Here is a 142,216-nt window from a genome sequence, read left to right as displayed (position 1 = left end):
TACCCCAGCTTATCCTGTTGGATGTGTTTCGACAACACACTGGTTCATTCCCCAGATGACCATGACATCCAGAGCCAGACCAGCCTGAAACCTACTGTCTGGAGCTTTTCTGAGTCACCCATATGCTTTCCCAGTTCATTAGCAGGGAGATGGCTCTTAGGTGGAACAGCTCCTGGTACTCATATGGGATGCCAGTGTTACAGGTGGAGAATTACCCAGAGTGCTGATCCCCAGTCCTTTCCATTTCAATTCTTTATAAGAAAATTAAATACAGATGGGATTTGTGACAAAATTAAGAGAAGCCCAAGGGCATACTGACAGGTAAGACAATCTTCCCTGCCCTAGCTGATAAGCCTCCCTAAACCATTCCACCCCTTCCATTATGCCTTTTTAGTCTCCTGTGCAAAAGTTTCTGCGTGGTAGTGACAGTTTCTTTTTCTAAGACTTATTTATTTTTATTGGAAAGGAAGATATACAGAGAGAAGAAGAGACAAAAGAAAGATCTTCTGCACGCTGGTTCACTCCCCAAGTGGCCGCAAAGGCTGGAGCTGATCCTATCTGTAACTGGGAGCCAGGAGCTTCTTCTGGGTCTCCCATATGGGTGCAGGATCCCAAGATTTTGGGTCATCCTCGACTGCTTTCCCAGGCCACAAGCAGACAGCTGCATGGCAAGTGGAGCAGCTGGGACATGAGCTGGTGCCCATATGGGATCCCAGCATATGCAAAGCAAAGACTTTAGCCACTAGGCTACCGTGCTGGGCCTGGGAGTGACAGTTTTAATGTCCTTAATTAAAACCAGATATAAGGTCTTGTGTTCAGAGATCCTATCCAAAGCACACAGGTACAGAATTTGTCCTTCCTGAGGTAGTTCATGAGGAATAGCTCCATCCTCTCCTAGTCAATATCAATATCTTTTCTCCAAATGCTAGAGAAATTAAAAAATCCTATGTAAGAATGTTAGCTTTAATAAAACATTTCAAACTTTTAACATCATTTTCACTTTTATTTGCTATAAACAATACTTTGATGGGCTGACATGGAGCTCATCAGCTGATTCCACACCCTTGCCTGGAAGTTATATGTATAAGGCAGGGGAGGTTTGACTTTTTTTTTTTTAAACTTAAAGACAATTGTTTATTCCTCAAATTTTTTTAAAGATTTTTTTTTTTTTTGAAAAGGCAGATGTACAGAGAGGAGGAGAGACAGAGAGGAAGATCTTTCGTCCGATGAATCACTCCCCAAGTGAGCGTAACGGCTGGAGCTGAGCCAATCCGAAGCCAGGAGCCAGGAGCTCTTCTGGGTCTCCCACGTGGATACAGGGTCCCAAGGCTTTGGGCCATCCTCAACTGTTTTCCCAGGCAACAAGCAGGGAGCAGGATGGGAAGAGGGGCCACTGGGATTAGAACCGGCGCCCATATGAGATCCCGGACTTTAAGCACTAAGCTATTGCACTGGACCCCTCAAATGGTTTCAATGGCCAGAGGTGAGATGATATGAACCCGGGAGTCTTAAGGTTCTTTCTGGTCTCCCACACATGAACAAGGTTCCCAGGCCTAGCACCTAGGACTATCCTCTGCTGCTCTCCAGACCTTAGGCAGAGAGCTGGATCAGAAGTGGAGCAACTGGGACACAAACTGGCATCCATATGGAACCAGTGTTTGCAGGTTGGCTATTAATTTGCTGTGCCAGTCCAGAGGTATGGCATTCAATTCATGACTCTAAGCTAGCTACTCGCTCCTCATAGATCTCCAATCCTTATTCTTGAGGGTTACTACAGTATGTAGATTAAGTTAATCTTATGTAACTACTTCCTACTAATAAAGGTCATAGGTCTTGCATGTACTTGGTTTGAAAACCTATATCTAGGACTCGGCAGCGTGGCCTAGCAGCTAAAGTCCTCGCCTTGAACACGCCGGGATCCCATATGGGTGCTGGTTCTAATCCCGGCAGCTCCACTTCCCATCCAGCTCCCTGCTTGTGGCCTGGGAAAGCAGTCAAGGACGGCCCAAAGCTTTGGGACCCTGCACCCACGGGGGAGACCTGGAGGAAGTTCCTGGTCCCTGGCTTCAGATCGGCACAGCACCGGCCGTTGTGGTCACTTGGGGAGTGAATCATTAGATGGAAGATCTTCCTCTCTTTCTCTCCTCCTCTCTGTATATCTGACTTTGCGAAAATAAAATAAAATATTTTTTTAAAGAAGAAACCCTGTATCTAAGATAACGGTGCTTTTCATGAGCTGCAGATATCCTAGCCAGTGCCAAAGGCTATGACCCCTGCTGTGTTATCGTCTCTCTGAGAAGTCGGTGGTCTCCTTTTTGAAGTGACATCTGAGGCTTCCCAGGAACAGGGTGACTTGTGTTCATTGCACATTGGCATGATCCTCTCCCCTGCACAGGAGTCATTACAGGAGGCCACTCACTGTACACGGTGTCCGCCAAGGCCAAGACCACGCTCCTGGTCTCTGCTCCCTGAGACTGAAAAGCCTGTCCCATCTGAGACCAACTGGATGGAATGCGTGCGCTTCTTTACAACACCAAAGGCTATTAATGGGCCATCTCCCCATTCCTCCTGCATGTGGCCGCATCCAAATCTCAGATTGGAACCATATAATATATGACTTTAACTATGCACAACTTCTCAATATCTTTTTCATATTAAACTTTTAAATGCTATTTTAATATTTATTACAAAGGTGAGGGGATTGCAGACCCATGTGGTCCTCCAATCAAAATGGAGAGAGTTGATGAGGGGGAAGGTAGGTGAGACAAATGTTTCAACTTCCCGATACTGCAACTGTGGAGGTTGGCCGGGAGGGGGCAGTCTCACCTACCTTGTTATTTTTTTTTTATTGGAAAGGCGGGTATACAGAGAGGAGAGACAGAAAGGAAGATCTTCCGTCCAATGATTCACTCCCCAAGTGAGCGCAACAGTCAGTGCTGCGCCCATCCCAATCCAGGAGCCAGGAGCCTCTTCCAGGTCTCCCACGCAGGTGCAGGATCCCAAAGCTTTGGGCGGTCCTCAACTGCCTTTCCGGGCCACAGGCAGGGAGCTGGAAGGGAAGCGGGGGCTGCCGGGATAGAACCGGCGCCCATATGGGATCCCAGGTGTGCAAGGTGAGGACCTTAACCACTTGCGCCACCGCGCCGGGCCCTCCCTCTATAAACATTTCAACTTTGGTATTTCAAATTGAGTGTGGTTCAAAAGGTAGTATTCTCATATCTTTGAGGTTTCTTCTTAGGTAAAATTAAAATAGGGAGGATGGAGTGATTTGGACTGTGGGGACGCAGATAACCCAGGCTAGGAAATTTGAGACAAAAATGATGGAGGGAGACGTAAGAATGAAGACATGGGGAACACAGAGCACTTCTCAAAGAAGGGAGGAGTGTCTTGATGCTGAACAGTAAAAGGAAGGTCATATTTTAAATTACAGTGAAAGAGCACAGGGTGAGATTACCCAGTGAAAATCGTTGAATCAGTGCACAAGGAAACACTAAGGTTAGCATAGGGTGTCACTGGGGAAAGTAGCATCTCAGAAAAGTCACATTCAGTAATATTTTTATCATTGCCTCGCTGAACAAGGATGAAACTTAGCAGTTTTGAAAACTAGCACTAGAAATGGGTATTAGAGGGGCTGGCATTTTAATACAGAGGGTTAAGGCTCTGTGGCAATGCAGGCATCACATATGGGTACCCAAGTCTGAGCTTCCTGCTAATGTACCAGAGAAAGCAATGGAAGATGCTCTAAGCCCTTCTGTCCCTGGTCCCATGTGGGAGACCTGGATGAAGCTCCCGGCTCTTGGCATTTACTCATCTCCGGCCATGGCGGCCATGGTAGCCATCGGGGAGTGACACACTAGAAGGAAGAGGATGGCTTGATGGCCTATCAGGGTAGCCTCCAGCCCTGTGTCAGTGTGCCCCCAGCATCCCGCTGCCTCCTGGCAGCAGCCAGGGGTGTGTGTTCCTCAGCTGGTGGAAGCTCCAGTGGCTGACCTCACTCTCGCCCCTGCACCTCTCAGTGCATTTCTTGTCAACTGGGGCTTTCAGAACTGATGTCCATCATAAGCCTTTCTTTCTTTTTTTTAAGATTTTTTTTTTTTATTGGAAAGTCAGATTTACAGAGAGAAGAGACAGATCTTCTGTTCACTGGGTCACTCCCCAAGTGGCTGCAACTATATATATATAAAACTCATTGATGTGTAAGGTAAAAGACATAAAGTCAGGAATGACAAACTTTCTTCGAAAAGCTTGTGTCAACAAAACAATGTTGCTTTGAACACATTTTTTAAAAAGATCTTTGTCTACACGACACCATCTGATGTTGTTTGACGAGTTAATCTTAACATATCCATACGCTCTTTCAACCTGGGATCAGACTTCGCAATCCTGTAGATGTGAGTGCTGTAATGAATTTATGAACAGGCATTTTCTCTTGTCCTTCTGCAACTGTATAGAACAGCAAATCTTCCAAACTAGGTAGCAGGCCCTGTTTTACTTTAAGTTTTGATAAAAATCGAGGAGCAAATGTGGTGATGGGCCATCTTGTGGGCAGCAGCAGCAACGCAGGCCTTTTTTTTTTTTACAGGTTCAGCTGGTTTTATTAGATCCAAATACAGCTGTGGGCAGGTCACATGGCACAGGTCTGCCAGAGCGAGCCGGCCTTGCCTAGTACCTGACTGCTTGGAGGATTTCCAGGGCCAGGGAAGGAACTGCACTGTGGGCAGACAGCAGGTGTTATGTACTGGCGCAGCCAGGCCCAACCTCAGACCTGAGCCACACGTATGCCTGCAGGTACTGTAACCTGGTCTGGTCTGGACTGTTCCTTACCTTGGTTCTTGTGCTTACCTGCAGGTACCGCACCCTGACGAAGTTCCCCAAGTTCCTTATTTAGATCTCACGCACAATGCTGGGTCATTGGCCCAGGCTGACTTAATCCACCTCCTGTCCTGGCCTTGCCCAACTGGCCCATACCCAATCCAGGTCTTACTGTTGGGTGCTACAGCCCAGCCACACCTAGTCCATTGCTATGACACAGCTCTCACATGGCCCGTAGGAGCTGAAACCTCGCCCAGTCCATTCTACACCTACGCTGGCTTCATGAGCATCACTGGGTACTGGAATCCAGCCCAATCTGCTGCACTCCAGATCCTGTCCACACCCACGCGGAGGGACACTGCTGCCATGTCCAGCACAGACCACCACTCCCATTCTGGTTCTTGTGTTCAGCTGTGGCAATTCCAACCCAGCCGGGGCATCCCCTTAGCTCCTCAACAAAGCGCATTCCCAGTCCCAGATTTTGTGCATGCCAGTGGCTGCTCTGACACAGTTTGACATAGTGAGACAAAGGCATCTTAACAGGCTAAAGAAGAGAGTATTCCTAAATAAAAGAATTATTAGGGAACAAATTACATAACTCAGAGAAAACTAACAAGTTAAAAAGAAAATATGTCTAAAGCAAAGTTTATTTCTCACGTTATACATTAAGCATTATTTTTAACAACATACAAAATTAAAGATCTTTTCAGGCAACAAAGTGCCAGTCTTCAAATGAACTGCAGGTGGCGCCCTAGACCACAGATTCATCTCAAAGTTGCGGCCAGTTTTTTATGTCTGGTAACTCCAGCTGAAAATGAACATTATTTGCCTGCATTTATAGTGTACAAATTTATTTTCTTAAAGATTTATTTTATTTTTATTAGAAAGGTAGATATACAAAGAGGAAGATTTTCTATCCGTTGATTCACTCCCCAAGGAGCTGTAACAGCCCGACCTGTGCTGATCTAAAACCAGGAACCTGGAATTTCTTCCGGATCCCACGTGGGTGCAGGGTCCCAAGGCTTTGAGCAGTCCTCGACTGTTTTCCCAGGCCACAAGCAGGAAGCGGGATGGGAAGTAGGGCCGCCAAGATTAGAACTGACGCCCGTATGGGATCCTGGGTGCTCCCAGCGTGTGCAAGATGAGGACTTTAGCTGCTAGGCTACGGCGCTGGGCCCTATGATGCACAAATTTAAAAGACATCAATGCATTTGCCACATCCTTTTCTTTACCCATGCTGCCTTTTCAAATTGTATTTTCTATTTCATAATCTCAACAAGTTCACTGCAAAAATTTTTCACTATGTGAACAATGTCTTTAGTACTCGCTCCATTTTTACTTTTAGAATATGTCCATTCCCTAGCAATGTTCGACACAGCCTGCTTTATTCTCTACAGATGGGGCCTCACCTGGCATCGCTTTCAAAACCTTCCTCGTCTTTTATTTAAAGAGGTTCCTCTTTTTAACCCTTGTCCTTGAAAGTCGTAAAACAACAGAAGCTGCATTTTTCTTATTCCTGTATGCCCGTTGCCTAACACATCCCTGAGAGTGTGAGATGCCAAACAAATAAAGGCTCCTAGGCTCGAGCTTTCTGCTGTTAGCTCTGCCCTGTGAGATCTGTCCCCAGGAGCACGGTGCTCACCACTCTGGCTCATCTCTGCTATTATCGTAACGGGCTAGCCCATCCCTGCACGTCAGGCAAGTCAAAGTTCCTGTGTTCCAGAAATTGGATCCTAGTGGGGGCACAAAAGACAATACATGACCTCAAGCCCATTGCTCAGTGGCTTTACAGAGAATTAAAACCAGATAAGGGCCTGGAACAGTAGCCTAGTAGCTGAAGTACTTGCCTTGTAGGTGCCAGGATCCCATACTGGTGCTGGTTCGTGTCCCAGCTGCTGCATTTCCATCTAGCTGCCTGCTTGTGGCCTGGGAAAGCAGCAGAGGCCCCGAAGCCCTGAGACCCTGCAGCCACATGGGAGATCCAGATGGGTTCAGCTCTGGCCATTGTGGCCATCTGTGGAGTGAGCCAGTGGATGGAAGATCTATTCTGCCTCTCCTCTCTATAAATCTGACTTTTCAGTTAAAAACAAAAAATCAGATGGCAGGATAGGGGGCAACGGGGTGGCCACTCAGAATGGGTGATCAGGGAAGTTCCGCTTGAGGAGGTGACATGTACACTGAGATGCGAGCTTCAGGATGGAGCCAGCCGAGCAGAGACCAGGATAACAGCAGCCCCCCGGAAGAGGAAACAGCTGTGATCCGAGAGCGAGGCTGGGCAGCAGCAAGCAAGGCGGGGAGTGGGAGGCGGCAGGGCTGCAGCAGTCCGCATGTCAGGGTGAAGAATTTTGACCCGCATTCTAACTGCCACGGGAAGTCACTGGAGGGTTTGGGTTTTTAAAATGATTTTTTAAAGTTTATTTATTTGAAAGGCAGAGCAACAGAAAGAGAGAGGGGAAATACGTCCCATATGTTGGTGCAGTTCCCGAATGCCCACAAAAGCTGGGGCTGGGCCACGCTGAAACTAGAAGTCAAGAACTCCATCTGGGTCTCCCACACAGCTGGCTGAGCCCCAAGTTCTTTTTTTTTTTCATATTTATTTTGATTGGAAAGTCAGATATACAGAGAAGAGGAGAGACAGAGAGGAAGATCTGTCTGCTGATTCACTCCCCAAGTGGTCGCAATGGCCAGAGCTGAACAAATCCAAAGCTAGGAGCCCAGAGCCTCTTCCGGGTCTCCCACCCGGGCACAGGGTCATAAGGCTTTGGGCTGTCCTCGACTGCTTTCCCAGACCACAGGCAGGGAGCTGGATGGGAAGCAGGGTCACGTGGAAGCAGGGTCCATAAGGGATTCTGGGCATGTGCAAGGCTTTAGCCGCTAGGCTACTGCACTGGGCCCCGAGCCCCAAATTCTTAGTTACCTTTGCTGTCTCTAGGGATTCACATTGGCAGGAAGCTGGATCAGACATGGAGGCAGGACTTGAACCTTGGATCTCCAACATGGGATGTGGACAACCAAGAAGTGTCTCAACTAAGACTACAATACCAGCCCCTGGGGAGGGTTTTTGGTCCAGGAATCACAGCAACTGACTTTCGCTTTTACTTTTTTTTTTTTTCCAAGTCACAATTATGCCTTTACTTCGAGTGAAACAAACTTGAAAGTTCTTTCCAGTTTTAACATTTGCCTACGTTGTGATCATGGGCTTCTCCTGGGCTTTAGTTTTCTCCAACATGAACACAATTTAACAAGAGTGAACACCAAATATAGCTTTTGAGAGGTTTGAATAACACTACATGCATAGCATCAAAAACACACTAACTTGTACTTTACCTTGAATGTGGTCGTCTTTATGCAATTCTAACCAATAACTTGTTTTTTTTTGTGTGTGTGTGTGTGTTTTTTGTTTTTTTTTTTTAATTTTTATAAAATTTTATTTTGACATTCTTTACATAGTTAATTAGGGTAAGAAGGTTCAAGGGCTACATGAAAGTGGATAATACTAGTATGCTTTCCATATTGTTACCTTCAAGTTTAAAGGGGGTTATTTAAGGGAGAAGGCCCACCCATTTTCCCACCCTCCCCAGATCCCGGATGTAGGGCATGCGCTGAGGTTCTTGCTCAAGTGGTTTTGATATTGCAACAGTTATGAATCGTTGTCAATCTTGCCACTCCAAGCACTATGAGGGCTTTGAAAAATCCACTGATTGACATAGTCCATCATAGCGGAGATGGTTGGTTGACCCGTTCTGTCTTCTCTCTTTTCTTCGTTAGGGTTTTGAGTCCAGCATTTAGATTAGGAAGATCTCCAAAGAAACTTCTTGTATGTGCTAACAAGTACAGGGCCCGGCACCGTCCATCGCTCCAATCAGCTGGTGGTTGCAGTTGCTGGGTTGGTTCTGTTTTCACTCCCGACTTCCACTGGAACCAATGGGTGTTGCAGTCCAGCCTAGTTCTGCCCAGCACATACTTGGCCCTCACATAAACCAGCGGGAGCTGCAGCCTAGGTTGGAGCGACCCACAATAACCCCCACCAGGCCCACCCCCTACCCTGGTTTGCCAGTAAGTGTAGCAGTAATCCAGTCTGTCCCACACCCCATTCCACCCCAGCCGCTATCTTAGTTATCTTAGTTTTATGTCCTGTGGAAGTGGTAACCCAAGAGGGATGAGCCCACTATTTCCCTCCCAGGCCTCTCCCACTCCCAGATTCCAGTTGATGCTGCGTCTAAGCCCAAACAACCCTCGCCCACTTTAATTTTGTTTGCACCAGTAGGAATAATCCACCCAGCCCGGCTTTTCCCTGATCTGGTCCGCACGAAGCCCACAGGTGTGGTAGCTCTGCCTAGTCTGGTCTGCCCCCATCCCAGCCCATGCTCTCCTGCGGAAGTAGCTGTCCTGCAAAGGAACCCTCCCTTATTCCCCTGCCGGCTCTGCCCACTTCCTTTCTTGTTCTCAGGCTGGTAGGGCGCTGCGGTCCCTTCCGGTACAGGCCACCTCACCTCGGCATTCCATAATGTGCACTAGTCTTTGTTGCGACCAACCCTAGGTCGACCCACACTGGTGCCTGGATTTGCCAGTGGATGATGTGGACAGATTCAGCCTGGTCTTGCCCCCACGTCAGCCAATTGTTTGCCAGTGGGTAGCTTTCCATGGCCTTTTCTGGGCTGTTTCCTATCATGTTTCTTGCGTTTACCTGCCGGGTCTGTGTCCTGCCAGAGGAGTTGCCCAGGCTCCTCCATCAGAACCTCTCCCAATGCCAGGTTTCACGCTTACCAGTGGGTCCATGAGCCAACCTTACTCAGTCCACCTCCTGTAATAACAGGAACTGTGGCTTTTCCTGACTGGCCTTCCACCCAATCTGGTTCTTGCTGTTGGATGTTCCAGCCCAGCCATGGTTTGTCTATACCCACATATATTTTTATTGGAAAGTCAGATAAACAGAGAAGGAGAGACAAAAAGAGAGATCTGTCTGCTAGTTCACTCCTCAAGTGGCTATAGTGGCCAGACCTGAGCTGATCTGAAGCCAGGAGCCAGGAGCTTCTTTCAGGTCTCTCACACAGGTGCATGGTTCCAAGGCTTTGGGCATTAGTCAACTGCTTTCCCAGATCACAAGCAGGGTGCTGGATGGGAAGTGGAACCACTGGGACACAAACTGGTGCCCACATAGGATCCTAGCACATGGTGAATCAGTTCACGGCATTCACTGGCAAATTTAACCACCAGAACAGTGTGGGTCGAGCTGGGTTCGGTCGCGACAAAAGCCAGTGCACAATAAGGAAGGCCAAGGTGCGGGTGCCTGTACCAGATGTGACCGCAGCACCCAACCAGCATGTGTGAGAACCAGGAAGGGCGGGGGCAGAGCTGGCATGGGGAATAAGGGGGAGGGGGAACCCTTGCTGGACAGCTACTCCCACTGGAGAGCCTGAGCTGGGATTGGGGCAGACCAGACTAGGCAGGGCTATAGCTCCTGTGAGCCTCATGTGGACTAGATCAGGGAAAAGCCAGGCCAGGCTGATTATTCCTACTGGTGCAAACAAAATTAGAGTGGGTAAGGATTATTTGGGTTTAGCCACAGCATCAGCTGGCAGAAGCTGGCATTGGGGGCTAGTTCTGTCAAGTCAAACCACAGAACCACCTGGAGAGTGCATAATCCGGGAGTGGGAGAGGTCTAAAAGGGAAATAGTGGGCTCCTCCCTCTTGGGTTACCACTCTCAGTAGAGGGTGTGAAAACCAGGACAGGGCAGGGGTGCCTAGACAGAGAGGCACCCTACAACATCCGTGAGGGTTGGATTGTTGAGCTGGGTAGATAGAACTAAGTGTGTTGACATGTACGAGAGCTGAAGCAGATGTGGGACAGATTGGACTAGTCTGCTGCACATTCTGGCAAGCTCGGGAACCAGGGTAGGGGCGGGCCTGGTGGGGGTTATTGTGGGTTGCTCTGACTGGGCTGCAGCTCCCACTGGTTTATGTGAGGGCCAAGTATGTGCTGGGCAGAACCAGGCTGGACTGCAACACCCATTGGTTCACATGGAAGACAGCACTGGAAACAGAACCAACCCAGCAATTGCAACCACCAGCTGATTAGGGTGATGGACTGTGTATGTACTTGCAAGTACATACAAGAATCTGGTCTGGGTTCACCTCAGACAAAGTCTCTTTAGGGATTCCCCCCAATTGAACTGCCAGACTCAGAACCCTAACCGTGAAAAAACAGAAGACAGAACAAGTCAATCAACTACCCCAGCCACATGTTGGCAGTGAAATACTGGGCAAATGGAGACTCTATGATGGACTATGTCAATCAGAGGATTCTTCAGCGACTTCATCGTGCTTGGAGTGGTGAGATTGGCAGCAATTCATAACTGTTGAACTATCAAAACCACTTGAGCAAGACCCTCAGAGCATACCCCACATCTGGGACCTGGGGTGGGTGGGAGACTGGGTGGGGCTTTTCCCTTTACCTCCCCCTTTATCCCAGATATAGGGAAAAAAAACTATGTGGAAATAATAGTCTTACCCACTTTCCTGTAGCCCTTGAACCTTCTTATCCTAATTAACTATGTAAAGATTGTCAAAAATATAATAAAAAATGAAAAAAATATTTTCAGAAAGTAGAAAAAAAAAGGTTCCTAGCACATGGAAGGCAAGGACTTTAACCACTAGGCTATTGTGTTGGGCCCTGACTTTTTTTTTTTTTAAATCAGCTACTTTCAAAAGAATGTACTGCAGGAGGTAAAAATATACTAATGAAATTGTCCCTCTTGATTTTTTTCCCCGAAAGGAAGATCTTCCGTCCGTTGACCCACTCCCCAAGCTGCCGCAATAGCAAGAGCCGTGCTGATCCAAAGCCAGGACACCCCTCTTGGTATGGCACTTACCACAGCAGCAACATTAAACAAGTGACATCTGCCTGGAGTCTTCCTTATTTCCCCCAGAAATCTCCAGTGGTCCTTATTTTTCTATACCCCATTTCTCCAACTCAACAATTTTTTCCTAGTAGCTTCTTGCTGCTGCCGATCAAGGAACAGGTCAGGATACCCAGGCAGGAGTGCAGGCTATGGCACTGGAGTATGCCAGAGGTCAGCTGGAAGCTGCCATATTCTGGAAATTTGTCTATGACCTGAAGTGCACACCAGGAGGCAAGGGAATGCCAGCCTCCAATTTGCCTGGTCTACCAGGTGAGCTACTATACCCAGTCTGCTGACAGAACACTTTTGATACTTAACCTCCAACTTTTAGGGCAGTGAATGGCAAAGGGGTACTCTTCTGAATTATGCCAAGAACGTAGCAGGCATTGTGTTACCTTAATTTCTTCACTACATGTACCCTAATGTCCAGTTTTCAGCTTTTCTAAATAAGCAGGGAATGTGGAATGCAAATTTTCACTTTGGTCAAAGTTTTCTTGCTTAGCGTTTCTGGTCCCTAGTAAGCCAAGAGTGCTAACCTTTTGCCCTAAATGTCAACATGTACAAACTTTCTCCTTAAAAGTACTAATTGCTAGGGTCTGGTGCTGTGACATAGCCAGCTAAACTTCCGCCTGTTGTGCCAACATTCCATATGGGTACCAGTTCAAGTCCTGGTGGCTCCACTTCTAATCCAGCTCCCTGTTGACTGCCTGGGAAGGCAATGGAGGATGACCCAATTGCCAGGGCTGCTGCAGCCACTGGGCTCCAGCTCCAGCCATTGCGGCCCTTTAGGGTGTGAAGCAGTGGGTGAAAGATCTTACTCTGTGTCTCTCCTCTCTCTAGGACTCTGCCTTTCAAATTTTAAAAAATCTGGTTTTCTTTACAAAATTTCCTGTTTCCTATATGAATCATCATCTTAACAATTTCTAGCAACTAGAAATATTGGTGTTCTCTTGAAAAGTTTTATATACATACATATATATACACATATATGTATATATATACATGTATGAAATATAGAGCAACATAAAGAGAGAAAGTATCCATCCACAGATTCACTATTCAAATGCCTGCAGCAGGTGAGGCAGGGCCAGGCTCTCCCATGTGGCTGGCCATTGCTTACTGCCTCCTAGGGTGTACCTCCACAGGAAGCTGGATCATGAGCAGAATGGGAACTTGAACCCAGGCACTCCACTGGAGGCTGTGGGCACCCCATGCTCCGCCTCAGCTCCTGTGCCCCCACAGCTGTCCCAGGAGATTGACTTTCTAACATCAGGAATAGCTGGGGCAGTGGAGTGGTGACTGCTGCCTTCGTGCTTAGGCACACTCCTCTTCCACGTGCAGCTCAGTCTGTTGAAGTCTTATCATCATTTTAATGTCTAGGATATATGCAATTCTCTTAATTTGCTGAATTAGGCATTGCCAAAAATAACTCCTTATGAGACTGCTCAGGACTGTCACCTCCAATGAATGACCTTCTTTAGGTCCAGCGCTGTAAGAACTAAGAGCACTTTTTGCAGGACCCACAGCAGTGAGCGACTCCTGTGGGATTGTCTTCCAAGATTCACCTGCCGTGGATCCTAGCACAAGAGCGCTTGCAGTGGGTACACGGGAAACAGACTGAATATTTCAGCCGTAAGTCTGAAAAGCCAACGAGCACACGGAGATATCTCAGGGCACTCTGACAGAAACCCACACAGCAGCCAACGGGAGCAGTCAGAAACCTGGAGGCTGGCTAGGGGAAAAAGGCACGAGAGGTGCGATTGAAGCTGGACTGGATCATATCATTACGTTAAGACACGAACAGGGAGACGCCCAAATCAATTTGAGAAAAGACTTCTCAGAGAATTAAACTCAAAGGAAAAAGTCTCACAGTGGAACGGAACGAGATGACTGGCAGGCTTGCAGGACCTGTTTGAAAAGAGGGTGTGGCATGTACGCACACATCCGCACGCAGGTGCATTTGGGGTATTTAACTCGCTGTCCTGTTCCCAATACTGTCCACAGAAAGCCTGAGAAATGAAACACTGCTTGTCCTTTTCTAAGCAATAAAAGCTCTTGCCTTTTATCTCCGTCTGACAATTTTTGGTTGCAAGTTGAAAGGAACACATACAGGCTGAAAGTTCGCAATCTTTCTGCCTCCTGATTGGTAAGACCTGGTTCCTTCAGCTGTGTCTGCCACTGACTTGGACCAGCACTCTATCCTAATGTGAGATTTACCTAAGTGTAAAGGGGGTGATCGGAAGGAAATGATTAACACAAATTCAAAGACGAAGAAAAAGTTAGCTTGGGTCCTTTATCTTTGGTTCCGCTTTCTTTCCTGCCCTTTCCCTTTACCAAGATGGCAGCGTAGCTCTCGCCTCATTGGTCGGATTCTTCGCACGCGCGACTCTAGTCCCACCCACCAGTTTCCTACGCTGGCGTCCTAAAAAGCTGGGCAGTGAATAGATTGATGGGCGGGCGTGGGCGGGGCGCCGGATGTGACGTTCCCGGAAGCTTCGAGTATTACCCGCGAGTAAAGGTGGGGAAGGGTCCCGGGACTGGTAGGGCCGGGTGTGTAAGCGCAGCTGGAGCGCTGAGGGAGCGGCAGCCCGAGAGTCGGCCTTGCAGCCCTCTCATCCCCCGCGACAACTGCCGCGCAGTGCCCGACCCGCCAGGGCGCCCCCGCCTGCCGCCCCCCAACACCTTGGGTGTCTTTGCCCCCGAGGATGGCGACGTGGGCTCGGGTGTCTGGAGCCCTAGTCGGCCGCTTGCCCACTGCCGTGCACGCCTGCTCCCCTCAGTCCTTGGGGCGGCTTGCTGGCCTGGGCGGGGGCTGCTGGCGCCTCTGCTGCAGTGGAGCTTCCCAACCAGGCGGCCTGGGAAGGTTTTGGGTTTGCAGGAGGCTCTCTGGGCGGTGGAGTCCCTCTCCAGCCCCTGGCTGTCCCCACAGCGTGTGTGTTGTGAGGGCGATTCGGAGGGGAAGTGTGACCTGACTGGAGGCGAGCTAAAGATACCTATCTTTGAGTCAGGGTTGGAGTAAGAAGCAGACGTTGGCAAGACAAATGAAACAGAACTGCGAGGCTTCCCCTGGGAGGCTGGACTCCGGGAGGAAACCAAAGCGTCTGTTGTGGGGGATGGGAGGAAACTGAAGGAAGAGACATCCTGGGGCTGTTAGATTCTGCAATGAAATCATCCACGGCGTGTGTGTGACAGAGCATGAAGGTTAGGGAGGATGCTGAAGTGTAGCATACGGCATTTTGGAAACGCTGGAGCGATGATATCTGATTGGAATTTTAAATCTCCAACCACAATATTGAGAAAGATTGTGGAGTTACAGTTTGGTACCCAGGGAAGGAAAACTGACAGGACAAATTGCTTTGTTGTGTGCTGTTTTGTTATTCAAAATGTATTCACCTCTGGAAGGTGATTAATTGTCCTAGATGGACCTAAATTCCTCGCTGTGATAGTGATGAGTTGTTTGTAGACTAATTAGTGGTTTAATGGCGATGTAAGCTGCCACTCCCCAGACCATATTTGCTCACCTATGAAAAGTCCACCACAGAAAATGTCAGTTACTCTTTGGTTAAATTAAAATGATGAAACTTGAAGTCAGTTAATGAGCATGTTTAAAGTTCACTAAATGTACCTGGACATCACTGGGACAGATTGTGGTGGGAAGCCAGAAAGAGACCTAACCAAAGGCATGTGCTGTCATTCCTGCTCCTAACACTGCTATAGGTAGGGCCGCTAGTGACGGTAATTGAGGGTGGAACTAAACCCCTCAGGATCCACTACCATCACACTCCTGGTACTTTGTAATTACGGCACAGGGCTTATGAAGTCTGGTGTCTGTAAATTCTTGTTATCATTTGAGAGTCTCAGCCTTTTTGTAGGAAAGACCTTACTTGTCAGGTGCCGCAGCAGATTTTTCTTCTTTTTTGTGAGACCAGACTGCCGGGATCGTGGGGACTGTGGTGTTGATGCCATCTGTTTTGTTGCTTTTCCGTCTTAGATCGTGGTGGTCCCGATGCCTGACCATGGCGATGTGAGCCTCCCGCCCGAGGAGCGGGTGAGGGCTCTCTCCCAGCGTGGCAGTGCCGTCGTGGTGAATGAAGACTTCCCGCCCCGGCGCTACTTCCGCTCTGGAGTTGAGATGATCCGAATGGCATCCGTATACTCTAAGGAAGGCAACATTGAGGAAGCCTTTATCCTGTACAACAAATACATCACGTAAGACACCTGTGGTTTCCTTTTCTGATGCGTGCTGCCGCTTGTCCTGCCCTGCTCTTGTGCTCACTCTGCTCGTAGTTGCTAAACTAGAGATCTTCCCAACATTGTCGGTATTAATAATTTTGGCTGGCAGTTGCTACAGCTTGGCTGTCCTTGCCATTCAGTGACATGCATACTGAGGGTGTTGTTTTCATGATTCAGTAACTTGGTGAGGAAGAAACTGGGTTTTTTGGCCTGTGTCCACGAGGCTCAAGTGTTAGATGAGCTGCTGTTTCAACCGGACATGCTGTATACTGATGAATGTGTGTGTTGTCCTCCCTCTAGTAAAATAGCCAATCGTAGAATGATTGCTGCAGTCTAGCTTAGCCAAAGTTTCTTGCTTCTATTTTATAGCAAGTGGAATGATACAGGAAAGAGCTTTTCTTCTTAATCTTTGTCATAATCATGCACATCTTCAGATAATTATTGAGCACCCAATTTGTGTGGCTCATCAGAGTAAGACCTTTCTTTGAAGTTGCTGAATCATCTAAGGGTCAGCAGCATACATGGAAGACTACAGTACTGAAACAGGAATCGAAGTCCCAGTAACAATGAAATGATGCGTAAGGTAACAAGTGAATTATGTTAAAGGTCTTAGCTATCATTTCTAGTGTTGTTTCTTGTTAATCAGGAGTCATTTGTGTGGTTCTTACACTTGATAGGCTATTTCATCAGCACAGTTTCATTTGTTCTTAACAGCTTTGGAAGCATTGAGTAAGACTCTGTTCTCCACAGGTTTTGTGACTCCTAATTCAGGACTCATGCTACAACATAAGCTAATTCTGTTTTCCACTTAGTAATGTTCTTTGAATGGCATTTTGAGCTCATAGTTATGAGCCACAGTGACTAGTTTTTGATTGTTTTAAATTGCTTGATTAGCTAACATACATGTGGTACAGAAATTGGAAGGCACAAAAAGTGTAAAGTCACACACCACATGTTGGCATTTTGGTCAAAAACAGACTATATAAACAATGTTGGTCCTATAACCTTTTATTTTATTTTTATCGCAAAGTTAAATATAAAGAGAGGAGGAGAGACAGAGAGGAAGATCTTTCGTCTGATGATTCACTCCTCAAGTGACCACAACGACCATTGCTGTGCCAATCCTGAACCAGGAGCCAGGAACTTCCTCCAGGTCTCTTACGTGGGTACAAGGTCCCAAGACCTTGGGCCATCCTTGACTGCTTTCCCAGGCCACAAACAGGGAGCTGGATGGGAAGTGGAGCTGCTGGGATTAGAACCAGCACCCATATGGGATCCTGGTGCTTTCAAGGCGAGGACTTTAGCTTCTAGGCCTCGGCACTGGGCCCAATTTGTTTATTTTTATTGGAAAGGCAGATATATATAGAAAAGGACAGAAGAGGAAGATCTTCTGTCCAATGATTTACTTCCCAGATGGCCACAATGGCTGGAACTGCACTGAATCTGAAGCTAGGAGCCAGGAGCCAGGAGCCAATTCCAGGTCTCGCAACTGTTAGATGAGCTACTGCTTCAACCAAACATGTTGTATGCTGATGAATGTGTTTGCTGTCCTTCCTCTAGCAAGATAGCCAAACATAGAATGATTGCTGCAGTCTAGCTTAGCCAAAGTTCCTTGCCTCTACTTACTTTATAGCAAGTGGAATGGTACTTTATAGCAAGTGGAATGGTACAGGGTCCCAAGGCTTTGGGCTGTTGTTTACTGCTTTCCCAGGCCACAGGCAGGGAGTTGGATGGGAAGTGGGGTGCTGGGATTAGAAGCAGTGCCCATATGGGATCCTGGCATTTTCAAGGCAAGGACTTTAGCCACTAGGCCACCATGCTGGACCCATTTCATAAGATTCTAATAGGGCTGAAAAATTCCTATTGCTCAGTGACATCATTCCTGTCATTGACTCCTAGCACAATGCATTACTCAGATGTTTGTGGTGATGCTAATATAAATAAGCCTAGATTGCCAGTGTATGAAGGTATAGTACAAACAATTATGTTACATTTCATGTTTGTTTTTTATTATAATAAACGTTATCCTTTTATACTTACTGTACTTTATTAACCTTTGGTTTTATTTTTTTATATGAGAGGCTAAAAGAAACAGATTGCCAGAGGGAGCTCCCATTCACTGATTCATTCCCAGGATGTTTCTGACTGAAGCTGGGAGCCAGAAAACTCAGTCCACATCTCCCATAAGGGAAGCAGGAAGCCAGTCCCTGCATCTGTGACTGCTGGTTTCCAGAGTCTACACTCACAGGAAGCTGAAGTCAGGAACCAGAGGCAGGGATCAAATCCAGGTACTCTGATGTGAGATGTGTCCGGGTGAATCACTAGATTAGCCATCCTTACTGTTGAGAGCAGCCTGTCTTCACTTCAGCATGGTTGATGTTTTGCTCTGAGTGAGTCTTTGTGGTAGAGACTGTCCTGTGCAATACAAGATGTTGACAGCATCACTTGACTGCCACTAGCAGCTTCCTCCCTGAGCTTTGATGACTGAAAAATCTCCAGAAGTTACCTGGTGTTCTCTGAGGGGCAAAATTATTTCTGGTTGCGAACCAGGGCTCTAAAGAAAGACACATGGAAGAGTGGACTGCTTAGATCCACACTGTGATTTTAGAATGTGGAAAAGACTATTTTGATTTTTATTAAATTGTGATGATGCCAAAGTTGGCTTCAGTCGGTTTGCATGCTGTGTTCTGGTGGTAATTTTTTTTTAAAGCTTTATTTATTTTTATTGGAAAGTCAGATATACTGAGAGCAGGACAGAGAGAAAGATCTTCCATCCAATGATTCACTCCCCAAGTGGCCGCAATAATCTGAGCTGAGCTGATCCAAAGGTAGGAGCCAGGAGTTTCTTCCAGATCTCCCGCGTGAGTGCAGGGTCCCATGGCTTTGGATCTCCTTGACTGCTTTCCTAGGCTACAAGTAAGGAGGTGGATGGGAAATGGGGTCACTGGGATACAAAGAGGTGCCTATATGGGATTCCAAGCATGCAAGACAAGGACTTAAGCTGCTAGACTACTGTGCCAGGCCCAAAAGATTTATTTATTTAAAAGGCATAGTAAAAGAGAGGGACAGCTGAAGAGGGAGAGAAAGAGAGATTGATTTTTCATCCATTGGTTCACTACTCAAGTACAACAGCCTGTAACAGCTAGGGCTGGATAAAGGTCAAAGCCAGGAGCCAGAAATTCCTTCCTGGTTTAACACGTGAGTGGCAAGGGTCTGAGCACTTGGGTCATTTTCTTCGGCCTTTTATGCACATCAGCCAAAAGTTGAAGCAGAAGCAGAGAAGCTAGAACATGAACCAGCACTCCAACATAGGATGCCAGTATTGCAAGCTGTGGCTTATCTTCTGTGTCATTATGCTAGCCCCTTCTTTTTTTATTTCTATTTTTTAGAAGAATTTTTTTTTTTATTGCAAATATAGAATTACATAGAGAAGGAATGACAGAGAGATCTTGCATCTGCTGGTTCATTCCCCAAGTGACTGCAACAGCTGGAGCTGAACTGAGCAGAAGCTGGGAGCGAAGAGCTGCCTCCCAGTCTCCCAAGCTGGTACAGGATCCCAAGGCTTTGAGGTTCCTCTACTGTTTTCCCAGGCCACAAGCATGGAATTGAATGGGAAGTGGAGCAGTCAGGAAGTAAGTTGGTGCTTTAAGATGAAGGATTAACAAATTGATCCATCTCACCAGCCCCTATTTTTTGTTTTTAAGTTTAAAAGTAGGGGCCCGGCAGCGTGGCCTAGCGGCTAAAGTCCTTGCCTTAAATGCACCGGGATCCCATATGGGTGCCGGTTCTAATCCTGGCAGCTCCACTTCCCGTCCAGCTCCCTGCTTGTGGCCTGGGAAAGCAGTCGAGGATGGCCCAAAGCTTTGGGACCCTGCACCTGTGTGGGAGACCCGGAAGAAGTTCCTGGATCCTGGCTTCGGATCAGCATAGCATCGGCCGTTGCACTCACTTGGGGAGTGAATCATCAGACGGAAGATCTTCCTCTCTGTCTCTCCTCCTCTCTGTATATCTGACTTTCCAATAAATAAATAAATCTTTAAAAAAAAAAGTTTATAAGTATTGCTGACTTTTCAAAGATTCTGTAGTTCTGGGCCTGGCACGATGGTGTAGTGGTTAAGGTCCTCGCCTTGCACACACCAGGATCCCATATGGCTGCCAGTTCTAATCCGGCAGCTCCACTTTCCATCCAGCTCCCTGCTTGTGGCACTGCAGGCAGAGGATTAGTCTGTTGAACCTTCTCAGGTGCCAATCTCTCTGTTGTTTTCTTTGCATTGTCTTTGTTGGTAGAAGTAGTATTCTTATGGCTGGTGCTTTGTTGTAGTAGGTTAAGGTTCCACTTGTGCCATCTTCCTATGTGCTGATTCAAGTCCCAGATGCTGTACTTCCAGTCCAGCTCCCTGCTTATGGCCTGGGATAGCAACAGAGATTGGGAAGCTCATGGCTCCTGAGATTGTACCTCCTAGGCTCTGCGCATTGCAACCATTTGGGAAGTGAACCAGCAAAGGAAAGATCTCTTTTTCTCTCTGTCTCTGTAAATAAAAAATTTTAAAATAGTATTCTTGTATATTTCTAGTTATCTTATAAACCGTTTTCTCAAAATGAAATCCAGTGGTACAGCTCCTTTGGAGAATTATCTATTGAGAAAGTTTCATAGAATAACAGAATCACCTTGCCAGGTATTTTCTGAAGGGCTTTCTAGGTCCTTGTTTTTTCATATAGAAAGAGTTTCCAGGCCTGGTGGGTGGCCTAATGGCTAAAGTCCTCACCTTGCATGTGCTAGGATATGATATGGGTGCTAATTCATGTCCCAGCTATTTCATTTCCCATCCACCTCCCTGCTTGTGGCCTGGGAAAGCAGTCAAAACCGTCCAAAACCTTGGGACCCTGCACCCACATGGGAGACTGAAAGAGGCTCCTGGCTCCTGGTTTTGGTTCAGCTCATCTCTGGCCATTGCAGCCACTTGAGGATTGAACCAGTGGATGGAAGATCTTTTTCTCTGTCTCTCCTCTCTGTAAATATGCCTTTCCAATAAAAATTTAAAAAGATAGGAGGGCCCGGCGGCATGGCCTAGCAGCTAAAGTCCTCACCTTGAATACGCCAGGATCCCATATGGGCGCCGGTTCTGATCCCAGCAGCTCTGCTTCCCATTTGGCTTCCTGCTTGTGGCCTGGGAAAGCAGTCGAGGACGATCCAAAGCTTTGGGTCCCTGCACCTGCGTGGGAGACCTGGAAGAAGTTCCTGGATCCTGGCTTTGGATCGGCACAGTATCGGCCGTTGCACTCACTTGGGGAATGAATCATCGGATAGAAGATCTTCCTCTCTGTTTCTTCTCCTCTCTGTATATCTGACTTTCCAATAAATAAATAAATCTTTAAAAAAAAATAAAAAAAGATAAGTGTTGAGTTTCTTTCAGGTCTCCTGTGCAGGTGTAGTGTCTGTATAGGTTTCTCACATGGGTGGCAGGTATCCGTTACTTGGGCCATCGTTTGCTACCTCACAGGTGCTTTAGCAGAAAGCTGGATCAGAATTACAGGTTAGCCAGGACTCTTTTTTGTTTGTTTGTTTAAAGATTTATTTTTATTGTAAAGATGGATATACAGAAAGGAGTAGAGACAGAGAGGAAGATATTCCATTCGATGATTCACTCCTCAATCAACTGCAATGGCTGGAGCTGAGCAAATCTGAAGCCAGGAGCCAGGAACTTCTTCCGGGTCTCCCACGCAGGTGCAGGGTCCCAAGGCTATGGGCCGTCCTTGACTGCTTTCCCAGGCCACAAGCAGGGAACAGATGGAAAGTATGACCGCTGGGATCAGAACCAGTACCCATATGGGATCCCGAGTGTGCAAGGTGAGGACCTTAGCCACTACACTATTGTGCCGGGCCCTAGCCAGGACTCTTTTTTTTTTTTTTTAAAGATTTATTTTTATTATTTTTTTATTGGAAAGGCGGATATACAGAGAGGAGAGACAGAGAGGAAGATCTTCCGTCTGATGATTCACTCCCCAAGTGAGCACAATGGGCCGATACTATGCCGATCCGAAGCCAGGAGCCTCTTCCGGGTCTCCCACGCAGGTGCAGGTTCCCAAAGCTTTGGGCCGTCCTCGACTGCTTTCCCAGGCCACAGGCAGGGAGCTTAGCCAGGACTCTTAACTAGGCACCCCGATATGCGGTGTGGGCATCCCAAGCCTAGCTTAACTTACTACACCACAATGCCTATCCTTTCCATGAACTTTTTGATGTCCACTCATATTAGTAAAATTGGACTGTTTTGTATTCCTTTGTGCTTTGTATTATACTTGAAAACATCTGAGAAAGGGTCTCTAGGCCTCACTAGAGGCCTCAGGGGTCTGTGCCGTGTAACGGATCAAGAGTCCTTGAAAAGGAGGCTCCCGCGTGAGAAGAGAGCCTCAGGCTGACTGGGGCTACATTTGGTTGGTGGAGGGAGAGCCAGCAGGGGAGACTTTGCAGGAAGGCTAGAAAGGCAGGAGGAAACCTAGGGAAGAGTGGAGGGAGGCATGCCGAAGAGGGCAGTGTTTGGAGGAGAGCTCCCGATAGGTGAGGGTAGCGGAGTGGCCTGTGGCTTTGGTAACTTGATGATGGCCCTGGTGATCTTGTAACCTGATTCACCAGAAGGATAAAGAGGCACTAGAATGGCGGGAGGGAGTAGGAAGGTGATGGACAATAAGATTAAGGGCAGTCAGTATAGGTTATGAGTTAGCCAACTTTGCCATAAGTGATCAGAGAGTAAAAACAGTTTTAACTTAACAGGCTACCTTGTCTTTACAGCCTCTTCTCTGTAGTTTGAGAGCAACCAGACAGTCCATCAGTGAACAAGTGTGACTGGGCCTAGGGAAATTGGCTTTACCTAAGCAGATGGCTGATGGATTTTGCACACCAGCTATCGTGAATGTATGAGACTTGTGCGTGTGTTTACTTTCAGATGAGATGTCCTTGGGGCGATACTAGTCCCAGTATCCCTGGGGTACTGGTTCACATGCTGGTTGCTCCACTTCCCATCTAGCTCCCTGCTGTTATGCCTAGGAACACAGTGAAAGATGGCCCAAGTGCTCGGTCCCCTGCAGCAATGTGTATACCCAGAAGCTCCTGGCTTTGGCCTGGCCCAGACGTGGGTGTTGCAGTCATTTATAGAATGAAATAGTGTGGAAGGTCTGTCTCTACATCTCTTCCCATCTTTCTGTAACTCTGCATTCTAAATAAATAAAATAGAGGTAAACACAGTAGCATAATGGGTTACGTCAGCATCGCATATGGGTCCCAGTTCATGTCTAGGCTGTTCCATCTCTGATGGCGCTCTCTGCTTATGTCAGCAGAAGATGACTCAAATCCTTGGGACCCTGTACCCATGAAGAAGATCCATAAAGAAGTTCCAGGCTCCTGGCTTTGATTTTTTTGGTTTTGTTCATTTGTTTTTAAGATTTACTTATTTTTATTGGAAAGGCAGATATATAGAGAAGAGGAGAGGCAGAAAGGAAGGTCTTCGTCCGATGGTTCACTCCCCAAGCGGCCGCAACAGCTGGAGCTGAGCCAATCTGAAGCCAGGAGTCAGGAGCGTCCTGTGGGTCTCCTGCACGGGTGGAGGGTCCCAAAGATTTGGACCATCCTCCTGAACTGCTTTCCCAGGCCACAAATAGGGAGCTGGATGGGAAGTGGTGCTGCTGGGGTTAGACCCAGTGCCCTTATGGGATCCTGGTGCATTCAAGGTGAGGACTTTAATCACTAGGCCACCGCACCTTGCACCACACCTTTTTATTTATTTATTTTTTTTAAATTAATGTTCATGGGCCCGGCGGCGTGGCCTAGCGGCTAAAGTCCTTGCCTTGAATGCACTGGGATCCCATATGGGCGCCGGTTCTAATCCCGGCAGCCCCGCTTCCCTTCCAGCTCCCTGCCTGTGGCCCGGGAAAGCAGTCGAGGACGGCCCAAAGCTTTGGGACCCTGCACCCGTGTGGGAGACCCAGAAGAGGTTCCTGGATTCTGGCTTCGGATCGGCATAGCATCGGCCGTTGCGCTTACTTGGGGAATGAATCATCGGACAGAAGATCTTCCTCTCTGTCTCTCCTCCTCTCTGTATATCTGACTTTCCAATAAATAAATAAATCTTTAAAAAAATTAATGTTCAAAACCACGGGAAATTATAGAGCATCTTTGCTAAAGGAAGGCAGTCTGCAGAGGAGGTGCTGATGGTTCAGAGAAAGACAGTGGGTTTAACTGTACTGATAAATTCTGAAGAAGGCAGGAGGGGAGAGCATTAACAAAATACTGTGAAATTGATTTTTATTGTGATTTGGTTTTACTTGGAGTGGCATGAATATCATTGTTAATTGCAAGACTGGTCTGGGTGGATCTGCCCCTGAACAAGCTGTTCCACTTATGGGCCCATTTCAGCTGATGGCCTAGACCTGGAGTGAAGTGGGGACAGATGAGCAGCAGCTCACTTACTTGATTTGTTGAATTTGGAGTTCAATTTGGGACTTCATTGGGTTGATTTAACCTAAAACAAGAAACATAGGGACCTCCATATTTCTTGTAACTGCCTTTAAAACCCTGATTCTGATTTGTCAAACAAGTGCTGGAGTTGCAAAGAATTTCTGGTTCAGTGATTCTTAGCTTGTTTTCTCATATTTTACTTGGTAAATTTCTAGCAGTAGCAGTGGCTTGGTTTGCCGGTTACTGCAAGTGCAGCGCAAGCGGGCTGGGGTGGAGGAGAGGCTGCAGCCTCACTCCTCTGCCTCCCCTACTATTGAGTCAATGTTTGAGACCTTTTGTGGATACTTTAATTCAGGATTGTAAAGGGCATGTTTGTTCTATTTCCTGGAGCAGTTCTGGCATCTTAATGACCTCAGGCCTGTCTCCCCCTCGCTGGTCTCTTTGCCATCTGAATGCTTTGCCTTTTGCAGACCCCAGTATAGGAGAAAGCTTCAGCATATTAAATCAGTACATATTTTCATGATGAGCACAGACAATAAACCAGGCCGTGGATTCTTTCACAGCTTTTTATGGTCATCAACTAGGCTACGCAGATGGGAGTTGCAGAATATTCAGGAAACGCCTTCTGCTCTGTATGCCTCCTGTTAACACAGGCGTTCCTGCAAATAACTGTCACCTGTATTGAAAATGTCCCCTGGGAGTTCATAAACCGAGCAAGGGTTCATCTTTTTTCATGCTATGATGGTTGGAAGAAATGAGATGAGGGCCCTTAATAAATCATATTATATAATTGTGCTGGACTTAAATTTTTTTTTTTCATATGAGAACCCTTGTTCATGATAAACATTTAAAAGAAGAAAACATTATGTGGGAGCCACTAAGGTTTGAAAAGGCCAATGCACAGTCAGTGAGCATTGTGCTTCTTACAGGTAAAAGATAGTGTTTTCTCACGTGTGTGTCCTTTTCCTTGAAGCCTGAATGGGTTTACATGCTGTTGCTTTCTTCTTGGTGGTCTCCATAGTGGGGCACACTGAGTATTTCATTCTTTCTCGGGGTTGTTCTTCTGCCTGAAATAGTTTTATCGCGGATCTTTCCATGGTTCACTCTGCTAGTTTGTACTCAAGTACTCTCTTCTCAGTGATGCCTCCCTTAGCTCTTCATCTAAAATTTCAGCCCTTCTCCTGTTGCTTTCCATCCCCCTTCCTGTTAATGGCTGTTTATTGTCTGTTCCCCCTCCTGGAATGGGAATAATTTTTTGACTGCATTTTTCACTGCCTGACCCCATTGCAGATAATCGACGAATATTTGTTGAATGAATGAGCAAATAGTTACATGCTTTCACATTGAAGTACACAAAAATTTACTTAATGGTCTCCTATTAATGGATACTTAGTAGTGTTTTTTCTTTAAGTTTTCCCTGTTTTGGGGAACAATGTTCTGTTGAATTGTTTTACATATGTGCCTTTGTACTGTTGGATGATCTCCAAGATAAATTCCCAGAAGTAAACTTGTAAATTTAAAGGTCAAATACGAGGTATTTTCAAAATGTTCGTGGAAAATGCATATCATCAAAAACGATGTGGATTTTGCATTTTTTCAAAGGTTTGTTTATTTTTATTGGCAAGGCAGATATACAGAGAGAAGGAGAGACAGAGAGGAAAATGTAATTCACTCCCCAAGTGTCTGCCATGGCTGGAGCAAAGACGATCCAAAGCCAGGAGCCGGGAGCTTCCTGTGGGTCTCCATGTGGGAGCAGGGTCCTAAGGCATTGGGCCTTCTTTGACTGATTTCCCAGGCCACAAGCAGGGAGCTGGATGGGAAGCAGGGCTGCCGGGGACATGAACTGGTACCCATATAGGATCCTAGTGTGTGCAAGGCAAGGACTTCAGCTGCTAGGCCTCCACAGTGGGCCTGGATTTCATATTTTTTACACTAAAATAAACTGCTTTTAACTCCATTGTCCATGGACTGTTTGAAGACCTTGTCATATATTTTAAATTTTGAATAACTGTTTTCCATCTTTACCCTAAGCTAAGAAAAGACAGTATGTCCATTTATGATTCTGCTGTTTGAGGACACCCATTTCCTAACACTCTTGCTTAAACTGAGTTTAATCAATCTCCAAACCTTTGCTAATCTGAACAAAGAAATTACCTCCTATCTTAAAGTGAATTTGTTTCAACATGAGTGAAACTATACCATTTTGTATATTTATTCTCCTTTAGTGTTCACTTTCCTACTTGTTTCTCTGTTGTTCTGTTGGTTATTATGCTTGGGTTTGTCTTTGTTTGCTTTGGCACATTTACTTTCTTGGCGGCAACCAGATCTGACTCCAGAGAACAGTAGACATCTGGGCCACTGCTACTCTATGCTTAGAAATGTCCTTGTCCTGGTGTTAGTATCTTCATCTCATCCGTGCTCACATGTTTTGTTGGTTGGTAAAAATAGTTCTGAAAACACAGAAGAGAGGTTGGGTATAGATGAGGCACCCTCTCAGCACTTTATCTGTTTCAGTGTCAACAACCCTAGCAGGGAGTACTAGTATGTCTGTATATCATTTATTTACATGAAGAAACTGAGGGGTAGTGGAAGCAAATGGTTTACCCATAGTCTTGTAGTTAGGAAATGGTCAAGCCAGACCTTGAACCCGAGCAGGTGGCACCAGAGTCTGACTTCCTAACCTCTGTACTGTATTATTCCCGGCATGAGTAACGGGTTCTGTTGCCCCTTATCTCTTTTTGAGAGATCTTCCTCCCCATATATTCTCATTGAGAAAATTGACTGAAATTGGCTAAAACAAAGCAAAGGAATTCCTGTGTAAGTCTGGGAATTATCTCTTCACTTACAAACTGGATTTCATTAGTTGGTTCAAAGTCAAAGTAGTATAAAAAGATATATGGTGAAATGATTGACACATACATACTCTTGGCTCATTCACTCTGTTTCACTGCCTTCTGTTAGTTTCGGTGTGTACTTCCTTATTTTTTTAATGTTCTCCTACATGACATAAATATATATAAACATACTTTGAGAAGTTCATGGAAAATTGAAATTAAAGATCAATTTTAGGGCAGATGTTATGCCTACTCGTTAAGACACCAGTCAGAACACCAAAATCTGAGTTTGAAACCAGCATCCTTCCTGACTTCGTCTCTTGGTGATAAGGATCCTGGGAGGCAGCAGCAATGGCTCAAGTGGTTGGGTTCCCGCTACCTGTGTGGGAGACCTGGAAGATTCTGGCCTAGACTGGCAGGCCATCATTACTGGCATTTGGGGATAGAACCAGTAGATGGAGCTCTCTGTCTGTTTCTGACTTCCAGGTAAACAATAATACATGTTTATTTTGATGCAAAAAAATTTCTTTGAAATTCATGCATAGTTTTCTCATTATACTTGTTTTCTTTTTAATATCTTCAAGGAACTAAAGGAGCTTGGTACGGTAGCTCAGTGGCTGGATCCTTGCCTTGCACGCAATGAGATACCTTATGAGCACTGGTTCATGTCCCAGTTGTTTTACTTCCCGCTTGTGGCCAAGGAAACCAGTCGAAGATGGCTTGGTACCCTGCACCTAACTGTGAAAAAGCTCTCGGCTCGTGGCTTTGGGGAGGATTGGCTCCAGGTGTTGTGGTCACTTGGGGAGTGAACCAGCAGATGGAAGATCTTTCTCTGTATCTCCTTCTCTCTGTTTATCTCCTTTTTCAAAAAATAAATAAATAAATCTTTTAAAAATTGGAATAGGGCCTGGTGCCCTGGTGCAGTGGTTAAGGTCCTCGCCTTGTACGCCCAGGATCCCATATGGGCGCCGGTTCTAATCCCTGCAGCCCCACTTCCCTTCCAGCTCCATGCCTGTGGCCCGGGAAGGCAGTCAAGGATGGCTCAAAGCTTTGGGACCCTGCACCCGTGTGGGAGACCCGGAAGAGGCTCCTGGCTTCGGATCGGCATAGTATCGGCCGTTGTGCTCACTTGGGGAGTGAATCATCGGACGGAAGATCTTCCTCTCTCTCCTCTCTGTACATCCGCCTTTCCAATAAAAAATAATAAAAATAAATCTTTAAAAATTAGAATATACTACATAAGTATGGATTTTAATTTTGTTCACATCACCTTATAATTCCATTTCCCATGAACTTTTTTTTTTAAAGATTTATTTATTTATTGGAAAGTCAGATATACAGAGAGGAGGAGAGACAGAGAGGAAGATATTCCGTCCAATGATTCACAATCCTAGTGGCTGCAATGGCCGATGCTATGCCGATCCGAAGCCAGGATCCAGGAACTTCTTGCCGGGTCTCCCACACAGGTGCAGGGTCCCAAGGCGTTGGTCTGTCCTCGACTGCTTTCTCAGGTCACAAGCAAGGAGCTGGATGGGAAGTGGAGCTGCCGGGATTTGAACCAGCGCCCACATGGGATCCTGGGTGCTTTCAAGGCGAGGACTTTAGCCACTAGGCCGCGCCGCCGGGCCCTCCCATGAGCTTTTTAAATACTCTGTATATACATAAGCATATATAATCCTCCTTTTTTTAAAAAGATTTATTTTGTTTATTTTTTTTTATTGGAAAGACAGATATACAGAGAGGAGAGACAGAAAGGAATATCTTCCGTCCAATGATTCACTTCCCAGGTGACCGCAACAGCTGGAGCTGAGCCAATCCGAAGCCAGGAGCCTCTTCCAGGTCTCCCACGCGGGTGCAGGGTCCCAAGGCCTTGCGCTGTCCTTGACTGCTTTCCCGGGCCACGGGCAGGGAGATGGAAGGGAAGCAGGGCCGCCGGGATTAGAACTGGTGCCCCTATGGGATCCTGGGCGTACAAGGCGAGGACCTTAACCACTGTGCCATCGCGCCGGGCCCTATAACCCTCCTTTAAAAAAAATATTGTTTCCGTTGGAAAGGCAGTTGTACATAGAGGAGAGACAGAGACAAAAATCCTTCATCTGCTGGTTCACTCTAAAAGTGGCTGTGATGGCCAGGGCTAAGCTGATCCAAAGCCAGGAGCCTCTTCCAAGGTTCCCACATGGGTGCAGGGTCCTAAGGTGTTGGGCCATCCTCTGCTGCTTTCCCAAGCCCCAAGCAGAGAGTTGAATGGGAAGTGGAGCAGCCAGGACACAAATTGACACCCATATGGGATTCCGGCACTTGCAAGGGGATAATTAGCCATTGGGGCCATTGCACCAAGCTCATCCACTCTTTCTTACACGTAAAATAGCATGTGGTATACACTTTACACATTCTTTTTTCATTCAGCTCATGGAAAGGTTGTCAGTACATTTAATCCATCCAATGTTTATTGAATGCCTCTTTCAAGGCACTGTGCTGGCTTTAGAGGTATATAGAAAGCAGTATGAATTAGAAATCTTCAGCTGCGGGAAGCTTACAGTCTGGTTCTGTAATGAAAACATAAATTAAAGTGTGAGGTTTGTACAATGCACTGCTTTGCTGGCTGACTCAAGCGCCAGAACAACACACATTCTGCCTGGCAGAGTTGGTGAAAACACACCTTGGTCTATGGACACACAGTGGGAGATTTGCTGGGTGCTGAAGTCTTCAGTCTCCAGAATACAAGAACTAGGTCTTATTTAATCCTTGTGTCTTCTTCCAGATCTTGTGGTTTGAATAAATGAATCTGTACTTGTTTTAAGTATAGACTTCAAGGGAAAAATTTTAATCTCTTTTTCATGAACCTAAAGGAAAGCTTTTTAGAACCATTTTGATTTTGGAATTCATCTGTGCCTGAGGAGTCTGGTCAGGTTGGATTGAAATGAGCATTTCATGTGCTTTAATATAGAACTGACAGAGGAGGGCTTATCTCTGGAGGGTTTGCTTTGACTGGGTTAAGCAGGAGAGGGTCTTCCTCTTTCTCCCTTAGTGAGGTTTCCTGTTCCATTCCCACCCCACACGCAGAAGGTCAGAAAGAGTCTAATACAACTGTACTCTAGCCATGGACACTTGGCCCTCAATTGATTGGTCTCAAGTTTCTGTTTCCGTGTATTACAACTTATTTCTGTTAAAAGACATCGTTGATTCAGAGCCGCTCCAGCAGGTGCAGTTGCTCCAGGAGTAGTGAAGGCAGTGGTGGTGGGATGATTCAAAGAGTTGTCCTGCTGATGTTGAAAGCCAAGTTGGCCTGGCCTGGCCTGGTAACCTAGTGGCTAATCCTTGCCTTGGAACCTCCAGGATCCCGTATGGTAGCTGGTTTGTGTCTCAGCTATTCCATTACCCTTCTAGCTCCCTGCTTGTGAATTTGGAAAGCAGTTGAGCACTGCCCAAAGCCTTGGGACCCTGTACCTATGTGGGAGACCTGGAAGAAGCTCCTGGTTCCTGGCTCTGGATCAGCTCATCTCTTGTCATTGTGGCCACTTGAGGAGTGAACCAGTGGATGGAAGATTTTTGTTTCTGTCTCCCCTCTATAAATCTGCCTTTCCAATAAAAAAAAAAAAAATCTTTAAAAAAAAGGACCAGTCTGCCGCTTTGTTGCTATAACAAGTTACTGGACTTTTATTTGTTTCTACTCTTCTTAATATCATAAATTTAAGAGATTTGTGAATTGTTTAACCTTATTTTTCCCAAAAAAGGAATTAAAGAGAAAATTTAGTGGTTTTTGTTGTTGGTGGTGGTTTTATTTTTTGTTGAATTTTTATTCTGATTTTTTGAATTTTATGGTACAATTTCGTAAAGACTGAGATTCAGTATGGAAACCAGTATGGAACAGGTTATTGAAGTTACAGAAAATATATTTATGTTTATACCTAAGCATTTTCCATCAGATCATGAAGCATGTTGCACATGTGTGGTAAAATTATTATATGCATATAACACATGCACTGTTGGCATTTTTTAAATATTTACTTATTTGTTTATTTGAAAGAGTTACAGAGAGAGTTGGTGAGAGATCAGTCTTGCATTTACCAGCTTAGTCTTTAGCCATACTGGCCAGGGCTGGTCCAGGTTGAAACAGGAGCCTGGAACTCTACTGGAGCTCCCACGTACATGCAGGGGTCCAAGGCCTTGGACCATCTTCTGCTATTTTTTTTAGCTGCATTAGCAGGGAACTACATCAGAAGTGGAGCAGCTAGGGCATGAACTGGTAGTTACATGAGATGTCAGCATGGCAAGGGACTACTTAACTGCCATACCACATTGCTGATCCCAGGATTTGTGCCTTTCAGCGCTTGGCATGATTAAAGGGAATATTCTTCTTTGGAGGACCGTTAGTACTAAAGAATAAAAGCCAGAATTAAAGCTCAGTTTAGGGATAGGAATAATGATGATTTCTTCATGGACTACTGTACATGGCTGCCAAATTGCTCTCTGAAAAATATTTTGTGATTTAGGCCCTCTCCTTGAAAACCATTATTTCACAAGAAAATTAGCTCTTTGAAAATAACTTTTTTTTTTTTTTTTTGGCACAGAATAGCGTTTTGGGGGAGTTTTGGCCATCCTTTTTGTTACATGAACCTGGTGCTTGCTGCCACATACCTAGTTTAAGAAGCAATGGAGGGGAGGGGGCAATCCCAGTCCCTATAAAACTGTGTCACATAATGCAATGTAATCAATAAAAAAAACCAAAAAAACAAAACAAAAAAAACAAACAAGCAATGGCTTAGGGAATGTGGCCAAGAAACATGGCCTGCCTGGATGTGCCTCTGTCTCTCCTGCTCTTCTGGAAACCCTAATCCAGTGGCTGCAGCATCAGAGGATCGCGTGACTTCAGGGGCTTGTGGGCATTTGAACATTTTCTTTGCAACATAATCAATTTGTTCTATTCCCTTAGACTCTTTATTGAGAAGTTACCAAAGCATCGAGATTACAAATCGGCAGTCATTCCTGAAAAGAAAGACACAATAAAGGTGGGTGTTCATTTTCGATGTTGCCTGTCTAAAAGCATCAGAAGAGCATAGGCTAACTTCAAAACTAAAGTACAAAGGGTTCTCAAAAAGTTCGTAAATGCTATTATGAAAAAGCTGCATGGATTGTAAAAACTTTTCACATGAAGATAAACTTAGTTCCATGTTCCACGAACTTTTTCCAAGAAATCTTGTTGTAGTCTCTGCTTGCAAATCAAATCCTGTGATAGGAGATAAGACCATTTCAGCAGAATGGTGATGAAGCAAACGAATGTGGAACAGTAAGGAGAGTTATGTTTCAAACCATTTTCAGAAATATTATTGCCATTGCCAACTTGACTGAAGTCTCCTTTATACTGTCCTGCTAACTTAGCCCATATTTTCTTAACTCTGTTTTTCTGTTTTATATCTCAGAAATTAAAGGAGGTTGCATTTCCCAAAGCAGAAGAACTGAAGGCTGAGCTATTAAAACGATACACCAAAGAATATACAGAATATAATGAGAAAAAGGTCAGTATATAGCATCAAAGAAAAAATTATTTCATTTGTTTTTGTAATCTATGCTTTGAGTTTGTAATATCTTTTTTTCTAAGATTTTTTTTTCACTCCCAAAATGGCCTCAATGGCTAGAGCTAAACCAATTCAAAGCCAAGAGTCAGGAGCCTCTTCCAGTCTCTCATGCGGGTGCAGGGTCCCAAGACTTTGGGCTGTCCTTGACTACTTTCCTGGGCCACAAGCAGGGAGCTGAATGGGAAGTAGAGCATTCAGGACATGAACCAGCCCCCATACGGGATGCCAACATTTGCTGGTGAGGATTAGTTGAACCGTCGCACCAACCCCGTAATAACTTTTAACAGAGGCTGTGATAGTCTGATGTATTGGGACAAAAGCCAGTCACCTTAATAAGCAGAAGACCAATGGTTAGGCTGAGAATTGCAACACAGATGTAGCTCACTTGGCCAGAGAAGGTGACAGAAAACCTATTGCCTTTCTGCTGCACTTAGAGTGAGAACTTCAACACTGAAAATTCTCGTGAAAGCACAGGTTTTTAAATCAGATTGGGGGATTTGACTCACGATTGAGTACACCAAGAAGTGTTTATCATCATTGTGTCTTAAAGCCATTCCAGTTGCTTCTTGTCAGGCAGTGTCTTAAAGCATGTGGAAAAGCTCACAGAGCCCTGCAAATAGCCCTGAGTCAGCCATGGATGCAGACTACGCCTCTCCATCACCCGTGTAGCTGTCTGCTGGGCATCGTTTTCAATTCTGATAAGGAAAATAAACAGAGGCGTGATGAGATATATGCTTTTTGATTGTTTTGTCTAAAGTATTTATTTATTTGAAATGGAGTGACTAAGGGATTTTTCAACCACTGATTCACTCCCCAAATGCCTGAGACAGCCATAGACAGGCCAGGCAAAGCCAGGAGCCAGATCTCCCATGTGGATGGCAAGAACTGAAACATCACCAAAGATGTCATACTGCAAATGGCTAGTCCAGAAAAAGCTCAAAACTCAAAGTGTGTTTTCTCCTGAATGTGTATCACTTTTCCATTGTAAAGTTACAAAATTATAAGACCAACTATTATTAAGTCAGTGATCATCTCTACCTGATATTTCTTATTAATTTCAAATGTCATTCTGTTGGATTGATCACTAGAAAAACTTCATTTGGGGTTAAAATTCAGTAGAAGCTCCCAAGACAGCAGATGTAAATTTGGATTTGATTTGATATCCTTTTTGGGATGCAGAATACATACTTGGCAATGTAAGAGAATAAAACAGTATGTGATAGAGGCTAAGGGCTATGGAAAATAAGTTGTATTGAGATTTCAGTAAAGAAAAAATTATATTAGGTAGAGTCATTGTGGTAAGACATTGAAAGAATTGAGGCTTTAACTTTCCTAAAGATACCTGCACAGCAGCTGGATCGAAAGGGGTGGTGACTGGATCTGATGGGTGTAGAGGTCCTGGAGGAGCATGGCTGCCAGGTTGGGAAATCCTGCTGGAAAAGTATGTCTCAGGAGGCCCTGAGGTGGAAAGTGTTAGCCAAAGTTTTTTTGTTTTTGTTTGTTTTAATTGTAGAAGAAGGAAGCAGAGGAATTTGCCCGAAATATGGCCATCCAGCAAGAATTGGAAAAGGAGAAACAGAGGGTAGCACAACAGAAGCAGCAGCAGCTGGAACAAGAGCAGTTCCACGCCTTTGAGGAGATGATCCGGAACCAAGAGCTGGAAAAAGAGCGACTGAAAATTGTACAAGAGTTTGGGAAGGTGGACCCTGGCCTGGGTGGTCTTCTGGTGCCTGACTTGGAAGGTCCTTCTTTAGATGTGTTCCCTGCCTCACCTGTCTCATCCACACAGCCTGCAGACTGTAACACAGTTATAAGACCAGCTAAGCCACCCGTGGTGGACAGGTCCTTGAAACCTGGAGCGCTGAGCAACTCAGAAAATAGTAAGTTGTTCATTTTTTGATTTTCTCTTCCATCTGTGTTGCAGCCAAAGAGTTATCATTTGGGAGATTCAGGCTGAGAGTATGTCTGTGATTTTTTAAGCTTAGGTTAGAGAGACCTACTAAATAAATATTGTTGTATTGTGTTCTGTCATTCTGCCTGTTTATAAAAAGGGGTATTTTCTTATACGATATAATTTGCCTGGGAACAGACCGATTTTTAAAGAGCTTATACAGTCCTTAAAGTTCAGATCCTCCGCTTTGGAGGATTTTACAGAGATTTGAAATGTCCAGGGAGTAAGAGACCAGTGTTGTTGTGTTTTGTTTTGTTTACTTTTTCCATTTTTAAAATTATATTTTCACAATCTTTACACAGTTAATTAGGATAAGAAGGCTCAAGGGCTACAGGAAAATTGATAAGACTATTATTTCCACATAGTTTTTTTTTCCTATATCTGGGGTAAAAGGAGAGGTAAAGGGAAAAGCCCCACCCAGTCTCCCACCCATCCCAGGTCCCAGATGTGGGGTATGCTCTGAGGGTCTTGCTCAAGTGGTTTTGATAGTTCAACAGCTATGAATTGCTGCCAGTCTCACCACTCCAAGCACGATGAAGTCGCTGAAGAATCCTCTGATTGACATAGTCCATCATAGAGTCACCATTTGCCCAGTATTTCACTGCCAACATGTGGCTGGGGTAGTTGATTGACTTGTTCTGTCCTCTGTTTTTTCACGGTTAGGGTTCTGAGTCTGGCAGTTCAATTGGGGGGAATCCCTAAAGAGACTTTGTCTGAGGTGAACCCAGACCAGATTCTTGTATGTACTTGCAAGTACATACACAGTCCATCACCCTAATCAGCTGGTGGTTGCAATTGCTGGGTTGGTTCTGTTTCCAGTGCTGTCTTCCATGTGAACCAATGGGTGTTGCAGTCCAGCCTGGTTCTGCCCAGCACATACTTGGCCCTCACATAAACCAGTGGGAGCTGCAGCCCAGTCAGAGCAACCCACAATAACCCCCACCAGGCCCGCCCCTACCCTGGTTCCCGAGCTTGCCAGAATGTGCAGCAGACTAGTTCAATCTGTCCCACATCTGCGTCAGCTCTTGTACATGTCAATGGGCATTGAAGCCTAGTTCAACCCAATGAGCCCAAATATCCAGCCCACACACATACTGTTGTCATTTTAAAAATCTACTTTTGAAATGTATAGAATTATTATATAATTCAAAAACTGACTAGAAATAAAAAAAGGCTACTGCACTATGCACTGAAAGCTTTCCTAATTTTTAAGGCTAATTGCAATGAACAGGTAAATATTTGTGTCTGCATATAGTTAGTGATAAATTAGTCTAGCCGTAAAAACCATCTAGTCTTTTTATATGAGAAAATAATAATAGAGTCGCAATGATGATGATGCCTGATCAATAAATTAAATCTAGGTGGGGCTTTCAAGTAGTCATTTTCAGAAGTCAGCTCTGCAGGCCATTCATGTATACAAGTACACAAGAGAATGTGGACTGGAGGGCTGTGCTTCACTATTGGGACCCCTCTAGTTTATTCAGCAGGCTTAACTCCCACTGTGTCCCTTCCCCCGTAGTCTGTGCTGTGAGGAACTGGAACTATCAGGCATCCAGAACATTCCCTGGACTATCTTATCCAAAGAGATTGATGAACATTTTTCATTTACCTAGAATTTTCTTACTGTGTGTCTGCCTTCCCTGCTTTCCATGAATTCTACACTCTCATTCCTTCAATCAGATTAACTCCATTCTCCTTAAAACTCCCAGAGCTCTTTTCATCACGAATGCAATTTAGATCGCTCACCTGATAGTGTCATCATTTGTCAAGAACTTGGTTTTAACTTTTTGCAGTGTAGGCCTTGAGTCTCATTCACACATGTGTTCCCTGTGGGCTAAGCAGGGTTTCTTTGATATGTACTTGATAATGGTTGTGGAACTGAAGGGAAAGCACTCTACCAAACTTTATTTATTTATTTATTTTTAAAGATTTATTTATTTTTATTACAGAGTCAGATATACAGAGAGGAGGAGAGACAGAGAGAAATATCTTCCGTGCAGTGATTCACTCCCCAAGTGGCCACAGTGGCCGGTGCTGCACCGATCCAAAGCCAGGAGCCCAGATAATCCTCTTCCAGGTCTCCCATGTGAGTGCAGGGTCCCAAGGCTTTGGGCCGTCCTCGACTGCTTTCCCAGGCCACAAGCAGGGAGCAGATGGGAAGTGGAGCTGCCGGGATTAGAACCGGACCCCATATGGGATCCTGGTGCTTTCAAGGCGAGGACTTTAGCTTCTAGGCCATGGTGCCAGGCCAAAACTTTAGTTTATAGTCCTTAGACACTCATCAGAGTTCTGTGTGCCTGTATCTCCTGGTTCAACATTGCTACCTCTCTAGCAATTCAACTCTAACTGTTGAATGTAAGAAGTAGAATGTCTTTTTTTTTTTTTTTTACATTTTAAAATGTGAAATATGATACCAAAAAATGTTTCTTGATTGCCATTTCTCCCACAAGTGTCTGCTTGGTGTTCAAGAGCTGAGTTCTTTCTTGACATCGTTACACAGGAGTTATAAACTGCTTTCTTCATGTATTTTGTGGGGCTTTGTTGTTGTTCTTATTCTGTTTTGGCTTTCTTTTAAAGGATAAAGTTCAGAAGTGAGTAACTACTCAAATTATTTTCTGTTTTCAAGACTATATCCTGGTATGGTTCTTTGAAAGTTACTCTGATATTCTTAGCCGAGATGAAAGAAAGACATAAAGTAAAAAGAAAAGTACAGTTGAATGGGGAGGTTATTTTTCCAGCCTTTGTGTTAGATCTGACAGCAAATTCCCAGTTATATCAAGATCATTTTTTTAAATACAAATCTTTATTTATTTTTTTTTATTTTTGCCAATCTTTACATAGTTAATTAGGGTAAAAGGTTCAAGGGCTACAGGAAAGTAGGTAAAACTATTATTTCCACATAGTTTTTTTTTCCTATATCTGGGGTAAAGGGAGAGGTAAAGGGAAAAGCCCCACCCAGTCTCCCACCCACCCCAGGTCCCAGATGTGGGGTATGCTCCGAGGGTCTTGCTCAAGTGGTTTTGATAATTCAACAGTTATGAATTGCTGCCAATCTCACCACTCCAAGCACGATGAAGTCGCTGAAGAATCCTCTGATTGACATAGTCCATCATAGAGTCACCATTTGCCCAGTATTTCACTGCCAACATGTGGCTGGGGTAGTTGATTGACTTGTTCTGTCCTCTGTTTTTTCACGGTTAGGGTTCTGAGTCTGGCAGTTCAATTGGGGGGAATCCCTAAAGAGACTTTGAGGTGAACCCAGACCAGATTCTTGTATGTACTTGCAAGTACATACACAGTCCATCACCCTAATCAGCTGGTGGTTGCAATTGCTGGGTTGGTTTTGTTTCCAGCCCCGACTTCCCCTGGAACCTTGTGGGTGTTGCAGTCCAGCCTGGTTCTGCCTAGCACATACTCGGCCCTCACATAAACCAGTGTGAGCTGCAGCCTAGTCATAGCGACCCACAATAACCCCCACCAGGCCCGCCCCTACCCTGGTTCCCGAGCTTGCCAGAATGTGCAGCAGACTAGTTCAATCTGTCCCACATCTGCGTCAGCTCTTGTACATGTCAATGGGTATTGAAGCCTAGTTCAACCTAACCAGCTCCACCATCCAGCCAGCCCACACACATACTGTTGGGTGCCTTTCTGTCTAGGCACCCCTGCCCCTGTCCTGGTTTTCATGCCCTCCCGTGGGAGTGGCAACCCAAGAGGGAGGAGCCCACTATTTCCCTTTTAGGCCACTCCCTCTCCTGCATCATGCACTCTCCAGGTGGTTCTGCAGTTTAACTTGACAGTATTAGCTTCCAGTGCCAGCTTCTGCCAGCGGATGCTGCGGCTAAGCCCAGCCAACTGTACCCACTCTAATTTATGCTTCCACCAGTAGAAACAATGAGCCCAACCTGGCTTTTCCCTGATCTAGTCCACATGAGGACAACAGGTATTACAGCCCTGCCTGGTCTGGTCTGCCCCCATCCTAGCTCACACTCTCCAGTGGGAGTAGCTGTCCAGGAGGGGAATCCCCTCCTTCCCTCTACTGGCTTCGTCCCCTCCCTCCCTGGTTCTCACGTGTGCTGGTTGGGCACTGGGCCACATCTGGTACAGCTCACCTCACCTTGGCATTCCATAATGTGCACTGGTTTTTGTTGTGACCGAACCTGGCTCAGTCAACACTCTGTTCTGGTGCTCGGATTTGCCAGTTGGTGATATCAACTGGTCTGCCCCGACCCATGCCAAATGTATGCCAGTAGGAAACTTTCCATGGCCTCTTCTGGGCTGTTTCCTATCATGCTTCTTGCCGGGTCTGTGTCCTGCCAGAGGAGTTGACCAGGCTCCTCTATCAAAACCTCTCCTAATGCCAGATTTTGCACATACCAGAGGGTCTATGAGTCAGCCCTACTCAGTTCAGCTCAATCAGGAACATTTTTCAAGGAAGTATTTTACCTTTGTCTTAGCTTCAATAATTAAAGTTATTCTTGGAGCAGCAATTCTAAAATACTAAGTTTCATCTAAGCAGATACAAGCAAGGCCCTAGCACAATTTATCCTAAGGTCAATTCCTTGTCTGCTGATCACTAGGAAAATGGAATGGGAGACTTCTCACTTGATAAATGGAATCTGTAAAAATTAACAAGTCTGTTGCAAGTTTTGGTCTGTTTTGCCATCAATCACTCAGTTGGCAGCTGGAATTTCAGAGGCCAGAGTGAAATAATCCCCAAAACAAGCTGACCTCTCATTTAGGATCTGGTTAATGCATGTTAAACCCTTCACATTAAAAAGATCCTACTGAGGAAAAACAATACAGTCAACATAGTGCAGCACTTAAATTGCAGCTTGGGAAGATGACAGCCCATACTGTAGTCCTATTCTGAGTCCGGGTCCTCTGCTTCTAGTCCATCTTCCTATTAATGTGGCTGGGTAGGCCGTGGAAGGTGGCCTAAGGCCTTAGCTTCCCATAATCTATTGGACACTCCCAGGGAGGTGGGGCCCTGGCTTTGGCCTGGCATATTAATAGCAGTTGCACACGTTTTGGAAGTGATCCAGCAAGTGAAAGATCTCTGTCACTCTGGCTTTCAAGTAAACAATCTTTTTTAAAAAATTTATTTGTTTTTATTGGAAAGTCAGATATACAGAGAGGAGGAGAGACAGAGAGAAAGATCTTCTGTTCGATGATTCACTCCCCAAGTGGCCACAATGGCTGGAGCAAAGCCAATCTGAAGCCAGGAGCCAGGAATCTTTCTGGGTCTCCCACATGGGTGCAGGGTCCCAAGGCTTTGGGCCGTCCTCCACTGCCTTTGCAGGCCACAAGCAGGGAGCTGGATGAGAAGCAGGGCTGCCAGGATTAGAACAGGTGTCTATATGGGTTCCCGATGCGGTCAAGGTGTGGACTTTAGTTGCTGGGCTACCACACCGAGCCCCAATGTGACAAATTAATATGTGTATGCAATTTAGCTAGCATATCTATCACCTTAGACATTTATCATTTCTTTGTTTTGAGAACATTAGAAATCTTCTCTACAGGGCAAGATGTTCTTTGATGTTGTTTGGGAAGCCTATATCCCATTTCAAAATGCCTGAGTTTGATTCCTGGCATCACTTCTGATTCCAGTTGACTGCTGATGCACACACTGGGAAGCAATAAGTAATTGCCCAAGTACTTGAGTCCCTGCAACATATGGGAAACTTGGTTTGACTCAGCCCCCATTTTTTAAGGCATTTGGGGAAATAAACCAGTAAATGAAAGTTTTGCCTATCACTGTGCCTTTCAAGTAAATTTAAAAAATTTTAAGATTTACTTACTTGAGGGCCCACTGCGGTAGCCTAACAGCGGAAGTCCTCACCTTACACACGCCAGGGTCCCATGTGGGCACCGGTTTGTATCTCAGCTGCTCCACTTCCTTTCCAGCTCTCTGCTTGTGCCTGGGAAAGCAGTCAAGGATGGCCCAATGCCTTGAGACTCAGCATCTGCATGGGAGACCTGAAAGTGGCTCCTGGCTTTGGAACAGTTCATCTCTGGATGTTGTGGCTGCTTGGGTTGTAAATCAGCAGCAGGAAGATCTTCCTCTCTGTCTCTCCTCTCTGTATATCTACCTTTCCAATATAAATAAATATTTTCGAAAAAACGTTTTACTTACTTAAAAGGCAGAATTACAGGGAGAGCGAGGTTTTCCATTTGCAAGTTCAGTACCTAAATGGCTATAATGACCAGGACTGGGCCAGGCCAAAGCTAGAAGCCCAGAAAATCTTTGGGGTCTCCCACATGATTGGTAGTGGCTCATGTAATCTCTCCTTCCTCTGCTGCTTTCTCAGATGCATTATAGGTACCAGAGTCAGAAACAAAATTCAGGGACTTAAAATGGTACTCATATGGGATACAGACATCACAAGCAGTGGCTTAATCCACCATACCGCAGCAACAGCCCCAAGAAATCATTTTCTAAAAATCCTCTCTACTAGCTAAATGTTAACTATAGTTGTCCTAACTGTGCAACATTTTCCCTATCTAAATGTACCCCTGTATCCATAAATCATCCTCTCTCCTGTCCCCACTCCCCAGCCCCACTCCACACACCCTTCACAGGCCCTGCTAATCATTCTCTATTCTCTACTTTTATGAAATCAACTTTTTACATTCCACAGGTGGGAACAGGTGATGTTTTGTTGCTGTTCCTGACATTTCACTTAACCTAATATCCTCTAGTTCTATTCATGATGCTGCAAATGGCAGGATTTCATCCTTTTTAGGCCTAAGTGACCTTCTCTTGTGTGTCTAGATGCCCTTTTTTCATTATCTGTTCATCTGTTGGTAGACTCCTAGATTGATTTCAAATCTTGGCTATTGCAAATAGTGCTGCAGTAAACATGGGAGTATGTACTGACATATTGAATTTACTTCCTTTGGATGTACACCCAACAGGGATTGTGGGATCACATGGCAGTTTTGTTCAGTTTTTTTAAGAGCTCCATATTGTTTTCCATATTGGCTGTACTAAGTTATATTCTCACCAGCGGAGTCACCCTTCCCCTGTGTCTTTGACAGCATTCATTGTCTTTGATATTAGCAATTCTGATAATAATGAGATGATATTTGTTATGGTTTTGATATTTATTTCCCTAATGATGGAGGATATTAGCATTTGTCTCACATGTTTTTGGCCATATGTGTATTTTCTTTTGAGAAATGCTTATTCAGATAATTTTCCCATTTTTAAAGTCATATTATTTGGTCTTGAGTTGCTGGGTTTTTTATTTCCTTCTGTATTCTAGTTATTAATCCCTTGTCATATGAATAATGTTCAAATAATATCTCCTGTTGCCCAAGTTATGTCTTTGCTCTATCGATTGATTCCTTTACTGTGGAGAAAATTTCTGGTTTTGGATAATCCCTTTCACGTATTTTTACTTAAAAATTTTTGTTAGACAAAGAATACTCCCATCTACTGGATTCACATTCTTTAATGGCCACATGTGGACCCGGCCAAAGCTGGGAGCCAGTAATTCAATTGAGGTTTCCTGTGTGGGCAGCAGGAACTCAGTTACTTCAGCCACACTGCTTTTGACAGAACGCTAAATTCAGCAGCTGTCGCTTGGTATTGAACCAAGGCACTGTGATACTGAGTGCAAGCATCTTCTCCGGCATCTTAATCACTAAGTTAAATACCTGCCCCACTTTGTGCTTTTTTTTTTTAATTTATTTGTTTTTATTGGAAGGACAGCTTTATAGAAAGGAGGAGAGACAGAGAAGATCTTGTGTCTGTTGATTCACTCCCCAAGCAGCCACAACAGCACCAATCTGAAGCCAGGAGCCCAGAGCCTCCTCCGGGTCTCCCATGCGGGTGCAGCCACAGTGTTAGTTCCTTATTTTCACTTTTGTTTACTGTGATTTAAAAAAATTTTTTTTAAAGATTTTTCTTTTTAATTGGAAAGTCAGTATCACACAGAGGAAGGTCTTCTACCCGTTGGTTCACTCTCCCAAGTAGCTGCAAGGACCAGAGCTGAGCCAATTTGCAGTCAGGAGCCAGGAGCTGCTTCTGGATCTCCCACATGGGAGCAGGGTCCCAAAGCTTTGGGCTGTCCTTGATTGCTTTCCCAGGCCACAAGCAGGGAGCTGGATGGGAAGTGGAGCTGCCGGGATTAGAACTGGCACCCTTGTGGGATCTTGGTGCATGCAAGGAGAGGACTTAAGCTGCTAGGCTACCACTCTAGGCCCAAAAGTCAGTGATTTTTTTTATGTTGTTTTTTGTTTCCTGCATTTTTATCAAATAATTAATCAATTCAAATAGTGGATTTTTATTTTTACATCTATTAGTTTTCTGTATTTAAAATTTTGTCATTTGTAGTTAGGAAATTCTGACCTCCTTCTGTCCCATTTACGTGCCTCTACTTCTTTCCCATGCCTTATTGCTCTGAATTCCAATACTGTATTAAATTAAAGTGGTAAGACATTTTTATCTTGTTTTTGATCTCAAAAAAAATGAAATTAGGTGTTCCCTATTCAGTATGATGTTGGTTATGCATTTGTCAAGTAATCTTTTTGTTATAGGTGTACACTCCTTCTATATCTCATTTTTGAAAGGTTTTTTTGTTTGTTTATTATCATGGATGGATGTTTGCTTTGACTGAATCTTTTTCTGTATCTAATGAGATAATCATGTTTTTTCCCCTGCATTCTGTAATGTGTTATGCTTATTGATTTGAGTGTGTGATTGTATGCCTGTATCCCCGGGATAAATCCTCCTTTAACGTGTTGGATAGTCTTTTCTCTGTGTTGTTTGATTCTGTTTGTTAGTATTTTGTTGAGGTTCTTCCACCTCTTTTCACTGGGGATAATGATCTAAAGTTTTCTTTTTTTGTTACTCTGACTTTTGTATCAGAGTAATGTTTGCTTCCTAGATTGAATCTTTTTTTTTTTAATGTGTTTTATTTTTTTATTAAAAAAACAGATTTAGGGCCCGGCGCGGTGGCGCAAGTGGTTAAAGGTCCTCGCCTTGCACGCCCGGGATCCCATATGGGCGCCGGTTCTAATCCCGGCAGCCCTGCTTCCCTTCCAGCTCCCTGCCTGTGGCCTGAGAAAGCAGTCGAGGACAGCCCAAAGCTTTGGGAACCTGCACCCGCATGGGAGACCCGGAAGAGGCTCCTGGCTTCGGATCGGCATAGTATCGGCCGTTGCGGCTCACTTGGGGAGTGAATCATCGGACGGAAGATCTTCCTCTCTGTCTCTCCTCTCTGTATATCCGCCTTTCCAATAAAAAAAATAATAAAAATAAATCTTTAAAAAAAAATAAAAAAGCAGATTTACAGAGAGAAGGAGAGACAGAGAGAAAGATCTCCCATCTACTGGTTCACTCCCCAAGTGGCCACAATGGCCAGAGCTGAGTTGATCCAAAGTTAGGAGCCAGGAGCTTCTTCCAGGTCTCCCACATGAGTACAGGGTCCCAAGGCATTAGACTGTGCTCAACTGCTTTCCCAGGCCACAAGCAGGGAGCTGGATGGGAAGTGGAGTAGCTGGAACATGAACTGGTGCCCATATGGGATCCTGGCACGTGCAAGGTGGGAACTTTAACCACTAGGCTATCACACCAGGCCCCCTAACTTGAATCTTGAAGTGTTCCCTCCGCCAACTTCTTTTTTAATTTTTAAACGTATGTCAGTTTGTTTGTTTTTAATTTGAAAGGCAGAGTTAAAGAGAGAGTGACACAAAGAGAGATCTTCCCTCGCTGGTTTATTCCACAGATGGCTACAAAGGCCAGAGCTGAGCCAAACTGAAGCCAGGAGCCAAGAGGTTCTTTAGGGTCTCCCATGTGGGTGCAGGGGCCCAAACACTTGTGCCGTATTCCACTGCTTTTCTAGCCCGTAAGCAGGGAGCTGGATGGGAAGTTTAGCAGGCAGGACACAAACTTTTACCCATATGGATGCCAGCACTGGAGGCTTAATCTTAGCCTTCTATGCCATTAGCACCAGCCCCTGAACAATTCTTTAGTTTGTTAAAGTGTAGCCCTTGGTCCTTCTATCTGTGTGGTTTTGCTGGGTTCAGTCTGCCCATCAGCTCTCAGGGTTTGATGTCATGCTTATAGCTTCCCCAGCTAGAGTTGCACTGGTGGCTGTATATAGTTCTAGAATCTCAATAGTTGCTCCAAACCAAATACTGCATGAGCCATTGCGCTAGGGAGAGCTCTGTTCATTGGTACCAATCCTATGTCAATTCTCTGCCTGGGTCCCCAGGCCATCCACAGCATCCTCTGAAATCTAGGTGGTAGCTGCTTTGGCCCCATATCTCTTGAGGGAATTGACACCTACAACTGCAACGGGCTGTGTGCAAGCTAAAGGCCCTGAGATGCCAATTGCATGGCTCAGTCTAAATCTTGAAAACCTCGGTTTGAGGTAAGCCAGTTGTATAATTCTCAGTCTGAGGATGAGGGTATGAGAATCTAGGGGTCCACCCGTGTAAGTCCTGGAGTCCAAAGATTTTCACAGTCCCAGTGGAAAGAGAATAAATTACATTTCCTCTGCCTTTCTGCTCTGTAAGAGTCCCCAGCTGCCTGGCTGGTGCCCTCTCACATAGAGGGTGGATCACTTACTGACTTAGACACTTGTTTTTTTCTGGAAACACCCTCTTGATACAGAAGTAATGCTGTACTGGTCCTCTAAATATTCCTTAACCTGGTCAAGATGACACCTAAAATTAACCATCACTGCTCCCAACAGCTGTGGTAAAGGCTGGAGAAGAGACTTTACAACCCTTTGTTGGTACCCTAAGGATGAGATCTTTAAATGCTGCTGGCAGTTGGAAAGAGCCCCATGAGTTAGCGTTGGCCTCCCAGGGCTGCCCACCGTGGGATCTGGCTGAGGAGGCTCAGCCCAGTGTTCTCAGATTTCTCCCTTTTCTCTATTACAGTTCCTACAGTTGATGGATTACGCCATGTGGTGGTACCAGGGAGGCTGTGTCCACAGTTTCTCCAGTTAGCCAGTGCCAACACTGCCCGGGGAGTAGAGACCTGTGGAATTCTCTGTGGAAAACTGGTAAAAAACCCAAACTCTTTCCTAAGCTGTTTGGGCTTCTGTGACTCTCAGAAGAGATCCAGGGTCAGTTACTGTTTGCGCCAGTCCCTCTGCTGATGGAACCATGGCCTGCAAAATGCATTGAATTTTGTGACCCTGCTCTGACTGATTTTCAAGTCCCTTGAACTGAACTGGTTAGTTTAGAAATGCCTTATTGTTGGTAGGAAAGTCCACTTCTTACCTGTGGAGCCTGTTTTAAGCATCCACTTCATGGTAGGACCTGTATATAAAATATATAAGGATATATCCATAAAGAAGCAACCAGTAATCTGGGAAAGATGGAAGGCATACAAGAAGTGATTAACAGTGTGCTGAATGAATGTATAATATGAGCACTAGGAACCCTGAGGAAGGAAGGTCACTAAATGGAGGCTCTTAAGGAATATATTTCTTAACTGCTGAATGAATCAGTGAGTGAAGCAGACCTTAACCTGAGCCTTAAAGGATGAGAAGGACTTGAGGAAACAGTGGTAGAGAAGCTGTTTGAGATGTGAACGGAAGAAGAGACGTGGTTCTCTGCCCAGAGCTTCTCAAGGACCTGGAATAGCCCCATTGGGCTGCAGGAGGAGATTCGCACAGGACTGGGGTGGCTCTCGTCTCTGTTGCTTTCCCCAGACTGTTTGCATGAGTAGCTCAGGTGGTGAGCTGCTGAGGTGAGGATTACGGGGAAATAAAAAGAGATTCATGATGGGAAAGTGGAGGGCCTTGTCTCATATGGATGTTGAACTCTGCGTTGTAAGACCGGAGTGGTCTGTGAAAGTTCCAGGGAATGTGACAAGTTGTTTTCTCCTTTGACAGATGAGGAATGAGTTTACCATCACCCATGTGCTCATCCCCAAGCAAAGTGCTGGGTCTGATTATTGCAACACAGAGAATGAAGAAGAGCTGTTCCTCATCCAGGATCAGCAGGGCCTCATTACACTGGGCTGGATCCACGTAAGCGAGCTGAGCACTCGGGGGCTGTCTCCTGCGCTCTCACCGCACTCATTGTGCTTATTTCCTTTGAACAAAGCAAATATAGCCAGATTATTCAATGATTTCTCCTCCTTCAGATGCGGCTTTTAACATTGTTAACTGCTTGCACTCCTATGTTGATTTCTGGCAGCTATCTGCAGCTTTTTCATTTTTAAACTTTTATTTATTTTTAAATAAAAATAGTTTCCTTCTGAGTATGAATGGTAATAGGATAGTGACCTAGAGTATGTGTGCGCATTGACTACAGGGACTGCCTACTGCATACAAATGTTCCTGAAAGGTATATAGATCAGAATGTTTTAAATGTGTCAAGGATGTTTTCATCTCATCTTTCTTAAAGCAGCATATATATAAACCAGAAGGGTCAACAACATGTAACAGATCTCTGCATATCATGCACATCTTCCAGTAGTCAGGTACAGGTGAAGTAAAATTCATGTCAGTCTTCTTTTTCTTTAATATTTGTTTATTTATTCGAAAGCTACAGAGAGAGCAGGAGAGACAGAGAGAGAGATCTGATTCATTCCCCAAATGGTCTAATCAGCTGGGACTGGCCCGGACAGAAGCTAAGAACCAGGTACTTCTTCCAGGTCTCCCATGTCACTGGCAGGGCTCCAAATATGTGAGCATCTTGCGTTGCTTTCCCAGGTCATTAGCCTGGAGCTGGATCAGAAGTGGAGCAGCCAGAACTGGAACCAGTGCTCATATGGGATGGCAGTGTCACAGGCAGCAGTTTTACTGGCTATGTCAGAACACCACTCCCTAGTGTTGACCTAATGTCAGTGGGTTTATCCCCACTCTGGTGTATGACTGAATATGTTTTACACCCATTGAGCCCATGGAGGAGATGTTGAAGGGCAACTTTGATTTAGTCCAGTTCTGGCTAATGCAGACATTTGAGGAGTGAACCAACAGTCTTTCTCTATCTATCTCTGTGTCTCTCTGCCTTTCAAAACAAATTTCTTTCTCATGAGAGATATTTCCAGGACTATGGCAGAGATGTCTGTGTGTTTGACAAACTCCTCAGAAGATTCATTTTTTTGTACTGCAGATAGGAAAATACTAGTCAATTACACTTGTTTAATTTCTGTGCTTTTCTTTCAGTGAAAATCTGTGGTGTTTTGAGTCAAAATGGGTCCTGCTTTTTTTCATTCTTTTTACTTAAGATCTTATCCTCAGGCCTGGCACAGTAGCCTAGCAGCTAAAGTCCTCACCTTGCATGCACCAAGATCCCATATGGGCGCTGGTTCTAATCCTGGCAACCCCACTTCCCATCCAGCTCCCTGCTTGTGGCCTGGGAAAGCAGTCGAGGACAGCCCAAAGCCTTGGGACCCTGCACCTGTGTGGGAGACCTGGAAGAGGCTCCTGGCTCCTGGCTTCGGATTGGCTCAGCCTCAGCCGTTGCGGCCACTCGGATTGTGAATCATTGGACGAAAGATCTTCCTCTCTGTCTCTCATGTCTGTATATCTAAAAACAAACAAAAAAAATCATACCCTCTCTAAGATGAATGACTTATATGAAAGAAAGTCTTTTATGTGTTTAAAAAAAGTGTTTAATGTAACATAAAGTACAGGCAGGATTTAGCCTAGCAGTTGAGGTACCTCTAGGGTGCGTGCATCTCCTGTCATGGTACCTGGGTCTGATGCTCAGCTCTGGCACACTCTGCTAATGTAAATCCTAGGACATAGTATCCAGATGATTGGGTTCCTGCCACGCACTGCGAGACCTGGACTGAGTTCCCAGCTTCTGGCCTTGGGTCCCAGCCAACATCCGCTTGTTAAGGACACTTGGCAGTGAACCAGCAGACATTAATTTGTCTCTCTCCCTACACCTCTAAAATAAATGAAATGTTAAAATACTTGGGGCTGGCATCATGGTATGGAAGGTAAAGCCACCATTCGCAGTGCCAACATCCTATATGGGTGCCAGTTCAAGCCCCCATTGTTGTACTTCCAGTCCAGCTTCCTGCTAATGGTCTGGGAAAGAAGCAGAGGATGGTCTAAGTCACTGCACCCATGTAGGAGACCTGGAATAAGCTTCTGACTCCTGGCTTTGGACCATGGTCTGGTACCAGCCATGGCAGCCGTTTGGAGAGTGAGCCAGCAGACAGAAGACTTCGCTTTCTCTGTCTCGCTTTCTGTTTCTATAACTCTGCCTTTCACATTAAAACATATCTTTTTAAAAAAGATTTATTCTGCTTATTTTTAAAAAAGATTTATTGATTTTTATGGGAAAGTCAGATATACAGAGCAGAGGAGAGACAGAGAGGAAGATCTTCCATCTAATGATTCACTCCCCAAGTGAGCGCAACGGCCGATGCTATGCTGATCCAAAGCCAGGATCAAGGAACTTCTTTCGGGTCTCCCACACAGGTGCAGAGTCCCAAGGTGTTGGTCTGTCCTCGACTGCTTTCTCAGGTCACAAGCAGAGAGCTGGATGGGAAGTGGAGCTGCCAGGATTAGAACCGGCGCCTGTATGGGATCCCGGGGCATTCAAGGCGAGGACTTTAGCTGCTTGGCCACACCACCAGGCCCAGATTTATTCTGTTTATTAGAAAGTCATATATACAGAGAGGAGGCGAGACAGAGAGGAAGCTCTTCCATCCAATGATTTACTCCTCAAACGGCTGCAACAGCCAGAGCTGCACTGGTCCAAAGCCAGGAGCCAGGAGCCTCCTCTGGGTCTCCCATGCAAGTGGAAGGTCCCAAGGCTTTGAGTTATCCTTGACTGCTTTCCCAGATCGTAAGCAGGGAGCTGTATGGGAAGAGGGGCTGCCGGGGTTAGACTGGTGCCCATAAGGGATCCTGATGCAAGCAAGGTAAAGATTTATCCACTAACTACCACACCTGGCCCAAAAATATGTTTTTTTCTCTTTATTTATTATTATTAAATAAAGTATCATTTGTAGGGTGGGTTTGGAAGAAGCATATTCTTTTAACTTTTCTTTACTGTGGAAGAATTGTATTTCGTTTTCAAACAAAGGGAAGCTTTGCTGGATGCATTACTCTGGGCTGACAATTTTTTGCTTTTAGAATCTGGAATATGTTGCTCCGTTCTCTTCTTGCCTGTAGAGTTTCCTGTGAGAGGTCTCCTGTGAATTTAATTGCCATTCCTCTATATGTCAGTTGATTTTTTTTCATGTGCACATTTAAGGATCATTTCCTTATGTTCAATTGAAGAGAGCTTGATGATCATATGTCGTAGTGAAGATCACTTTTGGTCAAGCCTGTTGGGAGATCTGTGCCCCTCCTGGATGGATGTTGTTTCCCAATTCTTTCTCTAGATTAGGGAAGTTTTGCTTTATTATTTCATGAAATACATTTGTAAGCCCAGCTTCTTTTTTGCACCTTCTGCAACTCCCATAACTCTTATATTTGGCCTTTTAATAGTGTTTCTTAATTCTTGAATACATTTTTTTACCTTGACCCAACTCTGCTTCCAGGTTTTTGTTTGTTTCCCCCTGGTGACAGGAAATATCTTCCAATTCTTAGATTCTTCTGCTTCATTCATTCTATTTTGGAGACTTTCCACTGTACTTTTAATTCACTCCACTGTATTCTTAATTTCTGATATATCAATTTCATTTGATTCATTTCCTGTGTGACATATTCCTTGAATTCCTGCTTTATGTGCTTCTCATTGTTGATAAGAAACTTTATAACAGGGTTTTGAACTGTGTATCCCCCATTTTCTCAATGTCTTCCTCAGTTAACTCTGAGTTTGGCAAAGGGTTTTGCTCCTTTGCAGGGGAGTCTTCAGTAATATTCATTGTGCTTCTGTCTCTTCTTTTGCTCTTGATCATTGTTAGGAGGTTCTTCTCCTTGGGGTAGGTTTCCCAGCTGTGTCACCGACAGGTCTACAGTTTGATTTTAGCTATTAGCTATGCTGTTCTCCCACCCTCAGTACCCAGGACACAGGTGTGCTTTCCTGGCTATAGCTCCCACAAGCACAGTCTCCTCACCTACACTGCCCTCATCTTTTTTCCATCCCTGGTATCTGTCTCTTGTCTCCATGCTGAGACAGAGCCCCCCCCCCCCATCTCCAGGTCAACTAAGACTCCACATCCAGGCCATGCATCTTCACTCTGCAGGCAGAATTCACCACAGTGTCCTGCCTGTATGGGACACAGGACACAGCCAGCAGTTCACATGAACTGTATTGGTGGTACTGTGCTTCTTCATACCTTGCCGGGTAAATGGTGTCCAATCCCATTCACCCACTGCCTTGCTGCTAGCCCTGGTCCTCAAAGCTCTGCAGCCTGCAGCAGCCCTCTATCTAACCAGGAATTCCAGCCCTGTTCAGCCTGCCAGGCCTCAGAACCAGTGCACAAAAGTTCCTGTTTTGAATTTTCCAGGTAGAGTTTCTCCCCTGTGTTTACTGCCTCTGTCTCCTGTGAGTGTTCAGATTGCCTGAATGCTGTTATCCTCCCGTGGTGTGAATCAACTAGTTTCATCCCTTTCTCTCCTCAGTTTCCTGTTAGGCTCAGCCCTGGGTCCCTCTAAGTGATCCCAATTGGAGACCACTATGCTCAGTGAAATAAGCCAGTCCATATATTATCTCTAATATAAGGCAACCTTCATGCAAAATATAAAACAAATAGATGTATAGATAAATTAGTATATAAACAGATTCTCATAGATGAACCATATAATGGAGACTAACATACTGACAAGCAAAGGTACATTGCAATATACATCTCTACGCCAAAATAAAGGAAGGACTCCCAGTGAAACTGTTAAAGATAACTTGATAGTTTCATACTAGGTTTTCTGTCATTGCATATACGTACAATGCCGTGATACACTTAAACAGCAGAGTTTTGGACTTATGAATGTTGCTGAAGGACTATATTATTGTAATAATATATGGGGAAATGGTGGGGAGAGATAGGAAGGGAGAGAATCCCTACACCTGTAACATTGTATCTTGGAAAATAATAATAACAAAAATGTTTTTAAAGGGAAAAAAAGATACCCATAAAAATAAAATTAAAAAAAGAAGGTGAGGAGTGATTTGGGAATGGTTGTGGGTTTTCTTGGATTCCACCTGTGAACTGTGACAGGATGCACTCACCCCAGTTGAAGATTAACTTTGCTTGATATCAACCTTTCTGCCCCTTACACTAAACTACGTGCAGAATCCTGGAATTAGGGTTCTGTGCAGTGTGTGTGAAGAAATCTCTAATAAAGCCATGCCCCCTGTCCTGAAGCAAATCTTCCCCACCCCCAGGGTGGCATCACCCCACCACTGCTCTACAAACCTTACCTGCTGAGTAACGATGTCCTTAGTTACTCTCATCCTCTTCCCCTTGCTCATATGTTCCTTACTGCAGACAGCGCTTCCAGTTGCCAAAATCTGCTTAATCTCTTTATCTCTATGTGCTCTTTTATTCATTTTATTCCTTGTTTTCTATGAATTGATAATGGGAGCATTTTTTATCTTTATTGACAAATACAATATATAGACATATGGTATATGACACATTTTCTATTTTGTTAAAATTGGCATGTAATACTTGTACTTATTTATGGGGAATGGTTTAAAATAGGTGTATGTGGTAGAGTGGCTAAATTAAGATAATTAACATATGCATTACTTCCCACACTTCTCTGCGGTGAGAATGCGTAGAAGCTCGTCTCAGTTCCAAGTATATAATACTTTGATATTAGCTACAGTCAACATATTGTTCATCTCTTGAACTTAAGAAAAAGGAAAGTGTTACTCTCTTTACATACTCCTGTTAGACTAGTTTCCAGTGCTCAGAAGGAATGTCCTTCCTGTGCCACTTATTCCCCTCGTGGTTGCTGGTGGCTTTATACTTGCGGCCTGGTCCAGCTGTGGAGATTGGCTTATCTCTGCCTTCCTCCTGAAGCAGGCTGGCTGTCCTCGCCGAGAGTCCTCTGACTTCGTTTTCTCTTCACAGACCCATCCCACCCAGACCGCCTTCCTCTCCAGTGTTGACCTGCACACGCACTGCTCCTACCAGATGATGTTGCCGGAATCCATAGCCATCGTCTGTTCCCCCAAGTTTCAGGAGTGAGTCCACAGGATACAGCCCTGGGTTCCATGGAGAAACCAGAGGAAAGGTCTCCATAAAATAGATTGTATGAGTTGGCCATTTTGAAAGGCTTCCTTTTAAGCCCCATATCCTGATAAACCTTCCGTGCTGATTTAAAATATACACAATGACTTAGTGACTTTTGCAAAAAACAGATTGGCAAGAAATTTGAAGTGTTTGACATGAAGCAATGAGAAGTGAAAGTTTTGTATTTGATGTTGGGTTAAAGAGATTCAAAATCAAACAGATTATCTCAAGTGTTACTTCTTTTTCCTTCCAAGTCTTATTATTTACTGTGAATTCTCCCAGCAAAACAATGTGGTAGAAATGATGACTCATTCTCTAACTGATTTATTCACCAGGGGAGAGACCTTTAAGCCAGTGTGCTGATTCTCTTGCAAAATGATCTTTTACGTGAGCATGTATGCCATGTATGTATGTGTGTGTATGTGTGTGTGTGCACGTGTACATGGAATTGATAGGATATTATACCTTGGCTTACTCTGAATCTGCCTGCTCTTATTTCAGAACTGGATTTTTTAAACTAACTGATCATGGGCTAGAAGAGATCTCTTCCTGTCGCCAAAAAGGATTTCACCCTCACAGCAAGGATCCACCTTTGTTCTGTGTATGTATCTATTTAGCAGAAATTGGAGCTGTGTTTCTACCAACAAGGACAGTCTGGACTGCCAAGGCTTGATATTCTCTCACTTTTTTAGAGCTCAGTCTTCTGTGTTGTCCTTCCCCATCTCCAGCACGCTGTGCGTGGAGACAGTGTGGGATCGGAGTAGCCGTGACGCTAGTGATGACTGTGTGTGTCTGCGATTGGGCCCTGCACCCCTCTGGGGTTCAGCTTTCTCAGGTGTAGAATGGAGATTATAGCTGAGAAAGTTAAATGAAAGCATGTACAGTGTGTACCTGCTGTGATAGCTGCTTGTTAAATGTCAATATTTCTCTTCATCACTGTCAGTGACTAAGCCTGTTCTTCAATAAGAGATTTGATTGCAAAAGAAGAAAGTCACTTAAAACAGGTAAATTGAGCACACTTGATTCTGGAGTTTTGTTTAGGTAAGAGGGTTGTTATGATCATCGCAGGAAGTGAGGGTTTTTTTTTCCCTCAAAAGTTGTGTTCTGTGAATAAAATGTTTAGTTGATGATAAGATCACTGTTTCAATTCAGCCATTAAATCTGACCGTGATGCTTTCCTCCGTGTTGGCCATGGAGTATGACTATTTTGGACAGGGGCGGGGCACAGTTTAAGGAAAAGTGACCAGTACAGGAAAGGAAGGAATCAGAATCTGTCACTAAAAGGAACTGGGGGTGTTTAGAAGAGATACCCCAGGAAGAGTCTGAGAATTCCAAGGGTTAGAAGAGTTGAGGGATGAAAATGGTATTGGGTGTTTTCAGCCATATATAGGGAAGCACTGTCTGACCAGTCCATTCACAGATAGATTGGTCTGCATTAAAGTGTAATAAATGTCCAGTACCAGGATGTTACACCGGAAACTGCACAATGAGAGAAAGTCTGGGACACCAGTGCTCAGGTTTTCAGTAACAAAGACCCTTTTTCAATCCTGAAGTGAGCATTCTCCTATGTGTTGGTGGGTGTGCTTTATTATCTGACCCATGTAATGATCCAAAAAGGTGCAGTGAATTCAGTGGTTTTGTGAAATAATGCATATTTTAAGAACAACCCTGTTTGCTTCCAAATTTTGGCACCAGGACCACAAAGAATGGTCCTGAAATAAACATTTCAAAGCAGAACAGAGATATAAGGGCCAACATCTATTCAATTATGTGGGGTGGGTTAGTGGAAATACTAGTTCCCAGGCCCTTTAACCATAGCTGCTACTTGAGTAGCAGTCTGGCCTTCACCCTGGGAACCACTGGCCTAGGATAAGCACTTAACACCAGGGTTTTCTCTCTTTCCCTGTTGCAGAGCTGCAGCCACGTGACTGTCGTGGACAGAGCCGTGACCATCACAGACCTTCGATGAGACACCTCTAAGAACCAGAGAGCACATCAGTGTACTGCAGCCCCCTCCTTTAAGCTTTCCAGGGAGAGAACTTTGGAAGCTTTTCTTAGAACAGAAAGTAGGGGGCATCAGCTGGGAGAGAACTGATTTTCTGTTTTTGTTTGAAAAGAATTAATTGGAGCATATTTTCTAAGCAAGTCTGAAAAAGCATGACCATACTAAAGTAATTGTAACCCAAAAATTAAGTTGGAAAACAGGTATAACGGACACCCATATACACTTTCTTCTAGATTCTCCAGCTAACATTGTTTTCCTCTCAATGATTCTTCTAATTTATCTGCCAACTTGTTCTTTACTTTAGGACTAAATCAGGGCATCTTTGCAGAGATTTGGAAGCCATTTAGGAAATGACTGGAGTTTTTCTGTGCTTTCTGGGCATGTCAATGAAGTTGCTATGTGAGGGACTGCTCCCGCTATCCATCCAGACGGGGAGACTGACAACCCCTGAAGGGTGATTGTTTTCAGGAATCGTTTATGTAACAAATGTTTCAGGATATTTTTCTTCTACAATAAAATAACATTTAACTTACGCTTATGTTCTAGAGTGATCCATCTGTATCATAGAAACAGGGTTAAATTGGAAGTTGTGGGAAAGGGGAGCAGAACATGGAGTTTGAGATGGGCTGACATCTAAGGTGAGCCCAGTTCACTCCTCATTGTTCACTGTTTTCTCTCTGCCTGTTGTGATCTTCCAGGGGTATGAAGTCGTTGCTGTTCTTTTGGTGCTCCCTCAAGTGGCTCATCCCATTCGCCTCCTCCTCGTGCCCTGCGAGCTTTTGGTGCTCCCTCAAGTGGCTCATCCCATTTGCCTCCTCCTTGTGCCCTGCGAGCTTTTGGTGCTCCCTCAAGTGGCTTATCCTATTCGCCTCCTCCTCGTACCCTGCGAGCTTTCAGCGGCAGATGATGGAGCCTTTATGTGGAGAAGCAGGTTATACTGAAAACAGATGATTACACTCCCTTACCACCCCACCCTGCTAATTCCCCTGTGTTGCTTTTTCTTTTCTGACTTAGGCAGCACGTAGGACGGTGTTTGAAGTTGCATTTGGTCCTGTATTTTTCTTTCAGTGAGCTGGTCCTAGTGTTCCAGGGTAGCACAGAAACAGTAGTGTTATTTGTTACTTCTTCTGTGAGGGCAAGAGAGTAAATCCTTTGGAGAGAGAAATTATTTCTTTTTGTAGTAGAATTTCAGCAAAGAGGGTGGAGGAAAGGGTATGTGACATCTTGAAGTTTTGCTTGATTTAAAATATTTTCTGTATTGAGTATGTCTCATCTTTATTGCTTGGGCTGATGGTTCTGTAAGCATCCACCTGAAAGAGCCAAGTCTCCCATTCTTATTTTCTTCTCTTGGGTTAATTCCCAGGATAAAGGGAAACTCCTTGGCATGGATTGAAATAGGAGGCCACGTGGGTTTGGGCTTTGGAAAGAGTTCCCAAAGGAACTGTGTGCTGTGGCCGAGAGGCAGCCTGGCTGGCCCCTCTCCCCCGCCCTCAGCAGTTCTGAAAATGCCCACTCTTGCACTTGAACCAAGAAGACTACCCTCTTCTCTCCATTCTCTGGGCCACCTCTTGGTTTAGGTCTTTCTGGCCCTTCCTGTGGACTACTGCATAAGCTTTTGCTCCCTCTCTCGGTGTTTAGTGTTTCTTCATTCCAGTCTGTCCTGTACACTGTGATCAGCAAAAGCCTCCTGCGTGATGGCCATCACATGTCTCCTCCCTTGTTCAAAGCCCTGCAGTAGCATTCCATTGCCTACGGCCTCACTTTAGCCTTTACTCAGAACTTGGCACTTAATATCCACAGAAAGTTCTTAACTGTGGCTACACATTCAAATACCTGCAACACTTTCTAAAAGATCCTGGTGCGTGCCCCACCCCACACCAATTGCATCTGAATCTCTGGACTGTGCTGCCAAACTTTATTTTTGTTTTGTCTTAACCATTAAAGCTTCTGGGCTTCTTAGTAGCAGCCAGGATTGAAAACCACATCACCAGGCATTTGTACTGAAGACTCACAAGCTCTCATCAGTCTGCACATAGAGACATTCAGCAAATGTCTCTTCAAAGTAATGGATGTATCAGACACTGCAAGTCTTGTCATCACTGACTGATTACCTAAGTGTCCTTGAGCACAAGATGTCTTAGTGACTCAGTGGGCACAGGGAATCTGCCACAGTGTAGCCACAGAGGCACTCTGGGAGTATTTCAATGTCTCTCTCCCTCCCTGTCATACTCCTGGGGAAGAGGATGAGGTGATATTGAGCCAACCCACCAGGCAAGCAGGAAGACTGGATAGGCTAGTGGGACAAAGCAGGAATAGAGCAGTAAGGAAAGGAAGAAGTAAAGGAAAGGGACTTAGAACATGAAACCTGGCGAAAGTGGGTACTCTTGATAGGGTAAGAATTTCTGGGCTGAAGAGAATGATTCCTGTGCTCCCGTACCTCACAGGTCAGGAGGTTTTCTGCTCTCCCAGATTGCACAGTGTCATATTTAGTAGTCTGGGCTGAGGCAGAAGACAGAAGTGGTGTCTTCGTGTATCTCAGTAAGTGAGCCTCCAGTACCATCAGTTGGGTGGCAGAATGGTGGTTAAGGAGCCTCTTTGATGATGGTTAGGGCAGGGTTTCCAGACAATCCATTCCACATTCTCCTGATTACAGGGGCTAGAGTGGAAGAAGAAGTTCTGGGGCCTTTATAATGCCGTTCTGAACACCAGACTCCTTACAAGGCAGCATGGGAGAAGCTGTCCCTAGTGGAGCCAACATCTTGGGGATTGTTTTTTGCTGGAGAGCCCAGGGTTTCACCTCTCCTTTGAATACCACGGGATTTAAACCCCTAAGTACCTTTCCCTTTTGAGCATGGATAACTTCTTAGGGATTTTGGCTATCTCAGTGGAAGGAGGAATGTTTCTTAGAGGGCGTAGGAGCAATGGAGACCCCTGAGAACAAAGTCTCAATGAGGTTAAGTCTGAAGAAGCCTGAGTAACCTTGGTTATTGTTCAAGTGGATTCCAAGTAGAGAAGGTGGTTCAAGAAGCAGTTATTTTTCTCCAGGAAATAGCTGAAGTCAGGCTTTGGTATTGTACTGCCCAGAGTTTTAACCCGCTGTGGTCTTGGGGCCCAGTATCTCCAGAATTGGTTATGTATGTGAGCCGGAGTGGGACAGCTGAGGTGTAGTCGTTTCCTCCTGTGAGGAGCTGTGCATGGGAGTGCTGCAAAGGTCTGTGCAGATCAGGATCACAGGAAGGTTTTCCTCTCCAGAGCCAGTGTCAGGATGGATATTTGGTATTCTGCTGGGGTTAGGCATTTGGCATTGCTGTCATGTGCACACTTGCCATACTGGAGTGCCCAGCTTTGAGTCTAGCTCTGCTCCCAGTTTCAGTTTTCTGTCGATGCATAGCCTAGAAGGTAGCAGCTGATGGCTCTACTAGTGGGGTCCCTACCATCCATATAGAAGACCCAGATGGAGTTCCAGGTAAGTCTGTTTCTAAGCTCAGCTGCTCATTTACCAAGGTTACTTAGCTTCCCGGACTTATAAAAAAATATAAAAAAAAATGTATGGATATAGGACTATACTATTGTAACAATATGGGGAAAATCAGTCTGGGGTGGATCCCAGATTTTGCAGAATTATACCATAAAATTCAAAATTAAAAATAAAATTGTAAAAATAGTATGGATCTCAAGAGTCCACCTCAAATGAGGTTAGTATGATATCTATATACAGATGATGCTTGGGAACTTGGAAAGATACTGTTAAGATTTAAAGGATTTCTTGCTGATCTCTAGAAATGTTTGGGTGGAGCGACTATTGTTTCTGTCTGCTGAGCCCCTGCCCAACATTGTTTATCACTTGTCTGTGTCTGATCTGCCTTGATGTTCTGAGCAGAAAATTGAAGCCCTTAAGAGTGACAAGGATCAGGCCCCTCATGATGGCTCAGTGACTAAAGACCTCACCTTGCAAGCACCGGGATCCCATATGGGCACTAGTTCACATACCAGTTGCTCCACTTCTCATCCAGCTCCCTGCTTGTAACCTGGGAAAGCAGTCGAGGACGACCCAAAGCCTTGGAACCCTGCACCCACATGGGAGACCCAGAAGAAGTTCCTGGCTCCTGGCTTCAGATTGGCTCAGCTCTGGCTATTACAACCACTTGAGGAGTGAGCTAGTGGATGGAGGATCTTCCTCTGTCTCTTCTTCTCTCTGAAAATCTTCCTTACCAATCAAAATAAATAAATCCTTTAAGAGGAAAGGGAAAAGTGACAAGAACCGTTCCAAACTTTTACACATTGTTGCTGAGACCCAGAGCACAGCCAGGACTCAGCAATGTGGTGCCATCTCTCTTTCCCTTTGGCTCAGCTTCACTCTATTTGAAAGGCAGAGTTACAGAGCACTCTCCAAATAGCATTAATGGCTGGGACCAGGACAGGCCTGGAAGTACATCTGGATTTCCCACCTAGGTAGCAGGGGCCCAAGCACCTAGGCCATGTCCCACAGCTTTTGTGGATACATTATCAGAGAGCTAGATTGAAAGTAGGCTTTGGAAGTAGAGCAGCCAGACTTAAACTGGCACTCACATGAGATTGGCCCTACATTCCACTGCCTAACCCATTGCACTACAGTGTCAGCCCTTCCACCTCACTTTTATTTAAGCTTCTCACTTTTGCCATTTCAATTACTTTTTTTTTTTTATGGAAAGAGGAGAAAAATAACTTTGACCCTCTTTGCTAGTCTTCACCCCTTAAGTCAGGATTTGATTTTTGGTTAATCTTGTCCTAGTGGAGGTTAGAAGTGGGACCATAAGCTTATCAGGAGTGCCCAGAATCACTCACTGAACCTGTTGGGTCCTGCTTCCAGCCCTGCACCCCTGCAGAACTCTGGGCTGTTGCATCCTGACATGGTCAGATCTGCTTCTCCTTGGGCTCAGCTTAAGTTCTGCCTTCTCTAATTCCTTCTGTCACTGACAGATTAACTCTGAGAGTTCCTTTCCTGAAATTCCAATGACATTTATGGCTGCTTTCCAACTGTTGTCTGTGTTTTGTTGTTTTTTTAGCTGTTTTTGCAGTGTTCTCTTATATGACTCATGTCTCTGAACACTCATATAAAAAAAGATCTGTTGTGGTTGGGGCCATATTTGCTTAATGCACTATGTTCACTGCCTTTCACTCCATGTAGCTTTTTCTTGTCACCGCGTCCTTGGTGTTGAATCATGTTAATGTTAGGAAGCCAGCTGGACAGGTGCTCCAATCCGTAGGAGGCATCACCCCCCACCCGGGAGAAGTCATCCCTGCTCAACTCAGCAGCGTGTGTTGGGTGTGAGTTCTTCTGGTTGCCAGGATAGATGGTTGGCTGCTTCACAGGCTCCTCTAAGGGTTAGCCAGATGAAGATGTTTCTGCAAAGCAGGCTGAAAGGGGCAGTTAGAGAGACAGGAGACCAACAGATGGGTGACACTGCCATCCTGTCGCAAAAACCAGGGAATGTCATCGGTTGCAGGAGGTCGGAAACACCAAACAGCTCAAAAGAGGTTGTCTGGGCTAAGTCCCAAGATGAGTCCATGAGACCTGGCTGTCAGCAGAGGCCTTCCCTGGCAACGCTGCCACTGTCACGTCACCCTCTTTTCTGTGTTCCTGGCACTGTTACTAGCTGAAATCATCCTGGATGTTTGTTGCTAGTGTGTATCTTCAGGATCTCCTTGGGAACAGTAACGTTGTCTTGGTCACCCTTGTATTGTCAGGCCCCAGAATAATGCCTGACAATAAGACATGGATGGATGTGCAGACATGTCCAAAGTCATTCAGCTAGTAAGTGGGGAGCAGCTTTTTTGGCAACAAGAGCCAATGTGTGTATGTTTTGAATAATAATTTTAAAGATTGTGCAATTTAAAAATTAATAAGTTAATCTTGGAAGATTACCTCTTGGGTGGTACTGTGAGAGCAGGTAAGAAAATAAAAACTGCACTTAAAGGGTCTTCAAAAAGTTTATGAAAATACAAACTACTGGAAATCTCTCCATGGATTTCAGACTTTTTGCACCAAAATAAACTGAACTTTTAAATTCGTTTTTTCCACAAGCCTTTTGACATAACCTTCATATACAGCTATTTATCTTTTAATTTGAAATGAATGATAGTGCTACATCACAAATTAAAACTTCTGGAATTTCTAAAAAAATTACAGAGAAGGAAATTGATGAAACTGTTAAGTGGCTTAACTAACAAGAAAGAATGGAAAGCATGGATTGACAGGAAGCTGTGTGTGTACTGGCTCTCACAGTCATTGCTGTGCATTGAGCTCCACGGAGACAGCGCCAGGGCAAGTGGGATCCAGATGGGTTCTGAGCAGCTCGATTCCTCACTCAGGAATAATACCTAACCATGGGCACAAATGCCAAGAAGCCAAGAGGCAAATCGTCACCCTGCACATTCTTTGTACAAGCTTGCGGGGAGGAGCACAAGAATCTCCACCCAGATGCTTCCATCCACTGCTCAGGACTGCTTAAAAAGAAGGAATGTGTCTACCTAGGAAAAAGGCAAATGATGCCCATTTCCAGGGGAGAAATGAGAACTTCCATCCCTCCTAAAGGGAGACAAAAAGAAATTCAAGGATTGCCATGCAGCAAGGAGGCCTCTTCCTTGTTCCCAAGGGTAGCCCCAACTCAGAGGAGAGCACCCAGCTTATCCATTGGCAACACTGCAGAGAGACAGGACAAGCAGCCTAATGGAAAGAGGCTGCTACAGTGCAAAGGAGCCTGCCGTGTACCACACCAAGAGCCTGATGCCAGCACCAAGGGAGTCGAAAAGCGGAAGGAACAAGGCCAAGACGATGGTGAGGAAGAGGAAGGTGATGATGTGATGAGTATGTTGGCTCTAATGAAGCTTTTTTTTTTTCTGTGTCAGAAACTATTTAACCCTGCTGTACACAACTCACTTCCTCATTCTGTCTGAAGAACTGGCTGGGGCATCTCCGGTTATAGGCATCTGGGAAGTAAACCAATAGATCAAAAATCTGTTATGTCTCTCCCTCTCCCTGTTATTCTGCCTCTCAAAGAAATAAATATTCTTCAAAAAAATTGTTTTTAAATGTAAAGTACTTGGGGCAGGTGATTGGCTCAGTTAATATGCCAATTAAGGTGTCCATCTCAATACTGAATGGGGGATTTGGATCTGATTCCTAGCTCTTGCACCTGATTTCAACTTCCTGCCAGTCAGACCTTGAGAGGCAGGGGCAGCTCAAGGAATTGGGTTTCTGCCACTCAAATGGAAGAGCTGGATTGAGTTCAGGCTCCAGGCTTTGGACAAGTCCAGTCAAATTTATGTATTAATATCAATCAATGGGACCCAGTGCAATAGCATAGTGGTTAAAGTCCTCGTCTTGAACATGCTGGGATCCCATATGGGCCCTGGTTTTAACCCCAGCAGCCCTGCTTGTGGCCTGAGAAATCAGTCGAGCACAGCCCAAAGCCTTGAAACCCTGTACCCGTGTGGGAGACCTGGAAGAGGCTCCTGGCTCCTGGGTTTGGATTGACTCAGCTCTGACCATTGCAGCCGTTTGGGGAGTGAACCATAGGACAGAAGATCTTCCTCGTGTGTCTCCTCCTCTCTGTATATCTGCCTTTCCAATAAAAATAAATAAATCTTAAAAAAAAAAAAAGCAATGGATGAGTCAGTGTTGAGAGAGAGAGGGATGAAATCTTGGGACAAAGTTAAGAAATGTGCAAAGCTCATGTAAAGAAAACTAAGATTTGTAGAAGACATGGGGACAAAATGGAAAGAGATACACTATTTTAGCTAACATTAAAAAACAAAAGAATGCTATAAAAATGTGACAGTTTTTTTTCAAATAACTTATTATAAGCATGTAAATGAAAAAACACTGTAGAGGCTGAAGGCTAGATTAAGAATTAGCAAACATGGGACTGGCACAGCAGCATAACAAGCTATGCCTCTGCCCACAATGCTAGCATCTCACTTGGGTACCGGTTCAAGTCCCAGCTTCTCCATTTCTAATCCAGCTCCTTGCTTATGGCCTGAGAAAGTAGCAGAGGATTGCTTAAGTCCTTGGGTCCTGCACCTGCATGGGAGACCCAGAGGAGGCTCCTGGCTCCTGTTTTAGACTGGCCTAGGTATAGCCATAGCAGCCATTTGAGGAGTGAACCAGCAGATAGAAGACCTCTCTCTCTGTGTCTCCCTCTTTCTGTAACTCTGCCTTTCCAATAAAAATAAGCAGAAAAAGTAAGGTAAAATTTAGTGCCTGCAGCCACATGGAAAACTTGAGGGAATCTCCTTGCTTCAGATGGGGCCAGCTCCAGCTGTTGAACTATTTGGGCAGTGAACCAACCGATGCAAGGATATTTCTCTTCTTCCTATAAATCTACCTTCCTAATAAAAACAAATATTTTTTAAAAAGTCAAAGTGAGACTGACTTGGCATAGATTTACTATAAAATTAGCAAACTTTATTGCTGAAGGAATAAAAATTAAGGTGTTTAAACTTCCTAAGAGCACAGAACTCCAAACCAAACTTCCAAGCCCACACTTTTGAATGCATTACAATATTGCCTTCCTAGCATATATGTATTCAGTAAACTATCAGAAATAAGTAAATAAAATATTAATAGTCAAAAATTAAAATTTAAAAATAAAATCATGAATAAGTCTGTTGTCTATAAGTGATGGACTTAGTGGGACTCAGTGCTCCTTTTTTCCCCCTTCCTCAGTAGTTTTTAAATCCCAAACAGACTACAGAGAACACATGGTGCATTTATAACTGGACAAAACAGACAGCACTGCCTAGCCCCGGCAGCGTGGGCGTCAAGCCAAGATTTTATTCTTGGACAGCGTCAGTGAAAGGGCCTTGGGAAATCTGGACGCCACAGAGGAGGCATGTCATATATGGAAACTTCCCATGAGGGTGACCTCACCGCTGGGACCCATTCAACATAAACCTTGCCTACAGAAGCTAGCAAAGCTCTGGGGATACAGCCTAGCCCCGGGAGCCCAGCGAGAACTGACCTACGGAGAGCGTTCTGGTTTTGCAGCTTCACAGTGCTGCATCTCCCTGTGGGTTTTGCAGATCTTTGGGATCAGTTAGAGGAAAAGATTACTTCACCTTCCTCCAATCACAAATGTCCCAGGTTATTGCTCTTCTTTTTTTTTTCTGAGCCCAAGTGAGAATGTAGGATGTTTCCTCTGCAGCATCAGTAGTGGGTTATTTATTGGAAACTAGAGAAGCGCAGACTATTCTTAGTCATTCTTGTCATTCCCTGGGATTTAACTCCCTTATCCCCAGCAGGCCACACCTCACCTTACTTTGCCTTAAAAAAAAAGGTTGATGACAGCATTTCAAAGTACAATTCCATGAAGATCAAAGGTCCACACCATCTACAACACTGTTCTCACAGCCACACAACTGTCTTTAAAACTCCTCTCATCCCGCCTAGTGTGCTGCACCTTTCCCAGGAATAAGAGTTTTGAATTGGAGCATGCTGGAATCAAGATGCAAACACCACGATTTCAGTTCCCAGCACCGGGGTTGCTCAGTAAACACAAGGCCTCTGATTTTCGCTCTAGAGATCTCAGCTGATCCAGGAGCAGACCCAAGAGTAAGACCGGAATCTTATGTCAGTTTGAATTCTTTACATTTCAGCACTGACAGAAAACTCAATTAAAACTGGGGTTCAAGCACAGCTGGGTCTAACATTTGCTGTCATCAAAATTCACTTTGTATTTAGCTCCTGGCTCCTTCATGCTTAATTCAAATTCAATTACAATTTTCCAACAGTGTAACTTATTTTAAAGATTTTTTTTAAATTATTATTATTGGAAAATCAGATATACAGAGAGGAGAGACAGATCTTCTGTCAGATGACTCACTCCCAAGCGGCCACCATGGCTGAAGCTGAGCTGATCCGAAGCCAGGAGCTTCTTCTGGGTCTCCCACGTGGGGCTTTGGGCCGTCCTCCACTGCTTTCCCAGGCCACAAGCAAGGAGCTGGATGGGAAGCAGGGCTGCTGGAATTTGAACAGGTGCCCATATGGGATGCTAGTGTGTACAAGGTGAGGACTTTAGCTGTTAGGCCACACCGCTGGGCCCCCAATAGAGTAACTTTGACAGTGTAGATTGATAACCTATCGTCTTGGTAAATCCAGATTTAAAAAGTTATTTTCTGGATCCACCCATTCCAACACAAGTCCTGGAGTTGAGTTGTTGGGTCATAACCTTGGCCAGCTACAATTCATTCCTGGAATCCATCATCATTGTAGTGGAACACTCTGGTTTGGTAGGCCAGGTTCATGTGTTTCTACCATATCTCAGATATATGCACTGAGAATGGGGAGCTTTCATTTCCAGAGAAAAATCATGGTGTCATTAGTAGTAAACAGGAAAGTAGACACTAAGCAGGCCAAGACAACAGGTGTCCACGGCAAGTGCGTAGGATCAAGAGCTAGGGCCTGTCATTATCATTACCATCACGATACGACCCAAGGTGAATACACTAAGCAGAAATGGGAAACCGTCTGCTATTGGCTTTAGGAAACAGCATCTCGCATATGGAGAGATAACCCTCTCACTCCCCAAAAATTGGGTCACACAGCTAGACCCCAGGTCTTTTACTCATTTGCATTTATTGAGCACCTACTGTGTGTTGAGTACTGTTCTGCTCCAAGTTTGCAAGGAGTAGATACTCCACTCCTTGTCTAAGGAGCAAGTAATGTAGTAAGACCAAGGGCTTATATTCTTGTAGTAGCATAAGAGCAATTCCTTCATGGCTAACGAGTGTAACCAGGATATGTGTAACTAAGTTCTGAGGGAACCCAGGTGACAGAGAAACAAATGTTTTCATTTCAGTTTGTTTATATTCCAAATTTATTCAGCAAGTACTTACAAATGCTTTCTTTTTTTAAAAAAAAATAAAATATATATATATATTTTTTTAATTTGAAAGGCAGAGTTACAGAGAAGGAGAGACAGAACGAGAGCTCTCATCCACTTGTTAATTCTCTAAATTGCTGCTGTGACCAGAACTGTGTTGATCTGGAGCCTGTACTTTCTTCCAGGTCTCCCATGTGGGTGCAGGGGACCAAAGACTTGAGTCATCCTCTGCTGCTTTTTGGGCTATAAGCAGGGAGCTGAATCAGAAATGGAAGTGCTGGGACTCTAAGTAGCATATGGTTTGGATGCTGGCACCACAGGTTGAAGCTTAGCTTACTATACCACAGCACCAGCCACTCCCATATACTCCCTAATTGCCAAGTTCTGTGAGACTTGATAGGTAGACTCTGGATGCCTTTGAAAAGAATGCAACAGTTTGGTCAGATACATAAAGTAAGCTAAAATGCAAGGGGAAAATAATGTAAAAATCAATATTACAATATAATGGATTTACTAATAAAGAAAAAAAAAAGATAAGTCACCGTTACTTACATTCCTCCTGTTGTGACGCCCCCCCCAAGATGTGTGGTGTCATAACTAATTTGTATAATGCATGCAAATTAGGTTGTATAATACATGCAAACACTAGGTAGAGAGATTTTGTTTTACAGTAAAAATAATGGTGTCTCACTGAGCGCAGCCTGTAGTACAAGTGATCGTACTGGAACTCGGGTGGGGTGGATCAGGGTAGGCAGGAGAGTCCAGCTGAGGCACTGAGTTGTCTCCGACCCTGCTCAACCTAGGTATGTGTTTTGTCATATGTGGCAGCTCATATGAGCTGCATGAGTTTTAAACAAATTCAGGTTTCTCTTCAGGAATGTTTTACTAAATATTTACTAATAGTGTGCCTGGTATTGTAATCTTTGGCAAGTGCCTGGGGTTCCAGCAGCCCTTCTTATCAGTGGCTGAGTAGGATCCAAGGCTCTCAACTTTGGACCCATTTTTGTCTTGTTGGAACATAGCCATCAAGGTGGCCTAACGCCATGTGAGGCCCCTTACCACACAGATTCCTCTTTACAAGGAAGAAGCAACTGGTAATAATATAAAAAGTTACTGTACAAGTAAATTGGGGGAATCCTATTTTAGACCATGCAGTTGTGTCCTTACTTACAACATTAGGCACAGCATGGCAGTGAACATCTACCTTGGTCATAACTTGAATGTTGGAAGTTTCTGCCTGGAGTCTTTGTGCCAATTATTTAGTAGGGTCTGTTGTATACATAGATCATTCTTTGTTCTAAGAATATCATCAGAGTTAAAAATTTCCCTTGGTATTTCTCTCTCTCTCTTTCAAGAGCAGGGGCTATGTAACCAGCTCAGCCCAAGACAGTATCTGAATTTTATTTATTTATTTTTTGCCCTTTTTTTTTTAATTTTGACAATCTTTACATCTGAATTTTATTTTAATGAGTGGAAAAGTACTTCATGTCAGAGCCTAGCATGGATCAGACCTCTGGAAAGCTACTCCCACCACGCTGATCCATGAAGCAAAACAGCAATCAGTCTGCCCTTGACCCAGATCTAAGGAAAGTCAATAGAAACTGCAAATGACTTATTATTCTTGTCACTATCAGGCAAAAGCTGTGGCTGTAGCCTGTGGTAGAAATGTCAAAAGTTCATCTCAAAAAAAAAAAAGTTGATCTCCTTAGGTCAAGTGCTGATCTGATTCATGCAATTTGCCTAATTTGTTAAGGAGCTAGTCTAAAATCTGAGTATAATGACCAGTGTATAAGTAGGCCTTTCATTTGAGTTTGTGGGGGCACAGCTTGTTCTTATTCAAGGTAAAAATAAGCTCTGCCTGGTCACAAAGAGCTAACACCATAAAAATAAAGAAGAAAAGTAGGGCCCAGTGCAATAGCCTAGCAGCTAAAGTCCTCTCTCGCGCCGGGATCCCACAAGGGTGCCAGTTCTAATTCTGGCAGCCCCATTTCCCATCCAGCTCCCTGCTGTGGCCTGGGAAAGCAGTGGAGGATGGCCCAAAGCCTTGGGATCTTATACCTGCATGGGAGACCCGTAACAGGCTTTGGACTTCAGATTGGCTCAGTTCTGGCCATGGCGTCCACTCGGGGAGTGAATCAGTGGACAGAAGATCTTTTCTGTCTCTCCTCCTCTGTGACTTTGCAGTAAAAATAAATATTTTTTAAAAGTATAAAAACCACGAATAGATTAAACTGAGGATTGGATCCCACAATTCCAGAGGTGCATTAGCAACTTAAAAGCAAAAAGTCCTCCACAGGTGCTGGATGTGGCTGAGTTTGAAATCACCTGAACAACGAAGGACCATGACTGAGTTCTAGCCAGATATTATCCTCATATTCACAGAAATTGAGGCACTTGGCCTTGCTGTGTGAGAGCCAGAGGAAGTGACCTTCCTTGGATCTATTCAGTGTTTGGCCTCACGCACAGACTCACCCGCCAAGATAATTAAAAAAAAATTGTTTCAGAGGCTGCCATTGTTGCAAAATCTACAAGCCCAATGCAGTTCTCCCCCCAGGATACAGTGGAGGGAAAGTACTCTGTTATACAAGGTATATAAAGTACGCTGTCTTACAGTGAGAGATGTCTTATAATTTTTTAAAGATTTATTTATATATTTATTTATTGGAAAATCAGAGATACAGAGAGGAGGAGAGACAGAGAGGAAGATCTTCTGTCTGATGATTCACTCCCCAAGTGAGCGCAACAGCCGGAGCTGAGCCAGTCGAAAACCAGGAGCCAGAAGCTTTTCTGGGTACAGGGTCCCAAGGCTTCGGGCTGTCCTTGACTGCTTTCCCAGGCCACAAGCAGGGAGCTGGATGGGAAGCAGGGCTGCCAAGACACAAACTTGTGCCCATATGGAATCCCGGCGCGAGCAAGACAAGGACTTTAACCACTAGGCTACCACACCAGGCCCAATGTCTTAAAATTATTAACTTTTTATGAGTTCCTGAGTAGGCTCTTACTATTACGGTTTTTTACAGTGTAAGATTTATTTATTTGTTTATTTTCATTTGAAAAGCAGGATTATAGAGAGAAGAGTCAGAGTCAGGGAGAGAGAGGAAACCTTCCATCAGCTGGTTCACTCCTCACATGTCTGCAGTGGCTGGAGCTGGGCCAATCAGGAGCCAGGAGCTTCTGAGTGGATACAGGGTCCCACGGATCTGAGCCAGGTTTCGCTGCTTTCTCAGACACATTAGCAGGGGACTGGATCAGCTTGGACTAGAACCAGTACCCATTTGGGATGCCAGCATTAGAGGCAGAGGATTAACTCACCTTACCAGGGCACCAACCCTAGTTTTTCAAAGATTCTTCACATGATCATTATATCAGTGACCCAAGAATTCTTGTTAAATCAAAGATAGGAAAAATAAGGCCCATGTGTGCAAGAATATTTTGACATGAGAAAAGATTCTAAATTATTTGCGTTATGTCATTATCTGCACACCTCCCCTTCACACTGTACAAGCAATGATTCCAACAGCTTCAGTTCCCACTGGGGCCCAAGTACAGGTTCCTTCCTGAGCCCTGCCCTGGGAAAGCTGAGTGGGTGAGGTAGGCTCTGCTGCTGGACCAGCCTGGGATAGCTTTCCCGCTGCCTCACTCACTGAGCATGTGAGTCCAATTACTTCCCCTGTCTGATCTCAAACTCTTCAATAATTTAAAAGAACAAAGGATACCAGGATGGGGTCTGGCGCAATGGCTCAGTGGCTGGTTCCTCACCTTACACTCAATAAGGTCCCATGTGGGTGCTAGTTTGTGTTGTGTCCCCGCTTCCCATCCAGCTCCCTGCTTGTGGCCTGGGAAAGCAGTAGAGAACAGCTCAAAGCCTTGGGACCCTGTCCCCACATGTGGTCAGCCAGGAAATGTCCTGGACTCCCCTGAGAGGTGGGAGGAGGGGGGCTAACAGCCTGACTCATCCAGATCCTGTGGGTCAGTTGAAGGCTTTCCAAGGAAACCACAGCCCTAATGCTAGTATGAGGGAGGGGCCTGCTTCCACTTCATTTACGCTCCTAGTCAGCAGGCTCAAACAAGTAAAGAGCTTGAGTTTTAAAAAAGAATCAGCTGGTTAAGCCGCCACCTATGACACCAGCATCCTGCACGGATACCTGTTCAAGATCCATCTGCTCTCCACTTCTGCCCCTGTTGCCAAGCCGGAGACTCTGAAGAAGATGCTCCTGGCTCCTGGCTTTATTCTGGCCCAGACCTGAGGAGCAGACCAGTAGATGGAAGATCTCTGATTCTCTGTAACTCTGCCTTTCAAGTAAATAAGTAAAAGAAGCATCTGGTCAGCCATTTCTTCCTCTCAGTACCACCCCCAGCTGCTTCGAGAGAGTCTATGAGGAAGTGGGAGAGAAGGAAGTGCCTGGGGATGTAGAAGGAGAGTATTTCCCCGGCCGGCCCAGGATCGGGACACACAGTGTAATACTAACCTGCTTCCTCTTGGCGGGTGTCATCCCTGAGGGATGGTGGGCAAAGGACTCTTCAGGCGGACCTGTACAGGGTCCCTGTGATGGACACTCTGAGATGTTATACAGGAATGTGAGGTTCTGAACAAATGGGAAAATCTATCATGTCAGATAATGTAAAAATGTAAATATATTCCCAAATAGCACATTCAATTTAGAATTTCAGCTTTTTCAAAAGACAGGGTGAAAGAACTTTATGCAATAGTTCTAAAGTTTTTCTGGAAGAATAAATGAATAACCAATAAATATTTGAGGGGCCAGCATTGTGGCAAATCTGGTTAGGCTGCCACCTGCACTGCCAGCATTCCATAAAAGTGCCAGTTCCAGGTGCTCCACTCTTCCTTCCTTCCTTCCTTCCTCCCTTCCTTCCTTCCTTCCTTCCTTCCTTTCTTTTTTTCTTTTCTTTCTTTCTTTCTTTCTTTCTTTCTTTCTTTCTTTCTTTCTTTCTTTCTTTCTTTCTCTCTTTCTTTCTCTCTTTCTTTCTTTTTTACATTTTATTGCTTGGGAACGCCAATTTCTGGAGACAAGGAGACACAGAAAAGGAAACATCTTCCAACAACTGATTCACTCCCTAGGTGGCTGCAACAGCCAGAGCTGAGCCAATCTCAATCCATCAGGCTCTTCCAGGTGTCCTGTGCATTTTGCTGTCTATATGTACCCCACAGCTTCATGTTGGAAGTCTCAAAAATTAACTATGAAATTCATTTTTTTTTCTTAGAAAAAATCATTGAGGAGCTGGCATTTTTGCCTAGAAGTTAAAACACTGGTTAAGACACCCAGGCCTTGTATAGGAACATTGGGTTTCTTTCTTTCCTAGTTCTTTATGATTTATTTTATTTATGGGAAAGGTAGAGTGAGAGATCAAGAGAGCTTCCTTCCATTGATTCGTTCCCCAGATGACTAGAACAGTTGAGGCTGGGACAGACAGAAATCAGCTGCCTGCAAATTCCTCCTCATCTCCCACGTGGGTGGTATGGTCCTCAGCACTTGAGCCCTCTTCCATTGCCTTTCTACATGCATTTCCAGGATGGGAAGTACAGCAGCCAGTACTTGGGCCCATACTCTAAGGATGCTGGCATTCCAAGGCTGAGCCTAACTCACTGGTGCCACACCGCCAAACCCAGAATACCTGGGTTTAATCCCAGGTCTGGCTCCTAACTCCAGCTTGCTATAGATGTACACCCTGGCAAATAATCCTGCCACTGATTTTGGGGACCTCCAGGCTTGACTCTACCCCAGTGGCAGTCATGTGGGCATTTGGGCCATGAATGGGATACTCTCTCTTTCTCCTCTGTTTCTGAATCTCAAATAAGTAAAACTTTAAAAGACTCATTGAATACTTGAAATATTTGTATTGGGTGTGACTTTGTGGCACACTAGCTTAAACCACTGCTTGTGACTCCCTTGTTGGAGCATGGATCCAAGTCCCAGCTCCTCCACTTCCACTCCAGCTCCCTGCTAATGCATCTCAGAAAGCAGTGAAAGATGGTCCAGCAGGCACAGTGGCTTGGTAAAGCCCCCAACTATGACACTAGTGTCATATACAGGCACTGGTTCAACACCCTGCTGCTCCACTTCTGATCTAACTCTCATCTGATGTGCCTGGGAAACCAGAAGATTGATTGGGCCTTTGCACCAGTGTGGGAGAGAGATGAAGCTCCAGGCTTCAGCCTGGTCCACCCCAACTATTGTGCTAATTCAAAGATTCTCTCTCTTTCATCCTGTCACTCTGTTTCTCTTTTTCTCTCTCCTGTGTATGTGTGTCTCCCCGCCTCTCTCTGTATATCTGTCTTTTAAATGGGAGACAAGAATGGAGTTCCTGGCTCCCGATTTGGGCCTGGCCAAGTTCCCATTGTTGAAGCTTTTGGACAGTGAACTGCTGTATGGAAGATCTCTCCCTCTGTCTGTCACTATCTTTCAAATTAAATAAAATAAATGTTTGAAGAACTGTGCTCTTCACTGTGTATATGTTATCCGTAAATTTAAAAAATAAGTGAACATTCTTCTTTGTGAAATATTATGTGAATAACTTTTTAAAAATGACATTTGGGGCCAGCATTGTGATATAACTCCCACCTGTGACATCACCATCTCATGTGAGCACCAATTTGAGTTCCATCTGCTCCTCTTCCAACCAGCTCCCCACTAAAGGCCTGGGAAGCACAGTAGAAAATGGTCCAAGTGCTTGAGCCTATGCCACCCACTGGCTTTTGCTAAATCCATACTATACTGACTGTTAGAACCATCTAGGGTATAAAACCAGCCAATATGGAACTAGGAAGGTCTTTCTCAGTGACATGCTGGGAATGTTTATAACATTTTCTGTGTACAAAAGGTTAATTAATATTTTTAATTTAATGGCTAGTGTAAATTATTTGAAAGGATTTAGCAACCAAATAAAAATGCAAAAGCAAAACTGGCAGTTCAGAAAAGAGGATCAACTTTGAAGAATTTACTTTGAAAAATGTTGCATAGGAGGTAAAGCACTACCTATGGCTCCTTATCAGTGCCAGTTCGAGTCCCAGCTGTTCCATTTCAGATCCAGCTTGCAGCTAATGGCCTGAGAAAGCAGCAAAAATGTCCCAAATCCTTGGGTTCCTACAACCATGTGGGAAACCTGGAAGAAATTCCTGGCTCCTAGATTCAGACCATCCCAGTTCCAGCAAGTGACATTTGGTAAGTGAACCAACAGAGAGAAGATTCTCTTTCTCTTTCTCCTTGTCTATTTTTTTTACTTCTTTGTTTTTTAAATTATTATTATCATTTTATGATACAGTTCCATAGGCTCTAGTATTTCTCTTCCCCACTCCCCAAGCCCCCCCTCATTGAGTTCCCCTATATAATTACTATAGTATAGTTCTTCCTACACAGTCATATGTCCATCATTACAGGCATAAACAATGGCAGAGTCCAGCATCCTACTGTCAAGATATAGTTAACTGTTTCATTGGGAGTCTATCTTTGTCTGGAAGTAGAGATGCATACTACCATTGTACCATCACATCTGGATATGATAGTCTCCATTACACAGTTACTATACATCCCCTTAAATGAAAAGCCACAATACAAAATCAACAATAGGAAGAAAAAGAGACATTTACAATGCCATGAAGTTAAATAACCTGCTATTGGATGGATATTGTTAGATTCACCGCTCGCCAAATGTTAGATTCGCCGACCACCAGGGAAAGAGTAACTCAGCCAAATATATGAAAAGAATTTAGCTGGCCTTTATTTCAGGGAACCACGGTCACGGGCTTCCCTTCCCCGTGCAGCAGAAAGACAGACGTGAAGGAGTGGGCTGCAGAGGAAGAAGAGTCCTGAAGAGATGGGGAAGGGACCCTTTTAAACTCTCCTTGACACGGAAGCCAAGACAGGGTTGCCTCAGCCCTTATTGGTGGGGAGATATGGGTCTGTGCCCCTCATTGGCGCAACAGTGGCCTCACTGCCTGTGGGGCCTGCCAGAATTCCACCATCTGCTCTGGGTTTGGTTGGAGGTAAACTCCGCCCTTCTCCGGTTACCGTGGTAGCCATCAGATATGATAGTCTCCATTACACAGTTACTGTACTGAATGACTAATGTGTCACTGAAGAAATTAAAATCAAGAAACTGCTTGAAGAAAATGATGATACTGTATGATCTATGAGTAAGTGAAAAATTTAATGAGAAACAAAGTGTTTGGAAAAGATGAAACAAAAAATATCAAAATCCATGAGATTTAGTTTCCGATCATCTTTGTTGGTGAGGTATGTCTCCTGTAGGCAACAAATAGATGGGTTTTGGTTTTTTAATCCAGTCTACTAATCTATGGCATTTGATCAATGAGTTTAAGCCATTTACAATACAAATGGGTGGTAGTTTGGTCATGTCGTTTTAGCAATGGATTGTTCATTGATTTAGTCTTCTGTTTTTATTTCACTGGGATGTTCTTTGCATTTACCTTTGGTTTTGGTGGGTGCTATTCTTCTCTGTCAAGAGAACATCTTTAAGTATCATTTGTAGGGCGGGTTTGGAAGAGGCATATTTCTTTTAACTTTTCTTTACTGTGGAAGAATTGTATTTCATTTTCAAACAAAGGGAAGCTTTGCTGGGTACTTTACTCTGGGCTGACAATTTTTTTGCTTTTAGAATCTGGAATATGTTACTCCATTCTCTTCTGGCCTGTAGAGTTTCCTGTGAGAGGTCTCCTGTGAATTTAATTGCCATTCCTCTATATGTCAGTTGATTTTTTTTTTTCATGTGCACATTTAAGGATCGTTTCCTTACGTTCGATTGAAGAGAGCTTGATGATCATATGTCGTAGTGAAGATCACTTTTGGTCAAGCCTGTTGGGAGATCTGTGCCCCTCCTGGATGGATGTTGTTTCCCAATTCTTTCTCTAGATTAGGGAAGTTTTGCTTTATTATTTCATGAAATACATTTGTAAGCCCAGCTTCTCTTTCTGCACCTTCTGCAACTTCCATACTCTCTTTTTATATTTTTTGACTCTCATAACTCTTATATTTGGCCTTTTAATAGTGTTTCTTAATTCTTGAATACATTTTTTTTAACTTGACCCAACTCTGCTTCCAGGTTTTTGTTTGTTTCCCCCTGGTGACAGGAAATATCTTCCAATTCTTAGATTCTTCTGCTTCATTCATTCTATTTTGGAGACTCTCCACTGTACTTTTAATTCACTCCTCTGTATTCTTAATTTCTGATATATCAATTTCTTTTGATTCATTTCCTGTGTGACATTCTTTAAGTTGCTTAAACTCCTGTGTCACATGCCTTTCATTGTTGATAAGAAGTTTTATGCTTTTCTGTGTCTGTCAGTCTACAGGTGCCCCTCTGTTGTCGTTCTGTCCTTTCCTATTTCCTGGAATCTGCCCTTTCTGCTTCACCCTGGCTAATGTTTCTCCATCTGTTTGAATATGTCCTTACCCTATTCTGCCTTCTTTATTCTCTGTCTTTTTTTTTTTTAAGATTATTTATTTTCATTGGAAAGGCAGATTTACAGAGAGAAGGAGAGACAGAAAGATCTTCTGTCTGCTGATTCACTCCCCAAGTGGACACAATGGCGAGAGCCAACCCTATCCTAAGCCAGGAACTTCTTTTGGGTCTCCCTCATTGGCACTGGATCCAAAGGCTTTGGGCCATCCTCTACTACTTACCCAGACTACAAGCAGGGAACTGGATGGAAAGTGAGCAGCCAAGACACAAACCAGTATCCGTATGGGAACCCAGTGCATGCATGGTGAGGATTTAGCCCTTGAGCCATCACACCAGATACTCCCTGTCTTTCAAGGAAAAAAAAAATGTATGTATTTTAAAAATTTATACAGAAGCTATGTCTAACCCAGGTCTGCATGTTATTATAGGGAATGTTCTTTTTCTAACACACTTTTTTCTGTGGCAATGACTATTGATCCCAAAGAAAAATATTCAACTAGGAGTCTCCAGTGTCTGCAATATTGGGTCCCTCTGGTATCAGTTTGGTCCCCAGCCCCTCTGCTCACATCCTGCTTTAGCTTTGGCAGGTCCTGTGGTCTCACATGTGCCTATGAGCTTCAGCTGTCTGGGCCACTGCCCAGCTTCTCGGTTAGTTGCATGCACCCAGAATCACAAGCATTCCCTTCTGCTGTCAGCTCTGTGCTAGGCACCAGTTGACTGTGCCAAGCAGCCTGTGGCTACCCACGAGCAAGGCTGTCCCCATATGAACCCAGGCTCCAGCCTTAAACAATTGGAAAGAAGCTGAGCCCACCTGTAAACGCTGACAGGAAGTGATATCCCTTCTAGATCTGGCAGAAGACTGGCATCCTGACCCGGACATGTCCTCACCCCTTCCCAGGGTGCCATACCCAGAGGGGTCTCTAGGACGCTGGTCCAGTTGCCTCACCTCATCCACAGTGCCTCTTTCCCACCAGGGCCAGTCTGAGTTTGAGGAGTCGGAGGGAATCTGGATGGGATGTCAATAGGAAATTGATCATTTTTGTCTAGGTCAGGCATGAAGTATGGAGATGGCGGGAATGTATGACTGGGAGTGACTGTGCAGAGCTGATAGCCGATATTGGCGTTCACCAGGGGTGAAGGCTTGAAATGCAACAAGAAGAGAGAGCACCATGAACACCACACCAAGGGACCACGGAAAATCCTGCAGACTTGTGAGTTTCCTTAGTACATCTCCACTCTGAGGCAGGACCCTGGATCTGTCATGGCCAGCACCAGGGGCCTGGAAGAGGGGCCACTAGCAAGGAAAACAGGACAACTGGGACTAGTGTCCTGGGCCCCTCAAGGGTCCTCCTGGGGGCAGCTCTGAGGGGGGAGGGGCAGGAGCATCTCAGTCCATACAGAGAGCTTTTCCTTTGGGCTTTTAGCTTACAATGGCTGGTACCAGACACAGCACAAGGACATCCATTTGGGGGATACTGTGTGAGTGTCCCTGGCAGACCCGGGAGGGGGCACCGGGGCCTGAGAGGGGGCGGGAGGGGCCGTGGTGTGGAGGAGGGAGGAGGCCCACTGCCATTCTTGGTATGGTTTTCTCTCCAGGAGCCCAGCTGCCTCTGGCCAGCTTATAAGGCCTGGTGTGAGTGTTGTTTATGCAAGTATAGCATAAAAGGAACAAATCCACCCGCGCTGGGGCTGCTGCTGCTGCAGGCCTTTGGCATACATTTTTCAAATGATAATTCACTTTACCCACCCCGCCTTCCCCACCCCCCAAGGCTGGTTTATTGAAAAAACCACCTTATATGGTCATATGGCTAACACCCCGTCAGCTGGCCTTTTTAGGGACTCTGTTTAAAGAAGATCCGCCTCTGGGGTTTTATATTGCTCTGGTATTTCTGCCAAAGACACAGCAGCCCTCGGCCCACTGGGAGAAGGACCTCGCGGTCACTCGGTGAGTCCCAGGACTGGCTTCTGCCGCCTCTTCCTCTCTCAGGCTGCAGGAGGCGCCTCCAGATTGGCTTGGCTTCTGTGACGCCGGCCTGGGGTCAGAAGTCCGTTGGCGCCCTCGGTGGGCAGCGGGGCCTGCGAACGAACGCACTGCTGGCCGCCAGGGAAAGGCCTGGCTGGCTGGCCAGCGGAGGGCATCCTGGGACGGGGCTAGCTTGAAACTGCTGCAATGCAATGCCTCTCTCTCGCCAAGACCTGTTCAGCCAGCCAGGGCTGCTGGACAGCGGGACGTGCTTGCTCAAGGGTTGGATGGGCTGGCAGGCTGTTTCAGGGCAGTGGCGATGCTTGGGCAGGAAGCTGATTGCTTCTCACAGAATTTCAAGCCTCGGGGCCTGGGAGATGCCTGTGTTGGGAATGGAAGAGTATTTTCTGTGTGGGCCTCTCTGCTGCTTCTGATTTGCAGGTAGCCACGGTGAGGGAAGAATCCCCAGTGGCAGAAAGTTCTATAGAGGGTCACTAGGGGCTGGGGAAAAGGGTGGAGTGAATGAGAGCAGGTGTCCTGCAGCATCAGGAGGTGGTAGGCCTGGAAGGGACTAGGGAGGGAGCCAGCTAATTCATTCCCCTCTGCTAAGGATACTGGACCTTGGGAAAGGCGCCACGGGTGGGACAGACTCACAGACTCACACTCAGATGTGAAGCCACCCACCAACACACTCCCCCCCCCACCCCCCCACCCCCACACACACAGATGTGCACAAAGAATGAAGGGGAAGATGAGAGCAAGATACCATTTTCCTGACCACCTTCCCTACAGCCCACAGGCAGGGGAGGCCGTGGAGGCAGACTGGCCCAGTTTCCTTCCCTGTAAAATGGGGGTACTTACAAGCACTGACTTCTTGACAACAGTGTGATGAGGATTTGATGAGAAAATGCAAGTAGGAGTCCCACAGCTCTACAGGGCCTGGCCCCAAGCATTCCTGCTTTAAGAGTAGCATGGAGGGTTTATTCACCCTGACAGCCCTACACCTCGCCCCAGCTTCTAGGGGAACATGACAGTCTGCCGCCTAACATGCTGCCAGGTGAGGCTGAGGCAGCTGCTCTGGGACCACACTTTGAAGAGGGAGGCGGGGAGTAACCATGTCTATTGTTGGAAAATGGGCTTGACTTTTGAGACTAAGCCTTGGACTGAAAGTGACATTCTCCTGGGAGGGAGATGGGTGGGTGCTAGCAAAGTTGCCATGACTCAGGAAAGGCTCCGTGGCAGGACTGAGGAACCAGGGCAGGTAGTCTGACACCATGGCCCTGGGGCAAGCTTTCCTTCCTTCCTCCATTGGTTCATTCCATTGCTATGCATGAACACCTTCCAGACACTGCCCGTGCGCCTTTAGGACAAGGCAGGAACTTGTCTAGTCACTGGAAGAGATGATTAAACAGATGAGCACCATGTAGCATTAAGCCCAGGAGGAGCTGTTTCCTGAGCCCAGAAGATATCAGGGAAACCTTCCTGGAGGAAGAAGTGGATCCTGATCTGAAACCGTCCTAGGCAAGAGGAAGCAGGTCTCTGAGACTCTTGAAGTGGGTCAAGTCAACTGAGTTTGGATTGCAAGGCAGGGAGCAGGGAGAGCTTAGCCCAGGGCTGGGCAGGATTACAAGGGCTTTGCACATGAAACAAAGTTCAGACTGTGGGGCGCTTTAGAAGGGTTTTCATCTCAGAAGTAACTGCAAGAGACTTGCCTTTAGGAGAGCCTGCTTGAACAGCTGAGGGGAGAGTGGACTGGTACAGGGCAAGAGGGCACTGTGGTGTGCAGGGGTCTCATGCTGGTGGCTTCGGTGGCTGTGGAATTAAAAAGGGCTCATGATTGTTTGTCTGGGAAGTGGGAGACCCAAGGTCCTGAAATGTGTGGAGAGAGGAGTGTGACCGTCAGAGGGGGGTTCCTAGTAGGGGCCAGGGCAGAGGCGTGTGTCCTGATGCTATGAATTGAGACGCCAGGAGGCACAGAGTAGACATACAGCTGGCAGCTGCCACTCTGATCTGGTGCGCCCAAGGAGAGGGTCTAGACTGGAACTGAGCTGGGGAGTGAATGAGGGGAACAGCTGCAAAGGGCCTCCCCAAAGCTTGCTTGATCTGCAACTGAGAAAGTGTATCATGACACAAAATTGTTGAAGTCAATGAGCATGCCAGGTAGTCACAAAGTGCAGGGGAAACATATACTTACCAAAATAATAATAACCAATGCATGTATTCCTATATATATATATACATATATATATGCTCCAAATTAAACTTATCTTTTAATTCCTTTTTTTCTGCACCAACTTGTGTAAGCAAAGGGCCCACAGGCCAGGTGCCATTAGCAGATGTCCAGAGATCAGAATGACTGCTCTCTGAAGTTATTTCTTATTGAGTGGGTGTGTAGGGGACTCAGTGAAGATACCCTGGAGTTAGCTAGAAGTGCTGTTAGATGTTTATACTATACAGTGTCTTTGTGAAATGATTTCTTTCTGGTAATCTATTCGTGTGTATGGGGAGACTGACAGCTGCTGACATGTCATGTGAAACCCTTACCCCAAAATACATCCCCAGCTGTTGTTTGAAATCTCATCACCCGAGGGGCTTTCCTTCTAGGTCTCTGGGGGTTGGCATGTTCAGCCTTCAGTAGGCACTGATTTGTGAAATTGGTCATCTAGCTCTCCCCGGGGTGAGAGGCTCCAGTGTGTGAGCGTCCTCTGTAGAGGGCCAGGTAGCTAACGTTTCAGGCTTTGCAAGCCTAAAGGGCCACATCACCACCATTCAGCTCTGCCACTGTGACCAATACAGCCATGAACCATACAGAAATGAGTGCCTGTGGCTGTGTTCTAATAATGCTGTATCGACACTGAAATTTGGATTCCATCTGCTTTGTGGGTCTTGAAATATTATCTTTCTTGTGCTTTTTTATCCCAATCATTTGAAAACATTAAAAAAAAAATCACTCAGCTCTCAGGCTGAGCAAAAATGGGCCTGAGTTTGCCTATTTTGATTGACTATTTGTTCAGCACTTTCATTTCCATAATTTTATTTGATTCATCATTCTGTAAAGAGAAGTATTCATTTACATGTTGTAGTGCAGTGAGCAGAGGACGGGTGGAGAGACGCATACAGACCATGGCTAGGAACAGAATGGAGGGCAGGGTGGGGAAGGAGAGGTGAGATGTCTTGGGCCAGATTTGTCCCTTAGGAGTGGCAGGAGACGACTTTATGCTTCTGTCCTCACATGGACGTGGGGGTGGCTAGGAAGATGAATGAGTGAGCAGATGATTTATACTCATTATGTCTTTGGGCTTTGGCCACCTTTGGGGGATAAAAGAAAGACCAACTGTGCTTCTAACTTGGAAAGTGCCTCAATGAAGGCCAGATGTGACACGTGCAGAAGGAGCCAGAACATTCATTCAGCTTCCAGGGTGCGCACAGTGGGGTGACCCCAGGAAACCACAGCGACTTGGGCTTCCATTCAGCTGACATGCTCAAGTTTAGCCACAAATTACCAGACTGCGGCTGAGGAAGGTTTAGGATTTCGCCTGGCAGAAGGGCTGCTGGAGTCTGCCACCAGGGTAAAAGCACAACAAGGGCCCCCCTCCACGCCCCCGCAGAGGCCTGGGAGCCCTCGCCTTGCCCTCACCATACTCCCTTCTCCTTAGCCTGGCTCTGCCTGGGAGAAAGGAGGTTGCAAACCACTGGAAGCACAGCTGGCTCACAGCGTTGACAGCTTGGAGTCCCTCTTCAGCAGTTCTTCTATGTGTGTATGACTCCAAGGGGGAGACAAACGGGATCATTGAAAAGCCAGACAGACTTGAACACAAATGGCACTTGAGGGGCCCTGGTGCAGTAGCCTAGTGGCTAAAGTCCTTGCCTTGCTTGTGCTGGGATCCCAAATAGGCACCGGTTCTAATCCCGATGGCCCCACTCCCCATCCAGCTCCCTGCTTGTGGCCTAAGAAAGCAGTCGAGGACAACCCAAAACCTTGAGACCCTGCACCCGTGTGGGAGACCCAGAAGAGACTCCTGGATCCTGGCTTTGGATTGGCTAAGCTCCAGTCATTGAGGCCACTTAGGGAATAAATCAATGGACAGAAGACCTTCTTCTCTGACTCTCCTCCTCTCTGTATATCTGATGTTCTAATAAAATAAAAATAAATTCTTAAAAAAAAAAAAAAGACAAAACACTTTTAAAAATGGAGGTATGCTGACAGACCCAGAGGCACAACTTTGCCTCTTGGCCATCTTCTGGCTTTCCAGGTGGTGTTCCCACACAGGGATGAGAAAACTCAGCCTGTATGGTTCAGATATATGGGCCAAGCCATAGGGAGACATGACTGTGGGGACACAAGAAGCTCCAGGGAAGAACGAATCATGTCTAGAACGGGGTCTTTTGCAGGGGCTACAGGGTGGAGGTGAGGGGTTCTGGGCAGGATGGGATTGTTATCCAACATTTGCTGAGCACCATATGATGTGCCAAGCACTACATTAGGTGGCAAGGCTGTGTAGGTAGTAAACCCAGACTGGTTCTGGCATGGAAGGGGGGTCAGCATTTGATAGCAAGAGAAGAACCCAGACCCTTTTCTTTTTTTGTGCCCACTGCTCTATATAGGCAGGCAAGAGTCAGAGCATCAAACAAGGAGAAGCTTTAAGACTTGTGCTGGAGTTTGGGGCAGGTCCTAGCGAGGTCAGGCCAGCCTCTCCTAGCTCTTGGAGCCTAGGAAATCTCTACAGCTAAGGTCTTTTTTTTTTTTTTTTTGAGATTTGTTTTATTTTTAATGCAAAGTCAGATATTCAGAGAGGAGGAGAGATAGAGAGGAAGATCTTCCATCCAATGATTCACTCCTCAAGTGGCTGCAGTGGCCGGTGCTGCACCGATCCGAAGCCAGGATCCAGAAACTTCTTCTGGGTCTCCCACGCGGGTGCAGGATACCAAGGTCCTGGGCTGTCCTCAACTGCTTTCCCAGGCCACAAGTAGGGAGCAGGATGGGAATCGGGGCTGTCAGGATTAGAACCGGCGCCCATATGGGATCCCACACTTTGAATGCGAGGACTTTAACCGCCAGGCCACCTCACCATCTTCCGCAGATCTTTTCATCAACCCAGCAGTGTTTCACAAGGATAAATTCTTTGAAGAGCATTGGTCAAGTCAAAAGATAGACACCCAGTTTTTGGAGGCCTTTGATCAGTGTTTTCTAATTCTCTTCAGAAAAGTGCTACAACCTGCCACTGACAAAGAGGCCCTTGGCCAAGAATGGTGGCCCCAGGAACTGGACACAGCCCTTTACCAGTTGTGAGGCCTCTTTTATTCCTCGCTATAGCACACCACTGCTAGTCGACAGGACACTGGGTCTGGCTCAGAAATGGTGAACAAGAGCTTTCCTGTTTGGGCTATTGGAACCCATAGGTGAGACTGAGAATGTATCATTTTAGAAGTGATTTAGTTTGGTTCAGCTCATTTTCTCTTCCTTTTCATATCCTCTTGGGCTCGGAGCCTTCCTTCAAGCATGCTACAGGTGTTATTCTTTTCCCCTAGCTGTGTTTTCTCTGGAAATCCAATCAGCCGCTACTTTTCACCTAGTGCACTTATAAAAAATTTTACAAGAAGGACCCAGCAGGGAGCCTTGGGGCACAGTGCTGCCTTCAGGTTGACCGTGGTCCCACAGGTAGATCAAGCACCTTTTGGTGACATGAACCAGGTACCTGTGAAATTTTCTGTGTCCTGTGGCTGCATCGACAGGACTGTCCCAGTCTATGCCCCGTGGGCTGGGTCAGTGATCGGGGCCTGGTGCCATGAGCAGCACAGGCAGAAGCAAAGCTGTATGTTCACCTTTCCCCCAGCATGTGCTCCACTTTGGACATGCCTAGTAAGGCCTTCTTCCTTAGTCTTCCTCCTCCTAGCCTCAACTTAACCCCCATGGCCTGAGGTTCCTGGACCCGAGGTGCTGTCTCCTCTTGGCTTTGGTCATAGCCTTGGCCATCCAGCTTCAGCAGAAGGATCTGAGGCTGTGCTTTTCTCCCCAGCAAGTCCCTTGAGGCCTCACACTCCATGTAGAGCTTCAACTGGTCTTCCTCGCAACCATTTTCTCTTTCTGAGCCTCTTACTTCTCTGCTCCTCTAAGTTTCTGAAAGTTGCTTTCCCAGCCTCTCACCTAGGGTCTTGCCAGCGCCGACCCCACCCTACTAGCAACAGGCCAGATTGGGGGGGCTGGTCGCTCACCGTCTCTTGAGGTTCTATCCCTTTCTTGTCATCCCCAGGAGCCAAGAATATGTCAGATGCTCTGTAACTTGTGTGAGTGAGAGGGAGAGAAGACAATCTAAGCTGACACTGGAAACATGAATTCCTTCCTCACATCCCAACCATCCTAACTCAAATCTCAGCATCGTAGGAGGGAATTCTGGTCAAAGTGGCAGAATGGGTATCTCAGGGTGAAGTTCCTTCACCTTCAAGGTGCTCCTACTCTTAGGATTGTGCTATTTCCTATGACCTTTCCATCTCTCTCCCTTTACTGATCTGTTGTGATACCAATTTTTAATCATATAAATTCTACTGGAATCAATCTCCTTGTGAAAATCTTAAGCCATAACAGGTACAGCTTCAGACCCCTCTCCCAATCTCAGAGGGGCGATCACAATGATCAGCCTGTTGGAGTGCTTTGCTGTGCTTTTATAGCCACAAAAAAGAAGATTGTGGGAAAGACAGAATCCTATTTTGTGCTTTGAAAAGTCCAGGACAGACACTTAGCCTAGCAAGTAAGACTTTTTATAGTTCCAGGGTTCGAGTCCTGGCTCCGGCTCCTGGTTCCATCTTTTTGCTAATGTAAACCTGAGGAAGCAGCAGGTGTTCGTTCAAGTACTTGGGTTCCTGCCACCCATGTGGAAGACCTAAGTTGAGTTCCTGGCTCCTGGTTTCAGTTAAGGTTGACTGGGATCTGGCCAAGGCTTGGCCATGGTGGGCATTTGAGGAGTGAATCAGTGGAGGGAGTCCTCTCTACCTCTCAAATAAACAAAATAGTCACCTAAATAGCCGTACACTACACACTCTATTTTGACAATTTGCTGTCGCCAAAAAGACCATCTATAACATAACTTGACAAATGGCTATTTAGTTCTCTTTTCTCCAAACTCCAAGGTGCTCCAGTCCCCGCTTACTCGGTCACATTCACCATGTGTGAAGAGGAGACCACCGCGCTTGTGTGTGACAATGGTTCTGGCCTGTGCAAGGCAGGCTTTGCAGGGGATGATGCCCCCCGGGCCGTCTTTCCCTCCATCGTGGGCCGCCCTCGCCACCAGGTATGTATCACCTGGATCCAAACCTTTGAGTCAGGAAGAGTGAGGAACTTCATTCCAGAGGCTATTCCAAGCTGTGCATGTATGTGTGTATGTGTGTGTGAGTGTATATCTACCTGTGCTGGGGGTGGAGACTCTTCTCTGATGCACTGATAGGGCAGGACCCTTTCAGTAGAAATATCCAAGGCCCAAACTGATACCCATCAGACATACACTGGTAGACTCTAGTTGGTGTGCATTTGGAAGGTTTGGAAGAACAAAAATCTATGCAATTAAGTAAGGCCTTTGTCTGTAAGAAATATAACTCCAAGAAGACACACTTATGACTAACCTGAGCTCGTGAGTTAAGGCAGAGGAGCACAAGGATGGGAAGGGAACTGGTGCAAACACAGTGTCTTGGGACAAGACTTTTTAGAAAAGGCGCAACCTGGGGACTGAGGAGGGTCCTGCATGTAGAGAGAGGAGCAGAGCAAAGAAATGTACACGTACACATAGGGGCTATTTGGGAGGTCAAAGGTGAGTTGTGTGTGTGCATGTATGTGTGAGAGAGAAACAGAAAGAGAGAGAGAGAGAGAGAGAAGTGAGGTGAGGGGAAAGACATATGTGTGGGTTCTGATTTCTCTTTTCAAAGGACAATCTTAGAAGAGAGATCAGCCCACAGGAAGCCTGCCATGGCCTCTCCCTGGCACTCCATACTCAGCAGTGTCTGCTCCATCCTTGTCCCCAAAGTCCCATTCTCATCCTTCATCCTTGCCCTTGTGTGGAGCCCTGTGCTGATCGGCTTCTCTTTCCTTCCCTTTGCCTTACAGGGCGTAATGGTGGGCATGGGCCAGAAAGACAGCTACGTGGGGGATGAGGCTCAGAGCAAAAGAGGAATTCTAACTCTCAAATACCCCATTGAGCACGGCATTATCACCAACTGGGACGACATGGAGAAGGTACGAAGGTGCATGTTTCTTCCTGGTGGTACATCTTCACAACCCTGGCATTGTCTATGCCACAGTGTCTGGCCAACTTTTCCTCTAAAGTGCCTCTCACACTCTCCTCTCCTTCCTTCCTTTCATCCCCACAACCATTTCACCAACCTCATCTGCCAGCCTCTCTCCCCGGACCCCTGGGATGTTTTCCTCCTGATTTCTTTGTTTCCTGCCCTCATGCACCTAATTCATTTTCCACACTGCTGCCAAGCTTTTTTTTCTAAAAACAGCTCAGCTCATGTCACTTAGCCCTCAGGGGTCTTTGTGGTTTCTGATGAACCCACAGACAGTTCCTCATTCCCTGTCCAGGCATCTGAGGTCCTGGTTCTCCCCACCCGATTCCCAGCTTGCTGCTTTTGGGCAGCTTTCCCTGCAGCCAGCACTCGTCCCTTCTAGAAAACACAGATGCTGCCTCCAGAGAGGCAACTGTTCCTCTCTCCTTTTATTTTCGCTGTCATGGCTTCAGATAAGTGCACTGATGTTGTATTATGATGATGATTCGCTAATGAACATTGTAAGTGGGGCTCTCTAGGGGTTTCTAGAAGCTTTTTTCTTCCTTTTTTTTTTTGTATAGGGAAATGCGGGGCAGGCAATTTTTAAATGGTAGGCGTTTGTGATAAATATCATGTGTGCAAAATGCTAATAGGGCTTTGCTAATATTCTTTTGATCAATTTTGCTGACGGTTGTCTGGCAGTGCTTGTCTCTGTGATGCCAGTCTTTCAGAATGTAATAGAGGCATGGCTGAGCTGACTAACTGGGGATGGGGAATGTTGATATGAAATCTGAGATTCACTTACCATTTTCCCTGAGTCCCAGATTGTCACTCTGAATGTGAGAGAAGTGCATAAAGTACAGTAGCTTTCACATTATCCCATGGGTAAGAGCACAGATATTGGAGTCTGCATCAGAGAGGTCTGGGTACAAATCTTAGCTTTTAAGCTTTAATTTTCACATGTGTGAAATATAGATTAAGAATACTGTTTTTATAGTTCACTTTGGTAATCATTTAGTATCATCTCAAGGCAACCAGCATATTCGTTACTCAATAAATGAGACATATTGTTCATTTGTTTGTGTATAAGATTCTTCAAAAAGTTTGTAGAAAAAAAACTAAAAAGTCGAGCAGCATAATGTACAAAATAGCCCAGCAAAGGTATTGAAGGATGAATACACACAGCTCATACCAACTGATCACAGAAATATGAAGTGTCCCCAGACAAATGAGAAAAAAAGGCAAGCAGATAGTTTGCCAAAGAGAAATAATACAAATTTTCATGCTCACTCACACACACACACACATGCAAAATGCCCTTGAAATAAATGAAAGAACAAAAAATCAAAGTAAATCAAGGATGAATTCAACCTATCAGATGACATCATATTTTCAGAGTGACAACACTGGATTCATTAGGGTGGGAGCAGGACAGCCACTTATTCCTTCCAAAGTAAATAGCAGGGTAGCCTTTTTGTTAGCAAAAGAAATCAAAAGGTTTTCCAGGTGCTATGTCCTTTAGCCCCGTAATTCCACTTGTAGAATTCTTTTCTTTGCAGAACATTTTGAATAAAAGAAAGAAAATGTGATGGCACAGCTGCAATTGCAGAATTATTTATAAGCAAAAATAAGAGATTTCAAGAATAGCAATGTGATTAAATGTGAAACATAATGAAACATTGTGAGCATTAGAATTTATATTCAATTTATTAAATAAATTATCCACAGTGAAAATTAGAAGTATGTTATAAATGCGATTTTGAACAAAACAATGTAATATTATAAATGTATTAAAGGATATTAAATTAAAATAACAAATATGAAAATACATAAAAGCAAAAGATGAGGAATAAGGGGGAAAAATCAAATGTTATCTCTTAGTAGGTGATGGGAACATGGGAGTGGTTTTTTTTTCTGCCTTTCTAAAAACATTTTTCTAGTTTCCTTAATGATCAAAATCTTTCATTTTGAAACTAGGTTGTAAAGGCTCAAAAAGATCAAATGAAGTTTGTTTGCTTAGGCATACACCCTAAGATACTGTCTCTCTGGGTGTGGCTTAGAGTCCGTGATCCTGCATCTGTCCTGCCATCCCCGGTGACACTGAGACAGGGCATCTGGGAGGCACCACGCAGGAAGCAAGGCTTTGCTTTGAAGACCACATGCTGTTCTCACGCTCCTGTGAGATGCCCAGGGTGCAGGATCTCTGCCTGGACTAGGCCCTTAGCCTCAGGAGCCCTTCACAGCCCCTGGCTACCCTCCTCATCTTCCAAGCCCAGAAAGATCCAGAGTGCTTGAGCTACTTGTGCCTCTTCTTTCACTTAAAGTGCACCTTGTGCCTTTGTATCTTGTCTTTTTGACTGTCTTTCTCCCATCCTTCCTGATACCAGGAACTTGGGCATCACATCTCATGCATCTCTGCCCTCATCACACCCATAACCCTTCTAGTCCAATGGAATCAAGTGCCCTTGTGCCTCACTTTTGAAGAAACCAAAGCCCAATGTCCCTGCCACTCTTTGCCCAGTCCCTTGAAGAGAATAATTCCCATCTGGTGGTCCAAGAATACTAAAGAGGGGATTGGATACGGGAGGGAAGATTGCCTTTAAAACAGTGGCTCTCACCCAAAATGATTTACATCCCATTGGGTTATGTCTGGAGATAGTTTGGATTGTCACAGCTGGAGAGGTGCTCCTGGCTTCTAGTGAGTGGGAAACAGGGACACTGCTAAACATTCTGTAGTGCACAGGGCTACCCTCCCCAATCATCTTCTCCACAAGAATTCTCTAACCTGAAATAACATAGTGCTGGGGTTGAGAAATCCTGCTCCAAAGGATTTAGATGAATGACTTGCCTGATCATTTGATAAGACTTGACACCAAGCACATCTGTCAGATTGCCAGCAGGAGGCAGTATTCAGTTTTCTGAAAACTGCTTAGAAGAAGGACTGCTTTAACAAAGATGTAAGCAGGGTTAAGGCGATCAGAAAGTAAAGTCAATGCATCCAAATACCAACAACAAAAGAAGCTCTTAGGTCCCTAAGCCTGAAGAGCCCCGGAATATGGCTCGCCCACCAGATACCCCCTGGAGGGCCATTCCTCCACTGGCCAAATGCCTTGTCTCTTCTCAGTCTCTTCCCACTGTTTAACATTTAATGTCATCCATCAGCCACACATAGACAGAAACCAGAGAGAAATAAACACTCAGCAGTGTGCTTACCTGCTCCTGCCCAAGGACCCAAAGCAGGGCAGAGAAAGGAGAATAGGGGAGAGGGAGGGTCAGGTGTGAAGAATCAGCAGAGAGTGTTACCTCCAGGCCTGGGTCCTGCCTGGGCTGTGCTGAGGAGGAATATATCATCTGGATGTCAACAGTTCTCTTCTCCAGATCCAACCCCACTTGGAACACCATTGCACCCACCCTAGCAGGTGGTCAAATCAGTCAGATTTTCTCAGCCCTCTGGGAGTCTACTGATCTCATCGGGCTTTTGTCTCAACCAGATCTGGCACCACTCCTTCTACAATGAGCTGCGGGTAGCACCTGAAGAGCACCCCACCCTGCTCACCGAGGCTCCACTAAACCCCAAGGCCAACAGGGAGAAGATGACACAGGTGAGAGCCAGCAAGACTTGCGTACTGGTTCAGGAGCACAATGCAGCTGTGTTCGTTTTGTTTTGTTTTTGAGGACCTGCTATGAATGTAAACCATGCCAAGTTCTATGGAAGGTAGAAGTAGGATAATCAAATTAACACCATTCCCTCTCTTAATAAGATTCAAAAATATCCCATAGGGTAAGAGATGCTATGATTATTTGTTTGTTTGTTTGCTTATCTATTTTGCCAGAGCATCCTTTATTCCTTATTGTTTTCAGATTATGTTTGAAACCTTCAATGTCCCTGCCATGTACGTCGCCATTCAAGCTGTGCTGTCCCTCTATGCCTCTGGCCGTACGACAGGTGAGTCAAGTAGCCTTGGAATCCACCCCTTTCCTGACTTCATGGCAGAGAAGGACCACCCAAGTCCAGGAAAACTCAGCTGAAATGCCAACTGGTATGCCAGACATGGACCTACTCAGTAGGTCCCAGAGCATCCAGTGAGGGATGTTTTCCTCACAGCAGTCATTCCAGAAGTTTATACACATGTTCCAACAACATTGAAATGTTCCTGCCTTCTGGAGTGGCAACTGTAGAATCTGGTGAGTGTGGTATAGAAGAAGGATGCTCAAACAGATTAAACTTCAAATATGGTGATCTTTAAGGTGCTCTTTTATGTGAGAAGCAGAGAGAGAGCATGCTTCCAACTGCTGTTTCACTCTCCAAATGTCTGCAACAGCTGAGGCTGTGCAGGCACCAAAGACAGGAGCCAGAGACTCAACCCAAGTCTCCCATGTGCGTAGTAGGAACTCAGTCCCTTGAACCATCACCTGCTGCCGCCAAGGGTGCACATTATCTGAAAGCTCAAATTGGAAGTGGAGCAGGGACTCAAACTCAGGAACGCTGATGTGAGACATGTGCCTCTTAACCACTAAGCTACATGCCTACGCCCAAGAAGGATTTCTAATGTTGAGAAATATTACTTTCTTAACTGGTTTGCTGATAGCTTCACCAGTAGATAATTAGATCTTTTTCACATTGCCTAGTTTTCATAACTCCTTCCGGATCGAACATTCTAATTGTACATGCATGCATATTAGTTTGATTCCTAAATGATGTGTAAATTATCCAAGTTCAATCTGATTTAATGCAAATCAGCATTTGAGCATCACCATGAATGTGCTTAAAGAGATGCAAAAAAAAGGAGATGTTTGTTTCCCAGAGTGCTGCAGTTTTGCTTAAGGGAACAAAAATTGACACACAAAAACAAAAATATAATGATTTTCAAGTTGGATCAGTTTTCTTTTTTTTTAAAGATTTATTTTTATTATTTTTTCATTGGAAAGGCAGATATACAGAGAGGAGAGACAGAGAGGAAGATCTTCCGTCCGATGATTTACTCCCTAAGTGAGCGCAACGGCCAATGCTATGCCAATCCAAAGCCAGGAGACTCTTTCGGGTCTCCCACGCGGGTGCAGTGTCCCAAAGCTTTGGGCCGTCCTTGACTGCTTTCCTGGGCCACAGGCAGGGAGCTGGATGGGAAGCGGGGCTGCTGGGATAGAACCAGCGCCCATATGGAATCCCGGGCATGCAAGGTGAGGACCTTAACCACTTGCGCCACCGCGCCGGGCCCTGGATCAGTTTTCTTAAAGAAAATATAATAGCTGCAGATTGTTTTGATAACAGATGCCAGAAAAATATATGTAAACTGTAACAATGTGAGTTTTTATAAATGCCACCCTCTCTGTTCATAGGCATTGTCCTGGATTCAGGGGATGGTGTCACCCACAATGTCCCCATCTATGAGGGCTATGCCCTGCCACATGCCATCATGCGCCTTGACCTGGCTGGCCGTGACCTCACAGACTACCTCATGAAGATCCTCACAGAGAGAGGCTACTCATTTGTGACCACAGGTATCCAGCCCTTTTCATGCTTTGAACTTGAATTCACACCCAAATCTGAGCTGGGAGTAAACATTCTCAGAACTGATGAGCACACTGTGGTCCTGGGACTGAATACAAGCTCCTAAGTCAAGGCTATGCCTTTAGACAGCACCAGTTCATCGACACAGCATTGGCAGAAGAGTAAAGCTACAAGGCAAATGCTCTGATGTCTAGGGAGTGGGGAGAGTGTGGAGGAAGGGTGGTACAGGCCCAGGCCAGGTTGACTTGAGCAGTGGTAGGCTGTTGCCTGTTTCTGTCCCTGGCCAGCATCAGAATTAGAGCTGGTGTCTCAGTGCAGAAGGGCAATACAGATCTGGTTGTGTATTTTTAAACTGGAAAGACAGATTAACACAGAGGAAAGAGAAAGATCTTCCATCCGTTGGTTCCTCAAGTGGCCACAATGGCTGGAGATGAGCTGATCCAAAGCCAGGAGCCAGCTTCTGAGTCTCCCACATGGATACAGGGTCCCAAAGCCTTGAGCCATCCTCTAGTGCTTTCCCAGGCCACAAGCAGGGAGCTGGATGGAAAGTAAAGTTGCTAGGACACAAAGCAGTGCCCATATGGGATCCCGAAGCATGAGAGGCAAGGACTTTAGCCGCTAAGCTACCATGCTGGGTCCCAGTTTTGTATTTCTTTCTTTTTTTTTTAAAGATTTATTTATTTATTTATTTTTACAAAGTCAGCTATACAGAGAGGAGGAGAGACAGAGAGGAAGATCTTCCGTCCAATGATTCACTCCCCAAGTGACTGCAATGGCCGGTGCTGCACCAATCTGAAGCCAGGAACCAGGAACCTCTTCCAGGTCTCCCACATGGGTGCAGGGTCCCAAGGCTTTGAGCCATCCTCGACTGCTTTCCCAGGCCACAAGCAGGGAGCTGGATGGGAAGTGGAGCTGCTGGGATTAGAACCACTGCCCATATGGGATCCTGGAGTGTTCAATGTGAGGACTTTAGCCACTAGGCCATGCTGCCAGGCCCCCAGTTGTGTATTTCTTAGCTGGGAGTAGTTATAGTTTATCTCAGGACAAATGGAAGGAGTTAGTTCTGAATTTACAAGGGGAAGGTGTCATGTGACTCACCAGGCCAGAGACATTTTTCGGCAAGAGCCTTATTAGATTCAAGAAGATCACAACATCTCTGTCTGAGTCTAAACTGTTAATGTGCCCTGCAAGGTGCCCAGGGAGACCTAGTCAGGGCACACCAATGGAGAAAATCCAAAGTCTGACTTCAAAATCACAACTTGGAAGTCCCACTTTAGAAAGGAATAGAAACTGAATACAGGATTGGAGGTCCTTGACACCCTTCGGGCACAGGTCTATCATCCTCCTTAGACTGAATCCAAAGAAGTCAGAAGGAGGTTTTCATGGAGCTCAAAACCAACAAGCAAACCAGCAGAGCTGAGGATCCACTTCCTGTCATTTCTGCTCCTTGCAGCTGAGCGAGAAATTGTGCGGGACATCAAGGAGAAGTTGTGCTATGTGGCCTTGGATTTTGAGAATGAGATGGCCACAGCAGCCTCCTCTTCCTCCCTGGAGAAGAGCTATGAGCTGCCAGACGGGCAGGTCATCACCATTGGCAACGAGCGCTTCCGCTGCCCTGAGACCCTCTTCCAGCCCTCCTTCATCGGTGAGGTGCCCCATCCCAACCTGTCAGCTGATGGGACAGTTGGGAGGCCAGGGTGGAGGGACCGGTGAGGGGTGGGAGGAGAAATGCCAGGAGTCATGAGGTTTGTTTCCTGTTAAAAAAATACTTCCTTGTTTTTCCAGAAAGGTCCTAAAATATGTAAATAGTACAGCTCCATAAAATTTCAGTTTAAAGAAAAGGGTAAGGAAATCAAGACTGAGAAGCAGAGGGGAGAATATAAGCTAGGAATTAAGAATGAGGTTAATAAACAAATAGGTAAGACTTTTTAAGGAATTACTTAACATGGGGTACAGTGACTGAGTCTATAGCAGTAAAGAGGTCGGCGTTGAGGGGTTGAGGGTCCCTCCTGGTTTTAATTCCTCATTCTGCTACCTGAAATCCCTGTCACTTTCAAACTACAGTCTACGTTTCAAATGGAAATAATAATAGTTCCTACAGGTAGAATAATAATAACCAAGGTAAAATAAGATAATATTCCATGCCAAGATAATATTTTCTTGGGGAGTATTTATAAATACTGTAGTAAGTGGTCAGTAGTAAATTGAACAAGTACTCTCTGCCTAACAAATCAGACCAGATTTCTTACAGAAGCTGAGTGTTAGAGCACGATCTGGGATAAGGGTCTCAGTTTTTGCAATCTGGGAATATACGTGGGGCAGAGCAAGGAATGACACACAAGGTTGTGGGAATGGTACATATACTATAAAGGCTCGAAGGAATGGCAGATGGAATTCTGATGTACAGGAATGTGGTGTGTGTGTCTGTGTACACTCCATAAATTGCACAGGGTTGCTGTGCTGTGTCAGCAATGGGGATCCCCTGGAAGCTTTTAGGCAACAGTCTGGCAAAGTCAGAAAGTACCTAAGAAAAATCCTCTGTCTATGGTACAGACATAATGTTGCATAGAAAAAAAAAAAAAAAGACTGGAATCAGGTCAGCCAGGCAGGTGGGCAGGAGCGGGTAGGAAAAGCAAGAGGCTTCACTGTGGAGCATCTAGATGCCAGGCTCCAGCAGCTAGAGATCGATCCGTAGACCCCAGGGACTCTCACAGGAAGGTGACAGCACGTCCATGCTGAAACAGTGGAACATGACTATTCATTTCATGCCAATGAAGTTCTCATTGTTGCTATAAAGAAATACCACAGACTTGATAATTTATTAAAAAAAGAAACATAATTGAGTCAAGTTTTAGAAGCTGGGAATTCCAAGATTGAGAAGTTACATCTGGCAAGGATCTTCTTGCTGCCTTCTAATATGGTAGAAAGCAAGCAAGCATGCTCAGGACACAGAAAATTCAGCTGCTGCATCCTCTAATTAGGAGCCTAATGCTGCAATGGTTAACCTGCTTCTCAAATCCACCCATGAGGGCAGAGCAACCACAGCAGTGTTAATACATGTTGTAAGATGGATGGACCTAGGAAACATTACACCAAGGGAAGGGAGTCAGACACACAAAAGACATATATCATGAAGTTCTATTTATATGAAATGTCTCAAAATAAGGAAATCTCTAGAGACAGAAGCTAGATTAGTTGTTGCCTAGGACTAGTGAAGGTTTGGAAGAGAGTCACTGCTAATAGGTATGGGGTTTCTTTTCAGAGTACTAAAAATGGTCTAAAATCAGATCGTGGTATTAGTTGCACAACTGTACGCATATATTGAAAACCACTGAACTATACATCTTAAAGGGTGATTTTTATGAGAGGTGAATTATATATTAATAAGTGAAAATAAAGATGTGATGTAACTAAAGTGACTTTTTGGTTTTGTTTTGTTTTATGTTTTGTTTTGTTTTTTAAGAAATATGCCTTAGGGAACAGTGTGAAAGGTCCATCAGAAAAGGGGAAATTTGAGCAGGGCCTAATTCATTGCAGGGGTGAGGAATTTTGGTTTGCCAAGGTTTATTTGGGCATCCAATCATAGGGCATACACAATTATCAATTTAAAAATTAGTTTGCTACAGATTTTTTGAATTTCAAATCCAACCTGAATTTGTGTTGGTAATGTCAAACCATACAGGCCCATTTTATGGTCCATGGGCTAGATATTACCCATCCCTGCTTAGGGAGTCTGAGCCCATCATCCTTTTGGGAGGTGATTAAGAGTCTGAACTAGGGTGGTGCCAACAGCACCATGTAGTGGGTGCAAGTGTGAGCATTTATAAAGTGATGACTATGGACTACAATGTTGTGATGTCTACTAGGCATGGAATCTGCCGGCATTCATGAGACAACCTACAACTCCATCATGAAGTGTGACATTGACATCCGTAAGGATTTGTACGCTAACAATGTCCTCTCCGGGGGTACTACCATGTACCCTGGAATTGCTGATAGGATGCAGAAGGAGATCACAGCCTTGGCCCCAAGCACCATGAAGATCAAGGTGGGTCTTGCCCCAGTTGTCCCAGTTCTGCTCTTTTTATTTTTATTTTTTATTTTTTAAAGATTTATTTATTTTTATTCAAAAGTCAGATTTACAAAGAGAAGGAGGGACAGAAAGAAAGACTTTCCATCTACTGGTTTACTCCTCAAGTGGCTACAATGGGTACGATCCAGCACCCATATGGGATCCCGGTGCAGGCAAGGCAAAGACTTTAGCTACTAGGCCACCACACTGGGCCCCAATCCTGCCTAGGGAGGATGGCAATAGGGCTCCCATGCTTGGCAGCTTGGTGGTCTCCTGGAGTCAGCATCAGCCTGTTCTAGACCCATGTCCGTCTTGGGGTTCTGTTCCTTGACACAGATGGGCTGGAGACAGGCTTAGTATGAATCTCAAACACAATCATGGAAGTCAGATGAGAAACGGGTGAGAGAACTGAGATGAATATACTGACAGGATGAGTGAGAAATCAGGGAGGTAAAAGAAGAGAAGAAAAGCAGGAGGCAACACTATAACAGCTTGTAAACTTTAAAAAGTAACTCAGAACACAGAAATTTGCAAGAGGGTCTAGTTGGCCTTCATGCTGTCTGCCATTTGGAGTGGCATCAACAGCCAGAGCCAAGCTGATCTGAAGCCAGGGGCCAGGAGTCCCTTCTGGGTCTCCCACACAGGTGCAGATTGAAGGCTTTGGCCTGTCCTCTACTGCTTTCCCAGGACGTAAGCAGGAAACTAGAAAGGAAGTAGAGCAGCCAGGACATGAACTGGCGCCCATATGGAATCCTGGCACATGAAGGTGAGGACTTTAGCCACTAGGCTATGGTGCCGAGCCCTCTGTGGACTGTTTTTACCCAGAGTTCCAGAAGCAGCCCATTTCCCAAGGCCTGTGGCAGGACTTCTTACCAGGACCACATGTCTACATCCCACACCTGGCCTCACCCCTAGGTTCTGGTTCAAAGAATTTGGGTGGGCTTCTTAATCTGATACATGGCCATCTGTGACTTGATGCATTTCCCATTTTGTCAGCCACAGCCTAGACAATATGTGCTAGCCATCAAGGAGTTCAGGATCTGATTAGTAGACACACTGAATGTAAGGGTAACCCAAGTAAGACAAGAGAAGGGAAGAGAGCCTCTGGGCAGGGGAAATGTAGGAAGCAGAGGTAGCAAAGTATCCAAGCTGAACAGTAAGAGGACTCCCGAGAGATGAGGCAAGCCTCAGGCATGTGGCAGCAGAGCTGTGCAGCAGGGGAAGGGCTGAGCTTAGGCATCACCAGCCCCAGATGGCTGGAGTGTTCTCACAACTACAACTGTTGGGCAGTGATAGCGGTTACCTTCTTAATGGCTAGGCATTGGCAGGTATTTGCTCCAGAGTCTCACATGACTTCTGTCTGCCTGGACAATAGAATAACTTCCAAGTACTCTTTTTATTCTGCCATTTGGCGATTTCTGTAATTTAGAAACTACATAGACTCTAACCAGACAAAAACTCAATTTAGTGTATGGTTTGCTCCAGATCCTGCAGAAACTGGAAAATTAATTGAACAGTCACAGTCATTCTGGACTTTTTTTTTTAAGTGAGATTCAAAATTATTTGACAATGATTTGTTTTTTCATGGCTAAGCTCAGGAGTGTTAGTGGAAAAGGTGGGTACTTTTGTATGGATGGACCTGAGAACCTCTCAAATATATGTGGCTGGTGACAGGATCTGGACAAACAAGCTTAGACTCAGGAACCTGCCGTTCCTCCAAACTCCAGGTAGGACAGAGCATCCATCTCTGGCTAACATCCTGTGACATCAACGAGGCATATACCACTAAGTGTTTATTGCCCCTGCTTCTGCAGATCCTGTGGGAACCAGCCCCAAGCTGGCTTGGCTAAGTAGCTCTGCTTTAGCTACAGGTCCAGCCAGCTCAGGTCAAGTCCAGCCTCTCCCTGAGTGGCAAGGGCGGAAGGACCAGCAGGTTTCCAAGCATTCCATAGATGGTTGGAACACAAGCAGACATGTCTAACTGCATAAGCACATTTCCAGTCCCATTTTGTGCCACATCCTCCACCAGCCCATTGGCCAAGTAAACAACATGGCCCAGGATGTGGAGACCTTTCTTCCACAGAGGAGGAGGGGAGTAAAGATCACGAGCAGTCAATCAAATCTACAACATTTCTCCTGCTAGTTTTGTTCACGGAGGCTGCCCTGTCTAGGGGTACTGATCATGACTTGCCACATTTGCTCTTTGCAGATTATCGCTCCCCCAGAGAGGAAGTACTCTGTCTGGATTGGGGGTTCTATCCTGGCCTCCCTCTCCACCTTCCAGCAGATGTGGATCAGCAAGCCAGAGTATGATGAAGCCGGGCCCTCGATTGTGCACAGGAAGTGCTTCTAAAAGTCAGAGCAAATCCTCTGAGGAGCACCCCCAGACTGCTCTGTGACCAGTCATGATACATTAAAACCTGCAAGCCTTACTTTTCTGTGTGAGCCTCTTGTTTTTTCTCCTTCTGGGGCTCTTACCCAGAGCTAAGGGCATTTCATGCACTATTTCTAATCCATCCTGGGAACCACTGGTATCCCAAGTTCCAGAGGAGGATGTTGCCACTCAGAAAACCCAAGGGCTTGCTGAACATCACCCAGAAGCAAGATGAAAACTCAAGTGCATCTGAATCCAAAACCAGTGCTCCTCCCACTAGGCCAGCCTGTCTTCTTCTTGAACATAAGAAGGAATGAAGGCTCAGGGACTTCTGGGCTTTCAGATGTACAAGTTCTCACACACAAGGGTGATGTGTTGGAGACTATGATCACACTGGCTCCCCATGTCTCAGGCTTACAGGATGTGCCACATGAAGGATTCAAGCAGAATGTTACTTGAGCTGGATGAAAGGCAGTCACGGTAGTCCTTTGTCATTGAGGATTATGTTGTTGTTTGCCCCCAAAGAAACCAATAAAGGGACAGCACCCATAGGAATGACATTTCCCCTTCCCCTTCCTTTCCTTCCCTGTCCCCTGCTGCCACTTCCTTTGCACAGCTGCCTGTTATTCCTTCCTTTCCACCTCCTGCCATTGGTCACTGCTGTTTAATTTCACTGGTTGCTAGTGAACTTTTAGCATCCAAAACAGCTAAGCAAGCTCCATGGGGTCCAGACTCCTCAAAAAGATCATTTCTGCCCACCAGTGTTTCCCTATGTAAAGGGAGAGACAGACACACACACATACTTGACAATGATATGACATGAAGTAGAAACATCCAGAGTACTCTGAGAAAATGAGGGCTAATAATCAGGACTTACATTGAGTTGCTTACAATACACTGAGCAGTGGTTTAAGAGCTCTGCATGGATTTCCCCTTTTAATCCACACATAACCCTAAGAGATTGATGGGAGCTTCATCCCCTTCTTACAGCTAAGTTGTTGAGCCACCCAACTAGTGTGTAGCAGAACAGGGCCTCAGTTCTGCCTGGTGCATCCTTACTCCTCTCCACCTAGGCTCTGGATCGTATTCCAGCTGACACAGGACACCATTTGGAGACAGTGGGGCTCTATGGTTAGCATAACCACCTCAATAGCAGATGGGCCTCTTTCACTATCCCTGCATTTGCCCCCTGGTGTGGGGTGGGCTGGGGAAGAAAGTTTTCATTTACCCTTGAGGGCTTTCTGTCCCAGCATGGGTTTCCCAGAAGCAGATCCTGGGATGAGGATGATGCAAGTGACATATTGTGAAAGAGCACTCAGGTAGGCAGAGTGGGAACAGCAGAGGAGGAGAGGAAGGAGGCCCAACAGGTGGCTCATTCCCATAGAAACCAGCTTAAAGCTGGACCCTTCCCTGGGGAACTCTGTACACTGTGTAAAGACTGCTTGAGGCAGGAAAGCTAGCCTCTCATAATCCTGCACCTGCCAGGGATAGGTGATTCCACCTGGGGGGAAATGGAGGACTGGGTGGAGGTACACACACACACACCCACAAGATCTGAGGACAAGTACAGCACTGGCACCACCTGCCATGAAGAAGCACATGACACTCTCTTTGGAGGAAGTGGGCAAGTCATTCCCCTCCCATCCTGCATACTCATTTTACCTCCCTGACCCCTCCTTCTGCCCCTATCCTTGTCCCATTTCAAGAGGAAGAAGATGCTATTCTAGAGTCTCCAGTAGAAGTATGGACTGGAGGAGAAAGTGTCTTGGGGAAAGTGGAAACCCAACTGAAAGTCAAAGTAGAAATCCCAGGCAAACCATGTAGTAGTGTCTTGCTCAGTAAGTGTGTAGTAGATGTTCCATGTGGGTTGTCCTGCTATTCCTCCCTCCCAGGCCACTTTCTTAACCACTATGATTGGGTCGATCCCTCAATGATCACTGAAGAGCAGAACAACTACGAGTACTATGGGAATAAGGGATTGATTAGCGGAAATAGACTTTGCCCAAAGGTGGAGGTGCAGGGAAGTGAATGCCTCCAAGGAACTGTAGGACAGGAAGGAGTCACAAATATGCAAAGATCCACCTGCTGGGGACATCACTGTTGCAACATCTTACTATACAGATATCCCCAGAGTGGCAGAGGCTCCCATTCTGCCTTTCAGATCTCACACCAGCTCCTCTTTGGTTGTCTCTAACTCCGAGCCATGTTGGGAGAACATTCTGGAAACCTACTTCTCAGTTTAACCAAATAAATTCAGTGCAGGCAGCAACATGGATGAGATGTAACTGACCACCAAGCAGCAGAAGAAAGCCCAGTTCCTATTTTTGTGTGTTTACCTCCCATTTTTCCTAGTTGCATAACATTTCACATATTATGCAGAAATTTTTTTAAAGATTTTTTTATTATTATTATTTTTTTTATTGGAAAGGTGGATATACAGAGAGGAGAGACAGAGAGGAAGATCTTCCGTCCGATGATTCACTCCCCAAGTGAGTGTAACGGCCGATAATGCTATGCCGATCCAAAGCCAGGAGCCTCTTCCGGGCCTCCCACGCGGATGCAGGGCCCCAAAGCTTTGTGCCGTCCTCAACTGCTTTCCCAGGCCACAGGCAGGAAGCTGGAAGGGAAGCAGGGCTGCTGGGATTAGAACCGGCGCCCATATGGGATCCCGGGCGTGCAAGGCGAGGACCTTACCCACTGCGCCACTGCGCCAGGCCCCTATGCAGAAATATTTTATGGTAGCATTTACAAACATTTGAAAACTAGTAAACCCATTGGAGCCACACACCAGGGACTCAGCACAGTGCCTGGGATATGGCAGATGCTCAGCATCTGTGGGCTGAATGACAGGAGTCCCACGCAGGACAACACCAGCTCCTATTAACACCTGCAGGGGCTATCTGACTATAGCATTACTTACCACCCACACCTCAGCGGAAATTCCTCATGCTTCTAGGAAACTGGGAAACAATTCTGCCTTACCAGATTCCCATGCCCTTTTAGGAGGATCTGATCACTCCTTAAAAAAAAAAAAAAAAAAAAAAAAGATTCATTTCAAAGAGAGAGAAGGAAAGAAGAGAGATTGAAATAGAGATTTACTTTCCATCTGCTGGTTCATTCCCCAAATAGCCACATCAGCTGGGGCTGGGCCAGGATCCTGGAACTCATCAGGGATTTCTACATGATCTTCAGGAACCAAAGAACTTCGGCCATTTGGGAGCTGGATTGGAAGTGGAATAGCATGATCTCAAACTGGCATGCTGCTTTTGTAGGCAATGGTTCAACTCACTGTACCACAACACTGAGCCCAAATTATTCCCTGTTTGGTGTCTTCCTTGCTCCTAAGGATCCCTTTAATTGTCATTCCTCACAAGCAGAGATGGGGCTCAACAGCCACGTTTCTGTATGAGACTCTGTCCTCTGGTGCAGGGACACCAATATTACATCTCTGACAGCAGCCAGAGCAATCAGTCTCTACCTGGGAATTCTGAATGGCAACCAAGAAGGATGGATTTTTATTCATGATATGACATGTAGTAAAACTAGCAGAAGCAAGCAAAAAGGAATAAAAAAGGTCATGAGTAATGATGATCCTAGGGTAAATACAGACAATTTAGGCAAAGATTAATTTAATGTCTTTATCCATCAAGAAAATTCAAAACACTTTTTAGAAGAAAACCATTCAGGAGAAAACATTCACAGAGGACTAATACCTGGAATACATACAAGTGTTCATTGTGGCTCACATCTGGAAATTTCCAAACGCCTATCAATAGTAAATTAATTTAAAAAAATTGTGATATAGTGACACAGTGGACTACTATATAACATTGAGAAAGAATGAACTACAGCTGCCACATACAAAATAGATAAAATTCAGACATCAGATTAAGACTTTGAAAAGTTACAACTTGTAGAAACCATTTGATTACCAGATGCTTATAAACCTGCACACGATTTCCTCATTTGTCACCACAACTTTAGGGTGGTGGGACCCTGGGTTCATGAAGAGCCTCTGAAACTTTTCTGGATGAGTGTGTTCAACTCCAACTTTACACAGGTAAAAATAGGTAAGTAGTGTTTGCACACAGAGCAGGGAAGGGAAGGGAACAGACTTCAACTGAACCCTTATTCACCAGCGCCCCACCCAGCTTATCATTATTAAAAATCATAATAATAATGTGCTTGCTACACAAGCGCATTCAATCATCCCATAAAAGCAACTCCCAGACCAGTGCCACAGGGGCTGGCATTCTGTCGCAGGAGAGAGAGACACGGCCTGTGGTATTAGCATCACTTAAGGGCACAAGTTCCTGTACCAGCTGCTCCACTGATCCAGTTCCCTGTTAATGCCCTGGGAGGGTAACAGAGAATGACCCAAGTCCTTGGACCCCTGAGCCCACCTGGGAGATCTGGAAGAATTTCCTGACTCCTGGCTTCAACCAGTTCCAATTCCAGCCCTTGGGCCATTTGGGAAATAAATCAGCAATGCAAGATCTCTCTTTCTGTAACTCTGCCTTTCAATAACAAAAAAAAAGTGGTCCATCCACCTTGTAACCAAGTCCATGCGTCCTCACTGTCTCATTGTCAGCTTGTTCTGTTGACTCCCAGTTTAAGCAGCGAAAACAGCACCTGACAAAATGTATAGACCATTTCTTCCTAGGTTGCTATGATGGTGAGTGTGACAGAACACAGCATCAGGCACCGAGGGGTGGAGGCTACTCAGGCCCAAAAACCCTCTCCCCGACGCCACCCTGTTCCCGTCTAGCAAGCTCCACTCGCTTCAACTTTTTCTTTTTTAAGGATTTATTTTATTTTGATTTGAAGGCTGGATATAGAGAGGGAGATCTTCGTCCAATGATTCACTCCCCAAATGACTGCAACAGCCCGAGCTGAGCTGATCCAAAGCCAGGAGCTCAGAACCTCCTCCAGGTCTCCCACGTGGGTACAGGGTCCATCCCAAGACTTTGGGCTGTCCTCGACTGCTTTCCCAGGCCACAAGCAGGGAGCTGGATGGGAAGCAGAGCTGCCGGGATTTGAACCAGCACCCATATGGGATCCTGGCGCATGCAAGGAGAGGACTTCAGCCACTAGGCTTACTGCGCCAGGCCCAAAAGCCCTTTTTTTAAAAAAAAAAAAAAAAAAAGCATGGTTTCTTGTCTTCCTGTGCAGGGGCTGCAAGTCCACTCCAAGTGGAAAGTATATCTATCTACATATATTTTTGGCCTTCATATCTGGAGCCAATTAGAAATGGAAACAACTGCACGGCCCACGGTGCCCACCGTGTCAGCACCCGCAGCCGCCGCCGAACGCAGAGCCTTCTCGCGCGCAGCCTCACAATCCTCGCGAGAAAAAGCCTCTCCCTGGACCCCTCACTTCCTGCCTGACGGTCCCCTGACGTCAGAGGCGCGCCGACCCGCGTGAGCCGCGGGAGCAAGGGCGGAAATGATGGTTACGCCGCGCGTGGGTGGGATGGCCGTGGGCAGGCTGTCTCTGCGTCGGCTTCAAGCAGCCTTCGGTTCCATGGCTCAGCACCCACTCGAGGGCGCGCCCTCCTCCCGGGGGCCGCCCGCGGGGCGCGGACCCCGAAGGCTCTCCATCGAAGGCAACATTGGTAAGGGCCGGAAAGTGGCTGCGCAGCCACGGCCTCCGCCAGCAGGGCGCGGAGCCCCTCTCCCCTGCGCGTCCACGGGGACACCCGCTGCGTCCACGGCGCCATCCTGCGTGTCCACGGGGACACCCGGTGCGTCCACGGGGCCAGCCCGCGCGTCGCCCGAGGGCCGCCGTGGGGCTGCGCCTCGGTGAGTGGGTCCCGCCCAGCCGCACAAACGTGTTCAGTGGCTCAAGAATCCACCTGTCTAGTTCTGGTATAAGTGGAAGCAGACGGCAGGGTTGCCAGATTTAGAAGGAAAAAAACACCCAAAATTTAATCTCCGAAGTGTGTATAAACTAGGACTGTTGTATATCTTAACTTCGAATTTAACCGGATGTCCTGTATTTTATCTGGCAACACTACTTGAAGAGATTTCTTAAACCTCCTTCGTTTGAATACTAGGCTTTTTTTTCCCCTTCGTACTTGGGCTAGTTACACTATAATGTGTTGGGCTTTTTCTTCCCTTTTAAAACTAAATATGTGTTAAATATAATTTTTTAAAAATAAACTTAAAGTAACTGTTTGGAAAGTAGAGAACAGTATCAACTAAAAAGCAATAAAAAAAAGTGAAGTGAAATTAAAAATTTCAAAATAATAAATTCTGATGTCATAGTTCTACATGTGAAGCACACTGAGAATTTCTTATTTTATTCATTCAGCGACTCACCTGTGAGCCACCTTCTGTTTGCTAGCATGTGTTCTTGACATGAGGATACAGCTGTGAAGAGAACATGGGCAAATATCTGGTTCCGGGGAACTCGGATGGGAAGAGGCAGACGGTAAACTAAGCAAGATGAACAGTCGTGTAGTAACGAGCGGAGGCAAGCTGGAGGGACGCTGTCGTTTTCAGTAGGTTTTACTGAGAAAGTGGCATTTGAGTAAAAACATGAAGAAGGTGAGGGAGTGAGCCATGTGGGTCCCTGAAGTGGAAAGGCCCTGCAGTGGGAAGTGTGTGCAGGGAGTAGGAGGGAAGCCTTGTGGCCGGAGGAGAGTGGGGTATAAGGGTGTGTGGTCAGAAGGGCCAGGGGTAGCCTGGTATAAACCTTATAGGCCGTCACAGCTTGGTAGTCTGATTGACACAAGAAGCCACACAATTTGACGTAAATTATAATAAAAATTCCTTGTGGCTCAGGTTGGAAGTAGGTGGTAGTAATTAGGAGATACTGCAGGAAGTGCCTGTAGCATCCTGCCAGGGGAAGGGAGCAACGCCTGTGTGACAGGATTGAAAAGCAGGAGTGTCTTCTGTGAGAAGAGTCCTTCCTTGAAAACAGTAGTTTCAGAAATGGTCGGAGTGGACCCTGGCTGGCGTGGTACAGGGGAGAGGAGTTGAGGAACTGAGAGCCAGACAATTGATTATTCACACGTTTCCTAGAAAGGGGAGTCACACAGTGTCAGCTGAAACCGAAAAGTTTGAGAGCTTTTGTTTTTTTGAGAGGAATTCAAGCATGTGTTTGACAAATGATCTGGTTGAAAGAGGGAACTTGGCAAAACAAGGGAAGGAATAGATTTGTTCGAGTTATTTTTAAATAACAAAGAATGGTGGGGAGAGGGGAGGAAGCTCTATACCTGTAAAATTGTGAAATGGGAAATATGAATAAAAAACAAGAAAAATAAATAAAGAATGGGCTGTACTGCCAAAATGGAAAGTTTGACCAAAGCCAGAAGCATTGTGGTGAGGTTTATCCCTAGTAACAGGAAAATTGGCCAGCCACATGAACGCCCACTGGAGTAGGTGTGGAGGGCACTAGGGGATGGTCTGTTGTCAGAGAAATAGGGAGATAGCACATCATTAATACCGAAACTGTCCAGATTGCTGGGCACCTGCACGTTGGTGGTTATGAGCGCAAAGTGAGGTGGTTTTACTCTAGACAAATCGGACATTAAAAGGAGGGAGAAGAGGGTCCTGAGACCTGTGTGATTTTGTTTAAAGCTATTGTCCAGTACTTTAAAGAGAAAAGCATCTTTAAAGGTAGTTCTCTCCTCAGAACCTAGGGTGGCACCAGGTTACTCAACAAAATAAGTACTTGGAGCAGTTGCCTGATAAAATTTGAGCTCCCTTAGGTCGTTCCTGACCTTTTGCTTCCTAGCCTGGCCTGTCTGTGCTGCTTACCTGCTCTCTCGCTAGTGTCTACCCCCATGCCCAGCACAGGCTCCCCCTGTTCTTCAAGGAACTTACAACTCAGGAGGAGAAACAGAATCCTAAATGTAACTTCCATGTTGTGGGATGAGGTCCAGGACTGCACTTGGAAACTAAAGTGTAATGAGTAGGAATTGCTAGTGAGAGTCGGGGAAGGAAAAAAATGTCTTTCAGGCACCAGAAGTCGCATTTGCCAAGGCTGTGAACTTGATGCGCCATGTTAACCAAAAGGAAGTCATGGGAGTGAAGCATGTCAGAAAGAGTATTGAGGGCTTGGCATGGTAACCTAGTTGTTAAAGTCCTTGCCTTGCACTCACCTGGATCCCATATGGGTGCTGGTTCTAGTCCCAGTGCCCTACTTCCCACCCAGCTCCCTGCTTATAGCCTGGGAAAGCAGTCAAGGATGGCCTAAAGCTTTGGGACCCTGCACCCATGTGGGAGACCCAGATGAAGTTCCTGGCTCCTGGCTTCAGATTAGCTCAGTGGTGGCCATTGCGGCCAGTTGAGGAGTGAATCAATGGGTGAAGATATTTTCCTCCTCCTCTCTGTATGTAAGAGTATGAAGAGTTTTGTGCCTATATACTAGGAGTTTATCCAGTTGGTAATGGTACGCTCACAATGATAAAGCTGATAGGTAGTAACTTTATTTAGAGACAGAGCTTCTGTTTGATGGTTCACTCCCCTAAATATCTGCAGTGCCAGGTCTGGCCAAGCCAGAGCTGGGAGCCAGAAACCCAGTCCAGGTCTCCTTTGTGGAGAACAGGAGCCCCATTAGTTGAGTCATTGTCGTTGCCTCCCAGGGTCTGCTGTAGCAGCCAGCTGGAGCCAGGTATGCCAGGATGGGACTTGGGCATCTCAAGTTCTTGATTAAGTGCCTGCCAAGATGAACATTAAAAAGGAAATTGACTAGAATTACTGAATTGAAGAAAGCTCCATAAAGTAGGTACTTTCTTTGGCTTGTTTACTTGCAGTATCTACAGTGACTTGTATCCAAGTGTATGTGTATGTGTTTTGGAATAAATGAATTGGAACCGTTTGGAGTAGGTAGACTGTTTTACGGTAACTGAAAGGGGGAATGGAGGGCTGAGAAGTAATAGCTTGAGAACTTCACAAGTAGGATTGATAGGAATTGGTGGCCACTTGGAACATGCAATAAGGAGGAATGAGGGTGACTGGGGTTTGTGCAGAAACCGAGATGGGAATAAAGGAAGAAATTTTGAAGGTGAGTGGTGGTCTTTGTGCTTTTTGTTTGTTTGTTTGTTTTTAAGGTTTATTTATTTGGAAGGCAAAATGACAGATCTTCCATCGCTGGTTTATTCCCCAAATGGTTGCAACAGCCAGGTCTGGGTAAAACTCAAACCAGGATTGATTTACAAAGAGACAGATCTTCTGTCTGCTGGTTCAGACAGAATGACCCTAACAGCCAGAGCTAAGCCAATCCAAAACCAGGAGCCAGGAGCTTCTTCTGGGTCTCCTTTATGGTGATAGGGCCCCAGGGATTTGGGCCATCTTGTATTACTTTTCCAGGCACTTTAGCAGAGAGCTGGGTTGGAATTGGAGCATCCAGGACTTAAGCAAGTGTCCATGTGGGATGCTGGCACCACAGGCAAAGGCTTAACCTACTATGCCATGGTGCTGGCCCCACAGTGATCTATTTTATCTGAGGTGCCTTGAGACTTGCAGAGCTCATATTGCAAGGCAGATTAGATTATATACCTGAAGTTGACACCAGAGTTGGATGCTGAGGTCTCAGAAAGGGAAATTGTTAACTGGTGGTAGTATTTATCAACAACTTGGCAGTGGCTACAGTTGCCAGAGGAAAGGAAGATGTGAAGTAGACTGAGAGGCAATCTGGCCCTGTGATTTTGTTCTCTCCATCACCCCCTACACCATAATGGCTCTCCCCAGACAGAATTAGTCACTGCCTGCTCTGTGGGCTGTCATAACATTTTGCGCCCACAACTTGAATTCTGTTGAGATTGTTGACACATTGACCATCTCTCCCAGATTGGAGTCATTCAGTGTCCTGTTTTTGTCACTAACTCCCTGTTTGACCCATTGTACTCATTCAGTGTTTGCCAGGTTCTTGGCTCCTCAGCTGTGATATCCGTGTGGAAATTAGTCATTGGCACCCACAGAATGAACTTTTTAGAAGTCAATAATTAATGTTTTTCTCTAACTACAGGTGGCATCCCCAAATAAATCAATGAAAATGTCACCTCAGGAAACTGGAATGGGAGGAAGCAAAGCCCTGTTCTAAACAAAGTAGTACTGCCATTGCAAGTCTGTCTGAACTTGAAGTTGCAAATAGCTGCACAAAAGGAAAAGCCCAGGGCAGTAGCACCTACTGGCGTCCAGAAAGATCTATGATGCATTATCAGAGTGATTGAAAATCAAAAGCATGGTACCGAGAACCCACAAAGATCTAAAAAAGGAAATGTCTAGCTTATCTCTTAAAAATATCACTGAAGGATATTGTCATTTCCAAAGCTAATTATTTTATGAATATAAACATAAGCTAAAGAAAAAAACTATGTGAAATAGTTATATCATAAAAATAGAAGGGAAAAAAAAGAAATAGAGTTGTCACTCCTCTTAAACCATTCTCACCTTTTCTTTTCACAGACCCAAACAGAGTAAAATATTTTGTACTTTTAAATCTAGAGACGTAAATCTAAAGACTAAGGCAGTGGAGAATTCCTTATAATGTGTTGCCTCCAGGGCCCAGCACAGTGGCCTAATAGCTAAAGCCCTCGCCTTGAACGTACCTGGATCCCATATGGGCTCTGGTTCTAGTCCTGGCAGCCCCACTTCCCATCCAGCTCCCTGCTTGTGGCCTGGGAAAGCAGTCGAGGATGTCCCAAAGCTTTGGGACCCTGCACCCACGTGGGAGACCCAGAAGAGCTCCTGGCTTCAAATCGACAAAGCACTGGCCATTGCAGTCACTTGGGGAGTGAATCATCAGACGAATCTTCTCTGTCTTTGCAATAAAAATTGAAAAAAAAAATTTAAAAAATCTGTTGCTTCCAGTATTCACAATAAGATACTTAATATTTCCAATGTGTCTTTTACTAAGGTTAAATGATTGGGCACAGGCCCAGGTCTATAGCCTAGTGGCTAAATCCTCACCTCTCATCTACCAGGATCCCATATGGGTGCCAGTTCTATCCAGCTGCTCCACTTCTATCCAGCTCCCTGCTTGTGGCCTGGGAAGGCAGTAGTGTGTGATCAAGGCCTAGGGACCCTGCACCTGTGAGGAGATCCAGAAGGAGTTCCTGGCTTCAGATTGGCTCAACTCCAGCCATTGCAGCTACTTAGAGAGTGAACTAGCGGATGAAACAGCTTTCTCTCTGATTCACTTCTCTGTAATCTGCCTTTTCAATAAAATAAATAAGTAAAAATGCTTTTTTAAAATGGGCAAAGAATTGTAGGAGTTTGAGGAGAGAACTTATTTCAAACACTATATATTAGATTTTTTTGTTTGATTTCATCAATATACCCTTTTTTATTTTTATTTTTTTTTTAGAGATTTATTTTTATTGCAAAGTTAGATATACAGAGAGGAGGAGAGACAGAGAGGAAGATCTTCCGTCTCATGATTCACTCCCTAAGTGACTGCAATGGTCGGAGCTGAGCTGATCCGGAGCCAGGAGCCAGGAGCCAGGAGCTTCTTCTGGGTCTCCCACATAGTTGCAGGATCCCAGGCCAAAAGCAGGGAGCTGGATGAGAAGCAGGACTGCAGGGATTAGAACCAGTGCCCATATGGGATCCTGGCCACTAGGCTACTGCGCTGGGCCTTTTGTTTAAGATTTTCTTTGTTTGGGGCCCGGAGGCATGGCCTAGCGGCTAAAGTCCTATATGGGCGCCGGTTCTAATCCCAGCAGCTCTGATTCCCATCCAGCTCCCTGCTTGTGGCCTGGGAAAGCAGTTGAGGATGGCCCAAAGCCTTGGGACCCTGCACCTGTGTGGGAGACCTGGAAGAGGTTCCTGGTTCCCGGCTTTGGATCAGCACAGCTCCGACCGTTGCGCTCACTTGGGGAGTGAATCATTGGATGAAGGTTTGTTTCCTTTCTGTATATCCGCCTTTCCAATAAAAATAAATAAATTAAACAACAAAAAAAGATTTTCTTGTTTGAGGTGGAGGAATCCACCATGGGGGGAAGGTATTGGAAGGGGTTGGGGGAATCCCAGAGCCTATAAGACAGTGTCACATAATGCAATATAATCATTTAAAAAAAAAAAAAAGATTTTCTTGTTTGAGGGATTGATTTTCCATCCATGTGTTCACTCCCCAAATGGCCACAGTGGTCTCTGCTGAAGTCAGGAGATTAGAACTCCATCTGGATCTCCAATGTCGGTCGCGGGCCTAACCACTCACACCCTTTTCTCCATCCTTCCTAGACACTAAACAGGGAACTGGATTGGAAGTGGAGTAGCTGGAACTCAAACTGGCACTCGTGGGGTTCCATTGCCACAGACCGCAACTTTACCCACCTTCACCACAGTGCTGGTCCCTTGGTCTCTTTTTGTGAAGCACAGAGATAGTCAGGTCCTTATCTCCTGATTCAACATTTCAATGTGTACAACAACTTATGCTGGGCTAGGCCAAACCCAGCAGCTCCACATTCCATCTGGATCTCTGATGTGGGTGTCGGAGACCTGAGGACTGGAACCATCACCGAGTGCTCCTTAAGGTGTACAGAACCAGGAGGCTTAGGTGGGAAGTGGAGTCAGGACTTGAAGACAAGCACTCCAGCAGTGGGGTCAGGGGGCTCCAGAACTCCTCCCCCCAGCCCCTTCTCTGTTCTTCATGCCTGGCCAGAGACTCAGGGTGCAGAGGGAGAAAGATTAGTTGGTGTCTTCAAAAGGCAAACTCCTAATGGGGCTGGAGAGAGTGATGACTAAACAGATAATTAGAGAGTAATACCTTGGTAAACCAGAGCAGGCACTAATTAACTGCCTGGGGTGGGGTGGGGTGGGAGAGTGGAGCTGGAGAGAGTCAAGGCGGCTCCACAGAGAAGGTGACAGTGGAAGAGGAGGCGCGGGCAGGCAGGTAGGGGAAGAGGGTGTGCCGGTCGGAGGAGGTCTTTCCTTCTGTGTGGATGAGTTTGGATTGTTGTCTGGAAGTGAAAGACATCTAAATTTCATTTCCTTTCTTTTCATTGCGGTGAATATTTCCTCATGAAAAGGAAATGAAAGGAATGAGAGGTAAGAGTGTATTGCATTTGCTTCAAGCCTGCTGCCTGTTAAGTTTGCTCAGGATGCTTTGAGGTTCACAGCTCATATGATTGTGACTGCTTAGTCTCTAGGTTATGAAATCCTTGACCAAGATCTCAGTCTAGTTCATCATTTTAGTTACAGTAACTGCCATTTATTAGCCACTCCATAAACATCTATTGGATGAATGAATGAGGAAAGTAATGCAACATGAACAGCAGTTCCTTCCACAAGCATTTTTTTTTTTAATTTTTTTATGTGATGGAAAGCAACACATTTAAATAATAGACTCTTAAGAAAACACCTCCTACCTTTTTTTAAAGTCATGGCTGATGTAATAAAGCTCACTAAGGCCCTTAGGGAATGTTTGATGTTTGTGAGGTCTGGTACCTCCCAACTTTCATACTAAGCAGTTTCTTTTGAAAGATAACGATTAAGAGGAGGTCTAAGTTGTATTAAGTCTGAAATAATGTTAGGAGGCCCACATTGCCTGAGGCAGTGACACTTTCTCTAGACATTTCTGAGCAGGGGGAGGGGACTTCTGTGTAAAGAACTGAACAACACTGATTTGAAGCCCCTGGGAAAACGTTTGTCTTTAGAAACTTTTTCTTTAAAGCACAGCCCCCAAACAAGAATAAAAAAGTATCTTATCAGATATCACAGCACTTTAAAAAAAGATACTGTATCTCTGATTTTACTTTAAATGTCTAACTGAACTTAAAAAATTGTCTGATTTGTGGTTGGTGCTTGCACAGCTCAGGTCCAGTGGACTTAGTTCAAGAAATGGCTGCTGTGTGATGAGTGCTCCTCTTGTAGGAACCCCCAACAGTCTGTTTTCTGATTATGACACTGGCTTTCCATAAGCCTAAAAATGAGGAATGCAGTGCGGGGTGTCCTGGGTATCACATATGATTGTTCCAGTAATTTGAACCCTATATTTCCCATACATCCAATCCGCTGACATTTCAGGTTTTTGTGTTTCAGTGGCATGAGTCAGTTTCTCAGAATCCAGTCTGCCCTTGTATGAAGAAAGCTCTGATCTCACAGGCCTAACTTTGACACATCCCTCAGAACTCTTTTTCATCTGCAATTAGGTTCTTGTTTTCTAACTTAAAAAAAAAAAAAAGTTGTTGCCACTGGCACATGTTGTGACCCAGCTGTTAAGTTAATGCTCAGGATTCTGCATCCCACATTGGAGGGCTTGGAATCAAGCCCCATCTGGACTCCTGGTTCAGCTTCCTTCTTATGCACACCCTGGGAGGCAATAAACCATGTGTCAAGTATTTGCATCCCTGCCACCCACGTGGCAGTCCCAGATGAAGTTCCTCATTCCTGGGTTCAGCCTTGCTTGCAACATTTTGAAAAATGAAAAATAACTGCAACCGTTGTTCAATCCCAGCCATTTAACAGATCAACTCGCTTCATCTTTTCCTATTATTAAAATAGTTTTTGTCTTATAGGCAAGAACTGTGTTTTAGGCTTAGTGAATAAACTGCATTGTAAAACTGTCATGTCCTCAGGACAGGCAGTTATCTGTTAAAACGCAGTCAGTCAGTTGCTAAGAGTGGGCTAGAGTAATCCTGAGCTTGTGAGGAGACGAGACCTTTGAGGCTGGCAGAAGAAAGGATTTGGACACAGGTCTAGAAGAGCAAGGGAAGGCGTTCCCTCACTGAGGTGTGGGAAGAGCAGAGGCTGAGCAAATGTGAAAAAGCACAAGTTGAGTGGAGGTGGGGGCTGAGAGGAGAGCGTGACTGTACAGAAAGCACGCTGTTCTTACCCTGGCTATTGAGAGAGGACTTAGGGTGGTGTGTCATACATGTCACGTGTTGGATGCGTAGGCTCTTAATGCTGAGACGTTAAGCACTCCTGATCAGCATCCACGAGAGACTAATAGGATTTCATGCAAGGTTGCCTGCCTTCTTTCTCTTGATTCCGTTTGGATTCCCTTTGAGGGGAAGTTCATTTGAGACAGGCCACTTTTTGACATTGTTTGAAAGGCAAAGAGACAGAGATCTCTACCCAAATGCATGTAGCAATAAGAGCTGGAATAGAATGAAGCCAGGAGCCTGAAACTCACTCAGGATCTCCCACATGAATGGCAGGTACCAAATCCTGAAGCTATCACCCACTGCCTTCCAGGGTATATGTTAGCAGGAAGCTAGAATCAAGAGTGGAGTGGGAACTCAAGGCAGTCTGATGGGATGAGGGCATCCCAGTTAGTTTCCCAACCACTGTGTGAATGCCTGCTCCAAGGAAGACTGCACTGGGTTGAGGAGATTGAACTCCACGTGGGATCTTTTATTTAAAAAAAAATTGTCTTTTATTAGAAAGGCAGATATACAGAGAGAAGGAGAGAGAGAAAGATGTGTCTGCTGGTTCACTCCCCAAGTGGCTGCAATAGCTGGAGCTGAGCTGATCTGAAGCTAGGAATTTTCCAGGTCTCACACACAGGTGCTGGGTCCCAAGGCTTTCCCAGGCCATCAACAGGGAAAAGCTCAGGTTAGTGAGAAAGAAAATGAATGAATTTGGGGGAATATATTGACTTGCAGCTGTTTGTGGAACATTGAAGAAGAGACGCCTGGAGCTCAGGATAGGTGTGGCAGACATTTTTATCAATAGGAAAAGATACTTGAACTTGTGGTACAGTGTTGATTTCATCTGTAAAATGTATCTCAAAGCAACTACTTTTCTTCCTATGCTGTCACCCTGATCCAGCTACTGTCATCTGCTGACTGACTTGCCATCCTCCCCTTCAGCCTAGGCTGACTCAACTGCTAGAATGATCTTTTAGTTTGCTGAGAGTAGTCACCAAGGCTGCAGATACCACCCCTGGAGCAGAAGCAAGCTGTCATATCCCTTCTCTCTCCTGTTGTGCATGGTAACCAACAAGGACCATTTGAAGGAGAAGAAATTTTTGTTTCCTTGCTTAAGACCTACTGTTGGGCTGGGCGCTGTTGTTTAGTGGGTTGGGCTACTGCTTCAAATTCTGAGAGTCCATGTTCCAGTGCTTGGTTCAAGTGCAAGAATCTCTGCTTCTGATTCAATTTCCTATTAATGCATCCTGGGTGGCAGCAGGTGCTTAGGAGCCCTTGCCACCCATTTGGGAGACATGAGTAGAGTTTCAGGCTTTTAGTTTGGCCTGGCCCAACCTTGGCTATTATAGCTGTTAGGGGGTGGGTCAGAAGATGGGAGAGTCTATCACTGTGCCTTTCAAGGAAATAAAAGTAAATCTTTGGGCCTGGCACCGTGGCCTAACGGCTAAAGTCCTTGCCTTGAACGTGCCAGGATCCCATATGGGTGCTGGTTCTAATCCCAGCAGCTCCACTTCCCATCCAGCTCCCTGCTTATGACCTAGGAAAGCAGTTGAGGACGGCCCAAAGGCTTGGCAACCTCTGCCCACGTGGGAGATCTGGAGGAAGTTCCTGGATCCTGGCTTTGGATCGGCATAGCATTGGTCGTTGCGCTCACTTGGAGAGTGAATCATCGGATGGAAGATCTTCCTCTCTGTCTCTCCTCTTCTCTGTATATCTGACTCTGTGTAAAAATAGAGAAAAATCTTAAAAAAAAAAAAAAAAAGTAAATCTTTAAAACATACAAACAGGCCCCGGTGCAATAGCGTAGCGGTTAAAGTCCCTTGTCTTGAACACACCGGGATCCCATATGGTCACTGGTTCTGGTCCCCTTGGCCCCGCTTCCCATCCAGCTCCTTGCTTGTAGCCTGGGAGAGCAGTCGAGGACAGCCCAAAGTTTTGGGATCCTGCACCCACGTGAGAGACCTGGAGGAAGCTACTGGCTCCTGGCTTTGAATCAGCTCAGCTCAGGCCATTGAGACTGCTCGGGAAGTGAACCATCGGACGGAAGAGCTTCCTCTCTGTCTCTCCTCCTCCCTGTATATCTGCCTTTTCAATAAAAAGTAATCTTTAGAAAAAGCAAACAAATAAAATTATTGTCATTGACTTCCCATTGGCTTGAGAATAGAATGGAAACTTGGCAAAGCTATAATTTAACCATATGACCTGTCCCTGAATTGCCTAGCTGCTTTGTCACACCTGTGTTGAGCCATCTTTCAATGCTGTTGTGGCCGTGCTTCCATGGGCTTAAGACTTGTCTCTTGTTGCTGCATTCTTATGCAGTCCTGAGTTCCTTCTGCTGTCTGCATGGACTGTCCTTCTGCCACGCCTGGCCTGGCTGAGCTGTCATCTCAGACCTTCCTGCCAGTGTCGTCATTTTGAGATGCCTCGCTGACTTCAGAGCTGGGGTTTTCCTTGTTCGTACTTCCCACAGCTTGTTGGTAGTTACTGTGTTCTTGTTTAGTGGTTTAGCGTTTCCCGTACAGATTCTGTAAGGATCAAATTGTTCTGCTTTGTGTGCCATTGTAGCCTCCCTGTCTGCCTGTACTGAGGCCGTGGTTAGCAAGATTTGTTCGCTTCATTAGATTTAATGAATGAATGAGGTCATAGTAACTTTCTGTCTTGAAAAACTCTAATTTTGGCACTGTCATAGAACAAATAGGACTAATGCTTTGCAATTTACATAACGAATTTCATCTACTTTTGATGGTTCTATTACATTTTCAACTGCTAGTAACTATTTTTTGCCTCTGGGAAGTTGGGATGTTAAAATTACAAAAAAAAAAAAAGTCTCAAGGGGACCTTTCCTCCCTGTTGCCTCTATTAATTATGGGGAATTTGGTTAGCATGACCTGACCATCATGAGTCTGACAACAGTGTGGCTGCTGAATTTTGAAATCAGAACACTAGAATTTGTTCCCTTGAGATAGCCTGTGCAGCAGGGTTCTGTAGCAGCCTCCTCCTCCAGCTTGCTTTGGGAAGCGTCCCAATATATGCTGTTTGCATTGCAGCTGTGGGAAAGTCCACCTTTGTGAAGTTGCTCACCAGAACTTACCCCGAGTGGCATGTAACTACAGAACCTGTAGCAACATGGCAGAATGTCCAGGCTGCTGGCACCCAACACGTAAGTTTTCAGCTGTGGTGGGTAGTTGGCAGGCGTGGGTGAGTAATCTAATTGAAATAATTTAATTTACTCTGAGTAGGTAAAGGAGCCCAGTTTGAGTCTCCTTTTTAGAATCTTCATTCCAGAAAGCAGACCACATGCACCAGAGAGGATGTGACTTGTTTGAATATTTTCAGTTTTGATTTTGGTGGCTTTTATGTATTAGTGTAATACATAAAATACATACTGCTTCTGTTCTTTCTGGTTTCCCAAAGCATGTCCAACCATCTTGGTTTTTGTCATTCCAAATTATATTTTATCACTACAGAGGCTACCCATCAAGGTTAGTAGCAGTTGTAGTGATTTTAACCTTTCCAAAGTTTTGAAAATTGAAAGTCAAGCAAGAGAGCGTGCAGTCCACACCTGGACATGCAGAGGTGATAGCTGGCCTTTGACAAGCACACACTGTGGGCATCTCACTTTCACTTCTTGGCCTTGGTCCTGGTGTCAAGGCTGCTGCCTTGGCAGAAGCTATACGTGGGTTTCAACACCAGCTACATCAGTATGAGGAGGCCAAGATCCATATGAACCTGAACCCTTGAGGTAGCTGTGGGGTAGCTGCACCATAACTCCTGAGGTTCTGCGAGCTCCTTCTGCAGCCACCCGGGGCATGTGCTGAGTGGCTGAGTCTGGTTTGGAACAACTCTCACTGTTAGACTGCTCGTTGCTGCACTGTGCCATGTGCACCGCCATGACTCTTGACTCATGGGTTCAAATTCTACGCCTTCAAGTCTTACAGCTTTTCCATGTGGCAACCCTCTATATAGTTGGAGTCATTGTTTGCTTGCTTTCTCACCATCAGGTTTTCTCTCTTTGAAGTTGAATACTTCATTTCCCTCAGACTGTTTGTCATTCTGAAGTAACTTGGGTTAAGTAATGAGCTCCAGTTGGCTTGTTTTCCTATTAGATATAACAACAGTGCTACTCAGATCTGAACAGAACATTCTAGAGTCTGAATGGCACTTGTTCTGGGTGCCATTTTTTCCGTTTTCCGAAGAAGAATTGTGTTACCTTTTGTGGCAAAAATATCGTGCTTATTCAGTGTGGTTTTTTTTAAGGACTATTTCTGTGTGTGTAAAATTTTCCATTTTGAAATAAGAAAATTTTTTGTCTTTTTGTTATCTTTTTAAATTTTTGTTGGAAAGTCAGATACACAGAAAAATCTTCCATTCACTGGTTCACTTCCTAAGTGGACACAAAAGCTGGAACTGTGCTAATCCAAAGCCAAGAGCCAGGAGTTTCTTCTGGGTCTCCCACAAGGGTGCAGGATCCCAAGACTTTGAGCCATGCTCTACTGCTTTTTCAGGCCATCAACAGGGAGCTGGAAGAGGAATAGAGCAACCAGGACTTGAACTGGCACCCATATGGGGTCTTGACACATGCAAAGCAAGGACTTTAGCCACTAGGCCACCGTGCCGGATCCTAAAGTATAAATCTTATTCAGAGTATGTCACAGATCTCTTGTTGCAATTTCAGAAAATAGTTTGCTACTCCTGCCTTCAAGATATGAAGCTTGCGGGCCCGGCGTGATGGCGCAGTGGTTAAGATCCTCACCTTGCACGCCTGGGATCCCATATGGGCGCCAGTTCTAATCCCAGTGGCCCCACTTCCCATGCAGCTCCCTGCTTGTGGCCTGGGAAGGCAGTTCAGGGCGGCCCAAAGCTTGGGGACCCTGCACCTGTGTGGGAGACCCGGAAGAGGCTCCTGGATCCTGGCTTTGGATCGGCATAACACTGGCTGTTGCGCTCACTTGGGGAGTGAATCATCGGTCGGAAAGATGTTCCTCTCTGTCTCTCCTCTCTGTATATCCGCCTTTCCAATAAAAATAAAATAAATCTTAAAAAAAAAAAAAAGAATCTTACCTATGAAAAGAAATGAACCTTGCGTTTCATTCCCTTGAGTCAGAAGTGAGTTCAGCATTTGTTTCTAATGAATGAGGTGCAGCAGAAATCAGTGTGCCCTGGGTCCAGCGCAATAGTGTAGTTGTTAAAGTCCTTTCCTTGCATGCGCCAGGATCCCATATGATCGCCGGTTCCAATCATGGCAGCCCTGCTTCCCATCCAGCTCCCTGCTTGTGGCCTGAGAAAGCAGTTGAGGACGGCCCAAAGCCTGGGTCCCTGCACCTGCATGGGAGACCCAGAAGAGCTCCTGGCTACTGGCTTTGGATTGGCTCAGCTCCAGCAGTTGTGGCCACTTGGGGAGTGAATCATTAGATGGGAGATCTTCCTCTCTGTCTCTTCTCCTCTCTGTATATCTGCCTTTCCAATAAAGATAAATAAATCTTAAAAAAAAAATAAAGAAATCAGTGTGCCCTTTTAGGGCAGGTTATGAAGAGACTGGAGTCTCAGACCTCTTGGCAGTAAAGTAGTGATGCCTCTTTTGTGAGTGGTGAAGCAGCCTGATGATGCTTCACCCTACAGGTTGTACCTGTATACAACCCTATGGGGCGGTTATGTAGTGTGTCCATTAAGCCAGTGTGCCTGGCTCAAGTCCTGGCTTCTTCACTTCAGATCCAGCTTCCTGCTGTGTACATCCTGGGAGGCAGTAGAGAATTAAAGTGCTTGGGTCCCTTGCATCCTTGTGGAAAAGGCGGATGGAGTTCTGTACTCCTGGCTTTGGCTTAGTTCTTGTAGGCGTTTTTGGGAGTAGATCAGCGGGTAGGTTTTCTGTCTCTGCATAGAAGAAAGGCAGTCCATAGCGGCAGCAAGCATTTGGCATGGTGATTAAGGTGCCACTCGGGTTTCCTGTAATGCGCATTGTAGTGCCTGCTTTTTAGTCCCTGTTTACTGATAACGTGTACCCTGGTAGACAGCAGATAATGATGGTGCCGGTACTTTGGGTCCTGCCACCAACATGAGAGACCTGCATAGAACTCCAGGCCATCCCTGGCGGTTACAAGTAGCTGAGGAGTGAATCAGTAATTGTCTGTTTATGTTTCTCTGCCTTTCAGATAAATTAAAAGAGACCATGTAACAAGGAACAGAGACCTCCTGCCCATAGGTGAGAGAATTTTCTTGATCCTCCAGCCTCAGTACAGCCCTCAGGCAACACCACATTAGACAGATTTGTAAAAAATGTATTTATTTATTTTTATTACAAAAGCAGGTTCACAGAGAGGAGGAGAGATGGAAAGATCTTTTATCTGCTGCTTCATTCCCCAAAGAACTACAGCGGCCACAACTGATCCCATGTGTAGCCAGGAGCCAGGAGCTTCTTCCCACTTGGGCCATCCTCTGCTGATTTCCCAGGGCACAAGCAGGAAGCTGGATCATAAGTGGAGCAGCTGGGACTTGAACCAGCATCAGTATGGATCTTGGTCCTTGTAGGTGCAGGATTAGCCTGTTGAACTGTTGCACCAGTCCCTGGCTTTTTTTTTTTTTTTTTAAGATTTATTTTCATGGAGAGGAGAAACAGACAAACAGATCCTCCATATGCTAATCCATTCCCCAAGTGGCCACAACAGCCAGAGCCAATCCAATCAGGAGCCAGGAGCCAGCAGCCTCCACTGGTCTCCTATACCACAAGCAGGGAGCTGGATGGAAAGTGGAGCAGGCAGGATACGAACTGACATCCATATGGGATCCTGGCACATGCAAGGCAAGGACTTCAGCTACTAGGCTACTGCGTGAGCCCTATTATTTTTTTTTCTATAAAAAGTCATTGGTTTATTAGGAAGACACAGTTATAGAGAGAAAGGGAGGGCCCGGTGCGATGGCGTAGTGTTTAAGGTCCTCGCCTTGCACGCCCAGGATCCCATATGGGTGCCTGTTCTAATCCCTGCGGCCCCGCTTCCCTTCCAGCTCCCTGCCTGTGTCCCGGGAAGGCAGTCGTGGATGGCCCAAAGCTTTGGGATCCTGCACCCACGTGGGAGATCCGGAAGAGTCTTCTGGCTTTGGATCGGCATAGCATAGGCCGTTGTGCTCACTTGTGGAGTGAATCATCGGACGGAAGATCTTCCTCTCTGTCTCTCCTCTCTGTATATCTGCCTTTCCAATAAAAATAAAATAAATCTTAAAAAAAAAGAGAGAGAGAGAGAGAAAGGGAGAGACAGAGTTTTTCCATCCACTTCTCACTCTCCAGATGGTTACAGTAGCCTGGATTGAGCCAAGCCAAAGCCAGGAACTTCTTCCAGGTGGATGGCCCAATTGCTTTGGGCATCTTCTGCTGCTCTCCCAGGCACATAAACAGGAAGCTGGATCAGAAGTGGTACAACTGGAACTTGAACTGGCACCCACATGGGATACTGGCTCTGAAGGTGGCAACTTAATCCACCACACCAAAATGCCAACCAGAGCCAACTTGTGGCTGGACTTAATGAGAAGTTTTAGGGCAAAACCTTGGAAACCTGCTTCCCAAATTCCTACCCCTCAATAAATGAATAATGAATGATTTTTTTTTTGTTTAAGCCGCTACATTTTAGCATCCTGTTTGATAGGCAGTAATAGTTCAGTAATACACTCATTTGTCTCATTAACCAGAGTCAGAATGGCCAAGAGTTGGTTACACTCACAGTGTGATGACGACATCCCATACTGGAGTCCCGATTTGAGACCTGACTGCTCTGCCTCCTATCCAGCACCCACCCTACTTAGGTGCCTGGGAAGGCCGTGAGGATGCCCACTTGCTTGGACCCTTGCCCCCATGTGGAAAACAAAGGTGGAGCTCCTGGCATCAGTCTGTCCCTTCCCTGGCCATCACTGCCATTTGGAGAGTGAACCAGTGTACAGACGATCTCTGTGACTTTGCCTGTCAAATAAGCAAATCTTTTTAAAAATAGTTAGAACTGGGCCCAGTGTGATGGAGCAGTGGTTAAGGTCCTCGCCTTGCACGCCCAGGATCCCATGTGGGTGCCGGTTCTGGTCCCTGCGGCCCCACTTCCCTTCCAGCTCCCTGCCTGTGGCCCGGGAAAGCAGTCGAGAACGGCCCAAAGCTTTGGGACCCTGCACCCGCGTGGGAGACCCGGAAGAGGCTCCTGGCTTTGGATCGGCATAGTATCGGCCCGTTGCGCTCACTTGGGGAGTGAATCATCAGACAGAAGATCTTCCTCTCTGTCTCTCCTCTCTGTACATCCGCCTTTCCAACAGAAATAAAATAAATCTTTAAAAAAAATGGTTAGAACTTTTGTATGTTCAGGCTTTCTTTCACAGATAAATATATATTTATATACACTTATTAAATTTGTAAAATAGATGTATATTTGTTTTTTTAAACCAAAATTGTAATTACCACCTGCATGTCATTTGATAGTAATGTCATTGTAATGATTGTACCACACCGTGTAATTTGAAATATTTAGTTTTGAAATAGTCCTGTTTCGAATATTTAGTTTTTAAATTTTTCCTTACTATCTGTAATGTTTTTTTTTTTAAGATTTATTTATTTATTGGAAAGTCAGATATACAGACAGGAGGAGAGACAGAAAGGAAGATCTTTCTGACCAATGATTCACTCCCCAAGTGAGCACAAGGACCGATGCTGTGCCGATCCAAAGCCAGGATCCAGGAACTTCTTCCAGGTCTCTCATACGGGTACAGGGTCCCAAAGCTTTGGGCCGTCCTGGACTGCTTTCCCAGACCACAATCAGGGAGCTGGATGGAAAGTGGAGCTGCCGGGATTAGAACTGGCGCCTATATGGGATCCCGGGGCGTTCAATGCGAGGACCTTAGCCGCTAGGCCTCGCTGTTGGGCCCTACTATCTACAATGTTAAATGATTAATGTACTTTTAGCTCAATCATTTTTAATAGCCAAAATTTGTGTACATGTATGTGTGTGTATTTGTAAAATTTGTTTATTTGAAAGTCAGAGTTAAAGAGAAAGAGATTGTGCATCTGCTAGTTGACACCATGAATAGCTGAAGCCTGGAATTCAATTGGGTCTCCCAGAAGGGTGGCAGGAACTCAGGTACTCTGGCCATTTTCCACTGTTTCTTTGGACGCCTTTGCAGGAAGCCAAATCATGATTGGAGTATGGGCTAACACTGTAACTTGCCAGGTAATACTGCTGCTTAAAACACTATCATCCCAAATGGGTACCAGGTTCATATCCTGGCTGCTCCTCTTATAACCTACCTCCATATTAATGCTCTGGGAAAAGCACTGAAAGATGACCCAAGTGATTGGGGCCTAACAACCCATGTGGGAGATCTGAATAAAGCTCCTGGTTTCCATTTAGCCCAACCTGGCGGTTGCGGCCACTTGGAGAATAACTGACGGAAGGAAACCCCTCTCTCTGTCTTTCCCTCCTCAGTAACTCAAATTTTCGAATAAATCTCCTTTTTTTTTTTTTTTTTAAGAAAGGGTAGTGGTGTTGGCTGGTGTTCAGATAACAAGTTAAGCCACTGCTGGAGACACTGGATTCCCATATGGATGCTAATTAAAGTCCTCGTTACTTTACTTCTGATCCCATTTTCTGCTGATTTGCCTGGAAAAGCAACAGAAGATAGCTAAGTCCTTGGGCCCCTGCTACCAACATGGGATAGCCAGAAGAAGAAGCTCCTGGCTTTGGCCTGGCCCAATTCTAGCTTTTGGAGCCATTTAAAGAACGAACCAGTTGATGAAAGATTCTCTCTTTCTGTCGTTCAAATAAGTAGGGAAAAAAAATGGAGCAGGGCCCGGCGCGGTGGCGCAAGTGGTTAAGTCCTCGCCTAGCACGCCCGGGATCCCATATGGGCGCCGGTTCTAATCCCGGCAGCCCCGCTTCCCATCCAGCTCCCTGCCTGTGGCCTGGGAAAGCAGTCGAGGACGGCCCAAAGCTTTGGGACCCTGCACCCGCGTGGGAGACCCGGAAGAGGCTCCTGGCTTCGGATCGGCATAGTATCGGCCCGTTGCGCTCACTTGGGGAGTGAATCATCGGACGGAAGATCTTCCTCTCTGTCTCTCCTCTCTGTATATCCGCCTTTCCAATAAAAAAAAAATAAATAAATAAAAAATAAAAAAAAAAAATGGAGCAGCTAGGACTGCAGCACTCAGGAGTAGCAGTTTAACCCAGTGTGCCACAGCACTGGTCCCTTACTGGTGTGTGTTTTATGATAGTGTAGAACCAAAATCCTGATCTCTAAAAATTTTGCAAATTATTGACCCAAGTGCTTAAGCCATCATTGCTGCTTTCCTAGGAAGATGGATCAGAAGCAGGAGTGCTGAGATTCCATTGCTTTGATACAGTATCGTAAGCAGTGCCTTAACCCACTATGCCAGGATATAGGTGTCGACCATTCTTTTGTTTTATAAATTTTTACTTCAGAATGTTAACTAAAACTTCTGGTTATATTGTAAAACTTGTTTTTCTGTCCTCAAATGCCTAGAGATAACATAATAAAGCACTCACCTATAAAATAGTGATTCTCAGTGGTGAAGGAATCACGTGCCAAGAAGAGGAACAGCCAAGACACAGAGCGGTGCCCGTATGGGATGCTGGCACCGCAGGCATCAGCTTGATGCTGCTCTGCCATGTGACCAGCCCCATGGTACTTACTGTTCAGGAAATAATAACTAGAAAAAGTCTGTGTTCAATATAGATGCAGTTTTTCGTTTTTTGAATTTTTTCTCCTTGCTGTGGAATAGAGAGTACTAATACTGTATTGAAGTTGTAACAGATCATTTTGACCTCTGGAAACTTGTTTGATACAAAATTGATTTGCTGTTAGGTGGAGCAGCAATGATACTATTCCTCATTTATCTCTACAGAGGAAAAATTTAAAAATACTCTACTATGACTATATTGCAGTGTATACTGGATCTCTTCTAGTCTGCATGTCTTCATCTGTATAATTTTCTGCTTTTGTTCTCTTAGTTTATGAAGTATCTTAAGCTGACATTCTCACTCACTAATTAACTGCAGTATTATCTTCATTAGGTTTCTACATTGACAATTGCATTTTTCACCTCCAAGAATGTTCTTTTTGTATTGTTCCCTTTTTATTCATTTTATTGTTACTTTTCACTAATGAAACACTATCTTGAATTTTGTTGGTGTTTGTTTCCTCCTATTTCTGCCAGCAGCTTTTTCTGGACACAGCTTGGTTTTCTCCCCTTTTGAATTGTTGAGCATCACCCAGTTACTGTAATTTCAGCATATATTTGGAGATATATTTGTGTGTGCGTGTATGTGTGTGTATTTGGAGATACATGTATATTTATTCTGTGGCTAAAATGAGTTCTTTTGGCAACAGTGCAATTCTGTGTTTCAGAACAGCCTCCCTTTTGCAGCTCAGGGTGGCAGACTTGCAGATGCGGTAACTTCTACGAATCCAGCTACTCCATCTGCCAGCCCAGTGCCTCCCTCTGTCATTCAGCATCCAAGAGCTGCTCCCTACACTGTCGAGTGATGCTGTTAAATGGTTGAAATTCAGATTTGTCCTGCTGCCTCTACCCTGCTGTTCGCCAGGGGTCATTTGTGAGGCTGGTGTGTATGCTTTGGAGAATTGGAAATAGAGAAATCTTTCAATATGTACTTCCCAGCTTAATGTCCCCTTTTCTCCAGAAACTTCTTGAGATTTCCTCCACCATAGGTGATTGTGCTTTCATGTCACATTCTCCTTTATATTCCTGCTCTTTGTGTCCTGTCACTCCCTCTCTTTTGTATTTTAGCCCCTTGCATTCAATAACCACATTTTGTTCACTAAACCAGGTTGGAGTTTTCATTCAGCACTTACTCCCTCCAATGTTGTGCACAAGGAAGTTACCAGACCTATTACTAGATTTTTGCCTCTGCAAAATAAGTGTAGCACCAGTACCTACCTGATTAAACAGTTCTGAATGTTAAATGCTTTATCATAAGTGAAAATTGAAATAAATGTTACTTCCTTTTCCTGTACCTCTTATGGCCACTAGGCAACATAGTGCCTCATCCACACAGGTCTTCCATTAAACGTAACTGACTGAATAAATACAGGTCCAGAGTTTTGCGTTGAATCTGTGGCAGAATCTAGAAAAGAATTCAGGACTCCTGTATATCCCCTACTTATGCCAACTAGCACATGCCAAATAACTGAAACACTTCTAATTGCATTTTATATGTTGCTGGAATGGAAGAGGGTTTTGGCAAGCAAAGTATAACTTAGCATGAAGGCATAGGATGCAAATTGTTTGCTTGGTTGATTAAGTTTGCAAATAATCACTTTCTTTGTCTTTTTTTTTTTCTAAGTTTTATGAAGCAATAGCTGCAGAGGCAGGCATTTTGACACAGCACATTAGCAAATAGTGGATTAAGCTGTGGCTTGGAATGCTGTGCTGTTTCAAGTCCTAGTTCCTCTGCTTCCAGCCCAGCTTCTGCTAATGCACCTAAAAGACAGCAGATAATGGCTCCCTGGAAGACTGGGATGGAGTACCTTGACTTTTCTCAGTGCATTTGTGGAGTGAAGCAGCAGATGGAAAATCTCTGTTTCCACTTGCACGTGTATGTGTGTGTATGTGTGCTGTTCTGTTATTCTCTCTTTCAAATAAATGAATAAACCTGAAAGAAAAGAAAGGAGGGGGAAGGAAACAAGGGAGAATGAAAAAGGAAACAGTCCATGACGGACTCTCAGGTGAGGCTGTATAATGTCTCAGTGGAGAGATTTAATTTAGGTAGAATTTTAAATGGTTGTTAACTCTTCCCCAGATGGACTTGACTACACCAGTCCCTGATTGTATCTATTAATGGGAGAAAACCTCTATAATTTCTTCTTTCATTGGTTATTAAGCAGGCTTAAGGGAGTTCTGGAGTTGTGTACCATAGAGTAAATACACCTTCTAGAAAATTCTGTTACAATCCCCTCTAGGCCTGCGCTGCCCAAAGTCTCGGAAACTTACTGGACATGATGTACCAGGAGCCAGCACGATGGTCCTATACATTCCAGACATATTCCTTTATGAGCCGTCTGAAAGTACACCTGGAGCCCTTGCCTAAGAAACTCTTACAGGCCAAGAGGCCAGTGCAGGTCTTTGAGAGGTCTGTGTACAGTGACAGGTAAGATGTCAACCCTCTGCCGTTCACAGGGCCCCTTCTCAGTTCTTCATACTTTCCCTTTTCCCCCAAGGTTCCACCCTGTACTAGTCATTGAAAAGTATACTTTGCAAACTTACTGGGCCCGGCGCGGTGGCCCAGTGGTTAAGGTCCTCGCCTTGCACGCCCAGGATCCCATATGGGCGCCGGTTCTAATCCTGGCAGCTCCACTTCCCATCCAGCTCCCTGCTTGTGGCCCGGGAAAGCAGTCGAGGATGACCCAAGGCTTTGGGACCCTGCACCCGTGTGGGAGACCTGGAAGAGTCTCCTGGCCTCGGATCGACATAGTATGGGCCGTTGCGCTCACTTGGGGAGTGAATCATCGGACGGACGATCTTCCTCTCTGTCTCTCCTCTCTGTATATCCGCCTTTCCAATAAAAGTAAAATAAATCTTAAAAAAAAAAAAAGAAAACTTACCTATTTTTTGAAGACAACACTATAGCAATTTGCACAGTTATATTTCTACTGAGTTTCATAGTAATGTCAAGAAATAAATGTGTTTTTTTGGTTTATTTATTTTTGTGAGCTGAACATACTAACTGTCCCACATTACCACTAATTAATCCCTGTTTCCTGGCATGGAGGCAAGCTATAGCTACCTAGTATAAATCATACATGCTAAAGGGAGGAGACATTTAGCAGTGTATGACCTAGGAAAACAAGTGAATTAAGTGGTTGATTATCATCTTAAAGAAAAAGACTGTTAAAATTTGTGTCCCCAAAATGACATAAGAAAATTATTTATCCCTTTTTATTCTCCATAAACAGTCGTGTAGGCAGAAGAAGCACATCTGTGAAATTAGTTTGTTTCAGAGTTATTGGTCTTTTTCCACTCTTTGGGTGGCAAGGTTAGGTGACAAGGTGCTGGCCAGAGCCTGGAGTGAGCACCCAGTGCCTTTTGAGGAAAGGGACTTAATGCCCCGAGGTATGAAGGCCGGCAGCTGGCCTAGAAGAGTCCATCTCTTCCAGAAGAGATATCCTTACTAGACCCCAGGATTCCTGCTTCTGCCACCTAGAGCAGAGTGAATTACAGGTAAGCCACTTAGAAGCAGAGTAGCTTGATCTCGCTGCTGAAGCTTCGCTGAATCAGGAGGCTGTCACTAACTTTTGTCAGTGAAATGCTGCTTTTAAGCAAAATGATCTGTCTTGAGCCGCTTGGAATTATTAAAATGGAAAATGCTGCATTTTTCATTTTCTATTCACTGCTGAAGACACTCTCCATTCAATTCTAAATTAGATAAATTAGTTCTGCCTCTTAGTACTCCCATAAAGTCACCTGAAAGAAAACAGTAAGTAAATATTTCTAAGTGGCAGGTGATTCGGATACATAAAACACATCTTACAAGTTACACATTTCTCCTCTGCACCCAAGCATAGAGCAAACTCTTTATATAAAAGCCAAATGTATACTTCACAAATGGTTTGGTTGTAGGGTTTAGTTCTTTTCAGCTGCTAGAATACTACTACCTATTCTTTCTTTTCTTCCAAATGGTGAACCTAAAACTAGGAAGTTGAATTATATGTGACCACCTAGATTGCTTGGAAACGTGCTCACAATTGGTCTTTTGATTTCTAGTCCTTTACTAATTTGGTCATGTAAGAGACACCTCAGGAAAAGAGAGAAGTAAATGCTATGCTATGCTGCTATGTGTTCCTTTTTTTTTTTTCTTAAAGATTTATTTTATATTTTTATTAGAAAAGCGGATATACAGAGGAGAAACAGAGAGAAAGATCTTCTGTCCGATGATTCACTGCCCAAGTGAGCGCAACGGCCGATACTATGCCGATCCGAAGCCAGGAGCCTCTTCCGGGCCTCCCGCGCGGGTGCTGGGTCCCAAAGCTTTGGGCTGTTCTCGACTGTTTTCCCGGGCCACAGGCAGGGAGCTGGAAGGGAAGCGGGGCTGCAGGGATTAGAACCGGCGCCCATATGGGATCCTGGGCGTGCAAGGCGAGGACCTTAACCACTGCTCCATCACACTGGGCCCCACTATGTGTTCTTAACATTTACTTGTAAAATAAGGGGTAAGAATTTTTTTTTATCGTGGGAAGCTACCATAGTAAGTGGTTTCTTTAGACTGGGATTGAGTTTTTAAAAAGCATTTTATTTATTTATGAAAGGCAAAATGTCAAAAAGAAGAGACAAACCTCTCAACCACTGGCTTATTCCCCAAATGGCTATAGCAACCCAGTCTGGGCCAAGTTGAAACCAAGAGCCAAGAACTGCACCCTGGTCTCCCACGTGGGTGGCAGAGGCTCACACACTTGAATTTATTACCTACTGCCTCCCTGGCACATTAACATGAAGCTGGATCAGAGACAGAATGGACCTACTTCAGTATGAGATGCTGGCATCATAAACAGCAGTTTAACCCATTGCATCGCAATGCCACACACTAGAAGAGTCATTTTTGAGATTAAAAAAACATTACTAATAACAAATTCATGTATTTGTTTGCTTGGCAATCTTCCTGAACACTGCCTGTGTTGAGACACGAGGCCTGGCTCTAGAGCTGCAGCAGTGGGTAAGGCAGACCCAGTTGCTGCCTTCACATGGATCCTACCTCGTTCAGTAGGTATTAAACACATGCTTGTATGTATTGTATGTCCCAAAGGAAAAACATAAGTTGCTTAAGAGAGTGGGTTATAGGAAGGAAAAAAAAACCTGACTTTGCTGTTTGAGTTAAAGGAAACACTGGCTTCTGGTTTTAAAGCAGGTTCTTGACTCCTCATGCCTAAGCTCTATGCCCTGCAGCAACTCCCTCCTGCTCCACACTCAGCACTGCACCCTTCTCCCCTGCTGTCACGTATCACACTAGCTGTGAAATTAAGCACTTCTTACCAGAGGCAGGGGAGCCCTGCTCCATGGCTTAATTGGCTGATCCTCTCCTCTCAAGTGTCAGGATCTCATTTGGGCACCTGTTTATGACCTGGCTGCTCCTTTTCCCATCCAGCTCCCTGCTTGTGGCGTTGGAAAGAAGTGGAGGATGGCCCAAACCCTTGGGAGCCTGTAACTGTATGGTAAACCCTGGAGAGACTTCCGGCTCCTGACTTGGGTTTTGCTCAGCTCCCAGCCATTACAGTCACTTGGGAATGAACCAGCAGACCGAAGATCTTTCAGTTTCTCCTCTCTGTAAATTTGCCTTTCTGATAAAAATAAATAAATCTTGGGGGTAGGGAATTGCCCCTTTAATAGCACTTGGTTAATTTCTCTTTATAGAATGTCTGGTTTGACTTCTGGATTTCTGAAGCTGACACTATTTTTGGAACTTGGTACAAACATCACCTCTCTGTTACCTTCAAGCTATAGCTATCCCATTCTAGATAAAAAATTTTACTTGCAGAGTTTCCATATTAGCTTTATCAGAACCTAGCAAAAAGCAGTTACAGCAGTAACTGAAATATCTTGAGTCAATTGCCAGTCACTCTTCTCAGCATTGATGAGCATTATTTATAGTCATCACCTCATTGGGCCAAGAGTTTGGACAACTTGCCCACAGTGAAAAAGCTACGGAAGAGTGCAGCCAGATCAGACCCTGCTGGAATGATGACACACACAGCCTTGCAGTCTGTGCTTCGCTGAGCCATTAGTAGGGGAAGATTCTGAATTCCATTTTCCCAGAAGTGGCTGGTTGCTGAGCGTTGCCTTAGAAACTGTAGTTCATTGTTTAGGATGTAAATTGTGTTTTGTATCAAGACGCCTGAGGATTTAAAGCAGAATTGACCCTTCCAATACCAATGTCTCCATGTGGCTGGGTTTTCCTAGTTCCCACATGCTCCCTTTGTTATGGAACTAAGCTAAGGGTAAAGTTAGTAGTTAGTAAAGCTAGTAGCTCAGCAGAGGAAGCAAGCAAAAGCTGTTAGAATTTTAAAGTGAGCTGGCTTTCTTGCTAAGACTGAAGTTGTTATGAAATGTGTTTCCTGGGCCTCAGCTAGGGAGGGGTAGGCTCCATTGTCTGCAGATTCAGAAGGTCTCAGTCCTTAGAAGAAATGTGGTAGTGACTTTTTTTTTTTAGACTTATTTATTTTTACTGGAAAGGCAGCTTTACAGAGAGAAGGAAACACAAAGAGAAAGATCTTCCATCTGTTGGTTCACTCCCCAAGTGACTGCAGTGTCCAGAACTGAGCCAATCTGAAGCTGGGACCTGGGCCATACTCTACTGCTTTCCCAGGCCATAAGTAGGAAACTGGAAGTAGAGCAGCCAGGTACGAAACAGTACCCATATAGGATGCTGTATTTGGAGGTGGAGGATTGATCCAGTTGAACCGTTGCACCAGCCCCTGGTGATGGCTTTATACTAAATCACTTGTTTTATTTGGAGCTTTGCTAAAACAAGGAAATCTCAGAAGTTTATATTTATGTGCATCATTTTCTGGAGACTAGTGCTAATTTTCTGATGTCCGCCTTCTTTTGGAGAATGTGAGGAAACCTCAGTGTTTTCTGCTCTTGTGATTTCTGCCTTGCTTGTTTTGCTGAGCAGCTGTGTGAACTCCAGGCTTGACAGTCTACGTGACACCTGGCAAGTCACATAGGTAGAGCACTCCTCAGAAAGGATGCTCCTGGTGTTAGATAAGACTTGCTGACTACCCTGTAGCCCACCAGTTTGTACTATTTGAAAGTTACATGCTTCAAACCCACCAATAGAAACTTGCCAACTTGCTCTTTTTGAAAGTTAACGGGGCCCGGTGCTGTGGCGCAGTGGTTAAGGTCCTCGCCTTGCACGCCCAGGATCCCATATGGGTGCCGGTTCTAATCCCGGAAGCCCCGCTTCCCATCCAGCTCCCTGCTTGTGGCCCGGGAAAAGCAGTCGAGGACGGCACCCGTGTGGGAGGCCCAGAAGAGGCCCCTGGCTTCGGATTGGCACAGTACCGGCCGTTGTGCTCACTTGTGGAGTGAATCATCGGACGGAAGATCTTCCTCTCTGTCTCTCCTCTCTGTATATCTGGCCTTTCCAATAAAAAAATAATAAAAAATAAATCTTAAAAAAAAAAAAAAGAAAGAAAGTTAACAGTTAAACTGACCAATCATTACTGTGTAGTTGTGTGGAATTGGCCTGAAATGTATAAAAACCCTGTGCTATCCAACCTCACCCCTACTGCTATTATTGCTGCTGCTGCTGCTGCCACTGCAACAGCCTGCTGGGCTGGGGTGACAGCTGGGCCTAGGCTAGCCTGAATAAACCGCCCGAATGTGTTTGCATCGAGTTCAGACTCCTGATGATTTCTAGGGATCTCAAAATCTGGGTACAACAAATGAATCCACATGGAAAACTATGGTTTCAGGCTCTGGTCTACTTCAGCTTTCCCATTTTGGTGTGGAGCAGGGAGAAAGATATGGGTTAAGAGTTGAAATTCCTTAAGGAGTGATGAGAAGCTAAAAAGGTTAAGTGGTTTGAATGGACGTGGAACAAGTTGGTTATTGATTTTTTTCTGCTTCTTTCTCTCTTGTGTCTTTCATTCCATTTCCCATATTCTTCCTTCCCCTCCTGCCCATCCCATTTAATTTCCAACCAGGTATATCTTTGCAAAGAATCTTTTTGAAAATGGTTCCATCAGTGACATCGAATGGCATATCTATCAGGACTGGCATTCGTTTCTCCTGCGGGAGTTTGCCAGCCGGCTCACATTACATGGCTTCATCTACCTTCAAGCTACTCCCCAGGTAACTCAGAACTGAAGCCTTAGACTTTAGGGCTGTAGGAATCCCAACAGGTGATCCTCGCTAGACACCTGCACCTCTGGTTAGAAACCGGTGATTCATTAAAAAGTCCCTCTTGCACCTTCTTCCATATCTGTCCCTCCCCACCCTAATCAGAGACCCATCTGAGCATGCATTCTTCTCAGCTATGTAAGCAACATTAAAAAAGAAAATTTTAAAATGTTTTAAAAGTCCCTCTTGATGTAGCAACTACATATGACAAATGTCTGTGTCACCCAGGGTTTGAAGGATGGGCACTGACCTATAGCCAGTTACCTCAGCTTTCCTCCTCTCTCTGTGAATCAAGAATCTGCAGTGCCCTGGAGGTTTCCTGTGTAGGATGTAGGGAGAGAAGTCACCTCATCTTGACACTGCCCTATTTTGTAGCCTTGCTACAAACCTTGCGGATATCACTGGTAAGACAGTGTGGTCCACAGAAGTCCTGTGTCCTGCACTTCAGAGCCAGCTCAGCACCCAGAGGTGATATGACATGAGCCCCAGTCTCTAAGACAGCACTGGTCCTTTATCAGCTCCTGGAAACCTTTCCACTTGAGTAGTCCTTTGTAAAATCTTCTGGCTTGGGCTAGATGATCTTGAAAGGCTCTGAAGTGGAATTCTTTTTTACAATCTTTACATAGTTAATTAGGGTAAAAAGGCTCAAGGGCTATAGGAAAGTGGGTAAGACTATTATTTCTATACTGTCTCCTTCATGTTTAAAGGGGGTACCAAGGGAGAAGGCCCACCCAATTTCCCACCCTCCCCAGGTCCCAGATGTAGGGTATGCTCCAGGTTTCTTGCTCAAGTGGTTTTGATAGTTCAACAGTTATGAATCGCTGTCGATCTTGCCATGGAGTGGAATTCTAACACACAGCAAGAGACATGCTTTCAACTTTTGAGTCTTATCTAAGGTGCCATCAAATGCCACACCCAACACATAATCTTAGGAGGAAGGAAACCTTTCTTCAGGCTGGAGGCCATGTGTTTTAGATGTAGGAAGGAAGCAAGCAGACAGAAGGGAGCCTGAGAACCAGTGAGGAAGGCTGCGTTCTGTGGACTCACATAAGCCAAAGAAGGAAAGTACTAGAACAAAGGGTCCTGCTTCAGGAAGGGAGCCTGGAAAGAGACCTTTGAATGTTACTTGGATCAAACACAGAGGATCTTTTTATCAGAAAATGATGAAATGGAAGCTAGGTCACAAGAAGAAATAAATTCCACAGAAATAAATTGGGACTTGAGGCTGGTGTTGCATATTGGGTAAAGCTACTGCCTGTGACACTGGCATCCCGTATGAGTGCTGATTTGAGTCTTGACTACTCCAGGTGCTTGCTAATGTGCCTTAGGAAGGCAGCAGATGACCCAAGTGCTTGGGCCCCCAGACCACATGGGAGACCCAGAGGAAGCTCTTGGCTTTGGCTTGACCCAGCCCACGGCCATTACTTCTGTTTGGTGAGTGAAACAGTAGATGAAGTTTCTTTTCTCCATCTAACTCTGCCTTTCAAATATATGAAATAAATTTGAAGAAAAAAAAAAGTTGAGACTAAGATTTAAAATGAAACTAAAACTTAAGTGAAGCTAGAACACTGAAAACCTTCCTTGAAAATAACCAATCTGATGTTAGATTCATTAATTGTGGGCTGATCAGCAAGGTCACCTTTCTGTGTAGTCTTTGTTGCCTGGGAGCAGGAGTTGAGGAGGCAAATTAGGAAGTGGATTGCACTTTAGGGTAGGGCTTAGTGTCAGGGACTAGGGGGAGGAGTCCCCTGCCAGTGAGCACAGTTTCTAAGTAGTTGAGCAAACAGTTAAGGGTGAAGGAGAAGGCCTGGTCCCCAGAAGGTCTCATGGCCTTAATCAAGGAAGAATGTGGATCTGTAGAGTTGAACTCAGTGAAGATTTTGTTTGGAATTTGAAGAAAAATTCAAGTTTCTTGTGGAAGCTGCAGACTGGCTGGCTCAACTGAACAGGACAGCTGGGTTAGGGCCGAGTGTTAGGAGAAGTGAGAATGCTGACCAGACCTTTCCAAGAGAAACAGTACTGGAGCACAGTCAGCTCAATGCCATGAGGACGCAGAGGAGGAAGTGGGCTGATGGCCTGGTTGTGACGCAGGGCTGCCTGGCCTGAGCAGAGGCTCTTGTTTCTGAGGAGTGCAGGTTGCACTGGCCTCTAGGGCCTACCAGAAAAGCATGAGTCTCCCTCATTCTTCTCTGTGCTATTTGTGAGAAGGGGTCTGGAGGGGTGGTGCTGCTGATGCTTAATATTATCACTGGAACTAATTGAAGTATTTCAGCTCTGTTAGAGTGGTGCAATTGGGGGATTATTGTAACTCAATAGCTAAAAAGCAGTTTGCATTTTATTTTGAGATGAGATAGGACATTTAGTGCTGTTTTGATGTCATTAAGATTAGGGATTCAGAAAAAAAAAAAAAAGTAGAGTGTCAGGAATATTCTCACCTTCCCCCAAGTTACTGCTGTGAGATTTGGAGTTAACCAATCCCAAGAGAGTAAGAGAACCAAAATTAAGAGCTGAACTGTAGGGCCTAGTGTAGTTGCCTAGTGGCTAAAGTCCTTGCCTTGCACATGCTGGAATCTTGTATGGCTGCCGGTTCTAATCCCAGCGGCCCCACTTCCCATCCAGCTCCCTGCTTGTGGCTTGGGAAAGCAGTCAAGCACAGTGCAAAGCCTGCCTTGGGACCCTACACCCATGTGGGAGACCTGGAAGAGCTCCTGGCTCCTGTCTTTGGATTGATGCCGCACTGACCATGCTGGCTGCTTGGAGAGTGAATCATCAGACGGAGGATCTTCCTCTGTGTGTCTCCTCCTCTCTGTATATCTGATTTTCCAATTAAAAAAACAAAAGAATAAAAATAAATCTTAAAAGAAAAAAAACAGAGCTGGACTGTTCAAGAAGCTGAGGCTAGAGCATCTGAACTAGATTTAGGTCCTCGTGCTTCCTTCTATCTGCCACCTAGGACACCTGCATCCCATTTTGAAGAGACTGGGTTCCTGTCTCAACTCTGCTCCTGATTCCAGTTTCTTGCTAACACGCATCCTAGCAAGTGATGGCTTAAGTAGTGAGGTCTCTGGCCACCCACATTGAGGACCTGAATTGAATTCCCAGCTCCTGGCCCACCATTGGTTATTGCAGGCATTTCAGGAATAAACCAGTGGGTGGCAGATCTGTTTGTTTCTCTGCCTTTCAAATTAATTCATTAGTTTTTTTTTAGAAAATCAGGAAATGATGGACCCTCAGTCTTTCTACCCATCTAACCTACTTCCTAAACTGGAAAGTCAGTTTAAACAGCATGCAGGAAATGTGATAACAAATGGCATTTGGGGATAGGGCTTGGAAGGAACAGAGACCAGAGCCACTAGCAGTCACAGTACAATTACTGTGTCTGAATCCAAGCAGTCAGAACAGAAGGAAAGCTCTTCCTTTTGGGTGGGGCAGATTAAGAAGCTCAAAGAGTCCCTCTCTTGACATTACAGTGTCACTGTTCACGTTCAGAGGGCTGAGATGAAGAGTAGCCAGGCTAAAGCACAGCAATAATAATAATAATAATAAATTGCTGTAATTCTATCAGTAAAGCAAGAATTGTGCCACCTGCTCAGAATAGTTCACTTAGACTCCTAGAGGAGAGTTTGCCTGTTTTCTTTTTTTTTTTTAAAGATTTTATTTATTTTATTTTTATTGGAAAGGCGGATATACAGAGAGGAGAGACAGAGATGAAGATCTTCCGTCCGATGGTTCACTCCCCAAGTGAGCGCAACAGCGGGTGCAGGGTCCCAAAGCTTTGGGTCGTCCTTGACTGCTTTCCCGGGCCACAGGCAGGGAGCTGGATGGGAAGTGGGGTCGCAGGGATTAGAACCGGCACCCATATGGGATCCCGGGCGTGCAAGGCAAAGACCTTAACCACTGCGCCATCGCGCCGGCCCGAGTTTGCCTGTTTTCATAGGAGATTAATGAGAACATTGATGTTTGAGTATAATCAATGAATAAACAATCATAAATACCTTTTGTAAAAAAAAAATTTATGCCTTTGTGAGTCCTTGAAAGTATAAAGCCACTTTTAAAAATATACATTTATTTTTATGAATTCCAGCAGTATTTTTCTTGGAGTACAGGATGGGACATTTACGTATATATACATACATAACCCTAAAACATAAATCCTTACTCCTTACGTTTTAGGGATAAGGATTTAAGTATACATAAAATATTTCTGAAAGTACCAAAGTTAGGTGGTTGAGGGTAGGAAATGTACTAAATGCTTGGTAGTCTGGAAAGCTATATGATTAGAGAGGGAGGAAACAAAAGGGAAAGGACTTGAAGCCATCAGCAGTGAGATAGGAATACAGGCTAGATGGGAGGAAGGAAAGGAAAGGAGGCCATGATTTCATTTCCTCAGAGGGAAACAGCATCTGCCCCAAAGCTTTGGGAGTGTTCTGTACTACATTTGGGAATAAAGTTTACATCAGGGCCTGGCACAATGGCTCAATTAACTAATCCTCCCCTTGCACTTGCTGGGATCCCGTCTTGTGCCAGTTCATATCCCAACTGCTTTACTTCCCATCCAGCTCTCTGTTGATGGTCTGGGAAAGTAGAGAAAAATGGCCCAAAGTGTTAGGACCCTGCACCCATGTGGGAGACCCAGAAGAAACTCCTGGCTCCTGCCTTCAGATCAGCTCAGCTCCAGCCATTGCAGCCTCTTGGGGAGTGAACCAGTGGATGGAAGATCTTCCTCTCTGTCTCTCATCCTCTCTATAAATCTGTCTTTCCAATTAAGAAATCTGAAAAAAAAATTTTTTAAGTTTGGCATCAAGTGCTTGAACAAGGAAAGTCCTAAATCTGTGGGTTAATCCACCTATTCTTTTTTTTAAAGATTTATTTTATTTTTATTGGAAAGGCAAATATACAGAGAGGAGAGACAGAGAGGAAGATCTTCCGTCCGATGATTCACTCCCCAAGTGAGCTCAATGGCTGGAGCTGTGCCGATCCAAAGCCAGGAGCCTTTTCCGGGTCTCCCACGTGGGTGCAGGGTCCCAAAGCTTTGTGCCGTCCTCGACTGCTTTCCCGGGCCACAGGCAGGGAGCTGGATGGGAAGCGGGGCTGCCGGGATTAAAACCAGCGCCCATATGGGATTCTGAGGGTGTGCAAGGTGAGGACTTTAACTACTGCGCCACCGTGCAGGGCCCAATCCACCTATTCTTTCAGGGTAGGTTTTGTTGAAGTGTTTGCCAAGTAGAGAAAGGAACAAGGAGCATTTGGAGCAAAAATCGAAGATATGAAGGAGCTTGACCCGTCCTGTAGGAAGGAGATCAAACTTGACCAAACCAGTGAAACCAGGGGAGAAGCAGAGTGGGTGGGTAGCCTGGTGTGAAAGGTCAAGGAGAAGACACCCTCCTGGAGCCAATGTGCTTCAGCCTGCCTGCCAGTTGAATACAGAATGAAACTGCACACTCCTGGTCCCAGCGGCATGGCCTAGCAGTTAAAGTCCTTGTTTGAATGTGCCAGGATCCCATATGGGTGCCGGTTCTAATCCTGGCAGCTCCACTTCCTATCCAGCTCCCTGCTTGTGGCCTGGGAAAGCAGTCAAGGACGGCCCAGAGCCTTGGGACGCTGCACCCATGTGGGAGACCTGGAGCAGGTTCCTGGCTCCTGGCTTTGGATCAGCACAGCACCAACCATTCTGGTCACTTGGGGAGTAAATCATCGGACAGAAGACCTTCTTCTCTGTCTCTCCTCCTCTGTACATCTGACGTTGTAAAAAATAAATAAATCTTAAAAAAAGAAAAGAAACTGCACAATCTGAAGTGGCAAGAAGAAGAGGTCGTTCAAGTCTAATTCTTCAGTTGTTTTCTTTATTTTATCTTTGACCTTTGCAGATTTTGCATTCTTCTTTAGAGTGTGTTCTGTGTGTTATGAAAGATGTTTCAAATTCCTTAACCTTTTTTTTTATTAAAGATTTATTTTTATTATTTTTTTATTGGAAAGGCGGATATACAGAGAGGAGAGACAGAGAGGAAGATCTTCCATCCGATGATTCACTCCCCAAGTGAGCGCAACGGCCGACCCGAAGCCAGGAGACTCTTCTGGGTCTCCCATGCGGGTGCAGGGTCCCAAAGCTTTGGGCCGTCCTCGACTGCTTTCCCGGGCCACAGGCAGGGATCTGGAAGGGAAGTGGGGCTGCCGGGATAGAACCGGCGCCCATATGGGATCCCGGGTGTGCAAGGCGAGGACCTTAACCACTGCGCCACCGCGCCGGGCCCACAAATTCCTTAACCTTTATTTATTTAAAAGGGGTGAGTGAGGGTGGGAAGAGAAGGCCCTTCTGCCTGCTGGTTTATTCTCAAAATGGCCATAGTGGCCACGTCTGGACCAGACCAAGCCATGTGGAGCCAAGAATCCCATCCTGGTTTCCCACATAGTTGCCAGGAGCTCCTGTACTTGAACTATCATCTGCTGCCTTCCCAGGCACTTTAACAGGGAGCTAGGTTAGAACTGGAGCAGCTGGGACTAGAACTAGTACTCAGCTTTGGGATGCTGGTATGAGAAGCAACAACCTAATCTCTGTGTCACAACATGGTTCCCTTTCTTCACCATTTTATCAATACAATGCTACCCGTATTTCTTTGTTTCCTGGGGTTGTGGCTATAGACAGTAAGGAACCTGTGTTACATTTTAATCAAGGGGTCCTTTGCCATCATGTTGCAGTACTGTGGAAGCATAGAATGTGGGGACAAACTAGAGAACAGCTTTTGCCAGATTTCTGTTACACCTTCCCTCAATGAATCCTGATAGTAAACTTTAGGGTAGGTGAAAGATAGGGATGTAAAAAGCACGAAGATTGCACTGCTAGTACATGGTAAAGACAGAAATTGACTACTGAACTTTTTGACTGTGAAGCCTGTTACCCCTTCTGTATAACTGTGTGCCCCAGGGAGGCACAGCATCAGAGTCTAGATGAAGATAATGATGGTGAAAACCTTATTAGAGCACACATGAATAAACAAGGAGAGAACCAACTGGACAGAGGCTCAGGAGAACTGGTAAACTTCTGGATGTGTCTGGGTGGAGGAGAAAAAAGGCAGAAGTACCTGCCTTGGACAGCTGGTGGGTGACTTCTGCCCCTAATCATCGAAAGATGCTCCAGAGGAAGAGCAGGTTCACAGTCGGGGTGGAGGGAGAGGTGTAGCTCAGCAAACAAAGCAGCAGAGACAGGATTTGCAGTACCCAAGGCAGACGTCTGAGTGGCTCTTCGAGCTCCCTAAAACTAGATAATATCGCCCTAAACAGTAAGTAGACTCAACAAGGCTTGGGCATTTTGTTTTAGGTTTGTTTGCAGAGACTGTGCCACAGAGGCAGGGAGGAAGAGAAAGGAATTGAACTGGCCTATCTTGAGCAGCTTCACAGTCAACATGAAGCGTGGTTTATTCACAGGACAACCAAGTAAGTGGAAGAACAGTATCAGAGAATTTGCCTCCCTAAAGCCAGCAGTTAAATGCAAAGAGCTCAGCTTGCAACCTCTGAGAAAGTTCATCATGTACTGGGGGTAGTGGAAAATGGCAAGTATTTTCCAGCTCAAGAATCTAACGTTAAATATATTCTGTACATTCCAAGGGGCTTTTGTCTTCAATTCTGGATTTTTTCTCCCCATTTTAGAAATGTTTCTGTGGTTTGAACATTGTGATTGGTGATGGTAATAATTGGCTCAAGGTGAGGAGCTCAAAATTTTTAGGAAAATGGTCAGTTTGACATTGTTCATATATAACTTTTCATATTTTCCACTTAAAATGTTTACACCTCTGGACCTGACGAAGTTGCCTAGTCGCATGCCAGGATCCCATATGGGTGACAGTTCTAACCCTGGCAGCCCTGCTTCCCATCCAATTCCCTGCTTTTAGACTGGGAAAGCAGTCAAGGACAGCCCAAAGCCTTGGGACCCTGTACACACATAGGAGACCTGGAAGAGGTTCTGGGCTCCTGGCTTTGGATCGGCTCAGCTCCAGCCGTTGTGGCCACTTCAGGAGTGAATCAACAGAAGAGCTTCGTCTCTGTCTCTCCTCTTCTCTGTATATCTGACTTTCTAATAAAAATAAAGTAATAATAATGTTTGTAGCTCTGGTCCACCAGGAATAGTTTGGAAACAAAAGGGAAAGCTCAGCCTTCCTTTCAGCCAGTTTTTTTTTTAGTTTATATTAATTTATTTTATTTTTTTTAATATTAAAAAAATTTTTTTAATGCTACACACACACACAGGTTCATTGAGAAGTCTTATGAATTTAAATCCATCCTCTGAATTATGAAGTCTTGGTGAGCATGTGAAGCATAGGTCAGATTTCTTTTCTGTTTTTCCTTTGCCCCAAATCTTCATCTTTTTATAGGCTGCACTTTGAGTCTCTGCAAAGCATTCCAGTGCTGGTGTTAGATGTCAATGATGATTTTTCTGAAGACTTAACTAAGCAAGAAGAACTCATGAGAAAGGTGGGAAAGACCTTAACTCCCACTTTGTCGTGGTTTTCCTCTGTTGTGCTCTTACTTTTTTTTTTTTTTTTTTTTTTTTTTTTTTGCTTTAAAGTTCAGTATATCAGGTCTTGGGGCTGGCATTGTGGTATGGTGAATTAAGCTGCCACCTGCAACACCAGTATCCTATATCAGAGTGTGGATTCAATGCTGGCTGCTCTGCTTCCTATCCAATTTTATGGGGGAAGGAGCGGATGATGGTCTAAGTGATTGGATTCCTACTACCTGTGTGGAGGCCCAAATGGAGTTCCTGGCTCCTGACTTTATCATGGCCTTGCTATTGCTTTTATAGCCATTTAAGGAATGAACCCGAAGATGAAAAAATCTCTTTCTTTCCCTCCCCCTCCCAAAATAAATATATAAATAAATTTAAAATGCATATGTAATGCATATTGGGTCCTGTGTTTCACATCTGAAATGTGTTTCATACTTAAGCCTGTGGAACCTTTTGTAAATGACAGATAATGCTCTCTATTCTCTAATGTATGTTGGATTTAATTGTAGTTGTTAAGTAATTGACCTGTAACATGGCTTACCAGCTAACTTTCTACTGTAAGGTATTCCAAAACTAGAGAAATGAAACTTCTGGATTCCCTTCCTAGCTCTGCCACTTGTTTGTTGTATTGCCCTGAATAGCTCCCATGTTTCTTCTTCATGCCTATTTCCCTTCCTCGTAAAAACCTCATGGGCTGGGGTGTGGATGCATTCTGAGTGCACTGTGGCTAAAAATATGGAATAACTTTTGGTTTTTCTCTTTCCTCCAGGTAAATAGCTTTATAAAGAATCTGTAATGAAAACCAACATTAGCTCTGTGATCTGGACACTATGATCTTCTAAAGCTAGAGAAATATTGCGTCTCCCTTCCACCTACCTTTGCATCCCCAGCGCCTTTTACCCTCAAGCACTCTGACGTGCAGGAGACAGCTTCTGTTGCCTTTGGTTTTACCGTTGCGTCTTTTATATCTCAAGGACTTTGACAATAAAGTTTTTTTCCCTCTTTTTCTAATGCAGTTCATTTATCCCAGCACATACCTGATGGCTCTTACTCCTAACTCTCCACTAGGCCTAGGCAGTTTTACCTGAGAAAAGTCTCAGGCTTTCTTGTCTCCTTCACCAGCCTGACTTTGCCATGTGTTCCCATGTTCCCTCTGACATGCCAGGGCAGGATTTGCTCCCAGAGCCCGCAGCTAGCATGATTGCTGTGGATGAAGAAAGGAAGTAAGGTGGCTTGAGAGTGGGTGGTCCTCCAGCAGGGGCCCCAGAGCTAGTGAGTGCAGCTGGACTCCAGGAAACTCTCTCTTGCTATCTGCTAGATAAAGGAGGAAGGGGTTTCACTGCACTGGCCCAGTGAAAGAGAACATCAAGATGTGAAATGGAGCATCTAACATTCAGAGCTGATCACTTAAAGAGCCCTACCCAGTGAGTTTGAAATTACCTTAATGGAGTGACAACAGGAAAGGAGAAGATATTTTGTATGCTACTCTTCAAGCTTCAAGAACAATTTATCGTTAAGAGAGGATTGTGTGGTTCTGTCTCCATTGCAAGAGGCCGGAAGGTCCATGGTTCACCAGGATCAGAGATCCTGTCGGGGGGCCTTTGGTAGGTCTCAGGTACCCAGGAAAACAGGTAAACTCAGGAGTTAGTGTCCTAGGAGACAAGAATGTGCTTTGGGAAAATGAGTATGAGATTGGTTTCTTTTTGTTGTTTGTTTGCATGTGCTGTTTCATTCCCCTAATGCCCACAGAGCCAGGGTTGGGCCAGGCTGCAGCCAGGAGCCAGGAACCCCAGTCTTTGCATCATCATCTGCTGCCCCTGGACACATGAGCAGGAAGCTGGATGAGGCAGAATTCAAACGAAGCTCTCCAGTATGGGACATGTGTGTCCCAGGCAACAGTTTAGCCTAAGGAGCCACAGTGCCCACCTGACGTAAGTCATTTTTCTTTTTTAGGTTCAGTTACGTATTTTAAGAAATGTTTAATAGCTTTTCTGATGCATAATTAATCCACCATACTATTTACCCTGTTAATGTATATGGTTCATGGACTTGTAGCATAGTCAGAGAGTTGTACAAACAGAACAATTCCAAAATAGTTATGTCACTCCAAAAAGAAAGTTCCTCCCATTTTCCCCCAAGTTACCTCACTACTTGACTGCTGGCTCCTAGTCTTAAGTAACCTGCATCTTTTCTTTCAAAGCAGAGTTTAAGAGACAGAAACAGGGCCTGGCAGCATGGCCTAGCGGCTAAAGTCCTTTCCTCGAATGCACCCTGGGATCCCATATGGGCGCCGGTTCTAATCCCGGCAACTCCACTTCCCATCCAGCTCCCTGCTTGTGTCCTGGGAAAGCAATCGAGGGCGGCCCAAGGCTTTGGGACTCTGCACCCATGTGGGATACCTGGAAGAAGTTCCTGGCTCCTGGCTCCGGATCGGCATAGCACTGGCCGTTGTGCTCACTTGGGGAGTGAATAATTGGACGGACAATCTTCCTCTCTGTCTCTCCTCCTCTCTGTATATCTGACTTTCCAATAAATAAATTTTTAAAAAATCTAAAAAAAAAAAAAAGAGAGAGAGAGGGAGAGAGACAGAAACAAGGGGGGTAGAGAAAGATCTTCCCACTGGTTCACTCCCAAAATGACCATAATAGCCAGAGT

The 142,216-nt window shown here is 45.2% G+C and overlaps 3 protein-coding genes across 8 annotated transcripts; all 3 read left to right on the top strand.

Moving 5' to 3' along the window:
• The first annotated feature begins 14,183 nt into the window (after positions 1-14,183).
• On the top strand, positions 14,184-57,427 carry LOC121165171 (STAM binding protein). The gene is made up of 10 exons (XM_040993690.1): positions 14,184-14,232; positions 15,706-15,923; positions 32,164-32,239; positions 32,651-32,746; positions 34,320-34,686; positions 45,651-45,775; positions 46,613-46,750; positions 52,714-52,826; positions 53,377-53,476; positions 54,788-57,427. The coding sequence occupies exons 2-10, from the start codon at positions 15,721-15,723 to the stop codon at positions 54,842-54,844; spliced, it is 1,275 nt and encodes a 424-aa protein (XP_040849624.1). The 5' UTR covers positions 14,184-14,232; positions 15,706-15,720; the 3' UTR covers positions 54,845-57,427.
• Positions 57,428-77,052: 19,625 nt separating this feature from the next.
• Positions 77,053-97,409, top strand: ACTG2 (actin gamma 2, smooth muscle). 3 transcript variants are annotated; one of them, XM_040993687.1, is made up of 9 exons: positions 77,053-77,125; positions 84,269-84,429; positions 85,236-85,364; positions 88,888-88,998; positions 89,258-89,342; positions 90,734-90,895; positions 92,359-92,550; positions 94,772-94,953; positions 97,187-97,409. In XM_040993687.1, the coding sequence occupies exons 2-9, from the start codon at positions 84,304-84,306 to the stop codon at positions 97,328-97,330; spliced, it is 1,131 nt and encodes a 376-aa protein (XP_040849621.1). In that variant the 5' UTR covers positions 77,053-77,125; positions 84,269-84,303; the 3' UTR covers positions 97,331-97,409. The 3 variants fall into 3 exon arrangements, with proteins under 3 accessions (XP_040849621.1, XP_040849622.1, XP_040849623.1); XM_040993688.1 differs by lacking the exon at positions 85,236-85,364 and having other exon boundaries at positions 77,081-77,125; XM_040993689.1 differs by lacking the exon at positions 92,359-92,550 and having other exon boundaries at positions 77,085-77,125.
• Positions 97,410-102,795: 5,386 nt separating this feature from the next.
• Positions 102,796-140,565, top strand: DGUOK (deoxyguanosine kinase). 4 transcript variants are annotated; one of them, XM_040993682.1, is made up of 7 exons: positions 102,796-102,965; positions 115,220-115,332; positions 125,130-125,317; positions 130,866-131,013; positions 138,377-138,492; positions 139,428-139,527; positions 140,331-140,565. In XM_040993682.1, the coding sequence occupies exons 1-7, from the start codon at positions 102,797-102,799 to the stop codon at positions 140,355-140,357; spliced, it is 861 nt and encodes a 286-aa protein (XP_040849616.1). In that variant the 5' UTR covers position 102,796; the 3' UTR covers positions 140,358-140,565. The 4 variants fall into 4 exon arrangements, with proteins under 4 accessions (XP_040849616.1, XP_040849618.1, XP_040849617.1 ...); XM_040993685.1 differs by lacking the exon at positions 115,220-115,332 and having other exon boundaries at positions 102,895-102,965; XM_040993684.1 differs by lacking the exons at positions 130,866-131,013; positions 138,377-138,492 and having other exon boundaries at positions 102,801-102,965; positions 125,130-125,299.
• The last annotated feature ends 1,651 nt before the right edge of the window (positions 140,566-142,216 follow it).

This window comes from Ochotona curzoniae, unplaced genomic scaffold (assembly GCF_017591425.1).
Source record: "Ochotona curzoniae isolate NIBS_2020 unplaced genomic scaffold, NIBS_Ocur_1.0 contig_883, whole genome shotgun sequence".
NCBI classification, from domain to species: Eukaryota; Metazoa; Chordata; class Mammalia; order Lagomorpha; family Ochotonidae; genus Ochotona; species Ochotona curzoniae.
Note: the sequence above shows the minus strand (reverse complement) of the source record. Positions and strands in the feature narration are given on the sequence as shown.

What these genes read in the sequence shown, in the direction of transcription:
- LOC121165171 (XM_040993690.1), top strand. Translation starts at nt 15,721, where the DNA reads ATGCCTGACCATGGCGATGTGAGCCTCCCGCCCGAGGAGCGGGTGAGG. An exon ending in CAGAATATAATGAGAAAAAG is followed by an intron (nt 32,747 to 34,319) that starts GTCAGTATATAG and finishes TTTTAATTGTAG; the next exon opens with AAGAAGGAAGCAGAGGAATT. An exon ending in TGTTCCCCCAAGTTTCAGGA is followed by an intron (nt 52,827 to 53,376) that starts GTGAGTCCACAG and finishes CTCTTATTTCAG; the next exon opens with AACTGGATTTTTTAAACTAA.
- ACTG2 (XM_040993687.1), top strand. Translation starts at nt 84,304, where the DNA reads ATGTGTGAAGAGGAGACCACCGCGCTTGTGTGTGACAATGGTTCTGGC. An exon ending in CTTCCAGCCCTCCTTCATCG is followed by an intron (nt 92,551 to 94,771) that starts GTGAGGTGCCCC and finishes GATGTCTACTAG; the next exon opens with GCATGGAATCTGCCGGCATT. An exon ending in CAAGCACCATGAAGATCAAG is followed by an intron (nt 94,954 to 97,186) that starts GTGGGTCTTGCC and finishes TGCTCTTTGCAG; the next exon opens with ATTATCGCTCCCCCAGAGAG.
- DGUOK (XM_040993682.1), top strand. Translation starts at nt 102,797, where the DNA reads ATGATGGTTACGCCGCGCGTGGGTGGGATGGCCGTGGGCAGGCTGTCT. An exon ending in ACCTTCAAGCTACTCCCCAG is followed by an intron (nt 131,014 to 138,376) that starts GTAACTCAGAAC and finishes ATTTTGTTTTAG; the next exon opens with GTTTGTTTGCAGAGACTGTG. An exon ending in AAGAAGAACTCATGAGAAAG is followed by an intron (nt 139,528 to 140,330) that starts GTGGGAAAGACC and finishes TCTTTCCTCCAG; the next exon opens with GTAAATAGCTTTATAAAGAA.